The sequence below is a fragment of the Cupressus sempervirens genome, chromosome 1 (genome assembly GCF_028749045.1).
Source record: "Cupressus sempervirens isolate cs-2001-9-10 chromosome 1, ASM2874904v1, whole genome shotgun sequence".
NCBI lineage: Eukaryota > Viridiplantae > Streptophyta > Pinopsida > Cupressales > Cupressaceae > Cupressus > Cupressus sempervirens.
This window is the reverse complement of record NC_143118.1, coordinates 196347588-196491766: the sequence shown is the minus strand read 5'-3', so window position 1 is coordinate 196491766 and position 144179 is coordinate 196347588. Positions and strand designations below refer to the sequence as shown.

General features: G+C 32.0%; 2 protein-coding genes and 1 long non-coding RNA gene across 6 annotated transcripts; 1 reads left to right on the top strand and 2 right to left on the bottom strand.

Annotated features, from left to right (window-relative positions):
- Positions 1 to 49250: 49250 nt before the first annotated feature.
- On the bottom strand, positions 49251 to 51728 carry LOC149576785 (uncharacterized). The gene is made up of 2 exons (XR_016362268.1): positions 50893 to 51728; positions 49251 to 49650 (listed from the first exon to the last, which is right to left on the bottom strand). It is a non-coding gene; the product is annotated as an uncharacterized LOC149576785 (long non-coding RNA).
- On the top strand, positions 49739 to 104851 carry LOC149576783 (uncharacterized). 4 transcript variants are annotated; one of them, XM_089819927.1, is made up of 5 exons: positions 49739 to 50265; positions 50353 to 50414; positions 103224 to 103348; positions 103548 to 103677; positions 103847 to 104851. In XM_089819927.1, the coding sequence occupies exons 3-5, from the start codon at positions 103225 to 103227 to the stop codon at positions 104709 to 104711; spliced, it is 1119 nt and encodes a 372-aa protein (XP_089676053.1). In that variant the 5' UTR covers positions 49739 to 50265; positions 50353 to 50414; position 103224; the 3' UTR covers positions 104712 to 104851. The 4 variants fall into 4 exon arrangements, with proteins under 4 accessions (XP_089676053.1, XP_089676043.1, XP_089676069.1 ...); XM_089819917.1 differs by having other exon boundaries at positions 103181 to 103348; XM_089819943.1 differs by having other exon boundaries at positions 49742 to 50265; positions 103306 to 103348.
- Positions 74014 to 76057, bottom strand: LOC149576784 (uncharacterized). The gene is made up of 3 exons (XM_089819905.1): positions 75563 to 76057; positions 75338 to 75467; positions 74014 to 75204 (listed from the first exon to the last, which is right to left on the bottom strand). Exons 1-3 carry the CDS (start codon positions 75693 to 75695, stop codon positions 74253 to 74255), a joined length of 1215 nt encoding a protein of 404 aa, XP_089676031.1. The 5' UTR covers positions 75696 to 76057; the 3' UTR covers positions 74014 to 74252.
- Positions 104852 to 144179: the final 39328 nt, after the last annotated feature.

Below are 144179 nucleotides of genomic sequence, written 5' to 3'. Positions count from 1 at the left end.
CAACATTTGAAACATCTCAATACTAGTAATAGCTTAGTTACCATACAATCCAAAAGACTTTGTTGCTATTATTTTGATTCTTCTTTTTTGATTATGTCCCTCTAAAATGATAAATCTTCTTTTGTATATTCTCCCTTTGTGACTTTTTTATATCTCTCCCTCTTTGTGTATTCTTTCAAAATCTCCCTTTTCGACATCAATCTGTGTATATTCTTTTTCTTTATTGTATCTATTGTATCTCTCCTACTTTTACAACAATGCCAAAGACACTTAGTTTCAAAACTTCATACATCTAAATTATGTAGATTTTGCATGTCTAGCTGATTTCTATCATATGTCTATGGCTAATATGTTATGTTGTACTTGACTATCTACCTTAGGCATTTCCCAAAGTAAAGTTGTATTGCATCACTTTGTAGGATATTCTGATTAGAACATGTAATCCAATGTACCTTTCCTTCTTAAGTAGCTTTGGTTAGGGAAATCACCCATAATTTACCTCTAATATATTCATGAGCATCTTTATGTAAGGTTTTTGTGATTATGTTAGCAATCTGCTTCTTAGTATTCACATATTCTAGCTTCACATCTTTTTCTTGAATTAATTCCCTCAAGTAGTGATACTTGATAGCAATGTGCTTTGTCTTAGTATTCATCATAGGATTTTTTTGAATGTTAATAGAACTTATGTTATCATAATAGGTAACCACTGGATCTATAATTTCTTCTTTCATACCTTTTAGTAATTCTTTAATCCACATAATTTTTGAATAGTTTACTGCAGCAAACACATACTCAGCTTTAGTTGTTGATTGGGAAATAAAATTCTTTTTTCTTGTCCATGACAGCAATCACTTTCCTAGAAAGAATGCACCTCTACTAGTTCTTTTTCTGTCATTAATATTTCCTACCCAATCTGAGTCAGCAAAAAAAAATTTAGTTCAAATCTATCACTTCTCTTCTAATACAATTCATGGTCTTTTGTACCTTTCAAATATCTCACTATCCTTTTTACTGTCATCATGTGTTTCTGTTTAAGATTTTCTAAAAACCTAGCAACTATCCCAACTGCTAACACAATGTCTGGTCTATCGTGAACAACATATTGCAATTTTTCAATCATAGATTTGTATAAGGTATGGTTCACATCAGCATAATCATCCTTCTTAGATAGATTCTATTTTTTAGACATACATGTACTTACTGGCCTTGAATCTTCCATATCATAATTCTTCAGTATCTCCTTGATGTATTTGGATTGAGTAACAAAAATACCAAACTTCATTTGACATACTTGTAATCCAACAAAGAATTTAAATTCACTAAATATAGACATTTCAAATTCCTTTTTCATTTCATTAGCAAATGATTTGCATAATTCTTATCTTCCTCCAAATATAATATCATCAAAAAATATTTCAGATAACAATACTTCATTATTCTTACCACTCTTAAAGTATAGATTACTATTATCATTTGTCCTTTCAAAACCAATCTTTACCAAATACTTATGTAGTCTCTCATACTAGGCACTTAGAGCTTGTTTCAATCCATAAAGGGCTTTATTTAGTTTACATAGCATGCTCATCTTTTCTATATCTACAAATCCTTCAGGTTTTTTAATGTATACTTCTTCCTCAAGTATACCATTTGAAAATGTACATTTAACATCCATCTGATATACCTTAAAATCGTTGTAGGCTAAATATGCAAGCACAGTTTTGACTCCTTCAAGTCTTGTCATAGGAAAAAAAGTTTCTCCATAATCAACTCCTTCTTCTTGAACATATCCTTTGCATGCCAATCTTTCCTTATTTTTTGTTACTTCTCATTTTTCATTCTGTTTGTTCCTAAAAGTCCAATTTGTCCCAATGACATTTTTGTCTTTAAGTCTTTGCACTGTGTCATCTTAAAATAGAAGCACTTCTATATTAAGAGTGTTTAACCCTCTGAGTAAGGGGTTTGGGGTCAACTCAAGTTCCTTGAATGGGTGTTTGCATGGATCTAGCTATTTTCCAATGTTCTTCTTTTCTCTCTCCATTTCTAGCCTATTTTTGACAACTTTCTCTATGAAACTGGGGACTTTGACTTTATGGGTCAAGGACAACCTCAACCTTGGCCTAGGTCAAGGATGACCTTGACCTTGACCTAGGGAAGGGTTGACATCGTCCCTAACCCAAGGTCCATTTTTTAATTTTTAGGAGTTTTGGGACATCAGGCTTCAAAAATTTTAATTTTCTTATTTCTAGGTCAGCTATTTCAGGTTTCAAAATGGTAGACTCTTAAATTAAATTTAATCTAGGTCCATTTCTAGAGGTTAAGATTAAATAAGATTTCATTCTCTCGTGTTGGCTTTCTCGAGGATTTTGTACCCTAGATCTATATAAGGAAGCCTCCTCCTCTCATTTTTCTCAAAGACATAAGATGCATTGTGATATTGGATGAACTATTAGTTTTCTACATCCATTATTCTATGAAGTGAAGATCTAATAAAAAATTTAAAATGTTCAAGCACTCAAGAATTCAAGTGTTCATGAATCTAATTCATCAAGGAGTTCCATTGTTAGCTATTGAAGGATTCAATCTCTATGGAGCCCTCTTGTTGAAGATTTCTCCATCTACATTCATTCAAGACTTTTTCTATGCAAAGATACATTCAAGATTGGTGTTAAAGATATAATTCCATTGATTTGAGACATCTTACATTCATTTGGAGCATCTGTAATTGTGGATTCAAGGATTCAAATCCTCCACAAGGATTTCAATATAATCAAGGTGAATAGTTCCATTTACTTTGTTTATACATATTGTGATTTCAATTACATTTCAAGGTTGATTCCAAACTGGGGTTTGACCATGAGAAACCCCCAATCCAAAAAAAAAAAAACCATTTTTCTTTCAGATACATGTGCGGAACAATGAATTGAAGAGTGTATTTTGATACCCTTTTCATCAAACTTGTGGGATCCATGAATAAAAAAATTGTCGGAACAATGGTGAAGGTCAACTTTTTGGGGTGCAATTGTGCCCTGGGATAAGATTTTGCCCTGCTATCAAGGTCAAGGTCAACCTCCCTTCAAAAGGACAAAAGTTTTTTGGGTTTTCTTTGTCTGGAAATTTCAAGTTTGGGACAAGTTGTAGAGATCCCCAAAATTGTACACAAACACCAAAAATTAGCATTTTCAAGATTTATCCTACTTCAGGGTTAGTATTTTTCTTTTATCTATTTTAAGATTTAAGCATATAATTCTCAAATAGGAAGACCATAGGACCTCCTTTCTCCTTATTATTCATTACATGATCCATTTGTGCATTAATCACTTTCTTGTGCTTAATCAATTTAGATCATTCCTATTGGAAATTTGGGTTGAGGATAAACCCTATTTTCATCCTATCCAAGCACTAAATTCCAAGTATTGTTCTTCACAATCTAGTCAATTTCCTCATTCATTGCTTGAATCCAATCTTCATTGTCTAAAGAATCTTTCACTGTCTTGGGCTCAAATTCACAAAGTAAGCATGTGTCATCTTTGAGTCTTTTTCTTGTCATAACACTTGATTCAACATCACTAATGATTTGGTCAGGCATGTGATGTCTTCTCACATATTTTGCTAGCACAAGTGGTTTTTTCTTTGTTTTCCTATAGGTTCATCTAGGAAAATAATCATAGGCTCATCTTCTCTTTCTTGTTCAAGTTCAAGTTCATGTTCTGCATGCTCGACATCTGCTATCTGATGGTCGACATCCCCTTTTTGTGACTTGACATCCTCTATCTATTTCTTGACACCCACTCTCTACTACTCAAAAATTTGTTGCACTACATCATTTCCTGTCTGCTGAGCATCTAAGGAAATTTAGTGGATGATGATTGTTAACCGATCTCACTCAGTTAATGAAGAAAATGTTAGATGGAACTAGTGCTACTGAGCTCACTTGGTTACCAAAGGATTTGTGCAAGTATGCAATGTTAACCGAGTTTACTTGGTTAACATAGGAAAATCATTTTTGAGTTAGTGTCCACTGAATAGGGTCAGCTAATGAAGGATTTTCTTGTTTTGACATATTGAGTTCAATTGATTTGATTGTTGGTTCTACCTGACTGAGAAGATGAATATTAGTTATTGCAAGTTGTATTTGAGCCGACTTGACAATATGAAAGATATAAATAAAAGGTCAAGTTGAGGATTAGAAGTAAGATAATGGACATGTGAATGTATTGAAGATTTGATGATGAAAAGAGGAAGAAAATCAGAAGGATAAGAAGAATATCCCTGTGGAGCTAAAAAGATATATTCAATTAGGAAGGATCAAGTATACAAGCCAGAATTGAGATCTGTAATCAGTAAATTCAGTTGCATCCAAATCAGGTCATGTCATTGTTACTCTCTAACCATTGTAGCAGTGATCTAAATCTCTTAACAAAGTTGGCTTAACAACTATTTGTAAATCTTCTAACAAGGTGATAGTTCTATTGAATTATCTAAAGACCTCTAACAAGGCCACTCCTAATTGGGTGATTAAATCCTCTAACAAGGTCACATCTAATAGTGTTTTTTGTAACCTTTAACAGGGTTGGCTCCTAAAAGGGCTCACTTCAGAAGAGTGAAAATAGTAACTCGTTGCAATTGGTGGTTTTCTCCAAGTTAGATTTCCATGTTAAATCTTGGTGTCTAATGTGTTCATGCTATTTATTTTCAATGTTTGAAACTAAGTTAAAGTAATGGTAATCATAGATAACATCTTAAGAATTACATGCTAAGTAATTACTGAGCAATTATAGTTTTTACTGAGTTACAACATTTCTTTATTTACTGAACATTAGCATCTAAGAGATCTAGGATTTATTTTTGTAGTAACTGATTCACCTCTCCCCTCTTAGTTACTCCTCTTATATTCCCAACAAACACATATATTCATAAACTCTCTCTCAGTCTCTTAGTAATCCCTTACACCCACTCTCTCTAACCTATAACCCTCCTTTGTCATAACCCCTAACTCTCTCTCATCAAATCCCTAACCTATCTCTCTCTCCCTCCCTCTCAAACCCCCAATCTACATGTATCTCTTTCTATCTAACTCCTAATGCCACATCTCTAACCCTAAAATTCCTTCTCTTACTAACCCCTAGCCACTCTTTGTCCCCCTTTCAAAACCTTAACCTACTCTTCCTTTCTCTCCCTGCCTTTAAAACCCTCTCTCTCTCTCTCTCTCTCTCTCTCTCTCTCTCTCTCTCTCTCTCTCTCTCTCTCTCTCTCTCTCTCTCTCTCTCTCTCTCTCTCTCTCTCTCTCTCTCTGTATTAGTTATACATAACCTGATTGGGTTTATAAAACCCAGTCATGTTATTAGTCCATATGAATGATTTAGTTAGGACTCAATAACCAAGTTGAAATCAATCAAGTTAATGAATAATGTAAATTTAAAAAAAATGTAAATAGTTATTATAGTATTTTAGTGTGTCCCACGAGATTCTACTGCTGTTTCACATGTATTTATGTACTAGGTATGCAAGTAGTTAGTTGTTTTTTGCTTGGGAATGCTGAATTTGATCTATTTTCTTTTTCCAGCATCTTATTTTATATTAGTATCTTGTGATTGAGCATAAAATAATCATGAAAATTCATTTAATTTTGTATTTGATCATGTAATTTATTTGTGTTCTTTTTCAAAGCATAATTTTCATGAATATGATGAATTTGTTCTATTTTCTTGTGTCCACATGTTAGTTTATGTTTGTATATTGTGATTGAGCATAAAATAATGATGCATATTTGTTTAATTTTGTATTTTATTGTGTATTTTGTTTTTGTTAATGTTTTCAGGGTAATTTTTGTCTACAAGCATGAAAAAGAACAAGATAGGAACAACTAAAAAGTGAGAGGCAACAAAGGCACAAACAAGGGGGCATATGAGGAGATTGTGTGAAGCTTCATCATCAAATTCCTCCAATGTAAGTGATGAAAATTTATGCATTGATATTAATGTCACAATGCACTTAATTTGACAAACGAATATGTTCAACATACCCCAATTGAAATTATTATGATAAATACACTTATATCAGCTAATGCCCCTAATGCGACATCCCAAGTTGAAATGATGAATGCACATAATGTAAGTAATAAAAATATAGAGCACACATGTACATCAATATCTCCTAGAATAATTTGTAAAAAGAAAAATTGTAATTGACATTAGTGAAAATATTTTGAAGCTAATGCATGATAAAATATCGGATAGAAATTGTAGAAGAATTGTTCAAAAGATTTGGAATAAAACTATTTTGATAAATTAAATCAAAGTGAAAGATGCTAAATTGTTTTTGAAATGGTTAAAAATATGAAATTTAGAGAGATGATGAGAATTTTGGGGTTAAGAACATTTGAAAATAGTAGTGAAAGAAGCATTGTTAGAAATATCTTTGATGCATACCAATCTATTGGTTCAAAAGCATGTAGCATAGATTTTATTACAAGTTGACATGTCCTCACATAAACCATAATGGGAAAGGAAATGGAAAAATATTGTATGATAAGAAAAATAAGTAAATCATTAAGGAGAAGATTTAATATAAATTGAGGAATGTAATTTATGTATTTCAGGCCATTATTGTGATGCAATAATATATATTATTGGTGCTCTCATTCGGAGTGTAGTTTTTCTTGCCTAAGTGTGTTATATTTTGTGAATGTATGTTCATGGAGTGTAATGGAGCTAGTAGTTTTATTGTATTACTTTGACTAAGGGATTTTTTAATTCTGGTGTTTCCCATGTGTTTACAAATTCTACTGACATACCAAGTTGGAGGAGAGATCACCTTATTGTTCCCACATAATTTTTTGTCTTAAATGAGTGAACTTTCCATGGCCTTATGATCTAATGAAAAGTAAAACATATTATGGTTACTAAATTCCCATCGATGATTGTATCAGTGGAATTAAGGAAGCACAACTCCTATTTTCATTAGGTATCTACTAATCTTTTCAAAGGCTTAACTTATAGATGCGTTATTTTTGTGGCTTATGTCCATTAGGAATTTACTTTTTAGCTCATTAATTTAAACTTCTTGTTACCCTATCTTTGTTATTTGCTTTTACAAACACTTAGTTAATTTAGGAATTCATATTGTTGCATTGTTAAAATTGCATTCATTATATAACCAAAGAATACAAAAATATATTTTTTTTTAGCTATTCTTTTGAGGTAGCAAGAAGATTGCACATATTATCCAAAATTGATCAGAACTAGAAAAGGCCTCCTCATGAACAATCACATTTATCTTCTACTAAGAAGATTGTAGTAGGTCACAAGATCACTTGAAACCTTGGAGTTGATCCCAGATTAGCTTTTCAAGTGAGGAGTTCGAAATGATTCCTATTGTTAAGCATCATGCAAAATGAAAACTCAACAAAGCCAACCATGTTAAAGGTTACAAAATACACTGTTAGGTGTGATCCTATTAGAAGATTTAATCACCCTATTAGTAGTCTCCTTGTTAGAGGTCTTTAGACACTTCAAATAGAAATGTCACCTTGTTAGAGGATTTATAAATAACTATTAAAACAACTCGGTTAAGATATTTAGATCACTACTACAAGTAACAATGAGATGACTTGATTTCTATTGCAATTGAATTGCTAATTACAGATCTCAATTCTGGCTTGTATACTTGATCCTTCTTGATCAAATGTATCTTTGTAGCTCAACAAGGATATTCTACTCATCCTTCTAATTCACTTCCTCTAAGCATCATCAAATATTCTCTTCCCTCCCACACATTCAATCCTCAACTTGACCTTATAATTATATCTTACACATTGTCAAATCAGCTTGAATACAACTTAGAACACTTAATATTCAACTTCTCAGTCAGCTAGAACCAACAACTAAATCAATTGAACTCAATATGCCAAAACAAGAAAATTCTTCATTAGTCAACCATGCTTGGTACACACTAATTCAAAAATAATTTCCTTATGTTAACCAAGTGAACTCGATTAACACTACATATTCACAAAATTCATTTGGTAACCAAGTGAGCTCGATTAACACTGGTTCCATTGAACATTTTCTTTATTAACCGAGTGAGCTTAGTTAACAGTCAACTTCTAAAAACTTCCCTTTTATAATCGAGTGAACTCAATAGACACTATCTTTTGAACTATGCAAACTTTGGAATGCTTGATAGACATAGAAAACTATTTTCATTACCCGAGTGAGTTCAGCATACACTAATTAGTTATGATATGACATTTTGTGTAACATCAAAGATAATACACAATTAATCAATTATTTTCAACACCTCCCTTATAAAACTGCATTGGTTTTTGATCTGTATATGAGTATTGAGTTAAAGAAACCGTATCTGTATACTTTTAGATTATATTGATGAACTATATAGTTCTAGGTAGAGACAAGATTAAACATACTATTTGGTGTATCACCCCTCTAGATTCGACTAGGTAGTTTGATTTCATGCATTTTCCTCTTGCTTTTCCTTCAAAGAAGTGGTTAGGTGCATCTTTATAGTGAGGAAGCCAGCCTTCTTTGGAGACTCAATCTCACTATTCAAGTTCCACAACTTGGAGATTGTTTCCATGTTTTAGAAGGTTGCCTTTAGGTCAAACTTTAAGCAAGGGTACAAAATTTTGTAACAACAAGTATATTCAATGGGGATTTATTTGCTAGGTGAAAAAGAACAATAGAAATAATTCATGAGAGTTCTGTGAAGAAATAGTTACCATTAATTCGTAATCTCGAAAGTAAATGTAAAGATCAACACAAAGAGACAAGAAATTTTGAAAGGAAAAAAAAAAGAAAAACACCCATGTAAATTTTATGAATGATGAAAATGCCTAGAGAGAGAGAGAGAGAGAGAGAGAGAGAGAGAGAGAGAGAGAGAGAGAGAGAGAGAGAGAGAGAGAGAGCCATAAGCTCATTACAATAATTGCATAGTCTCTTTATGGTGTAGAGAATGAGAGAGGAACATCTCTTGTATATAGATGAGAAGAGGATTTATTTAGTAACTCCAATGTGTATGAATTCCGCACTCATAATTGTGTATGCACCATGTGTCATAATACTCTTAAGGAGGAATAAGCTATTTTCCTTAATAAATGAATTACAAAGATGATTTGTCCTCACACATGGATAAGAGAACAAACAAGTAACATGTCCTTACACTTGGACTAGAGGGAAAAAATTACATAAGGGATACCTTGGTTTATCCCAAGTAAATAAATAAATGCAACCAAGGAAAGATTACTAATTCTAACACCCCTCTTTAATCTTTACTTAGCATGATTACAACAAGGGGCATCAAACCCAATTTACAAAAATCTATAATTGGATCTTTGATATAAGGAAGAAATTGAAATTTCTTTAAGTGTGCATTACGTCTTTTGTCAACATGTGTAAATTTTGTACATACTTCTTCATAGAAACAAGGAAAGTGGATAGGGGCTTTGAATATATAATATCTTCAAGTGAATTTGTGGTGCATTGAATATGTGAAGAAATAATGATGTCTTCTATGTGCCTTGATGGATCGCCTAAAAAATAGAAACAATAAAACTATCCACAAAGAGAATTCCATCTTATATTCAAGTTAGAAAACCTCTTTCAATGTTAATGTTATAAGAAAACTCTCATAGAGTAAATCAATCTAGAAAGACAAAGATAAATGTAACCTATCAGCATAAAGAAATGGATCTAACCTGATATCAAGATAATCATATGCTCAAAATATCACAAAATGTTAGATATGGAAGTATTTATCAATGCTCTCATGAAAGTAATGTGCTAATACACAAATGACCATAGAGAAGGCCAACTAAGGCCACCTACATCAACATTTCACCAATCACAAGGATATAGATAGTCCACTAATGAGTCATCTCATTGCAAGTAGATGAGTGATCAATCCATAAATTGCATGAATCATGATATAAGAAATGAAGTATGTAGAGAATTAATATATTAGTATATATTAAATAAATATGAGAGAGACCAAGATAAATTAGTAAAATATACGACTCAAGCACTAGATCAACTCAAGACCCTAATTTTCTAAACCGGTACTAAAGGGAAGGATTATGAATAGTAATAACATATTTTCTTCAAATAAGAGCATATTACATTCAACATGGGTCAAATAAACTAGAAATGGAGTTAAACTCCATGAATAAAATCCTTTTTATGAGAAATAAAATGGAGGGAAACTACATATAAATATCATCATTTTATGTGGAGCCGAATGGAGGGAAACTCCATATATAAATATTATCCTTGCAAAGTGAAAAAAATAGAACAACATGGAGAGAAATTCCATATAAAGTAAGTGCACACCATGATAGGATGGAAGGATACTCCATGAGCTGGATAAGGTAACTACAAGTTAGTTGTAATTGATGTTTGCTTCATAAAATGAGTCAGGTATAAGTGAGGGGTCCTCTATAGTCAACCTTAAAAAAATGGCTCCCAATTCAACTTACACAAAATTCTACAAACTTCATATAAACCAATGGTATAAAACCATAAAATGACAAAATAGGCATAAAAGATGCTAAAAAATCTTGAAACTATTAGAGTAAATAATTATTTATTTATTAATTATTCTTTTACTTAAGTTTACTTAGGTTAATGCATTTATTTAATATTTTTAGTTGATGAGTTGTTGACAACACGGGAGTTTGTTCCTATCTAGTCATACTTATGCTCTCACCTTGATCAAGGATATTCCACCTTTTGTTCTAGCACTTTTCAACTTTTTCTACAAGCTTCCTTGAGGCCTTTATATCCAGTCTCTTTCATTGTAAATTCATATCATTCACACAACAATTTCATTTTTCTCATTGTTGCAATATAGTTTCTCTTTGTTGCTTCAAGGTCTTGTTCCTTCCTTCTTTGATTTCTCTTCAATAGGTTATTTGCATGTAAGTGATCTTGGCACATTGTGAAGTTGGCTTTCATCAACTTCTACATGGTATCCTCCCTGCTTCTTATTGGTTGAAGGATTTTTGAAGCCGCGATTTGGAGACACAAACCCTAGTTTGTTTGTGATTTTTTCTTCAATTAAGAGGAAGAGCATTTTTTAAGTATTTGGAGAAAAAGGAGAAACAGGGTTTGAGATAATAGATTTGAAATTTTTTTGGCTTTTTTCTTTATCTTTTGGAGGTGTGATGGTGGCAATTCAAAAAAATAACTATAGAGGTGATTTTCGAACAGCGATATCTCCCTCATACGTACTCATTTTTTTGAGCAATTTTGTTTTTGTTTTGGGGTAGAATTTTATGATCTACACATTGGTGCAAGAAGTTTGAAATCTTTGTTCCTGAATGTTTTTTCAACTCAAAAATCCCACTTTTTGCACCTTTAAAGGCTTCATTCGAGCTCATATGGACACATATTTCAATGCAATTTTTTTAAAAAGCACATGATTTATTATCTACTTTCTAGATTTGGAATCAATTTGGAGTGATATTGAGCTCCTATTTTTGGTGTTGAAGTAGAGGCTTTAGTTTCCTCCCTCTCTACATCTAGAATCCAAGTTCTTTTCTCAATTTTTGTGCTTTCTATAGTTGTTTCTTTGGTATTTGAGGGATATCTTTATCAGTTGTCGGGGGGCATTTTTTTTTTTTCTATAATTTACTTCAAAATAGACCCTTCTACTTCTATCTTCTTCTCTCAATTTTGGATCCATATGTGACCCAGCTCACGCCACACAACTATCACACTTGGAAGGCACAAATGATGAGGCTTCTCATGTCAAGAGGCTTATGCTCATGTTTGGATGAGAACCAACCTATTCTAATGCACCCTGTTGAGGTTCTCCAGCACAGGAATAAAATGGATGAGGCCATGAGATTGATTGCACTAAACATTTCAAATAGTCTACTATTTCATTTGGATGGTTTGACTACTTCACGGGCTTATTGGACCAAATTTTAGACTTTATTGGCATACTGAATGAGTTATGGGCACTTCAGCTTAATGCAGAGTTGACTTCATTGTCACCAGACAACTTTACCACCATTGAAGACTTCTTGTTGAAGTTCAAATCTCTGCGTGCAATTTTGTAGGGATGTGGGAAAAAAATAAAAATGATGAGTGTATCTTTTTGATACTCTCAAAGTTGAGGGGATAGTATCAGATCTTCTCTTCCACTTTCTACTCCTTGGGCAACAAACATAGGATGCCTTTGTTTGAGATATTTTGTGATTGATTAACTCGTGAACAATCCAAGATCACTTAGATGGATTCACTTTCAGATTTATAGTCACAGGCCTTACTTTCCAAGGATACACAAGAGTAGAAGCCGAAGTATATATCAAATTCCTCTTCTACTAGTTCATCATCATCTTCTAAGAAGAAGGAGAAAAAGAAGACAGAGACTCCTACCTATTCCTATTGTTGAAAAGGATATCATGATGAGGCACATTATTTTCAAAAGAGATTTGATGGCTATGAGAAACAAATTGCAAAATTGTAAGCTCTTCTTCAAAAGAACATTGTTTCTTCTCCATCCTCTTCTACCTCGCAGGGGTCTATGTTTTAGTTTTCTTCCACTTCTTTGCCATCTACACTAGAGCTTGGAAAGGGACATGCATTATGGGCATCCTTTACATCCCCTTCACAGGTCCCTTGGGTACTGGATTCATGTACTTCTCACCATATGATGTCTTCTCAAGGTATCTTCTCTACTCTTGAGGCTTCCCACATTCCTCATATTCTCATGGGGAATAACAATTCCCTACCAGTTTGTGGGAAAGGTTTAGTCTACATCCATGATGGTATATTGAATTATTATTGTATGTTCCATCTTTTTCTGCCAACCTTCTCTTGATTTCTCAAATTAAATGTAGTAGTTGAGTTCACCATTGGTTCAGTCTTCATTTAGGACCGTGCCATAGGAGACCTTATTGCTATAGGGACAGTTGATTCTTCCACCCATCTCTACACCTTCTCACACTTTTTCCCACCATCTCCATTTTCAAAGCACACTACTCTTTCGCATGAGCATCATGTGGTCCAGTCAGGATACTTGAACCTTTGTATTGTTCTTGAGATCCCTATTTTGACTACCACACCATGTCCAGTTGAGGTCTTTTTTCTTCAATAGGATTCTTCTTCTACTCTGCTCGATCCTCCAACTCCATTCATCGAGCCTCCAGGTGCACCTGTTGTGGATTCTACAGTGGACATTCATGACAGTGTCATCACACCCACCTTGGGGATTCCCTTTTAGGATCCTCATATTTTCTCCTTTGAGCATTAGCTAGGCCTTCCAATTTTCCTCATTCAAGGGTTCCCTTATTTTTTTCCCTTGTTTGCTCCACATTGGAGTTTCATTGGTTTGATTCTTTCTCTAGGGGCTCCATTATTCTAGGGAGCTTTGGTGTCTTTTCTATCTCTCATGGGGGGGCTAGTTGTACTTATGGTTTTGAGAGAATATCTTGAAACATTTCTAGTGGAAGTTTTCCTTGGGGGGTCTTGTTGAGGCCTTCCTTCCTTCCTTCTTTTTTTCAACATGTTTGTACTTACCTCTTTTTGGGTTAGGGTATTTCCCATGAGGTTTTCCCTCTTTCCCTATTTCAGAGGTTGCATTTATTTGCATTGTACATGGGTACCTAACATGGCCTTGTTGCTGAGACCCATTCTGCATTTCATCTTAGTTTTTGTGAGCTTGAGGCATTCCCCTAAGTTGCACTTAAGGGGGGTGTTAGAGTAAATAATTATTTATTCTTTTACTTAAGTTTACTTAGGTTAATGCATTTATTTAATAGTTGTAGTTGATGAGTTGTTGACAACATGGGAATTTGTTCCTATCTAGTCATACTTATCCTCTCACCTTGATCAAGGATATTCCACCTTTTGTGGATGTATGCTTAGTTGTCAACCTTATCTTCTAGTCCTTTCTATCTTGTTCTACAAGATTCCTTCAGGCCTTTATATTTGGTATCTCTCATTGTAAATTCGTATCATTCACACATCAATTTCATTTTTCTCATTGTTGCAATATAATTTCTCTTTGTTGCTCCAAGCTCTTGTTCCTTCCTTCTTCATTTTCTGTTCAATAGGTTATTTGCATGTAGGTGATCTTGGCACACTATGAAGTTGGCTTTCATCAACTTCTACAGAAACTACAACTATGTGTAAATAAATAGAGTATAATAAATTGAAGGCAATTATGTATGATAGCCCATAATCCCAAAGAAGTTGAGGTAAAAGTAGCAATAATTAGAAGAGAAATGAGAAATATAAATGTATGGATATTAGCTAGAAACTCCATTGAAGGTGAATAAAGGTACTCAATTTATTTTATTTGTTTATTTTACCTATACAATTTATTAATCATTATAGTCATAGTAGCTTGTATATTTATTCGAGCACATATGTGTGCACCCATATATACTTGAATAAATATACCTAAAATATTATGGTACAAAACCAAAATAATGCAACTATGCCCATGTGAATAGATGGTGCAAATAAGTGTAAATGAAGTGAAAAAACTCATGAAGGAAACATTGTAAGATGACTCATAATGCCAAAGAAGATCAATATTAAAAATGAGAACATAATGATTTCAACAATAGATCCTCTATGTGTTAAAACATCTAGTTAACATAGAGTTTTTGGAAAACTAAACATTGCTTTTGAAAAGAAGCTTGAATATGAAAGCAAATATAAAAATATAACTAACATGCTAGAAGATCAGTAATATAAGGGTGTAAAAACTTTGAAATATTTTTTTGATGAAATTGAAGGTCTTAAGATGTCACAATAGAATTTAACAAAAATTAAAATTATTTGTTTCTAAAATTGAAATAAATGTTGGTCTATGGAATAATTTTGAAAAAAGAGGTAATATTAAGCACCGATGGAACTTATAAACTTTAAGTATATTTAAGTAAATAATTGTATAGTTAAACTTAAGAAATGAAGATTTATAATTAACAAGTTAACTATAAAACATTTGATTATGTGAAAAAAAGAACCTCTAAGTATTACATTCAACAGTTTGTCATGGATAAAACAAATTAAATGACAAATTAAAACAAAAAAAATCTAAATTATATATTTCTCAAAATATTTTAGAATTTAAAAAAAAAAACTTAAGCATTTCACATGATTTGGGGAAAAAATGATAGTAAAATGTTTCTTAATAAAAAAGTGCTAATTAAAACTAGTATCAAGATAAGAGGCTTTTTTTTTGTAAACATGTATTTATTATTTTATTTTTAAAAAACTTAATCTAAAAAGAACACTAAATAGTTTTCAGAAATTTAAGACTGAATTTTAACAACTTAATCTATGAAAATTATGACACAGTGTTATTAGATTTGTAAGTTAAGAACTAGAAGTTTTAGCAATATAGTTAAAACAATATTGTAGATGCTTTAACATATTAATTTTAACCTTTAAAACTTTAAAATTATTAAACTATTAAATGTAAAAAATATTTGTCAAAGTATTTACACAAGAAACTTTTAAAATTGGATATGAAAAAAAAAGCTTTTGTTTTTTCCTAACAAATGTTGACACAAATTTACTAAATATTATTATTCATATTAGATTTAATTGTAAATAAATTTTTGTAATCTATAATATTATGTTTTGCTTCTGGATTCAGATTGGGTATATCTTTTTTGAGCCAACATTTCAGGTTACACTTTGCGATCCATCATTAGGGAAAGAGAGTAGTAAGGAGATGAAAAATTATATAGGTTGTAGAGAATGAGAAAATTTAAGAAGAAATAGAGGATGATAGAGAGGAGAGAATGGAAAACAAGAAGAAAACAAAATCATTCAATTTGATACATGTCCTCATTTTTTCCCTTGCAACTAACCACCCCTCATCCTATTCCAAACCTTTGTTACAATGAGCTTGTACATGAGCATAATTATCATTAGAAGGCTAGGGTCCTAGAGTGTGAGGTTGTTGTGAAGAAAAAATGCAATTATTTATTTCCCATGTTTTTTTCTTCTACTAATGGACTATTTCAGCTCTTTTTTTATCTCCCACTTATTTTATTCCTTAACAATCCATGTCCTCTATCTCCTTTCGCAATGGTTTGGGAGTGACTACTATCGAGCCTTATAAAATGTGAGTCCATGGTTTCATCCCCCCCTTATAGGAGCCTTCATTGATCACATCCATGTGTGACATCTCATAATTTCCTACACTTGCAAGTATGTTTCACCAACATTCCACACACAAGTTGTGTCTAATATGTTTATGCCTACCTAGTGCATCCTCCAAAGGAGAGCTAGGCATTGACATACTTTATTCCATTTTTTGTAATGTGATGAGAAATGAGACAAAAAAATGTGTGTATAACATCCAAGTTAATAATAATAGGAGATTAGCATTAATAATTAAGGATTTTTTAAGGATTAAAGTTCATTTAGGTCTATTGTTTACATTATAAATATTATTATCATTAATGTAAAATAGGAGAAGTGCTAATCTCTACTATTAGAGCTAGAATTTGTATGCTTAAACATGTAGAGGCTAAAGGTCACACCAAGCCTATTTGAATACTAATATAAATTGGACCATAACCTTAAACATACTCAAACACTATAAAAAATTAAGGCTAAACATCATTAAATTTGTTTTGTTCTTTTAATCCCAAGCTTAACTATGTATATCTATCCATGATACTAAACTAATTTGCAAGAGAGAACTAGAATGAAACACAATGATAAAAATAAAAAGATAAATGAATAAGCATATTCATTGCAAAGAAATGGAAAACGTTAAATTCTTCACTCTATTTCCCATCACTTATTTTATTCATGATATTAATTAATAATATAAAAGGTACTTTTTTTGTATGGGGTAAATCAATAATACAAATTAACTTCCAACTTTAATTAAGGATAATACAACTGTTTAAATAAGACATTCAAGAAAGTGGCTAACTCAAGGAATAATTGGTTTGAAGCTGACTAGTAGCAAGGCTTGGGACTAGTGAGCCCAATAATTGAAATGGTATAGCACTTTTTTTATGATAATGATTTTGATTTTCTCCACTATTGTAAATACATGCTCATAAATATCACCCACAATTGACTTAGTTGTGACACACTGGTTAAGGGGGCAATACATGAGTTCAATGAAATAAATCAAATGGTTTACTTGATCCCAACAATTTCAACTTAGACTAACCCTATTAAATGGCATAGAAAAAGAAAATATTACATATTTATCTTTGTGTGAAGAGAAATATAACACAATGAAATAATAATCTTTGTTTCAAAATGCATTTCTTAGACATGTTCTTATCTAATTATTTGCTACCACTTTATTTGGTAAAAATAGAAGTATCATACAATCTACAAATAATCTAGCATTTAACAAAAATAAAGAATATTAAGATTGATGCTCATTATATTTGACATCTTTTTTAAAGAAAGATAATTAATCTAAAAATTTTATTTAGTGAAAAATAAATAGTTAATACATTCACTAAATATATGGTAGAAGTCACATTGATATAAAGTTTTGAGAAATGCTTAAAATGACTTAAATGGGCATTAAGAAGAAACAAGCAATCTCCTGAACTCCTCTAGTAACACTATTATTACTACTTTCTAGGATCTTGCTTCTAGATGATTGTGGAATGTAGTCAATGTTTATGCCTTGAACGACCAAGGAAAAAGAAAAATTCTATGGAATAACCTTACAAATCTTATCAATACTAGAAACTACAAATGGATGGCAATTGGTGACTTCAATTCGCCTCTTTATCCTTTTTTTAAAAATGGGGGCACTAAGGACTTCTTAGAAAGCATGATAGATTAGGGGAATTTTTCCTAGATTCAAGCTTCAATGATATAGATCTAAGGGGAGATAAGTTTAATTGGACTAATAAAAGACAACGTTCTAGCCTTATCAAAGTTAGAATTGATAGGGAAATTCTCTCTTCAAACTAGACTAACATAAATGATTTTATTTATGGAAGCCAAATCCCATATTGGGTCAGATTATAACACTCTTCTTCTAGAGTGGAAAGTTGGTAAAAAGGTGGTTGGTCACTTCAGATTTGAGAATATGTGGATTTTTAATCACAACCTAAGAAAATTGATTCACTCTTGGTGGGATAAGCCTGCTAAGTCTTCCCCAATGATTAACATTGAGATTAAATTGAGGGAAGTTAGGGATAAAGTTAGAAAGTGGAACAAGATTTCATTTGGAAACATCTTTGATACTAAAAGGACCTTAGAGAGAAAGATGGTGGAGGTTTAGGGGCTTCTAGAAAGAAATTATTCTAATCCTATCCTAAGCATGTAGGAAAGGTCCCTAAGAGACCAATGGATCTCTCTATCCATCCAGGAAGAGACTTTCTAGAAACAATAGTCTCGTATGTAATGGCTAAAATAGGGAGACAAAAACACCAAGTTTTTTCACCAAACTACAATGAAACATAGAAGATGAAATTTTATTAGATACCTTATTTTCTCTGATGGAATTAAGGTCAAAGAAGAGGAAGATATCAAAACCCAAGTTTAAAACTTTTTTACTCATAATAGTCCTAGGAATCAAGGTTTAGATGACCCCAATGACCTCCTTGGGTGTATCCCCTTACCTCTAATAGAGGAAGAGAATGTTATGTTGACTTCAAGGGTGAAAAGAGAAGAAGAAAGAGATGCTTCTTTTCCTTTTCATTCTTTCAAATCTTGAGTCCAGATGGGTTTCCTTTTTCCTTCTTTCAAGAGTATTGGGATGTCATTGGGGAAGATGTTTTCAAGGTTTTTTGCCACTTCAATAGAATAGGTGTTATGGAGGAGTTAACCAACCAAACTTATATTTCCCTCATTCCTATATCAAGAGACCACGACTCCATAAATGACTACATGCCCATAAGCCTATGCAACAATACTTATAAGGCCATTGCTAAAGTATTAGTGAATACAATGAAAACTTTTTTTGGATAAAATGGTCTCTAAAAATAAATAGGATTTGTTGGAGGTAGAAACATAATGGATATTGTTATGACTACTCATGAAATTATGTACACTCAATAAATTCTAACAATAAGGCATTGATGACTCTCAAACTAGACATCTCCAAAGTTTATGACATAGTTAAATGGTCTTTCTTGGATAAAATTCTTACTAGATTCATGTTTATAAGAAAATTTCACAAAATGATCATGAGTAGGGTGATCACCACTAAATATGTTGTCTTTGTTAATGGTATTCTTATTGGGTTCTTTTTTGTGGGAAAAGGGTTGAGAAAATATCGCCCCATTTCTCCTTATCTTTTTATCCTAGTAGATGAAGTTCTACGTAGGAACCAAACTAGACTTTGCTATACTAATACTATATTGGGCGTTAAATTAGCCTCTATACTTCCTCAATCTACCCATCAATAGTTTTTGGATGACATGGTGTTCTTTGGAGAAGCTTTTCTCTCAAAAGCTACTGCTTGGAAAAATATGCTAAATGACTATGATGTTATCTTGGATAGAAAATCAAATTTCATAAAAGTAAACTATTCTTCTTTAACACCAGTAGAGAGGTCCAATTGAGTATTTTGAGACTTTTAGGATGTATTATTTCTACCATGCCTAATACTTATCTTGGTATTCCTCTGTCTTTTGGCTAAATTGTGCTAGTCTTACTACATTGAAAATAATTGTTCAATTGTATATTATCTTTGATATTACAAAAAATGTCAAGTATTTACCAGTTAGTATTTATCAAGCTCACTTAGAAAATGAAGGTAGTTTCTAGTGTCTTCTGAGCATTCTAGAGTAAATCAAGTTCAGAGATAGTATGTACCGATCTTCACTCGGGGCACCAAAGAAAGTTTGTAGGAAGGCAATTTCTACCGAGTTCAATTGGGCACCAAAGAGAAGTTAGCATGGAACTAGTATTAATCAAGCTCACTTAGTTACCAAAGGAATTTAGTTTAGGATGAAGTGTTAACCAAGTTCATGTGGTTAACAAAGGAAGTCTGAAGAAAATCTTTTCTAATTTAGTGTTAATCGAGCTAGGTCAACTAACGAAAGATTTTCTTGAATCAATATATTTAGTTTGATGAATTTATTTGTTAAGTGTAGCTAGCTTAAGTGATGAATATTAAATATTTGTAAGTGTATTTAGGCCAACTTAATAAGGCAAAAGATATAAGTATAAGATCAAGTTGTGGGATTGAATATGAGAAGCATGCAATTTTAAAGATAAACCAAGGAAGTGAAATAAAAGGATAGAAAATTATCCTGAGTTGACTGAGATGCAAAGTTTATTTGATCAAGGAGGATCAAGTATTCATGACAATTTAGAGATCTAAGATCAGCAATAAAATTGCATTAGCAATTAGGTCATATCATTATTACTCTCTAATAATTATAGTAGTCTATCAAATCTCTTAACAAAGTTAGCTTAACAACTATTTTCCAAATCCTCTAACAAGGTGACATTTCTAGATTGAAGTGTCTAAAGACCTCTAGCAAGGCCACTCCTAAAAGGGTGATTAAAACATTTAATAGGGTCACCCCTAACAATGTGTTTTCTAAAGAAGATGGAGAGTAGGAGTAGACAAGGAAGAGGATGGGGAAGTGTGCCTTTTCAAAATTTGAAACATGTCCTAGGCAAGATTCCTCAGGGAGGAGGGAATTGGAAGCCTGGAACATAGTAGGGGTTTGCAGATGTCAGGAGACTATATAAATCAGATATGCAACAAAGAATGAAGATGGGGACTCACATGACAAGAGTAGAGGTTCAGACATGCCTTTTTTGCCACCCACGGTGGATCAGTTTGGGGCACTTTCAACAAAATGGTCATCTCTTTTTGCAATTAAACCTACTAGTAAGTCCTCCTTTCCTCTAGTTAAAATTTGGAAGACTTTGTCAAAGGAGGCAATAAGTCAAACCATAGTGACTCAAATATAGATAATACAGTGGATAAGGTTTTGTCTATATCTAAGTTAAGTGAGGTGGAAAAACTTGCTAAGAATCCTAGATTCCCTGAAATCAATTCTCCGGCTAAGTTGGCTATTTTGGCTTCATCTCAAGAGGAGAGGAAGGAGAATAGGACAAAGAATGATAGTTTGTCGGAGCAAAAGGGGGAGAAAGCATTGAGTGATGAAGGGGTGTTAGAGAGGGAAGATCAAGAGGAAGTCTTGGGAGGTCCTTCTTCTTTTAGGAAGGATCATTTTGTTTCATGTAATCTAGAAGAGAGATTTGAGATGGACAATTCCTTATCTCTAGATAAGATGGAAAGGGTTGATGATTGTTTGAAGGAAAATAAAAGAAATCCTAAAATAAAAATATTTAGGAGCCCTACTTGGTTTCTCCATCATAGACCAGGAGTCATGGAAGAACAAATGTGGGAGAGAGGTCAAGGTTAGTAGGAAGAAGGCTTGTTAGTCAAGTCATACAAGATGAGGTCATAAGGAGTTTGGTGGATGGGAGCCAAATAACTATTTGGAATGTACTTCTAATTTGAAATGAAGATAATTTCTTGGAATATAAGGGGCCTTAATAGGGTCCATAAGTAAGAAATTCTTAGGAATATGATTAGAGATCAGAGACCTAATATTTTGATGATTCAAGAGACAAAAATGAAGAAGGGGATTTTGGATAAGATGTCCTTTAGCAATAATATGGTTGGTGAGGCTGCACACTCTGAAGGTGCATCGAGAGGATTGCTTACTCTTTTTAATAAAAAATAATTTAGATTTACTTTATTGTACAATGATGCTAATTTTCTCTTTTGTAAAGTGTTTCATTTACATTCCAATGATTATTGGTTCCTTTTGAATGTCTATGCCCCTAAATCTAAAAGGGAAAGGAAGAATTATTGGACTAAGATTTGTAATATGGTTCAGACTAGTAATTTGAATAAAGGTATCATAATGGGGGACTTCAATACTCCTCTAATAGATGAGGAGAAATTGGGAAGTTTGGCCCTAGATTGGGAAAGCAAGATGAATCTCTGCAATTTTATTAATAATTTGGCTATGTTGGATGTGGATCTTTCGGGTGGATCTTATACTTGGTCCAATAAAAGAATTGGAAGCGAGTGTTTTTAGGTTTAGTTGGATAGAGCTCTTATTTCTTCAAATTGGCTGAATTATTTCTCTTGCAAGCTATCCCTACTCCCAAGAGTTGGCTCAGATCACTCCCCTATATCACATTTGGTTCTCTCTTGAACCTAGGAGGAATTTCCCTTTTCAGTTTAAAAAGATGTGGACTTCCCATCCTAATTTATTGAATAGGATATGCTATTGGTGGGGTATGGAAGTGGAAGGAACAACTACATTTAGAGTTGCTAAGAAGTTGAGTAATGTGAAATGGATGATTAAAGTCTAGAACAAGACAAATTTTGGCCATATTTTTCAAGACAAAGAGGAGTTGTTTGTCAAGCTCAATTCTATTCAGGACACTATTCAATAGGATGGGTATAATGATTTTAATAGGAATGTTGAGATGGCTATTTTGACTAATTTGCACAATATTATAAGCAAAGAAGAGAGGTTCTGGAAACAAAGATCAAGAATCAATTGGCTTAAAGAGGATGATCAGAACACTAGGTTTTTTCTTATTTCTACTCTTAAGGATAGAGAAAATAACAAAATATCAGGTTTAAAAAAGGGGCGGGATCTTTTGACAAGAGAGAATGATATTTCTACTGAGGCTATTTCTTATTTCTCTTCTCTTCTATCCTAGGATCCCTTGTTATCAAAGGTAGATCAGAATGATATAGTCTCATCTCCCACAAATTAATTAACCCCATCATAACAAAATGTTGAGAGAAATCCCAAAAGTGTAGGAAGTTAAAGAAGCTTCGTTTTCTTTGCCTACTAAAAAATCCCCTGGACTGGATGGTTTCCAACTTTCTTTTTCCAAACTTATTGGGAGGTGGTTATGGAAGATGTGGTGAAGGCTATTCAAGAATTTTTTGGAGCAAGAAGCATTCTAAAGGAGATCAATTCTACTTTCTTGGCCCTCATTCCTAAAGTTCCTAGGGCTGATTCTTTGGATAAATTTAGACCTATTAGTCTTTGTAACTCTTTCTACAAGATTATCTCAAAGGTGTTAACTTCTAGAATTCTTAAAATTCTCCCTTTGATTATATCTTAACAACAAATGGGTTTTGTCCCTGGAAGACAAATATTAGATTCTATCATGATGGTTCATAAAGTGATTCATTCCATGGAAGCAAGAAAAAGAGAAGGTATGCTTCTTAAGCTAGATCTTTCTAAAGCCTATGATCAGGTAGACTGGACTTTCCCTGGTTTGGTGCTTCAGGCTTTTGGCTTTGATTAGAAAGTTTGAAAGCTTATATCTCAGCTTATTTCTACTTCTTCTCTTGTAATTTTGCTAAATGAGGTTCCCTCAGATTTTTTCAAATCTTTGAGAGGGTTAAGATAGGGGGATCCTCTCTCTCCTATTTTGGTCATTATCATGGCTAAATGTATGGGAAGGTTGATTGAGAGGAACAAACAAGTAGAGAGACTTAAAGCGATCAAATCGCCATCAAGGTGTGCTTCTTTTTTTCATCAGCAGTTTGTGGATGATACTATTATGGGAGGGGAGGCATCTATTAAGGAGGAAAAAGTGATTAAGGATATTTTAGATATGGATATCAGAGAATCAGGATAGCTTATTAATTGAGAGAAAAGCTCTATTTTCTTCATTAATACTCCAAACGACAGACAAAGGAAAAATGTGAGGATTCTTGGGTGTGGAGTGCGAAAGCTCCCTTCTACTTATCTTGGTCTCCCTATGGGTACTAAGCCTCTTGATTCTTTCTGGAATGGGATTCTTGATAGGTTCAGCAAGAAGCTGGTGTGGTGGAAAGGGACTTCTCTTAGTCAAGCAGAAAAATTTCTTTTGGTCAAATTCACTCTTTAGAATCTCTTGATGTATGCCCTAAATCTATTTGGGATACTAGTTAAGTTTGCTGAAAAATGGGAAAAGATCTAGAGAGATTTTCTTTGGTCTAGCCTTGAGGGTCGAAAGAGATATCCCCTTGTGGCTTGCGATAATGTTTGTCTTCCTAAGTACTATGGGGGCATAGGAATTATGAAATTAAAGCATCTTAATAAGGCTCTTCTAGCTAAACAGATTTGGCACATCTTTAATAGTATATGGGAATGGAGAGATATTTTTATTAATAAGCATGTTAGAAGACCTACTATTTAGTTCTTTCTCAATAATGAAGACATCCTGAATGGGTCTATCATTTGGAATGGTATCCTTAAGGCAAGGGACCTAGCCAAAGCTAAGATTAAATGGAAAGTTGGTAATGGTGAAGAAATTCTATTCTAGAATGATAATTGGTTGATTCAAGGCCCCCTTATAAATAATCCTATCTTTGAAAATTGGTCAAATATTTGTATTAGACAATTTGGTTTGAAAGTTAGTGATTATAGAATAGACCAAGGTTGGAGAGACCTGTCTTTGATTTCAGATGACCTCAAGCTGGTTATGATAATGCTAAATTCTATTATTCTTAATAACAAGAGGGATGAATTAATATGGGGAGACAACCCTAATGGTTGTTACTTGGTTGCATCAAGATATAACTCTCTTTAGGCTAAAGCTTGGGTACCTGGTCTTTCCCCAAAGATTAATATTTTTTTCTAGTTGGCTTTACAAGATAAAATCCTTACCCAAGATAATTTAATCAAAAGAGGACATTATATGCCTAATAGATGTATACTATGTAAACATCAAATGGAATTGGCTAATCATATGTTCATCCATTCTCTTTATTCAAGGGAGGTTTGGGATAGCTTGACCAAGAACCTTGGGGTAAGTTGATGCAAGCTAGGTAATATACTAGATTTCTATTGTCAATCAAATAGTATGTTTAAAGGCACAGATTTGTAGGATTTAAGTACTTGGTCTTTACCTCATTTTTGTTGGGGATTCTAGAAGGAAAGAAATAATAGAATCTTTAGAGATAGAGAGGAACCTGCTTTTGTTCTTGTTTAAAAAATATATAGAAGCATGAAGGAAAATTACCAAGTTAGAAAGGGGTAAGATATTGAAAATGGCGGTAATAAGAAGGAGAAAGATAAGGACAGGAGGACTAAAAGATAGGAGGTGAAATGGTTGCTCCCTACTGAGGGAGGGCATAAAATAAATTTTGATGGTGTGGGTAAAGGAAACCATGGACCTTTAGGTTGTGGAGGTATCATTAGAAATAGCTATGGTGGAGGGGTGGCAGCTTTTTCCCATCCTTTAGGTTATTAGACAAACCATTATGCATAAGCCAGTGTTGCATGCCACATGATGAAATTAGCTTTGGGCATGGGAGTTAAAAAATTATTGTTGGAGGGGGATTCAAATAACATCATAAGGTGTATTAAAATGGTCACCCAACCATCATGGTCCATAGCTAATATTATTGAAGAGACCCACTCCTTGCTTGGCAATTTCAAAAGTGTCCATGTCACCCATGAATATAGGGAGGCAAATTCTATGGAAGACTAGTTTTCCAACAAAGCAGTTAGGCAAGAAAAGGGGATGATTTGGAATTTGGGCAGAAATATCCTGGAAGAAGCAAAAAGCCTAATTGAGCTGGGCAAAATCTAGGGAGGTACGGTGGATATCTAATTGTTATAATGGTTATTAATGAGATTTGAGGATTGAGTAATTATAATTATGGCATTTATAGAAAACACAATTAGATGAGGTTATTAGTAACAAATCAACATGTTTCTTGGGTCAATTTTTTTCTCTTCCTTTACCATTTTTGGGGAAAAGAAAGACCTTTTAGCAATTATCAGAGAGGTGGCCATCAAGGTTTTTAGAAGTTGTAGAAGGGATATCAAAGGTCAGAGTTTATGAGAATAGTTAGTGTTGAAAATATAGAAATGGTGGGGGAGAGAAGTAGGAAGGAACCTATTGGTGAAGCAGATAAGTGAAAGCAAAGGACTAAAGTCTAGGAAAAGTTAGAGAAGGGTGGTATAGCCAACTATATTACTAAACTTCATGGTTTCAACCTTGTGATTGCTAACAATATGGTTGATTCATGGAAGGAAGGGAGGGTTAAAGTGAATGGGATTTCATTTTAGGTCACTGAGGAAGTCATTGCTCTTGTAACTAAAATTCTAGCAGAGGGGTTGAAGTTTTATAGAGATAAGAAGATGTCAGTGAATGCTATGAAGGATTTTGCAAAGAATACTAAAGAGAGAAATGAACTAGTATAGTGTGAAACTTACTATGAAATGGATTCAATCAAGAAGTTATGGAGGTATGTTTTACGAGCTATTATAGATTATATTTCTTTGGACACTAGATTTGATAGAGTAAGAACAAACCATTTTGTTTTACTCAATCACTTTCGCTATGGTGTCAAGATTTCATTCCCTTTTTATTTATATACTTCAATGTGTAAGGGTATTTTTGAGCCCAAGAAGAAACCCTCTGTGAATTCAGCCTTGCATGAGGGGTTATTACTTCTAATTTATGAGTATTTCAAGGCTCAGACCATAAGAAAAACCCCCTGCATGGCATGGATGTATCTATAGATACGAGAAGCTTTAGCTTCTCACCTAATTTAGAGGATGTGCAAAGTATTAGTTCAGAGGGTGAAGAAAACATTTCACCTAGAAAAAAGGCCAAGGATTTAGAGAAGAAATCACCCTCATCAATTAAAGCCCTGAGTAGGAAGAGCTCTAGAGAACACGGGTTTAAAGATTTAGGCTAGGGAGATGAAGAGTACAATGAGGAAGGGGATGCTATGAAAACTAATGAAGAGGTTGAAGAGGAGGTGGAAAATAAGACAATGGAGTTGGTGGCTAAAAAAAAAAAGAGGTCTAAAGAGAAGGATGCAGAGGGGATTTTGGATTCTAGGTTGGACCTCTCTGCCATTCCTCTTCCCCTTATTCATCCTCAAGAACAAGACAAGAAGAAGAAAGACGGTGAGGGAGGAGTGGTGGTAATTAAGGATAGGTACATGGCTTGGAGAAAATTTAATGTAAAAACTTCCAAAATGGGTATTGTTAGAGAGGCTATGAACCCACAAATTTTAGAAGAAAAATAAGGTCAGCTCTAGTTGGACGATCTCTTTGATCCAACAATTGTGGCCATTATGGATAATGCAAAGGAAACAAGCATGAATTTTCTTGATAATGCTAGAAACAATATGATTGACAATTTTAGGTCAATCAAATGGTTTTACCATGAATTGGAGGAGTTCAGAGAAAAAATAGGATAGTTGGAAAATAAAAGGAAGATGTCAGATTGTGGTAATTTGAATGAACAGGGGGATCAACTCAGTTTGGCTGAGAAGAGAATCCAAAATTTTGAAAACTACAATCATAATTTGGCAAATCAAATGATATCCATTCTAACTTCTATCAATGATAATATCTCGTCCTGTACTAGAATGCTGAAAGCTAGAGGTCTTCTGGATGAAAACAAGGAAAAGGGCAAAGAAAGAGCTAGAATGGAAGAGGATGTGACAACTAACATTAACTTCAGTAGCATGGATCAAGATGGTCAAAAGAAGTAGGAGTAGATGGTTGAGGATATTAATAAAGCCTATGAAGTAGTTGAAACAATGTAGGAGATCGAGAGAAAGACAGAGGAATAACTTTGGTTTTTCTTTTCTTGTCTTTTGGACTATTAGACTACTGTAGGTTTTTTGGTTAGTTGGTTTTTTTTATATCTATTGTATTAGCCCTTTGGTTGGCCTTCAATTTCTGGTTGGGCTTTAATTTCTTATTATTAGCCTTTGGCCTTTTATCTGTCTGTTGTACTGGCCCTTTGGTTGGCTTTCATTTTTCAGCTAGTCTTTAAATGCTTATTATCAGCCTTATGATATGTTTTAACTCTTAGGTTTCATGATCCCTATAAAACCTATTTTTCTTATAAAAAATAACATGTTTTCTAACCTTTAACATGGTTGGCTCCTAATGGGGCTCACTTTAGAAGAGTGAAAAATAGTAACTAGTTCCAATAGGTGGTTTTTCCCAAATTGGGTTTCCATGTTAAATCCTAGTGCCATATGTGTTCAAGTTATTTTCTTTCTATTCTACAACTAAGTTAATCATGTTTAATCACATTAAACATCTAAAGAAGTAATATTTTAGTGCTTACCAAGTTATAGTAATTCTTAGTGTTTTCTGAGTGATTCAGTGCTAACTGAGTTACAAACATATTTTCAATTTCAACATAGTTTGGTTTTGATTTGTATTGACATCTAAGGAATTTGGGATTTATTTTAGTGGTAACTAATTCACCCCTCCCCTCTTAATTACTCCTCTTAAATTTTTGAAAATTGGTATCAGAGCTTTGGTTCTTTTAGAGAAGGTTTCAAGGACCTAAGCTAAAGATCAGTATGTCTTACAAAAGGGAGATCCCTAAGCTAAACAAAGATAACTTCAATGCATGACAAGAACTCATGAGATTGCATTTTGAAACCATTGGAGACTTAGGCCAAAATTACCTAGATGCAAAGTATGTGGCACCTACTAGAACTATGACTATTGAAGAAATTACTAAAAAGAAGAATCATAATATTATGATGATTGATATTGCTTCAACTCTCAACTATGTTGAATTCGATGAAGTCAAAGATTTTGGTACTACTTATGAGATGTGGATTGATCTTAAGCCATCTATGGAGGAGATGATAATGTAAGAAGAAGCAAGGTAGAAAGTCCCAAAGGTTAATTTAATTAAATGAGGATGAGAGAAGATGAGAATATTGCAAAATACAATGAAAGAATAAAAGCCAATGTGTGTGAAATCAAAGCATTAAGAGAAAAGATAGATGATGAAATAGTGGTAAGAAAGGTTCTCAAAACACTTCTTCCTATATATGCAATTAGAGATTTAGAAATTCAAGAAATGAGATGTGATCCTAAGAATAATATATCATTGGATGCACTAGTGGGAAGGTTGACAACATTTGAGTTAGATAACTATGATAACTATGTTCCTAACTCTAACAACCTTGAGTCTGCATTTCAAGCCAAGATATCACTCAAAAAGAAAGCTACAAAATCTAAAAGGTAATCTGATAGTAAGGATGAAGATAGTTCTGATGAAGATCTTGAAGTCATTGAAGCATTACTTGCAAGAAGATTTCCCAAAGGAAAAGGGAAGTAAAAAGGAAAAATTCCTTTGATCTATTTTTCTTGTGAAGAGGTTGGTCACATTACTACAAGGTGTCCAAACAAATAAGGAAAAGAAGAAAGGAAGAATGACAAGTACAAGGGCATGAAGGACATCAAAATCTATAGAGACTATAAGGAAAAAGGTAAGAAATCTTGTTACATTGCTAAAGATTTTGAAAGTAGTGAAGAAGAACATGAAATGGTCTACATTGTTATTAAGGATGAATAAGATGATGAGAATGATAAAATAAAACTTATATCACATATTAGTAAGAATGGTGCATGGATTATTGATAGTGGTTGCTCTCACCATATGACTAGTGACAAATCTAAATTTGAGAACTTAATACACTATGATGGTGGAAGTGTTAGATTTGGCAATGATGAACCATGTTATGTGAAAGGTAAAGATTGTATTTCACTAACAAATGATCTCAAATGTGATAATTCTTATTGGGATGAATGACTAAAGCATGACCTACTTAGTGTGGCTCAATTGAATAACATTGGATTCAAGGTAGAATTCATGAATGGAAAGGCCAATCTACTGGATGAGAAAGGAAATCTAGTTAGGACTGGTAAGAAAATAAAAGGTAGTCTATTCTACCTAGATCTCAATGGAAGTTCATGTTTCATTTCTCAATTAGAAGAAAGATTGTTATGGCACATTATGACATGTGAATTTTGACAACCTCATAAAGAAAGAATAAAAGGGTTAGAGGCATTCCAAGCCTGAAGAAACCTGACATGGGCATGTGCAAGAATTGTCAAATTGGTAAGATGGGAAAGACAAGTTCTAAAAACAAGAACTATCATTTTGAAGAAGTGATAGAGCTGGTCCATACAGACCTTTGTGGACCTATTGGCATAGAAAGCTACACAGGATATAAGTACTTTATTTTATTTGTTGATGATTATTCAAGAATGATGACTATTATGTATTTGAAGGCTAAATCATAAGCTTTTCAAAAGTTTAAATGGTATTTGGCTAGAGTGGAGAAAGAAATAGAAAATAAATTGAATTATTTAAGATCAGATAGAGGAGGAGAATTCATTTCTAATGAATTCCGAAATGAGAGAGGAATCAAAAGACAAGTGACTACACTTGGCACACCTCAAAAGAATGGCATTGCTGAAAGAAGGAATAGATCAATCATGGATTGTGCAAGGACCCTTATGATAGAAAAGAATGTTGCTATCAAATAATTGAAGGAAGCAATCAACACTATAGTTCATGCCTTGAACCAATTTCAGTTGATGAAGGATTCAAATCAAACTCCTTTTGAATTATGCTATGGCTATAAACCTAATGTGTGTTAGTTCAAAGTATTTGGTAGTAAATGTTATATTCTAAAGGAGTCTAGAAAAGGAAAATTTTATGTCAAAAGTGATGAAAGAATATTTTTGGGATATTCCAATAAGAGAAAAGCATATAAATGTCTAAATCTATCTACTCATTAAGTCATATCATGTGAAGATTGATGAGTTAGTAGAAAAGAGTGAAGAACAAAGCAATAAAGAACTTGAAGACCATACAAACTTTGTTTACTATGAGCCTAATACTATTCCTAGTGTTCAAGCAAGTGGAAAATAATAGCCTTCACCACTTGAGTCCTCAATATCTCCAGTTTGACCCACATTGCAGCAAGTACAACCCTAGTCATCAAAAGGACCCAAGTTTTAGCAAGAGGAAACTGAGTCACAGTCTGATGGACTTGAGTCATAGATAATTAGACCTAAGCATGAAATAGAAGATCATGGTGAACCTAGTGATTTTAGAAGGGAGCCTAGACTGGCTGGATATGTCAGAAGGCATCATGCACCTAAGAAAATCATTGAAGATCAAGAAATTGGTACAATGACAAGGAACGAGTTAAAAGGTACATGTTTGCTTACTAAAATTGAACCTAGATCTATAAAAGATGCATTAGAGAATGAAAGTTAGATTGAAGCTATGAATGAAGAAATTGATCAAATTGAAAAGAATTATACTTAGACTCTTGTTCCTAGACCCAAGGATAAGAATGTAATTGGCACAAAATGGGTATTCAGAAATAAGTTGAATGAGAATGGAGAAGTTTCAAGAAACAAGGCAAGACTAGTTTGCAAGAACTATGCTCAAGAGGAAGGTATTGACTATGGAGAAAGTTTTGCTCCTATTGCTAGACTTGAAGGTGTTAGAACACTCCTTGCATATGCAAATCACATAGGATTAAAACTATATCAAATGGATGTGAAATCAAAATTCCTAAATGGAATCTTAGAAGATGAAGTCTACATAGAGAAACTTGAAGGTTTCATTGATCCTAGAAAAAGGGACATGGTTTGCAAACTACACAAAGCTTTTTATGGTCTCAAATAAGCCCCTAGAGATTGGTATGAGAGATTACAAAATTATCTCATAAAGATTGGTTTTCAAAGAACTAATGATAACAATAGCCTATACATCAAAAAAGGACCAGATAAGAAGATTGTGTTGGCAAAATTTTTTGTGGATGATACATTTTTAGTGGAAATGATAATTTGTGTAAATCTTTTGCTGAGGAAATGAACAAAGAATTTGATATGTCAATATTTGGAGAGATCAAATTCTTTGTTGGCCTATAGATTCAATAGAAGAAGGATGGTATATATATTACTCAATCAAAATACATCAAGGAGATACTAAAGAAGTTTGGAATGGAGGATTCTAGACTAGTTCGAACACTTATGTCAACTAGACATAAGCTTTTCAAATATGATGATTCAAAAGAAGTAGATCAGACTACATATAGATCAATGATTAGAAAACTTTAGTATGTGGTGCATACAAGACTTGATATAGAATTAGTAGTTGGAATGATGGCATGATTGTCTGCTAATCCAAAAGAAAAATATATGATAGAAATAAAAAGAATCATGAGGTATCTAAAGGGCACTAAAGATTATAGTTTGTGGTATAAAAAGGAGGCAACTTTGAATTGAAAGCATTCGCTGATGCTGATTAAGAAGGAAGCATTGATGATAGGAAGAGTACTAGCGGTGGAGCATTCTTTTTTGGAAAGATGCTAGTATATTGGACAAGCAAGAAGAAAAACCATATCTCTCAGTCAACAATAGAAGTAGAATATGTTGCTATAGTAGTCAATTATGTAAATATTGTTTGATTCAAAAAATTGTTTGTAGGTATGAACAAAGAGATTAAGAATCAAGTTGTCATTTTATGTGATAACACCAGTGCAATTAACATTTCCAAGAATCCTTTTATGCATACCAAAACCAAGAACATTGCAATTAAGTATCATTTCTTAAGAGAATTGGTATAAGCTAAGGAAGTAAGATTGAAATATGTGAATACAAAAGAATAGATTGGAGACATATTCACCAATAAATTATCTAACGATGCATTTTTGAATCTAAGAGGTAAGCTCAGGGTCATTCCCCTATCTAAAGCTCACTAATAAGATTTTAGTGATACATCAATGAAGCATGTTGAAGACCAATCAAGTTGATGCAGTATTGTAAAAGGAATTGCATATGAATTAGTACATTAGATACATAAAAGTTCACTGAATTCTATCTTTGGAATGAGATGTCAAAGAGGGAGAGTTATGTCATACATTAGATAAATTTTATGTCTGATAAAGGAAGAGTTTTCTATTATATATTAGAGATATTTTTATATAATTCAGAGACATCAAAGAGGGAGGATGAACTTGAATTTGATATTGCAGTCACAATAATTAGAGATTGATATCAGAGGGAGTTCACACTGATAGAGGGAGTTCCCATAGATGAGAATCATAATGAAACTAAGGATATTATCCTTATTTTTATTTTTCTCTAAAATTTCATTGTATTATGACATGTTGTGTTGCCATCAATGCCAAATAGGGAGATTTTTGAAAATAATTATTTAATTGTATATTATCCTTCATGTTACACAAAATTTCAAGTCTTTACCAGTCGGTATTTGTTGATATCACTCAAGTGATGAAGAGAATATCCAGTGTTTATCAAGCATTCTAGAGTAAACCAATTTTAGAGGCAGTATGTGCCAAGCTTCACTCAAGCACCAAAGAAAGTTTGTAGGAAGATAGTTTTTACCGAGTTCACTCAGGCACCAAAGAGAAGTTGGCATGAAACCAATGTTAACCAAGCCCGCTTGATTACCAAAGGAATTAAATTTAGGGTGTAGTATTAAACAAGTTCACATGGTCAAAAAAGGAAGTCTGAAGAAAGTATTTTATGAGTTAATGTTGACTAAGTTGGGTCAACTAACAAAGGATTTTCTTGAATCAACATATTTAGTTTGATGAATTTATTTGTTAATTCTAGCTGACTTAAGGGATGAATATTGAATATTTGTAAGTGTATTCAAGCTGAATTGACAAGGAAAAAGATATAAGGTCAAGTTGTGGGATTGAATATAGGAGAAATGGAAAGGTTGAATGGTTAGACCTAAAAAATCTTTGGCCAAGACAAAGGGAGGCAAGGAGAATTAATTTATTAGAAGAGAGGAAGTGTGTGATCTAAAAGGTTGGCTTCTAGAACCTTCTCTTTTTAACATTATGCATGAGGATGAATGGATTTGGAAACATAACATTAATAGACTCTTCTCAATCAAGTCTTCATATGCCTCATTGGAGCCAATGGTAGAAGATAATCATTTTTGGAAAGAGGTGTAGATCACTAATCTCCTGCCTAAGATCAATTTATTCTAGTGGGCAGTTTCTCATCAGAAAATCTTAACTTTAGATAACCTTAACAAAAGAGGGTTCAATTTCACTAACACATGTGTTTTATTTTAGAAGGATGTTGAAACTTAAACCACTAATTCATTCATTGTTCCTTCACTAGAGAACTTTGGAGCCTTGTTTTGTAGGAGACTGGGATTAATATAGTGATGTTGAGATTGATCAAAATCTCATGCTTCAATGGAGCAAAGCCTCTAGTCTCCACCCTATTTTTAATAACCTTTAACTTCTTTTTACTCCCACTAGAGCTTACTCTATTTGGAAGGAAATAAACAACAAAATATTCAAAGAATAAAAAAAGGAAAATATTCCTATTTTCCATATTACTAAGAGAATTATCTAGGAAAGCATCAATAATGTGAGCTTTTCTGAATGGAAATTCTATTTTGGATTGACGAACCTAAGAACAAACAAAACTAGAATGTCACACAAAGCTTGATAAATTTAAACTAGAATAACATTTGGAAAAGAAAGTAATGTAAATGCAAACCTCTTGAGGAAGATTGGATTAAGTGTAATGTAGATGATTGGTCTAAAGGAAATCTAGGATTAGCTAGGGTAGGTGATTTCATCAGAAATAGCAATAGTCTTCTCACCATAGGATTTTCCAAGAACCTTGGATTCAACTCTAAAAACTATGTTGAGGGAGTTTCTATGTGGTATGGAGTTAAACTCTTATAGGATTATAGAGCTATAAATATAGAAATGGAAGGGGACTAAAAAATCATCATTCATGCCATTCTAAATAAGGCTAGTTTCTATTGGTGCATCTAGAGTCTCACGAGTAATTGTAAAAGACACCTTCAATCTTTTCACAATGCTAAAATCAGACATACCTTAAGAGAAGGAAATAAAGCAACAAACTATATGGCTAATTGGGGTCTTAATTTTTAAAATTGGAAACATACTTTTAATTTTGAATGCCCATAGGAGTTAAAATATATAATATTAAATAATCAAAGGTATTTCTAGGTCCAAAATAAGATATGATGGAAAAAAACATTGTTTTACCATCAACAACATAGTGAAAGGAAATAAAAGATTTATTGTCTTGATTTTGTCAATAAATATCTTGATGATGTGGAAATTCATAAGAAGTCCCAATAAAGTGTTATGACTAACTAGGAAAATATTGTACATACTTCATAAATTCTTTGGGGCTTGGGGTTTAGGCCCAAAAAAAAATTTGGAGCCCTATTTTATCAGGATTTTGGGCTAACATGTAATTATTAATTATAACCCTAAAGTAGTAAGAATACTTGTATAAAAGAGCTTATGGTTAGGAATTATTTCATAGTTGTGATGCAAAAATTGGTTCTTGCAATGGTATTGAGCTATAAGGGATTATGGATTGTAATAAGGTTGTAATTACTGGATCATAATAACATCGAACTTGTTTGGTGGACATAGCACAAGGATTGGGTAACCATGTTAAATCTTGGTGTCTTGTGTTCCTTTCTATGTGATCTATTATTTTTTTAATATTGATTAGATTTGCATGTAATTGTTATTTATGTGTGTGGTTTAATCCTAACAAGTGGTATGAGAGCAAGGTTGTTTTTTTAGTTATCCTCTACAAGAAAGTCTCACAATTTAGTGGGAGTCTCATGGTTGAGTGGGAGCAATGGCAGATGAAGGCAAGCTAAGGGTTGGTAGGTTTAATGGACAAAACTTTCAGTTATGGAAGATGCAAATGGAAGACTATCTTTATCAGAAGGATTTGTGGAAGCCATTAGAAGGCAAAGCCAAGAATCAGGGATATATGTCAATAATGAATGGGATCTATTGGATGGAAAGGTACTTGGAAGCATACAATTGTGCCTGGCACCATTGATGGTATTTAATATTACAAAAGCGAAAACAACAGAAGAATTGATGCAAACCCTAGCGAGACTACATGAAAAGCCCTCCACTTCAAACAAGCTATTTCTCATGAAGAGTTTATTTAATATGAAAATGCCAAAAGGTGGATCTATTGTAGATCATTTAAATTAATTTAATACTATACTACTTAGTTATCTTCTATGGGTATCAATTTTGATGAAAAAAAATAGGGCTCTCTTGATTTTGTGTTCTTTGTCTAAAAGCTAGAATGGCTTGGTAATGGCTGTGAGTAATTCTATTCTTGGATCTAGTACCCTAAATTATGATGATGTGATTGGTGTTATTTTGAGTGAGGAAACTCGTAAGAAAACCTCAAGTGGATCTACATTAGGAAGTGCTTTGAATGCACAAAGTAGGGGTAGAACGACTAAGAGAGGAAGTAATTCTAGAAATTGTGGTAAATCAAGAGGAAAGTCAAAGGGGAGGAGATCTCAATCGAGAGGAGAAAATGACTGTTGGTACTGTGGGAAACGAGGGCACAAAAAGAAAGATGGTTGAAATTGAAAGAAAAATGGAAATAAACTAGATGGAGACAAGGAGGAAAATGTGGTAAGTAACAAATCCAAAGAGGATGCTTTGCTTCTATCTTTAGAGAGTGTTGATGATTCATGAGTTTTAGATTTTGGTGCTTCATTTCATGCTATACCTCATAGAGGTTATTTTATTAATTATGTCCAAGGGGATTTTGGACTTGTTTATTTGGGGGATAATGAACCCTGTCAAATTGTTGAAAAGGGAAAAATTAAGATTAAGTTGCAGAATTGGAATCATTGGCTACTACATAAGGTAAGACATGTTCCAAGGCTGAGTAGGAATTTAATTTCAGCAGGCCAACTTGATGATGACGGTTGTATAGTTACTTTTAATAATAAAAATTGGAATGTTTCAAAAGGTTCCCTTGTAATAGAAAAAGGTGTGAAAGTGGGCACCTTATATCTTTGTGTAGGTCATAGTGTTCCTTCTACTTTAGTTGTTTTAGAGAAAAATGAATCTTCAAGAACAATTGCTACAGTTGGGCAGGGAGAGAAAATAATTGCTATAGATTTTGATATAGTGTTGTGGCACAACATACTTGGGCACATAAGTGAGAAATATATGAAAATACTTCATTCAAAGAAAGTTTTACTAGGTCTAAAATGTGTTAATATGGATTTCTGTGAAAGTTATGTGTATGGAAAATAAAAGAGAGTGAGTTTTGTGAAGACTAAGAAGGAAAATAAAAAGGAGAAATTAGAGCTTGTGCATATCAATGTATGAGGACCGGCTCAAGTATCTTCCCTTGGTGGCTCTCATTATTATGTTACATTTATTGATAATGCAACTAGAAAAGTATGGGTTTATTTCTTTAGACAGAAATATGATGTATTTCAAAATTTTAAGAAATGAAAATACTTGGTTGAAAATGAGACTGGTAAGAAATTAAAATGTCTCAGATCTGATAATGGTGGTGAGTATTGCAGTTATGAATTTGAAGATTATTGCTCCACTAATGGTATTCATAGATAGAAAATTGTTCCAAGGACTCCACAAGAAAATGGAGTGGTTGAATGGATGAACATGACTATAATGAAGCACGTAAGGAGCATGAGGTTACATGTTGGGTTGCCCTTACACATGTGGGTGGAGGCTATCAATACTGCTTTATATTTGATTAATAGAGGTCCCTCTACTCTTTTGGGTTGTGGTATTCCAGAGGAAGCATGGACTGGCAAGAAAGTGAGTTATTCTTTTCTCAAAACCTTTGATTGTGAAGCTTTTTCTCACATAGATTCTAAAAATAGAACCAAGCTTGATACTAAGTCAAAGAAATATGTATTTTTTGGATATGGCATTAATGAATTTTGTTATAGGCTTTGATATTTTGAAAATTATAAAATTGTAAGAAGCAGGGATGTCATATTCAATGAGAAAGTGTTGTACAAAGATCTGTTGCAGCAACATGAGAAGAAAGAAGATGATTATGTAGTGCTAGATGATACTCCAAAAGCTAATATTCCAGCCATTCTTCATGATGTGCAACAACTGCAACAAAAAATACCACACACATCGCTAAATGTTAGACAGTCAACAAGGAAAATTAGACCTCCAAAAAGATTCTCTCCCTCTTTGTATTGAATTTTACTTACCAATGCTAGTTAACCTGAATGTTATGATGAAGCTATATAGGTGGATACTAAAATTCAATGGGAGTCTGCAATGAAAGATGAAATGAACTCTTTGCTAAAGAATAAGACATGGGATTTATGCAAGTTGTCTATAGGTAAAAGAACTTTATAGAATAAGTGGGTTTATAGGTTAAAAGAAGAGGATGGAAGTAAAAAAAAGATTTAAAACCAAGTTAGTTGTGAAAGGATTTGCATAGAAAAAGGGTATTTATTTTAATGAGATATGTTCTCTTGTTGTTAAAATGACTTCTATCTGTACCGTATTAAGTCTTATGGCTACTTTAGATTTTTATTTGGAACAACTTGATGTTAAAACAACCTTCCTTCATCATTATTTGGATGAAGAGATATATGGCTTAGCCATGGTGATTTGAGGTCAAAGGTAAGGAGAACTTAGTGTACAAATTGAAGAAAAATTTATATGGCTTGAAGTAAGCACCTCAGTAATGGTATCTAAAATTTGATAGTTTTATGCATAAGCATGGATACAATAGGTGTCATTTAGATCATTGTGTTTATTTTAAGAGGTTTGATGATGACAGCTACATTATTTTATGTTTATATGGTGATGATATACTTGTAGCTAGGTCTAACATTGATCATATTAAGGGGCTAAAACATCAGTTAGCACATGCATTTTCTATGAAGGATTTGGGGGCAGCAAAAAAAATCCTTGGTATGAAGATTTGCAGAGATAGGAAGAATATAAAATTGATGCTATCTCAAGCTAATTATGTTGAGGTGTTGCAACATTTCTCTATGGATAATGCTAAAGCTGTCAGCACACCTTTACTTGATCATTTGAAGTTGACTAAGGAGATGTGTCCCAAGACACAAGAAGAGGAGGATAAGATGTCTAAGGTACCCTATGCTTTAGCTATAGGAAGCTTGATGTATGTTAAGGTACCCAAGAATTGAGTGTTGGAATGCAGTTAAATAGATTATCAAATATCTGAGAGGAACATCCAATAAGTGTTTACACTTTGGGGGCTCTACTACTGATTTGCAAGGCTATGTTGAATCAGATTTGGTAGGGGATATTGATACCAAGTGGAGTATTACAGGTTGTGTCTTTATTGTTGGTGGGGCAGTTGTGAGCTGGGTTTCTAGGTTACAAAAGGTTAATTATTTATCCACTATAGAGGTAGAGTATGTAGCTGCTACAAAGGCAACCAAGGAGATGATATGGCTATAGTTCTTCTTGGAAGAATTAGGACACCCTTAGAAGAATAATTATTTTTTTACAGATAGTTAAAGTGTCATTCATCTTGCAAAGAATTCAGCTCTACATTCAAAGACCAAATACATATATTTGCGATACCATTTCATTTGGTTAGTTTTGGAGGATGGACAATTAAATATGGACAAGATACATATAGATGACAATCCAACAGTTATGTTGACAAAGGTAGTAACAAGGGAAAAGTTGAACTACTCTTTAGCTTCAGTTGGTCTTCTAGATTGAACATGATTAAAAGAATAGCAAAGTCTAGGGTAATTTGATCCAATGGGAGTCTCATGGAGTAGTGGCATAGCTATAGGATAAGTCTCCAAGTGAGAGATTGTTGTTTAGTGTGGAGTCTAATCAGTCCCCAAGTAGGAGATTGTTAGGTTGTGATGACTGATCAAGAAAGTATTGTACATACTTCATAAATTCTTTGGGGTGAAAAAAATTTGGGGCCCTATTTTATCAAGATTTTGGGCCGACATATAATTATTAATTATAACCCTAAAGTGGTAAAATACTTGTATAAAAGAGCTCAGGGTTAGGGATTATTTCATAGTTGTGATGTGAAAATTGGTTCTTGCAGTAGTATTGAGTTGTAAGGGATTATGAATTGTAATCAAGTTGTAATTATTGGATCGTAATAATATTGGACTTACTATTTGGCGGACATAGCCCAAAGATTGGGTGAACCATGTTAAATCTTGGTGTCTTGTGTTCTTTTCTGTTTGATCTATTATTTTTCTAATATTGGTTATATTTTCATGTAATTCTTATTTTTGTCTATGGTTTAATCCTAACATAAAGTGTCAAGTGGGAAAGTTGGTGAGATTTATTATTTTCTAACTACCAATGTTTATAAAGTCTTCATTACTAGAATTAGAAAATCCACCTTATTCATATTGATCATGAAACTTTTTGGATATAAAGTTATAATGTTGAAGACTATGAGACATTATATTGCAATCATTTCCAAAGCTAAGAATATCTTGGTGAATGTAATGTCTCACTTGGGAACCCAAAAGAAATAAACCTAATATCTTACAAAGTTCATTGAACTATTTTTAAAAAAAATAAATGACACATAACAATGCAAAAGCAATATACACATACACATTAAGTAAACATAAGCAATCACACATACAAATTTCCATTTCTCAAGGGTTCCTTCACGTTGAGTCATCTTTAGAGGTTAAATTAATTAGTTTAAGTCTCAAGTACAATGTTTGATGATCATAAATAAATAATAGATACATCATCTCATAAGAAAATGTGAAAAATAAACTGATACAATGATATGCATCTAATGAATAACATCCACTGTACATGTCATAGGGTATGCGAAAATAGATACAAGTACATTAGAATACACATGTTAACATATATACATCAACTAGATAGAAGTCTCCAATATATGAATACAAATGATAATGGTACATCTGCATTCATGCACACCCAACATTTGTCAAATGGTTATAAAAGAAATCTAAAAAATGTCTCTAGTGCACATCCTAACTTGGCCAACTAAACAACCCACAAAGAAAATCATCATGGAAATAAACATCACAAGACTATAAATAGAATACAAGAAAACACAGAGATTTCAGCCATATGATTTAATTCCATGTTTCCATTGTTTAGTTTGGGTCAGAAGAATGTGTTTAAAAATAAAGTAAGAATATACATGTTAATATAAATTGTTGTGCTAGTATACTTTTTTAAATTAATAAGTATTTAAATGTTGAATCTCTTTGTGCATATAAAATATCATGCAACATTATCATGTTATTAATTTAAATAATCCTAAATCATAAATGATTTAATGAATAACACACACACACACACACACACACACACACACACACACACACACACACACAAAATATTAATATCAATTTCAATTTCTAAAATGTTAATATGACTTCTATTTAAGTCTAATATTAACATTTACTTTTCCTTTAATTCATAATGTAACTAGAGATAAAATATAAATTTAATTGAATTATTTATAATTTCTCTCAAAAAGTCAAATAGTTGTTAACAAGGTGATTACAAAGTGAACCCCACCACAACTTCTCTTAAAGTATAATAAAACTAGTATATATATCTTAAATAAATCTATCTAAAGAAATGTTGATAGATATCCACTACAAAATAATTATAATTTAATTTACTACATCTAAAATTATTTATATTTCCTTTATCTCTATTTATTTAATTTTTTACTAAATTAATTGTTTTATTTTTATTTCATGGATGATTTATATCTCCAAATATTATAATTTAAACAGATATTTTATATCGTATTTATTAAATTGTTTTTTAAAAGTTTATTCCATTTATAATAAGATTTAAACTTTTGACATGTAGATGGTTGTCAAATTTAACCTAGAAGAATAAGATTTACCATAAACATGCTCATACCATCCCACTCCCCCATTCTCGATTGCAGAATGCCTATCAGCATTAATTACAAATTATATTTATTTATTAACTTCTCTCTTGCATCAATAAATATAAAATTATTTATATGCAACTAAGAGTTTAACTAGACTTAAAGAATCACTAATACTAGCATTCATTTTATAACTAAATGAATAATATTTATTTAATTTTCAAAATTAATAAATAATGATAAAAAAAAGTTTTTAAAAAATTAAATAAATCCAAAAATAAATTTATTTTTTTATAAAATAAAAATAAACATGTAATCACTATTTTCGCATTCCTTTGATCTCTCAAACCATGCAACCATAATATACTTAGTTTTCTATTTTTAGTATATTTTTTTTCACATGTATGCCTCCATTTAGCTACAACATGATTTCTTCTTAATTAATCTTTTTCTTTTACCAATAAATTTTGCAATTAAATTATTTTATATGTAAGAATAATATTTATTTTTATTTAGAAAATTCATGATTATCACATGGTTCTAATGGTAACTTTAAAGTTGAAACCTTAACTATTCAATTTGTTGTTTTCTTCCAATTTTCTATAATTGATTTTTTCCTATATTAGGAAGGGTTTTAAAAGAATAGAGCCATAATAATTTTCTATAATTTTTTGCAATCAAGTTTTCTTGATTAATAAGTTTTTCTTTTCAAAATCTACAACATAATTATTTATACAAAAATCAATATTAATATGCATTATTCAAGCACCCTAGAAGACACGAAGTAGATAGATCTTTCAAGAAAATTGTACAATGGATTTTAAAACCCTACCTCAAAACCACAACTAAAATCTAAGACAATATGTGAATGCATGCAAATCCAAACCCTTTGAAACTTTCAACAATTTTTTTGATCCAATTCCAAATTTTGCTTCTCAAAACCCGTGTGTCTCTTTAATGAACTACCAACTTCCTTGTAAAGAACCATAACCCCAAGTAGGGTTTTTGTTCTCCAAAATTTCAAAAGCCACTAACTTTATTAGATTACAATTACATTAATTATTTAACCCTTTCATGCATGCTTAAAGAACCTTTTAATTAAATATTATTTTATTTTTGTTTCCTCCACTTTATTAATTAGTGCAAGCACTATTTAAAGTGTAGTTTATTATTTAAATTAATAATAACAATTAGAGCTCAATATTTAAATGTAACTCTAATTTAATTATTATTAATTAAATAATATTAAATCTTTAATATTTTAATTTTCTAATTCTTTTTACCCAACTTCTTAAATTAGAATTTTAAATTAAATCTTTTAAACTAAAGCATACATTTAATTAATTTCTAATTAATTAAATATCATCATATTTTAATTTTTCTTTAACTAATTTTCCAAATTAGACTTTTAAATTAAGTCTTTTAAATTAAAGCACATATTTAATTATTTTTAATTAATGAAATATTCTCATTTTAAAATATTTTTTTTTTAATCAAATAACATTTAATAATTTTCAATATTATATGATTAACCCAAATATAATAATTAAATCATTTACTAAATAAATCAAACAACCAAATCACATAAAAGCAACATTACCAAAATTGACCAAAACTCAAAATTAAACAACACAAGGAAAGATAAAATCATAGGTTTAAAAAGGGTGGAAAGTGATATACATGTCCTCCTTCTCAGGACAAGTAATTAGGCTATGGATGAGATTGAACCTAAATATTATCTCCCCATTCTTACTGTTGAGTTATTACGATAAGGCACACTCGTCTTGGCAATTCAGGGAAGTTGATGCCTAGTACATGCAAATCTATATAAAAGATGAGCATGCACATGTGCATATATATCTAAGCTAAACAAGCAATGGTGAGGAGTGGTACATCATGTAGATCTTGACTAGCAGGTGACTACGACTCCTTCCTCAACTATATCAGGCACATCAAACATAAATATAAAACATACACACACACACACACACACCATACACATACAAGTATGGGGTAAGTATAATAGTAAATCCTAAATATAAATAACATCATATTCTAACATGAATATATCATCATCATGTTGACATAATAAACATCATTCTAAGACAAATCATATGGCATCATCATAAAAGTAATTTCATTAACTAACTGAGAGCAGTTAAAGAATCATTATTGCAAGTAGGAAATTGTTACAATCTGACATAATCGATTACCCAACATATCAAATTATTGCATTTTAAATATTAAATAAAATCTACCACATCCATAGAAGATTCATATAGAATTTTAACAACTAAGTCTACAATGGTGGCAAATGAGAGGTATTACAATGAATCATCAAAAGTAAATTCCTTATTTATGGAAGGGGGAATGTGGTATAATGTATTATAATGACCCTTGTAATTTGAAGGACCTGAAAGTTATTAGTTTTAAAGTCAAGGCTCTCTCAATAATTGTAGGAGCTTGTGTTGCAAGTACAATCTCTTTTAGAAGCTATTGGAAAGATAATCTTTACTACACTTCTCGGCTATTATAAACTCTTACTGTCTGGTTTGCTTAGGTGGTTTGAGGAGGGAAGTTATAATGCATACATACATTGTGAGTTAGGGAACTATTAGTTTTAACATTTCCCTTTTGGTTGAAGTCCAAGCTTTTGAAAAGGATTATATTATGGGGGTCCTCAAAGCTATAAATATTTTTTGCATAATGAGCAAATATGAAACTACTTTGTGAGGGCAGGGATGAGTAGTTATATTATGACAATGAAAGAACATAATTCCATGTGTTTTGCTAAGTTTTCCAACTCTTGGTATAGAGGTAAGGTCACCATTGGTAGTGTTAAGTTTTTTGTGACTCCCTAGTTGATTGGTTAGGTGACAAACATAAAATGCAAAGGGGAGAAGGTTGAGATGTAGGGGACAAGAAATTGTAGTAAATTTAAGAACAAGTTTTTCTAAGGTACAGAACAATTGGTCAGGATTAAGTCTGGAAGTGGGTATGATTGTACTTCCCTCCCTTTCCCCTTTTCCATTATTTTCCTTTGGGTTATGTGTCAATTTACCTTAGGGAGGTTTACTACTTTCTACTTCTTAATATGTTAAGACATGGTGAAAATATTGACATTCCTTCTTTTTTTGTACTCTTCCTTGGTCAATAGTATTAAAAATGGGGACAACTTGCCCATACACTAGGGTTTTATTTTTTTCTCTACCACCATGTGCTTTCCCATCACCCAGGTTTTGGTAGGTATCTTAGTAGTAAAGAGAACACTCCTAAACTCCTTAGAAACATAGTTTTCATTGAATGAATTAATACATAATATGACTTGGAAGCCCCTCCTATTGAGCTTGGAGATTCTAGCAATCCCAATAAACAACCCAAAAACCCTAAGAGAAAAATCAAATCCATAGAAGAGTGCTTACTATTGGAAACCCCCACTAAATATAAAAATTATTCCACCAAAACTAGCCTAGCTAGAACCCCTAAGAAGAGAAAAATCCAAAAGGAAATTATTGAGGTGGATAAGTAGGACTTGCAAGAGTCTAACAGGGATGAAGGAGATGAGAAATTGAAGGCTCGCGGTTATTTTATTTAGTCTAGCTATGGAGAAAGGAGATCAAAAATATTGAGGGTTAAAAAATTTAAGAACTACAAGGAAGAAAGTAGAGAGGAAACCAAGGACAAAATGAGAAGGATACCTATGATACTGAGCTCGCAGAAACTCTAGAGAAAGTTGAGAATAGTGCCACTAAGGAGAAATTTGAAGCCGATGCAGATGGTGAAGAGTTAGAGGATGTTGAGTAGGAGTCCCAAGAAGCCTGTATTGAGGTTGTTATAGGGCCTAATGTTGAGGTCCCAAATATCGATAACCTTGTTGGGTAACAAATCAAAGCCCCAAATAATAAGGTTACTAATGAGGAAAATAAGGTTGAAAAGATAAAAAAGGACTTGGAAGATCAAATCAAGGTCCTCAATGAAAATGTGTTATCTCTGAACAACAAGTTTGACAATTCCATTATTAGTATTGAGTTGGGTGTGACCATCTCAACTATATGAAGGGTCTAGAAAGAGATGATGAGGAAGGCCATCTTTGGAACACTCATGTGTCATAGAAAACTCAAGAAACAAGGCAATGTAGAACAACAACATTCATGTGGAAATGAAGAGCACAAAGGATGTTCACAACCGAATTGAGGATCCTAGGTGCCTCTAGGCCTTCGCTTTCCTTTTTGTTTGTTTTAATGATCAATAAATTTACTATAGTACTTTTATGGGTTACTATGCTCTTTTTTGTACTTTTAGGACATAGTTTAAATACTATTATGTTTATACTAGTTTATGTTAATCCCTAGTAATCTAAGACTCAGTTATCTTTTGTGATTATTATCAAGGTTTTGAATAATAAGTTAGACAATACTATTAGTAGTACTGACTCTAGTTTTTTATTAAGTTTTGGTCTATGGAGGTTCTCTAATAGTTTGTGCTAGTGATGGTTTTTTCTGCTACTTTGTTGTAATGGCCTAGAGTAGAAAAGTTCTTTGATCTTGTTGTTCCACAAGTTTAGGACCCTTTTCTTGCCTCCTTTAATAAAAAAGAAGAAGAAACAAGCATAAATTATCCTTGCTATTATTTTCTTTTTATATTTTCCCTTCATAATTTCTTACCCACCAATCTTAAAAGGCAATATTAGCAAATATTATCGATCATAATTAAATTAAAATTATTTAAATTTTCATAATATATAAAATGACAAAATTCAATCATGTTAGTTAATAGATATAAAAATTTATAGATTGAACTTTCTAGAATCTTGTGCAATTCCTCTTTAGAAAGGTTGTGTCAAAACAAACATTTTCTTTGGAAGGGAAGAAATGGAAAACTCCAACTTAATTGTACCAAAAATAAAACATGGTTAAGAAGTTTGCAACTTAATTTCTTAGGCTTGACATGTTTTCCATTCAAAACAATCATAGCCTTACTCATTCATGGTGTTTAAGATAGACACAAAAACATTTTGAGTATTTCAAACTAAACTGTCAAAGACTTATGGAATTAGACACACATGCAATCCACCTAACTTTGTATATGCATACATGATACATGCATATTTTCATTCTTTATGTGTGTATATATTAAATAAACATGTGTGTATGCATAGAGGTGACATAGGTTTAATCTAGAAGAGGTTAGGTTACATATACATTTTTGGACATATAAGGTGTGTCATTCACCAATTTTTTTTTCTTGCTTCGTACTAACATAAATAGTCCCTTTACCTTGGAATCATCAAATTAAGCATTATCTCTATTTTTTCTTTCTATAAATATTTGTGTTCCTTTGTATCGTCACTTGTGAGATTGTGTAGCAACCATGGACTACCAAACTCATTTTCATACATCACAAGAAATTGTATTCAATAATTTATCTTGTGTGATACAACTTTAATCTAGGAACCATTTTTTTTTGGCTTTGGACATGTTTTAAAGTCTTTTAAGGGTACTTTTGTCTAAATAATTTTTTGATCCATGAAACAACAACACATGGTTTAGTATTGTTGGTGCTAATAGATAAGAAAAATATAAACAAATTTTATGCCATCACCTTTTGTTTTGAAATTATTTGCCATGGCCAAAGCAGTGAAATAGGACCAATGAACAAAAAATATTTTGCACAAAGCTTGGAGGAAGATTCTTTCATTTCATATGATAGAAAAATGCAAAGACCAAAATGATGTCAATCATCTTGTAGGGTTTGAGAATGAATGTAGGTCACTTTTTCAAGTTTTTTTCTTGACAATGATCAAAAATTATAGAGAAAAATAATCATAATCAAAGAAAAAAATTAGAAAATAGTGATAACCAAAGAAAAATGATGAATTGATGACATCTATTCAATGGTTGTCCATTGATATGGATATTAGACATTCAAAGACATCTTCTAAAAGAGATCATATAGAACAAGAGTATTGGATTCACCGTAGAACTATATGTATATGTATATGTATATGTATATGTATATGTATATGTATATGTATATGTATATGCATGTATATGTATGTATGTATGTATGTACTCACATATAGTACTTCAAACTAATATGTTAGATATATATAAAAATATAAGGTACCTATATACAATATACACATAATATTTTAAGGTATTTCAATTAATATATTGTTAGATATTAGTTTTAAAGTAAAAAATATATCTATTTAATGTATACACTAAGGTGTATGGATACATATGACATGTAGTATGTGTAAGTACATATTCTAAATAAACATATATCTGATACTTTCTAATAGATATATAACTTAGTATTAGCATATGTAAGACTATACTAAATAAAGTATTATTAGTTAATATATTATTAGTTTAGTATTAATAATTATTTATTTAGGATATATGTACCCATTGCAAACCAAACGTATATACAAGAATATTAGTGCATATATTATTAACTAATATTAATTTAGGTATTGTTAGGGTATATATATTTTAAGTCTAATTCACTTATATATAATTGTATAATCTTAAAAAAATTAAATAAAAAATATATTTTAAGTTTTCTTTTCTTTATATAAACCATTTCAAAGTCACTATCTCTTTCTCTTTTTTATTTTAATATATTAATCTCTATCATATTATATGAGAAATTTCTTAATGCTCGATCCTGGTAAAGAAGAGCTTAACTTAACATTATTTATGTGCCTACAACATGACTTAACAACTAAACAAGATGCTTATTCACACAATTTATAATCATTTATATCTTTAATATATAAACATCATGTATACATTCTTCATTCAAGATGAAAGATGTTTAAAATAATACACATATTTAATTGGACATAAAAAAAATATTGTTTTATTTACAAAGTTAATTTTGAAGTAACTTATCTTTGAAAAATTGCCAAGCATATTTTTGATTAAGGGTTAAAATAAGTTTTTTTTACAGGGGATCTAAAACTGAAACTACAACAATCAATACAAAATATTTTAAAAGTATCAATTTAAACAATATTGGAAAAGAAAACTAGCACCCCTAGACAACTAGCACCCACCAATGACTAGCAGTAAATAGAAACAATGACCAAGACAACAACCAAACGACATAACTAAGCTAAAAACACAAAAAGGCAAAAAACACAAGACTAAAGAATCAACCCAATAATAAGATGGCTTAAGAGCCAACTCCTCCTTTATTTCCTTAATCTTTTCCAAGGCTGCTTTGACATCCTCTTTCATATGTTCTTCTTTCTTGGCATTCATCTTCCTCATTCTATTTCTTTGGTAGTTGGTGCAATTTAGTATGTTGCCATCCTCTCATTGTTGGGGATAAATTTCTAGCCTATAAATCTACCTATCATTGATTTTGATCCCCTTTTTTTATCATAAATGATTTAATTCTACTTGATTGTTTATTTTATTTTTAAAATTTATGAACAATTGTGATTTGCAAGATCTCTTCGATGTATCCATTGCATACCAAGAAGTGATTGCTAGACCCGAAATGGAATACAAGGACTAGAAATCTAAAAAAGAACCATAGCCATAACCAAAATAATAATAATTTCACAATATATTTTAAAATAACTAAATATCTAATTACAAATCAATATAAAATTAAAAATATAATATCTACAAAATAATTCTATATGACAATCTCATATTTATTTAAAATAAAATTGTCTTGGCATTTAAAAATTTAATGATTATCAATAACGACCACTCTTTTTAAGTTAATTAAATGACCCAAATGATTATAAAAATAATCATTCATTTATATTCAATGACTCCCACCATTAAAGTCATTTGTCCTACACGAAAGAGTTGGCAAACCATCAATTACATTGAAGGGAAGGTCATTGACCAGGAAAATTAACATACCACTTCTCCTATGACTAGACATTCAAGAGAATTACAAAATTAAATTAAAAATAGATTAAAAATGCATACCAAGAAAGTTAGCCACGCTTTAAAAAAAGATGAAAAAAGAAAACGTAGCTTGTAGGGAACAGGGTTTCCCCACAAAAAGCTCCGTTGTTCATTCCATTTTGCTGAAGAAGTAGCCGAAGAGGTTAAGTTTCTTATCAATTTTTATGTACAGAAGAGTCTACGTGGGCTCCAAGTTATCTTCCTTGAATCTTCCTGCAATGAAAAAAGTGTTATTGGTTAAAGTAATGATAAAATCTTATAGTTTATCATGGTTGACATATGGAGCTGCCAGTCAACTGGGGAAGAAAAATGTTGTTCAATGCGTGGTGGTTGCACTAAAAGTGTGGCTACCATTCAAATCCAGAGTAGAAGCGCACACACGCATTCAAAGCCTTGCTCCGCCATCTCAGCCTGCCTACCATTCCATTGTTTCTCTCACTGGCTCTCAAGAAATCCGTTAGTTGCCGTCTAACAGTCAAATCTTCAAAACATAATGGAACTAATTCTAGAATCCATGTACTTCCATGAATTCATTAGTTGTTGGTATTCCTCTAATCTGCAACAAAGTTACTTGCGATATATATCATGGTTTATTTTCGTCCTTAAAAACATATGATTTTCTCACTATGATGTGGAAGGGGCAATTTGTAATGATTTGGATTACATGTGGTAGGCTTAACCAATGGATTGTGTATCACATTTGTCCACCAAGGAGGAGAAAGTATTTGATTGTCAATATACATATATCATGAGCAGCTGTCTTCTTTGTGTCATTTGAGAACGAGTCTATTATGTCACGGGTTTACAATTTACAAGGCTTGGGAAGAGGTGGGTATTCAGATTTGTTCTTGCATTATCTTTTTGAAATTGCAAAATTGCTTTGATTGACATTATTAATTTTTTGGCTGTGTACAGAAAAAGTTATGCAATCATACGTTGAAGATATATACGGGAGTTTGGATTGTTCATGTTGAGAAGTAAGCCACATTCAATTTTATCCTATTTTTGCAGTATTTTATCTGAAGCTTGTGTGTTATCTGGTATGATATTATTGTCATGGAGATAAACTGATAAGAAATATAATGGGTGTTCTTGTTTTTTTTTAACACCATGATCAACATCATGACAAACATTTCTATATTCTAATTTTAAATAAGTTTGTCAGCTATAAGAACCTAGATGTCCAACTAGCTGAACTTAAACATATAACAAATTTTCAGGCCAATGATCAGAACTATTTTTAGAATCAATTGAGTAAATTGTATAGCTCGTTGGGGCTGATTTTAAGGGGCAGACATATAATTTCCACAATCTATAAACTCGCATGAATTGTTTCTGAATTAATCAACTCTACCTTTTGTTTAAGACAATCCATGAGAATTTTAACTGATGCATTAAGGGTGAACTTTGTGATTCGAAGGATTCTTTTTGAAATTTAAAAAAAATTGTACGTACACATAGGAGAACGTCGTCGTGGATATGCCATGTATTGTGAAGAAGACCTATCCAATCTGTATCCGAATCAGCACAGACTTATGGTTTTTTATGTGAAATTCATCCGTTTTTTGGCATATTCAGGTTACAGCAAATTAGAAAATTAAACCACACATAAATGGGCCGTGTTTAAGCGTCTATATTTTGGACTTTTTCTTACCTTACTGCGTATCTTCAAACCTAACAGTCTATATTTGAACTAACATTTAAATCTTCCAGCCAATTAGATTCGCCTAGTTTTATTTTTAAACTTTCGCTTAAACTATTTTAGTGAAAATTTAAGGTCAAAGATGTTGTAACAAACGTTCTTGGTTTCCATTGGTAGCTGATTCTGAGATTTTGTTTGAGCAACTTTACTGGGCTCCACAAATAATTGATTCTCAAATTTAGAATACCTCCGTACTGTATTCTTTAGAGTTAGTCCTTGATGTATCCCAAATTGCATTAACACAATTAACACAACTAAATTGGGCCTCCACCATTCTTTTTGCCTGTCACAGAATGGAATAGAGAGGTCAGCGAAAAGATCCTTCATATAGGCAATAATAATTTCTATTATATTTATATGCTCCTATTTTGTATCATTATTGTCACTACATTTCTTATGACATTATATAAAAGAAGGGGTCTTATGATCTAAACTACTTTTATTATTGTCACAAACAACTGATTGTAGTTCATATGTTTTTGTCTGGAAGAAATTGTAATTGTTTTTGTCTGGAAGAAATTGTAATTGCATGTGTAATACTAGTGATTCCATTTATTTATAATTGTGATGAAAGTACAAAGTACAAGAATAGAACTTTTGTATCAATCATATCTAAACAAGTAAAATTGTCGAAATTTACCACATGCTAACTAAAATTTATATATCAGTCTAAATTGAAATGAATGTTATTTTTCATAGAAATATAAGAAACAACAAAATTATTACCAAATAAATAGCACATATAATAAATTAGAATATTTTATAAAATATATTTAAATTTTTCTTATAAACTACAGATATATGTAGTTAATGTTTTCATTATTTTTAAAAAAAGGTACACTGAACTACAACTGTGAGTAATTTAAACCCATTCCATATTTTGGAAAAGCTATATCATGACTGGATTGTTAACATGCAAGTAGAGCCAAAGTGAAAACATTAGGCATGATGTTCAAGAATTGTATTGTAGATGTGATAAGCTAATCGCGCACAGAGTGAGTTCAATTCAATAAGCGAACCAATCAACTAAAAGGATTATGTGAGATGCAAACTAGGAAGGTAGAAAAGTTCCCAAGACCGATGGGAAACAAAGGTCAATTAATAACAATATGAAACAAATAGTGTATAAGTATCGAGCAATGACAGATCACCAAACATATGCACTCCCATATTTTTTCTTCCTCATGAAGAAAGGAACCCTTAAAAATGGTCATTGAGATCCATATTCATCGTCAAAGAGGGAACAAAAAAGACAAGCAGGATACTGAAATTGTTTCCTCTTCAGGAGTACTAGGCGTGCAGCTTGAAGAGTGCACAAAGATGAAGGAACATCATGCAACGAAATGAACGAATGAATGTTTGGGAGTGAAACAAGATAGCATTCCAATGGTTGGTGAACAGAATCAAGTAAATGATTTAATTAGTTGCAGCATTTGCTTAATCGAAAATAGAACAATGTTAAAGAAAGAAAATGAAAAAAGGCGTTTCAATGGAGAAATGTGTAAATATATGTATTTGTTGTGGCAAAAGAGCAATTAGTACTAGCCTCCAAAGTGCAATTGTTGTTTGGTATAACCTCCAACCTCCTACAGTAGCTGATACTCTCGGCAATGAAGGGCCTGTGAGTAGTTTTGATTTCTTTCCTGTTAATCATTCGACTGGTGGGCCATTGATTCTATTTACCTTATTGTAGATGACTTCCAATGGTAGAATAGGAATTATGTTTTGTCATTTATTTCATTTGAGTAGGAATTGGAATTCAAAATTTTCAAAAATTCTCAGGGTTCATTTGGCTAGGGGAATAGGAATAGCTATTGTGGAATAGAAAATGGGGCTACTTATTCCCATTCTCTATTTGGTTCAGCCAATATTTGATGGGGAATTTGCAGACCCCAAAATTTATGTTTTCTAAAATAAATAAAAGTGGAATAGGAATACGTATTCCAATAATACCTATTTGGGTGGAATTGCAAAACCCCATCTTTGGGCCAAAATTGAAATATGTATTCCTATTTTACTTTGTATTCTAATTCCGATTTGGTGCATCCAAACGAAGAATTCAAATTTTTAAGAATTTACATATGCCTATTCCGCTTGTATTCCCGTTGCCAAATAGTCCCTTAATGCATTGTTTAAGTCTATATAATGAGAATTGGAATTTAGGGAAATGTGGATTTGGTATCTCCATTTTACCTATAAAACAAGAATTCCATCTCCCCTCAAAATACTTGTTAGTTGGAATTCTTATTTTAAAATTCCGTTTTTTGAAAATGAGGATTCCAATTAAAGTGAAATTTAATTAGGTTTGACATCTGGATGCCCATTTGGGCAACTATTTTTGCTCATATTTTTAAAATTTAATTAATTGTAACCCAGAGAGTGGAGCTTTTTAAGAAATGACACCATTTGCATCTACTTTGGTACCCTTTGAACACCATTTTATAAAAATTAGCAGATGCACCTTGAAGAAATTAGAAAGATTACCGTAGAAATTTTTATGAATACAATTTTCTATTGTTGCAATTTTTCATATGTTTGGATTAAATAAAATAATAGTAACACACATATCTAATTTCTTTCATCTTCCTTTTAACTTTTTCCTGAATTTTTATTTTGCAATGAACGTTGACATTTTTGGCATTTGTGGAGTTGGAAGCACCATGAATATGTCGTTGAACAAATTGGACAATACGAATCACCTTTCTCAATGTAACTTTGATATTCATATTTTGAACCACATATTCATATTTTGAACCAAACAAGCTTGTGATAACAAATTTCAAATATCTAATATTTTTAGGTTTGAACCAATAGTCCCAAAATAAATTCCAAAAAATGTAATCTAAATTTCAAGTTCTAGAATCTCAAATCAAGGATTCTAAATTCTAATTCCTAAATCATATTTCGGCAACCAAATGGGCCCTAAAAGTATATTGAAGTGAGTTTTTTTTATGACATTTTGGTAGTCCCAAGTGTTCTACCATTGGACACATCTTCACCCTAGATTGTTGATCACATTTTTTAGTGATCTTTACGTTTGTTTAATTTTTATTTTCAATCATATATCTACACACACACACACACACACACACACACACACACACACATACATATATCTATATACACACATATACGTATACATATATCTATATATATGTATATATGTATGCATAAGTATATGTATATATATACATATAGTTATGTATACACACACACACACACACACACACACACATATGGATTTAGGTTTCATATTAGCAATCATCCATTTTGTATTGGACAACCCATTTGTAGAAGAAATTCTTTAAATTTCAGATGATTTTGTCCAATTGAGTAAAAGATGTGAAAAGATTGAATTAATGTCGAAAGGAATTTTTTTGTAATGGTAGATTGCAAAGAGATCATAATATAGGATTCGTTGTTAAAACTGGATAAGAAATATAGGCAATAAAAGAGTAAAAATAATGATTTCTTTAAAGAAAGTTTAAAGATCTATGTGATTAAAGTATCTCACATGTAGAAAAATAATACTAAATGAATTATACTGAATTATTCTTTACGATTAATTTTCTAGTAGGGCTTTCTTTTTCTCATTTCGAATGTGTTCCTAACCATTATGAGATAAGAACTTTCTTTTCTAACTTAATAGAAAAAAAGTAAAAGAACCTCCCAATGAAATCTAAACTAAAATCCATTGTTTGTTTTACTAATTTACTAGAAGATGGGAAACTACACCACTCATATCTAATATCAATTAAAACAAAAAAAGGCATCACCATAAATAAGAAACTTTAAAAGGTTTGAGTTCCCATGTTTATATTTAACTATAGGAACAAAGGAGGGTTTCATTTTTCATTTTTTAAAAATAATAAATGAAGTGAATTATATTTATTTTCATAACTTTATGTATTACTCTTTCTATAATTTAGTTGAGTATTTTTACTAGTCTCATTAATAGATTCTTGATCTTTGAATAAAATTGAATGACTCTAAACGAGCCTATGAATAAAATTATTGATAAGTACAAGACTCAATCATATAAGTTAGGCATCAATTTTTTATTTTGACTCCATTGTATAAAGTTCTTCATTTCTCTCTCTCCTTTAAAATAAGACCATATGCAACCCTTACTATCATTTCTAATACACCATTCTTAGAAATTATGACTAAAATATGAACCTACTAAAATACGAGAATCATGCTTTCAATTCTTGTTGATAGATGTAATGATGTTCACTTGAAAAAAGTTGTATTACTTTCTTCTGTCTTAGCTTCATGGTTGGGCTCTTCAACTAAAATTTTGAAAAGTAGTCAATTAGTTGATGTGGAGATGCATCCTTTCCTTAGACATAATGTCTTAAAGAATTTTTGAACTTTTATATGCTTCTATCATATGATTAAACTATAAATATTCTTAAAATGTTTTCTTTCTTATAAGAAAAATACATCTAATAAAATCATGGTTGCTTCAAATTAGAAAAAGTTGTAAACTTACCTAAATAATCACCAACATTTTTCAAACTAATGGATTCCTATATTGAGTAGAAAGATCATTCATTGTTACCTAAATTATGAAGACCTTTATTTTTCCCAAAATAGATTAAATCTTACAAACTAAATTTTAGACACAAAGGTTATATATTAGGATGAAATAAATTGTCTTCAAGATTATTTCTCTCATTAATTGAATCATATAATATCACAATTTTTTTGTTCATTATAATAAATTATATATTTTAGTAAAAAATTACATCTATAAAACCTATTCATTTAGTCTAAACTAAAAATAGTAAATTCTCCATAAACTCTATCACTTTAGTACATTAAATCTCCTCATCCCTCTTATTTGACTAGAAGATAAATATAAAATCTTACATCACTTGAAACTAGTCTAGTCTTACCAACTACATCCATGTGATACATGTAGTTGTGCCCACCTTTCAATGTAGTATTACTTAATTTCCCTCATATACCCCATCTAATTAGAGGACTGTTTCTATTACAACTTTATGTTCTACAAAACATCCTTTGTCACCTACTTTATTTGACTTTGAGTCCCTACTACATATCACCCCTCCATATTTTCCACACCTACTTTCTACTATCACCATCTAAATAGGTTTTGATATCTTTTTTCAAGCCAATTCATTAACTTAATATAATAAAATTCTGTATAAATTCATTCCTTCTCATTTATTTTGGTAGATGTTTCAATGATTATAAATTTAATAATAATTATCATAAAATAAAGTATTTGAAATATGAAAAACAATCAAAGTAAAAAATATAAGAGGTTAAAATTTTAAAAATAATTTAGATTAAAAAATTATATGAAAGAAAGATTTATCCATGTAATACTAAATGAAATATTATTGAAGTACAAAATTAGAAAGTAAAGTAACATTTTTATTGAAGCATTTAACAAATTAGAAGCTATACACAATTATAGTTCCATGAATTTTCATTTTCATAAGACTAGTATTTAAATTGTATTAAAGAAGCTTCTAGAAATATTAAATAAATATTTACTTTATGGAAGATTAAGGATGATAGTAATAAAATTATATGTAGCTATTTTTTTAGTTTTGATAGAGAATGTAATTCTTTCAAAAAAACAAGAGACCACATATGAGATAGTGTGAATAATAATTTTAAAGTGAATTATGTATGTGTGTGTGTGCTTTGCAAATAAATTAGTTTTTAAGTATTAAAAAAAGACGTATTCTTAAAATGCTAAATGAAATAGTGTTGAATTGTGAAAAATGAATATACACAATTAAATGATAGGTTGGGTTTTTTAATTCATCAAATATTTTACTATTGATTAGAAGGACTCAACAAATTGGGATCAATTTTAATAGAAAATATAGTTATATGCTAAAAAGAACATATGATTTATTTTTTTTTATTAAATAAAATAGTTTTACATTAATAAAAAAATCAATATTAAAAATTTAAAATATTTTTCTTTGAAGAAGGGTGAACCTAGAAAAGAGGGTACCTCATCCTATTTGAATCTTGATTGTGAGAACAACAAAAATAGCGACTTATTGACAAATACCTTATAGAAATCTTAAATTTATTTATATATGTTGCTTTATATTACTTTGATTTAATTTAAGTTTTTAAAATATTGTTTGACTTATTTTAGTTTAGTTTAGATATTTCTAGTTTGGACTTATTTTCTTTGATTACATTAAAAAAACATACTTTACTCTTAGATGTAAGTTTTAATCATTCTTTAGAAACTAACATTCTTTTTTCTAATTATTTAATATATTTTATATTTTATGAGTATAATTTTAGTTATTGTGTTTAGAAACTATGTAATTTTGGTCATTGTGGCGTGTGTAGTGAAAAACAATTTATTAATATGTGTCAAAATAAAATATATAGGAAAAAATAGTTTTCATTGTTGTCTTTATAAAATTTATTGAAAGATATTAAATATTCATAAATTGGATAGTATAAACTTGACATTCTAATATCTTTTGTATTGAAAAATTTATATTATAATTAGTCATTGAAGTGTGTTTTGATTAAAGATGAAACAAATTTTGAAGGAAGCAACAGCTTATTTAAAAAAAGTTGTTATTCAAGAAAAAAGTATCTAAACCTAGAGCACAAAGCAAGAACTAGTTTAGTATTTTTAGAGCTAAACTCTAAGTTGAGTGATGTTCATAGAGAAATTTGTATTGTCCTTTAGAACATGGTTTGAATATTGAGATCTTATTTTAAGGTGATCCTGTGTATAATAATTTTTACCCTTATTTGAAACCTCTAAATCTGCAAATTGGATCTTGGCTTTGTGCATTTTTTTTGAATTTCTAGGTTAGTACATTCAAATTATCATCACAACTCTTGAAAAATTAATTTAAAAAGTCAGCCAATATAATGATATTATCATTTATCATGTTTTAATTAGTATTTGATCCCACAATTATGCCCACATAATACTCTTTCATATAGTTAACATAATTGACACTCTTTTGAAAGGAGGAAAGTATATTTTTGCTTGATCTTCAATCGAAAAATTACCTTGAGGCTTTTTTTTTAAATTACTTTTACAAGACCAATTTTAATATTGTATCTTGAATATATCTAGTGTTATTTTTCTAGACAATCCTAAGAGATCATTAGGGATTGTTTTATCATCATTTAGGAGTGATGAACACTTTTTTATATCTCTAAAGAAGGGAGATCTTCCTTTCTAATAGTCACTTGAGGGGATTCTTCAAATATCTCTTCAAGTATGATAGACATATAAGGTTATTTTTATATAGCTTTAATCAAATTAAGAATTTCGTTATAACTAGAGTCATGTAAGGGTACAAGCACAAACCTGTGTCACCCTTTTATAAAGGAAAAGGATAAGAAAAGTATAATTATTCAACTTCAATGACATAAAAGTGGTATTGCTATTTAGAATTTGAAAATGAAGTAAAATAATGAAATGTGAAGAAAAGAATGAAGTTTAAAATTATTATTTTTAGTGATTATTCAAGGAATAAGAATTGATACATTTTTCTAATTTTTAAGGATATTTGTTTGGTCATTGAAAAATGCTAAAAATTAGGGGTCTAGTTCGCACCACAAAACTATATGAAAATAAAACCTTTTCCCATTGATCTTAGATTATGTTATAGATGACATATATAGATATATAAATAAAAAATAAAAAATAGTTTTTGACCTATATATTCTCTTTTATAGAAAATCAATAGTTTTCATCTCCCAGGATATTTTTCAAAACAAATTTATTTTAACCGAAAGAAAAATTATACATTTTGGAAGAGGGCTCTCTCCTCTAGAACATCATATGCTTTTAAAAAAAATTGATATGATTTACTATTTTTTTCTTTATCAAAATCAACATCTTCATGAGTGGTTAAATGCACACTAGTAGAGGCAAGAGCCTACAATGCATTAGTAAATTGTGAACCTCTCATTGGGGAGGTCTTGGGTTCGAATCTACTCGAGATTAACCCATCATAATAATAATAAATTTAAATAATAATAATAAATAATCTAGGATTTGGTCGATTACCTATAAAACAAGAAAAATGCATACTTGTAGTATTTGTTAATTACAATATATCATATCTAATTAAAACACAATAAACTATATATGAAAATAATATTGGCTTTAAGCTCTAAAAAATGGTGTCTGCGTGTTATTTTAAAAATAAGATTAAAAAGAGTAAGAATTATTGAAATGCCAATTTTTTGAAATAATTTTATTTCTTTAGTAACTAGACACAAGTTAGTATAAAACATGTATTTAATCAAAAACTTCAATTAAAAAAGAGTGAGAACTTATATAACTTAGCTATAATGGATTTATCTAGATCATATGTTTGGACAAAGTTTATTTTTATATAGAAATACTCAAATTTAGTCATTTTGATAAGTCAACCAAAAAGGTGACATAACTTTTTACTTTCATCCATATTATATAGTTTATATATGACTATTAATTCAATTTAAACAATAAAACAAGAGGAAAGATGCAATACACAAATAAAATATCATAAGAAAATAACAATAACATATTCAATGGAGATGTGATTTTTGAGAAGGAATTAGAGTAGTGGAGGCAATTCAAAGTGTGCAATTGTAGATGATAGTGAACCTGACAATGAAAATGGTGTTGAGTCAATCTTTGGTCCTTCTATTTTGTCTACATTATCTCCCTAGAGTATCTAGGCTTTTGTTTTCTACATACACTGGTATTTAGATGTGTTGATTCCATTAGAGTGATTGTGCTTCTTGTGGCTTTTCACTGCTCCTTTTTATTATCAATTGTGGAGTTTATAATGATATCGTTAAGGATGGGGTCATTCCCTTTCTTACCTATTGTCTTCTATAGTATGAAGAACTCTATTTTATGGATTCAAACCTTCAAACAACTCTCTTGTGTTGGATTTTAAAATGGTGGGGGATTTCATGGAGGTTGCTTTCCTTTGTGTATCATGTTTTGTTGATTTGAGATTTGATGAGATTTAATTTGGCCTGGTTTGGATTTTCTTATTTTTTTTAGTGCTTATCTCTGGTATTTTTATCTTCTTTAGTGTTGTCATGGTTGTCCCTTTTTAGTGTAATGGATTTCTTTATGTTCTATTTAGATAATTTTCTCTTTTCTAGTTTGGAAGAAGAGACATTTTTATGAGGCTAATGTTTTAGTTTGTTGGTCTCCTCTAGACTCCTTTAGAGTATTTTTGGTTAAAACTATACATATGAAGGAGTTTTAGTGTAGTAACTAGTCTTGATCCTTACAATGCTTGGATCTCTCAAGTAAGAAATTTTGATGGACCTCTCATTGTTGGGAGAGTTATTTTGAGTGTGATGTTCTTCTTTTTCTTTTGTTTCTTTTCTTTAAAGTTGTTGGAGGTTGGGGTTGTATTTCTTCAAAGTGTATTTTTTTGTTCCTAAACCTTTCACCTCCCTCTCTCTCTTGGGTGTTTCTCATGCCTTTAAGATTATCTGGTTTTATTTTTGTTTTCCCCTAGTGTGTGGGAGGTTTTTCTTCAAGGGAGAATGTTATTTTTTATAGAGTGGGGATAATTTTTTATAGAGTGGGGATATTTGCTAGTGTGAAGTTTTTACAGGGAGGGTAATTTGATGATGTTGGGTCTCATATCTTCCTCTTATTTAGGCCTACTTTTCCTTTGAATATGTTTTCTCTTTGTTGTGGTATTTGTTCTCTGAGAGGCATCTATTTGTGTGAACATGAGATATTGGTTATGGAAATTGGCAAGTTTGCTGGTATTAATTTTCTCAAAGGAGGCATTCTTGATTAACTCAAACCTTCAAATTTCCTTCTCCTCTCAAGGTTCCTCTTCCATTTTAGGTGTCTTCTCTTGTTGCTAATGTTTTGTTTATCTATTTTGGTGAATCTTCTTTGTGGGATTATAGGTTCTTGTTAGTTGAGATGGGAAAGTCAGCCAATTCTCATTTTTTAAGGATAGAGTATACCCTAGATCTAAAACCTATTCATTTTCTCTACCACCTTTTTGTTCCTTTCATGTTGACAATAATTTACACTGTTGATGTAGGAGCATCTTGCATGGGAAAATTATTGAAAAAAAAAAATTGAAAAAAAAATTGTGGAGGAGAAAGTGACGAAAATTAGAGGAGAAATAATAAAAAATAAAATAAATGGAAAAAAGAAGAAAAGGAGAAATTTCTATTTTCAAGGTGCATAGGTGGCATAATAGAAAAAATAAAAAAATAAATGGTTTTCATTCCATCGAGGTGTGTGGGTAAAATTTTAGAAAGTTATGAATATTGTAGAAAGCTGTGGATATTGTAGAAGGTTATGGAAGTTGTAGAAGGTTGTGGAGGAATTCTAGAAGGTTGTGGATAAGTCATGCATGGGGTGGTAAGTGCCTATTTAAGCAAGGCATATGAGCATTTCTAATCAAGCTTGAGAAGTGGAAGCTTGAGGAGTAGAAGCTGGAGAAGTGAAAGCTTGAGAAGGAGAAGCTCGAGAAGGAGAAGCTTGAGAAGTAGAAGTTGTGGAAGGTAAAGCTTAGAAGGCTTCAAGGTGTGAAAGAGAAAGAGGAAGTGAAGAGTGAGTTTTCTTCAGTCTGTGGACAGAGCACCAAATGTGAGGCAATTTACAGCAGGATTGTGATGGAGTTGTGAGTGTAGACAGAGCGCCGAATGTGAGGCAATTTACAGCAGGATTGTGATGGAGTTGTGAGTGTAGACAGAGCGTCGAATGTGAGGCAGTTTACACTTGGATCTTGGATAAGGTTGGAGAAGAGCTAGTGACTGTGGTTTAGAAATAAGGAGGTTGCTTGGTGGCTTGTGAGCACAAGTTGAGATCTCGAAGGTTTCTACCAGAGTGTGGATCTGGACTAGCTTGGGTTTGGATTGGATCTTGAGAGATCTTGTAGAATTGTTATTGTAATTGCTATTGGATTTTTAAGTTTAATAAAATTTGTTGGGAAGCATTTTTTCTCTCTTTTTCTCATATTGTTGTATTTTTGGTTATGAGTTGGTAAGGGTGGTGTGGCCCTTCGTCAGTGGTATCAGAGCATACCTTCATCAGTGGTATCAGAGCATACCTACATCAACTGTAGATAGTGTGTAGTTTTTAAGTTTTTTCTCCTTGTGGAGAGAAATTTTTTATGATTTCTCCTTGTGGAAGTTGGGTTTCCTAGTTTTTGAGGTTGGGAAGTTGGCCTGTGTTGATTTTATTGAGAGAGAAAGGTTTTTTTTTTATCTCAAAACTTTTGACTTTCTCCTTGGCTTCATTGTTCCTTCTCTATTAGGAGTGTTTTCTCTTTCTGTTGTTGTTAGTTTGGTAGTTTGGTGGATCTTATTTAAGAGGTCTTTGTTTCCTATTATATAATTTGGGGAAGTTGATTTGTTCCAAATTTTTAAGAAATGGTACCTTGATATAAAAGGTGAATCTTGTTATTGTTAGAGTTTGGTTTAGGGATGAATTCTCTTCATGGATAGATGGTATCCTATTAGTTAAGTGGGTGAATGTGTTGATAAAAAAATTATTAAGGAAGTGTGCTTTGACAATTTTAGGACTTTAGTTTCTCTCCTTATCTTTAGGGTTCCTTTTACTTTTGAGGTGGAGTTTATTGGTGCATATGTTTGGAAATTTTTGGCTTTTTTAAAGTTTATGGTAAAATGTTGTAGTAGGTTTAAAAGAATAAATAGTATTCTGCATACACCCTCCTTCCCTTTCTTCTAGTTCTTAATGTCTTCCATTAGATGGAGTTATGTTGGTGCATGGATTAGTGAGATTTTGGTTATTAGATTCTTGGATATTATTCCTACTGAGGTGGATGGAACTCCCATGGAAGCCTTAGCTAATTAGAAGGAAAAAAGAAAATTTATCAAGACTAAAAGAACCAGTGGAGATTATGACAAAGGATGGGTAGCTATACAAGAGAAAGGAAGGAAAATAGGTGAGGGTATTGTACTACTCATGAAAAGAGAACCTAGAGGTAAGAAATATTTTTCTTGTTGGATGTGTAAAGAATTGAATCATTTTTCATATCAATGTCCTAGGAGAGAAAAGTAGCTAAAACCTAGGAAGCCTTATAAGTCAAATGCTACACGAGATTGCTTCTTTGTTTACAAATATCTGATGGAATTTATTTCAAAGAGATAAAATTCCTAGAAAGTGATGATGAAGATGATGAAATTGGATTTGTTTCTACTAAAGAAGAAAGTCCTACAAAAGAATTAAAAACATTAGTATTACATACATGAAGAAAAAGTTACATAGGATCATAGATAGTGGATGTTCACATTATATGATTCTAGTGATAGAATAAATATTTTGTTGAGTTTAATAATTATGATGGTGGAGTAGTAAATTTTGGTAATAATGCATCATGTCCTATTAAGAAAAAATATATTTATTACACTTGATGGAAAAACTAACACTGAAGATGTCTATTTTATTGATGGATTGGAAGTTCACTTCTTGAGTGTTGGTCAACTTGTTGATAAGGGATATCCCTTAAAATTCATTGAGAAGACATGAATAATCAAAGAAAAAGATGGTAAACTAATTGGAATAAGTAGAAGAACAAAAGGTAATGTTTTTCAATTGATTTCTACTAAGATGAGTTGTTTGGTTGCTAAAGTAGATAATAGTTGGTTGTACCATAAAGATTGTATCCTATAAACTTTGATAATATTGTGAAAATTGATACTAAAAATGTCGTGAGAGATCTATATTATATCGTGAAACTTCATAAAATAGTTTTCAAGGAATATATTTTGACAAGAAATTTTGCTAAGAGATGAAATTTGGTTTATATCATAGTTTGAACCTAAAAATAAAGATGAAGCATGCAAATATGAATAATGGATAAAATCTATGTGAGAAGAACTTGGTCAAATAGAGAAGAACAAAATGTGGGAACTAATCCCTTAACCTAAAGACAAAAAATTTATTGATACAAAATGGTTATTTAGAAATAAGACAAATCAAGAAGGAGAAGTGGTATGAAACAAGTAAAGATTACTATTTAAAGGATAATTGCAACCAAAAGGAATTGACTTTGAGGAAACTTTTTCCCCTGTTGCAATAGTAAGAATTCTTTTGGCATATGCATCTAACAATAATTTTAAGGTCTATTAGATGGATGTCAAGTTGACATTTTTGAATGGAGAACTTAAGGAAGAGATTTATATTGAACAACCTAATGGCTTTCAACTATCTAAAGACAAAGATATGATTTGCATACTAAGAAAGGCTTTCTATGGATTAAAGCAAGCACCTAGAGCTTAGTATGAAAGGTTGGACAAGCACTTGATAAGTGTGGGATTTTTTTTCTATTAGATATAAGAGATTCAAAAAATATAAAAAAACCAAAGTACCACCACGAAAATCAACAAGGAGGCCAAGCCTCACTAAGGAAGAATAGTATTAGTTGTACAACATAACAAAAAGAGGAGCAAAAGGACTATCTAACTAAGAACATCATAGTAATTGACCACCCAAGAAATCCAACCTAAGGGACCCTCCATCCAAATGACGCTTTTACATTTTTTAATATAACCAAAATATATATTGTAAAACTAAAGATATATTGTAAACTATGTCTTTAAAACCATTGTGAAGATGTATCTACTTAAAACCAAAATATATATTGTAAACTATGTCAAAACCAACAATAGCCAATTATACATTCTTATCTAAAAGTGTGTAAACAACCTAAAAATTGGGGAATGACTTTCTTAAACATTTGTATAATAGTCCATGAAATATGCTTCTCTAGGTCCATAGACATACTTCAATACATTCATTAATTTTTTGACTCATCTCGCCAAACTATTTTTTTTATAGTTAAGATTAATTAGAATGTGCACAATGAATATCAATTTATAATTCTACCTAACTTCTTTTATTTAGTTAATTTTGATTAGAAGTAAAGTTGGATTTTTTAAAGTGTGAAAAACCTTTCAAAAAAAAAGCTACAAAATTGGCTCTACAAAAACTAGAAATGAGAAAGGAATATAAGCCTAGTGGGCTCAATTCAAAATAATGGAAGTGTGGAAATCCTTGTTCAAGTAAAGGGATGATGACATTGATAGATAAAATTGAGGTCAATAAGAGAATGCATAGATGAAAATAAAGAAAACATTATATGATATGAAAAACAAAAGAGAATTGGAATAAAATAATGGTATTCCACTACTATCAGCTTTTAAAGTATAGTGGGGTGTCTTATTTTATACTGCAAACACATATAACAATAGCCAACTTGAATAGAAACTACTCACTAGAATGAGACATAGAACTTAGGCAGATTACTGTAACAAGGAGTGGTTGAAGAATGTTTCCTAGGAAAGCTCAATGTAGAAGAAGAATATACATCCCGAATTATCCATGATGTAATTAATATGCATGAGAAGGTTATAGACAAAAATAGAGGTTTATAGTATTTTGAAATAACTTTAGTAGTCGTGTGTGTTTCTGAGCTTTCTTTTTTTATTCACTTAATTTTTGGTTGTTAGTATATTGTTGAGTTTTGTATGTTTATCATTTTATGATTGTAGTTTTGTAATGTAAAGGGTTTTGGAATCCTTTCAAAATCAATGTTTCCATAATAAAAACTTATTTCAAATAAAGATCTAGATAGCTACACACACTTAAACTCAAGTGTGTAGTTGAGAGAAGAAACAAGAAAACACTTTGTTTTGCATGTTTTTAGAAAAATTCATGAAAATAGCTCTCTAGGTCTCGAAACTAAGGATTAGGAGGGGAAAACAACTTTATTTTTTTCCAAATATTTTTTTTATTAATAAATCTAATATAAATAATAAAAATGAATTTAAAAATTATTAGGAAACTTAGAAGTTAGAAGATAAAATAGTGGATTCACTAGAACAAGAGCTTGGGAAATATCAACAAGATCCGTGGGGTTTGTATGAGTCACACTAGACATAGTAATCACACCTATGGGGGTTTTAGGTAGAGAATTAGGACCAAAATGATTAAAATTATCTATGATATATTAGAGCCTATAGGATATATAGTAAGGTGGTACAATAGGTGGGGATGGGGGTGGTGTGGGGGTTCTACCATTGGAATTAGAAGAATCTAGATGGTAAATAACATGCAAAAAACTACTTAAAAGATAATCTATGTGGAAATGTGTTTGATTGCTCAATATCCACAGACAATTGAGAAAGTTAAGTGTATAAGTAGAGTAGAGTAGCTATGTTGATCTTAAAGAATACTCAATACGTTATCAATGGTATCATCTTATTCTTTTAAGGATTATTAATAATAAAAATTGAAAACAAGCTTGGTTAGATGGGTGGGCATAGTCTCATTAGAAATAGATGTAGAAAAATAATTCTTTCCTATTCAGTGAAATTGGTTGTTCAAATTGGCCATATGCATGAGGTGATGGTGTTTACTTTTTTGTCAATCAAGGGTTTAAAAAGGTAATCATTAAGGCTAATGTGATTAATGTGAATGATTCTTACAAGAGCTTATAACTTAGGGTGGGAAACCAATGATCTAATCATGATATGTATTAGCCTTATGGCCAAATTAGATGATGTCAAATGATAACACACCTTTCTTGAAGGCAATGGTGTGATATATAGATTGACTTTAGTGCACACATTTACAAACACACTTTGACTTTGATTTTAATTTCAAGATGTATCCTAGAAAGGTTGTCTAATAAGTAAGCAAGATATTTCCACATCTAAAAATGGAGGTTCCTTTCCAATACACATTAATTATGAGAAAATACCATTGTTTTATGTGGGGTTTGAGATTTTTCAAGATTATTTCCTATTGTTCCTCTTTTCTGTGATTAATAGTTTGTATTCCTCTATAGTTTTCTATGTAAATTATCTTTGCAATAAAATAATGTGAGGTAATCTCAACTAGATGCTTGTGATTTCTATACAAATACCAACACTCTTTGGTCAATCCTACAAGGAGTGCATGTTTACAATTACATTGAAGGCATGGAAGGGCTTAACCCTAAGAACCTTGGGATAAGGGAAGATTAAAATTGGTAATCTTTCCTTTGAGATCTTAGCGGAGATGATATTAGTTGTTACTAGTTTTTTCATGCAATGAAATGAAATACCTTTAAATTCAAATGGGTACTAGAAGTAGGATCTCAAGTATTTTATTGGCCCTAGTGATGATGTTGTGAGGCTTCAAAGTGGTTTGAAAAGGGAAGTACCATAAAGGGAAAGGGAAACCATGTATCATTATTTCTAATCAAATTCATCACATTAGAATGAATGTTTAAATGCTTTCATTCCTACTAATTTCCTATGTTAAGTCATTTTCATATTAATTCTAAACTCAATTTTCCTTTATAATTATTATCATACCTATCATAGTCAATTCGTAAGACCAAATAGAAGGAGCCCCTCCACTAAACTTTAATTATCCACCTTTATAATTTCTATATGGTCAGGCCACTAGAGATTGGACCTAATAACTCTAATCCCTACTTTATTATGAATCTCCACAAATTGCAAAATACTTGAAAACAACCCAACCTCCCCTGGTTTCCCCCCAATTATACTAGGGTTAACTATCTATGAAAATAAAGTTGAAATATCTTGAAATTAATATTAGTATTGTGTATTAGGAATTCACATATTTTTGGTCAATAAATTGGATTGAACCCCTAAATTACCCTCCCAACACCATTGATAAACACATGCAAATATCCTTCCCCTATTCCCAATCCTTAAAAGTACCTAGATAAACATGAATCTCCCCTAAATGTTAGCCCACTCTATTCAAGGAAACCCACTTCTACTCATTATCTATAGTTAGATTATTCCCTTATCATGAGCAAGGTTGATAAACTTTGTGTTCTATAAAATCATCAAAATATTGTTATCAAGTGGTTAATATCCCAACATGACATGGCATGAAAGAAAATCAATAGACTCAAAGTTGTTATTGAGGTTGAAGCTAAAGTTGGATATTGGTCTACCACTGATATTGGATAGTAGCTTGTGGAAGGTGGCTAAGGAGTTGGCTCAAAGATTAGAAAATTGGGGCATTGTGGAGGAAACATTTTAAGATTTAAAAGTCCGCATTCCCTATGATGAGGAAATCAAGGAAATGAAAAGAGCCTTGGGTAATGTTAAAGTGACCCAAAGCTACATAAACAAGAAATTTCATGAGGTTGTCAAGTTCAAAAAGAACATAATGGAAAAATGACCTCCTCTTTTAATACCCTACATGAAGAGATGGAGTCAGGAGGATTAAAAAGAGTAAATGTGAGGAGCATTAGTTGATTGTTCCTAAGAAAACAAAAGAGGGACCTATTATGAAGAGAGAGGGACATGGTCTAGATGTTAATGTGCATAGTCCTAGAAAGACTTCTTTTTAGATCCTCTAAAAGAACTCAATGTGGATTTGAAGGGATACCCTCTTTCTTTAATTTAGTTTTATGTTCATTGTCTCTAGACTCTAGACATTTTAGTTTTATGTCTTATAGCTAGTTTATTCTTGTCAGTTGAATTCAATATTCATGAATTCCTTTTGAATTGTTGTATGGATTGATGTTATTTTGTGGGTTTAGGCCCTTTCCCAATTGAACTTAATTAAAACAAAATAAAAATAATTTAAAGAAAAAATAAAATTGCAAAATAAAATTTAAAATTTAAAATTCAAAATTAAATAAAGTTGAAGGAAAAAGGAATTTTAAAGTGGAGTAAAATGAAAGAGAAATAAAATAGATTTAAAAAAGTCTATATGAAATATATAAATAAAAGATAACTAAATAGTTATTTTTCGTAATATAACTAAATTTATTAATTAAAAGATAGAATACAAAGCTCACTATAAATTAATGATCTTTTAACAATATTTAGAATCTAATATAGATGCCATATCATAATTTCAAATTTTATGAATTTTATTTCATTCCAATACCTTTTGAAATCAAATATCAAATGTCTTCTTGTAATTTTTAATCTTTGGTTATTTGATCTTGCCATAAAACTTTGACATACAGGATATAAAACATGTAATCCAATAGAAATATAAATATAAGATTTCATTTTTATTTTTATTTCAAAATATTAAAATATTAAAAAAATTATTATTATTTTGATTAGACAAATTGGGATAGGTCCTAAATCCATACAATGATGAAAAACAACAAGATCAAAGTAACGTCAAGTTGAAATGACAATGGAAAGGAGTTCAAAAGGATTTTGAAAGGAGCCACAACCAAAGGGACTGACAAGATCAAATTTTTAAAACATAGGGGTTTAGGTGGGAACTCGGAACCAAAAACTAGTGAATACTTTTTTCTCTGAAGAAAGGAGAGACAAGGAACATGAAAATAGTAAGAAAATAGCAGGAAAATCTAAAACTCTAGCAACCCTAAAAGGAAATAGCAATTCTCCAAAAGTAAATAGAGACCAATAAGAAGGAGAATTATTAAAACTAGCAATAGAAAAGAGGGTAATAAAGGAGAGAGAAACTCTCCACACCACTTCAAGGAGAAAAATAATGCCTCATGATAGAAACTAGCTGAGACTAATACAATGGATAACTAGCTAGAACAAAAGGTTTTAGGAGAACCCCTAAACCAACCAAAAAAGAGAAGCATATGTCTCCAAAGAAGAGGAAACCAAGATTTCATCAAATAACCCTTTCACCTCAATAGAAAGGGGTCTCTCCCAAAAATGGGGCAAGGAAGAGGAGAAATTTGACAAGGCATATCTCTTGCAGAATAGAGAAGCCATCCAAAAAGAAAAAAGAAAAAAGAAAGTAATTTGCAAGCCATAAAATACACCCTTAGAGAAAAACATCACTGCCATAAATGACAACTCCGCATCAATAAGAACATAGTGTAAAGGACACATCAATAAAGCACCTCCCTTAGAACTAAAAATCCCCAAGAGGGACCTCAAAACACATAGGAGGAACTTCAACTCAATAGAAATCTCCCCCATCTAGATCTTAAGAGAAAGCTAGTAGAAGGAAGAAAGGGCACTGCCATGACAAAGAGCTAGGGTTTACACGGCCATCATAGAAACCATAGAAAAAATCCCAACCTAGCTACACCTGGCCATCAAAAAACATAGCACCCCTCCAAGCCTTGAGACCACTGAAGGGAAAGAAAAATCCATCTATAGGGGAGAAATAAACCCGCCAAGTCAAACTTGGGAAGAAATAACTATTGGAAGACATCCAGATTTGCCCACCAAAATAGGGAGAGAACTCCCACAAAACAATGTTGAAGTGAAAGGACTCCTAAAGTCAAAGCCCTCCATCTACCAAGGGATACAAGAGTACTGAAGAAAGAAAAGCTAGTGTTGTCAACAAAGAGACTCGAGAGCTAGAAAGCCCAAGTGCAAGCATGAAAATGGCCTCCCCACTAAACAACATTATCATTGTTGTCTAGGTTTCCCTCTACATGACCAAATTCTTTAGAAACCCTACAATAATTGTCCCTCCTAGTCCCACTCTGCTCCATTAGAAAATAATGATACAACTTATTGTTTTGAATTGTCGAGATAGAGTATTTAAGGTATATATTATAAAAATGAAGACTATAGTTCAAATAGATTTGGTATTTTCAATAGAGTTAATTGGGAAATCTCTAATGGCATGTCTCTTATTTGTTTGAGTTCTGGGATCACTTGGGATACTCCCCTTCTAAAGCCTATTTTATTCAAGTTGCTTGGGCTCTTGGTCCATCCTTTATTATTTGGCATGTTTGGTGAGAAAGGAATAAGAGAAATTTTAAGGATATTAAGAAACTTGTGGTAGAAAATAATTTACTCTTTTTGTGAGATAATTTTGGTTAAGTGTAAGTTTAATGTAGGTATGGATCCTAGCGACATTATTTGTAATCACCTCAATTTTCTTCTTCAAGGAGGGGTTTGAGTGTTTATTGGTAAGTTGTATAGTAGTAAGATCAAATTTTTTTTATGGTGGGTCAATCATGAGTGGCATTGGCTTCCTCATCTACCTAGAGATTTAAAAGTTAATACTGATGGATATTCCTAGGGGAATTTGGTTGCATTGGAATAACTGGGTAAATTAGTTCTAGTAAAGTTCTTTATTTACTTTGTCTATAAGGGCTTTTATACTAACAAGTTCATGGAGACTCTTTCCATCTTTTTTTTAATGTAATAAAGTTGTGTGTGTGGTTGGTGTAGAATTATTTGTGGGACTGATTCTTAGGTGGTTGTGAATTATCGTAAGCAAAAGCCATGTTCTAATAAACTAGAGGGGGAAGAGCCTGAACCTATTACATCAAAATAACATCAGATCCCTACGTAAAAATAAACAAGGTCATAAGAAGTGACACCTACTAGACAAAAACTGAACTAGAAAAATAAGCTACAACTACGCTAAAAACTAAAACTTAAAACAAACTAACCAGGCTTGGACAAAAGAAAAAAATAATCACTAACCAAATAGGCACAACAAATGGACCAAGCTGCTACCAGCAAAAACCCAATAAACAAAAAATAGCATCCACCTATTGCACTGTGCACAACAACTTAAACAACCACACCGCATCGAACCAACAACCAACACCATCATAAACCAACACACAACACAGACCTAACACACACCACCTTGAGGTAATAGACCACAACCTAGTCTATCACCTTTGTAGCTCCTTGAGCTGATCCAATAAGGAGAACTTAAGGGGATGGAAAGGCCTAGTCTCACTCAACCCTTGGAGGCCTCTGGAATGTCTTCCTCCTTTTTTAGAGTCTCCTCCTTGCACTTCTTCTTTGTGAATTTTTCCTGTAGCTGGACTTCTAACTATCAATGTCCTTCTCCAATTTGATCTGAACCAAATTGTTAATTGACACTTGGATTTGCTTATTAATTAGATTCTCCTATTAAGTGAATCTCATTCTATTGTTTTTACACACATCCGTCAAGAGTGGAATGGTGTTACTAAGAGTTTGGCTAAATGAGCTTCATGTAGGATCAAAGTATGGTTGATAAGGGGCAATTGCCTCCTGATTTATTATATATTTTTCATCCATTTGTTGGTCTTGATAGAGCTCTCTACTAAACTCTCAGTTATTTTATATATCTTCGTAGTTTAATAAAAAAATTCTCTTCTAATTGTAGTCAATTTTTTAATTTTGTTTTCATATATAAATTTCCTCTCCTTTTAAAATATTACACTCCGATTAGTCTGACAATATAACAGGATATAAATATATGTAAGATGGAATTGTAAAATAAGATATGCTATTATAAAAATAATAAGTGCATAGTAAACGTTTCAGAAATAAGGTAGAATTCAGAGAATAGGGTTATACGTTTGGAAATGATAAAAGTTAAAACAAAACAAGCGTTTAGGAAATATTTGGAAAAGCATAAATCCAGACATCCAATAAATATCTAACTTGACATATCAGATAGAATTCTCTCGAGGAAAAGGAACTTGGAAGGGACACTCGAGACAAATATATTCTTACTAGAAAACAAACGTCGTACTACTAAAGGGAGCAACCCTACGCAAATTTTCGTCACTCTAGACACCAATCTGTTTTATTCCTCAATTATTTTTTCAGCTAGTTGATTTCATGTAAAATCTGAATATTTTTTGATTTTTTCTTCCAGATTTAAAGAGCTATTGAGGTTAATTCATCTGCATGAAACTAAATTTGAGATTCCTTGCTACATCAGGGAGAAATCACTGTATTATGTTCGTATAATTATTGAGCATTCATCGTATTGCCAATATTTTACCACGGGCTCTAGATTCAGAAAATAATGAACTGAAGGATAGTTGACCGATAATAAGTATAGAACTGCAGACTTCTTTGTACAGACAAATTTTTGGCACCAGTTTATGTTTCTCACCTTTCATCTAACCATACTATGTTTTTCTCTTCCTACTTTTCTATGTCCACTGATATTTTAGTTCTTACGATATGTATTAGATATATACTTCTCTCGAAACTGAAGCAAGATTCAAGGCTCTGAATGGATGAAATATAATTCAAGGCTCTGAATAGATGAAACTTATTCAGAATAGATGGATAAATGGCTTGACTGTTGAATCAATCAAATAATAGGCCGACAATTACAATTGCAAATATACACAACACCAATAATCTTTTTCCTTCTGATTCCACGGCATCTGTAAGGTCCTCATATCATTGATATGTATCGGTAAATAAATTAGCTAGTATTAATAGGTGTACAAACTCCTATGATAGCTTAACACAATTTATTCAATTGCAGTACTTTGCAAATGGTGGAAACCAAATTTGACATACTTGAATCCATTGTGTTGGATGAAAAATCTAGACCACATGTAGAATAACAAAATAGATTAGTCACAAAAGCTAGGAAATTCATTAAGAGCTTGACCTTTCTCGGTTCCCCTTCTGAAGTAAGTGATATTGATCTTTTCAATTCTTCCATCTCAAGAAAATGTTTTACCAATTTCAGAATTTCATAAAAAGTATAAGATATAATGCTTGAAAAACACTTTTCTAGCTATTTTAGAATATACCACGGCCAAGAACAGGTTGAGTATTTTCTATAGTGAAATGCTCAGAAAGAACAAGAAGCAAATTTAAGGAATATAGTGGGCTTGATCTGTTTGTTTTCTTCAATTTATTACAGCCTAGAAAAAATAAACTTAAATCTAAATTTAATGGCATTGTAATTTTAATATTGATTTATCTACAGAGAAACTCCAAGCAAGAAACCTTCGTAAAGAATCCATGAATGTTTTCAGCTTTTCTCATGCTTTCACGAAATTTTATTGAAGCTTTTATTTCACCTATTTTGACAGATATTCGACTCAGAAGTATCATAAACAAAGTTGACATGTCTAGGTGAATAGGAAGTGAATATATTCAAAGACTACTTCAGAAAATGAACTCCAAGCATATAAATTTAATAAAAATATAGAACTATATATATTAATGAAATTCACTAGTATACAGCAGTATTTATTTCTTTACAATCATACAATACAATACAATACACTTTCTTGCATGTTCACAATCAGTATTGTGTCTTATAAATAGCTTTGTCCAAACCAAACATACCGGTGACAAATAATAAGCAGACATAAACATGGGCAAACAATATTACATAATAATAATAATAAATAGACTCACCGTGATCCTATTTGTTGCATTCTTTCAGGAAACTCGACGGATATTGTGATGGTGGGTGCATCGAAGGCCACATGTCATACCCATGGTGGTTTGGAGTTTCATTGCTTGAGAATTGCTGCCTGTTTTCTGAGAGCGAAGATGCAACATGCTTATTCATTTCATCATGTAATTGGCCTTCCTCAGTGAAGGATTCCAGAAAATAAGAGAATATATCTGAATTGCAATCTTCTGCAATGGCACTTGGAGTTATGGAATTGATGTCCATCTGAATTTCTTGAGGAATATGGCGTTGTTGTTGCATCTCAGATTGCTCAAAGCTCACAGGGAAACCTTCGAATGAGGAATTCCCATTGACAGTGCCTGAAAAGCTTGGAATGCTTTGAAGGACTGCAGAATCTGCCATTGAGGGTGCAACAAAATAGTTATTTGTTATTGAGTTTCTTCTCATACATAGAGAAGCTGAATCATGGTCTTCCGTACCCACTTCTAAAACACCATGTGAAAAGGGATTCAAGGTGGGATTCATGGGAACAGCATTAGTAGAGTATTGGCTGTCCTGAAATACAGGTGATGGTGATCTTTTTAAACCACTTTTGCAGACATCATTGAGACCCTGATTAAGACCACCTGGTAATTGAGTATCAGAAACCTCACTATTGAGCTGTGGGGAATGGTGGTATTCACCAAGTTGAGAAGTAGAACCGCCATGAATATTGTCAGCCACAATAGTACCAGTTTGTGCATGTTTATCTTGAGATTGATCAGAAACATCTGAGCTGAGCTTGTTTTCAGAATCTACACCTACACTATCATGGTTTTGGTTTTCTGATTCAGAAAGGGGTTTGTGGGTTCGAGGATCAATTCCCTGACTCACAAGTTTTCTGCTAAGGTGGGTATTCCAAAAGTTCTTAATCTCATTATCAGTCCGGCCAGGAATACGACCCGCTATAAGTGACCACCTGAAAAGTGAAAACCCATGATATATACCGATTCATATTTAGATTTTGGACGATTTAAACAATTCCTACACTTAATATTTTATTTTTTCTTTCGACATAGATTTGAGCTATGGTGTGGCTTGATTAGACATACCTGTTACCCAGAAGCCGGTGCAATCTCAGAATGATGTCTTCTTCATCGGGCAGAATTTGGCCTCTTTTAACATCGGGTCGCAGGTAATTCATCCATCGCAGTCTGCAGCTCTTACCGCATCGAAGCAAACCTTGGAAAACAATACCACAAGAGCTAAATAATTAATCTACTTCACCCATAAATCAAATGATAAAGAAAGAAAGAAAACCCTAAAAACACACAAACCTGCTTTCTTAGGGAGTGTCCTCCATCCTCCTTCCCCGTGTTTTTGCAGGTATTTTGAAAGAAGATCGTCTTCCTCGGGCGTCCATGGCCCTCTATTCAGACCCACTTTCGTACAGCAAGGAGTTCGGCCCATTTCAAAACCCTAATTAGTAATTATAGGCTTCACAACGCTTTTCTTCTTACAAAATCTACTAAGGATTTGGTCAAGAAATTATGATATCTTGTATGTAATTGAATTTGCTCACGGACTGGGACCAGTAGAATTATCTGAATCATTAACCAGTGTCCTATCTTCTCTAGTGTTTGAAAATCGCGGGATTCACTTGAAAGACTGCGTTTACGTTGTTGCATAGAATAATTTATCTGTGAACGTTTGAGGAAGAGGATATCTTCGGTGCTCCTGAATTATTTTATTATTTATGCGGAGGCTACATGGCACGGTCATATTGGGTGCTTAAAATTTTTTAACTAAAGGGTGGAGCAGAGTTTGTGGGATTAATTTGGATCCTTTCCTTCGGGTAGAAGCGACGTTGGCCCTCAATCAAATTGTCTATCCATTACCATGATTTTCGGTTGGTATTCTTGATGGGACGGATTTGTAATTTAGGTTTGATGGTAGTACTGTAATAAACGGTAGATTGGTCTACTTTATAGGTTTGGTTCATGGTGTACTTATCCAGTTTTATTTCACTTTTTATACTAATCACTATTTATTTATTATTTATTCATTTTTATTTTGTCATTGCTCAGTAGTGATATTAATTTTCATATAATAGAAGATTACAGTTCGTAGTCAATTTAAGACCATTATTATAGAGACCATCTGCATGTTTGTTAATATTGTCTTTAGTGTTAGGATTAACCTCAGATAGAAATAACATTTATATGCAAATATAACCAATACTAGAAAATAGTAGATTGCATAAAAGAGAACACAAGACATCAAGATTTAACGTGGTTCACCCAATCCCTAGGCAACGTCCACCAACAAGAAGTCCAATATTATTATTATCTAGTGATTATAATCTAATTACATTCCATAATCCCTTATAGCTCAATATCACTGCAAGAAGCTACAATATCACTATTCATCATGAAATCACTAACCCTAAGTCTTTTATACAAGCTTTTTCCACTTACAAAATTAGGGCTAGAATAACAGAAAAATAGTAGTCAACACCTTTTACAATATAAGGGCATTTTTGGCTTCGAACCCCTACGGGAGTTTTGCCCCTCAACCCCACCTTGTATTGCAACAGGGAGTGCACTTGGGACACTTCCCATTGACCCCATCTTGGGGGTGCTAGCCCTAAACCCTCGTAGAAGTAATCTGGAGGGAAATCATGTCGAATAAACCTCTAAGTTTGATTAGGTTCCACATCACAACATTTAGTCTGTTACTCTTATTTTGGTCTATTAAGAACTTCTATTAGTAGTCTCCTCAATGATGTCTTTATGGACCACCTTGATAGATCTCAGTATCTTCAAGAGACTAAAACAATAAATTTCCTTAGTGTTCAATTGATTTATCAATCATTAATTTGAAAGCTAAATAGAACTATCCCCCTATTTAATTTTGGAAATTATTTCAGTTCTTATATCTATCCAGTTGGTTTCTGATATTAGAAATAAGTAAAATGTGACTAGTCCAGAAACAAACCAATGATAATGGCAGTGTCACTTTTAGCTAATCAACAACCCAAGGACCAACACCTACTTCTCCTCCCTAGCAATTGGTTGATAACTAATTGATTATATTTTAATCATTAGACTAGATAATTATGGAAGAAGTTATTTTCTTACATAAAATCTTAGAATAATTCATAAATTCTCATTGGAAAATTGATCTAGACCTTTAATAATAATAAAATTTGATCGAAGCTAAGATTCATTATGATTATGTGATGTGATTTATTAAGCTTGTGTAGAGTTATGATTATGTGATGTGATTAATTATTATTATTTATTAAGCTTGTGTAGAGTTGAACCCAAGACCTCTCAGATAAGAGGCTCACAATTTACCATTGTGTTGTAGGCTCTTGCCCTATCTAGCCCTTTAATAATTGAAATATATTTTATATTTTAATAAAAAATTACTTTAAAAGATAATACTAAAAAAAGAGAGAAGATGAAGCCTTTAGGAAAGTGGCATTCACCTTTGTGTGTATCCCATCTTCGTATAATTAAATGCATGCAATATAAATTTAAATTAAATAATAATAACTAAAATCGATATTAATTCTTTAGAAATATATTTTATACTTTAAAAAATAATACTAAAAAAAGAGAAAAGATGAAGCCTTTAGGAAAGTGGCATTCACCTTTGTGTGTATCCCATCTTCGTATAATTAAATGCATGCAATATAAATTTAAATAAAATAATAATAACTAAAATTGATATTAATTCTTTAGAAATATAGATGGTACAAACTATACATAGATTCCAAGAAAAAACTATTAAAATAAATAAAAGATTCATAAATCAATTTTTATTTTAAATACATATTTAGTTCAAAAAATATTAAGAAAATATATAAATCTATACATTGAATCAAAATCACAATAGTTGAAATCAAAGTCATAGAGTTTGATACCAATCTACATCACTTTTTACAATACTTCAATTTCTATTGTATTTGAAAAATCTAAAATAATTAATTTCTTGATTTAATGTTAAATTAATTTATCTATCATCAATTTGAAATCTAAGTAGAACTATCTTCTTATTTAATTTTGATAATTAATCTAGTTCTTACATCTATACCAATTATGATGACTAAGTTGATTGATTACATTTTTATTATTAGACTAGATAAAGAAAATAATTATTTTTCTTATCTAGAATCTTGCTATACTTGATAAATTCTCATTCAAAACATAATCTCCTTTTATATTTGAGAGGGATAGATCTCTTTTATAATTGGAATATTTTTATATTTTAATGAATATTTTACTTTAAAATGAATGAACTAAAAGGAGAAATAAGAGGAAACTATGTATGTATGTATGTATGTGTGTGTGTGTACAAGTAAATAGTTTTATTATTAATAATATATCTATATATAAACCTATGGCCTTTCTTTTAACAAAAATATTTAATAAAAAATAAAAATTTTAAGTGATAATTATTACAAATAGTAAATTAATACTTTAGAAACATAGTCGATACAAAGTTCATATGAATTTTTAAAATAGGTATTAATAAAAAAAAATTATGTGAATTTATTTATATTTTAAATATGTCTTTAACTCATACATAATTTAACATCAAAAAATGATTAAATTTTATTGCAATCTTTTTCAAAAATATCTTGAAAATAAAAATATCTCTAAAATATCTTGAAAATAAAAATATCTCTTTGTAAAATTACCCTTTGCAAAATAATTATACAAATATTTGTAAGTTGTACTTCATTTAATACTTGTAAATCCTACTTCAATTAATTTATATTTTATATTATTATCATGGTTTCAAAATTATTCACACAAATATGTGTAGCTCTTACTTAATTCAAATTCTTTTTTATATTATTTAATTTTTTTCAAATAATATACCAATATCTCTACCATGAGGATAATGAATCCTTTGAGACAACCATAATGCTTTTGTCTAACTTCTCAATATTAAGGGCCTTATACTTGGATTTTCTAAGTGGGTTAGCCTAGTTGACAGTAGAGATAAGATAATTTTAAAAGACAAATAGGCAAGACTATTCTTGGGGTTTGTAATGTCCCCATTTTAGCAGTTGACCAAGTGTGTGTGCGTTAGCCTTGTTCTACATGGTCCTGAGGGCTAATGAAGGGTTTAATGGGATCTTGGAGTGTTTTCGCCTAGTCATTTCCAGTTTGGGCCAAAACGAAGTTGATCTACTCAGTTTTAGGCATACTTACTATTTTTAGTAAGTCGGCAGGACACAGTGCAGGTCAATTTTGGTGATTGGATTCGATACTCCTCGGTGAGAGCTTTCCGATGAGCTATCACTCGCATTATTCAGAGTCCGATTGCTAATACATTTTAATGCCTGAAGTTTTATTAAAGTAACGTCTAATTTAATTGTAAAATATTAAAGTGTTACTTTAATATTTATTTTATGGTGATGTGTACCCAAGGGAGACATAAGGGGTATTTTAATATATGTTTTATATTACACATCTTTTATCCCACATTGCCCATATGAGTTGAGCGGACCCGTGGGAATAGAATAAAAGGAAGCATCTGTGGCTTCATTAGACAGGTTGAATATGAGAAGAAATTGGTGTGTGAGTTGCAACTTTGTTCTTGGCATTTGAGGACGTCTATCCTCTCTTGTAACATTCTAGACGTCATTCCCTTGGGGTTTGGCCTTTGGAATTCTTTCTTATTGGCTTCATTATCAGGCAGTTTAGTTGCATTTCCGGCTATAGGCAGATTTGATATTTTGCTCATATCTTCTTCACTACTTGTCCGACACTTATGCCGCTTGGAGGGAATGGTATTATGAAGGTAGTGGACTGATTGGAGGATAAAGTATTGTAGCAGCAAGTTCGTAAGCATGGGCTGGAGTATTATGACAATATTGCTGAAGTAATTAGTGAGTTGATAAATCTGCCATGTATTTGGTTATATGAATTCTGAAAATAACATTTTATTAGCAGCAGTTCATTTCCACTATGCATATTATTGTAGTTTCTTTCTTGTTTATGTTGTATGATACCAATTCCATGCATGAAACACAACAAACAAATAAACGTTTGATTTTCGGAGTTATAAGGGGTTTTAAGAAGTTGAATGCAAACTGTTTGAAATAATTCCTTTCAGCAATTTGGTTTAGTTTTTTGGGACATCCAAGGGTGTCCATTACAGTGGTATCAGAGCTATAAGTCCTGCCATCCTGTGGAGGTCTTATAGGGAATTTGGAACAGCCGGATAGAGGGAAAAAGTAAGTAAAAAACACAGGCTAAGCATTTATGTTTGAGCATGCGACAGGGGTCTTATAATTTCCGCGATACCAGAGCAAAACAAAATAGGATTTCAGACTTGCAAAGCAAACAGTCTAGTACATCCGTGCAAGGGGGCATTGAATCCAACCATACAAACACAGAGGAGATATTTTGTGATCAGGACAATAATATGGGTGATTGAGATGACAGGAATACAGGATTAGGCGGAGGCAGAAATGCTAGTCCAGATCAAGGGGAGGTACTGTTCTGACAGTTACTGGATACATTAGAGCAGGGGTAGCGTATGCAGCAGGAGCAAAATAGGTGAATGGACATGATGTTGCAGCTCATGGCTAGACAGATGGGTGTCAATATTAATCCAGGTGATGCCAACAACAGAAACAATAACAACGAGGGAAACAATAACAACGGGGGAAACAATAACCATGAAGGCCAAGGCAACAACAATGGTCCTGAGAATAACATTAATGGTAATAATGGACACGGCAACAATGGGAATGAGGGTGATAACTTTAGACACGTTGCATGCCCAGCATGGACTGCGAGCTCGAGACCTCTTCTACCCACTTTCCCACCCAGAGATCCGGTTCAACCAGTAAATGAACCACAGATTATCGAGTTACAGGATCAGTTCAGGAGGGACTGGGAGGCTAGTGGACCAGAGTTTCAGGAAGATATTTCTCTTAGAGATTATATGGACTTGAGGATGAGACACATGCCTAAAGCAGGAGGGAGGAATCAAAACTTTGAGCTGAGGAAGAAAGTTGGAAAACTTTCTTTACCTTATTATGATGCTTCAAGGAAGATGACTGCACGAGCTTGGATGCAAAAGGTAGATACATACTTGCACCTAAATCCTATGCTTGAGGAGGAGGCTATCAAGTATGCAGCTATGCACTTGGATGGCATTGCACATGAATGGTGGCATCATGGCATGGTGACTTTAGGGCATAATCAGATTACATCCTATGAGTAATTTACCGAAACATTGATTGAGAGATTTGACACTAAGGATCCCGAGTTACATTTCAAGGAGCTAGCACAATTAAAATAGTCAAGTTCTGTGGATGCTTACATTGCCGAGTTTCAGCGCTTGTCTGTACTTGTTACTGATATCTCTCCTAGGAGATTGGTGGTGTTATTTTGTGATGGTCTTGCTGATCCATTACGAGGTTGGGTGAAGGGACATGATCCACTCACGTTAGCTGAAGCAACTAAAAAGGCACGAGATTTAGCCCCTTTGGTATACAAAGAAAAAAACCATTCAACAGATTCTTCCTACTGCAAGGACAAAGACAAAAAATCGTTTCAGAAAGAGTATAGCAAACCCAAAGAAGGATCAAAAGGACTAGACAATGAAACCTTGAATGAACTTCGAAAGAAGAAGTTCTGCTTCCATTGTAGAGAGCCTTGGGACTTATCTCATAAATTTTCTCTCAAGGCTAAGGCAAATCAAATGGAGTATTTTTCAGCAGAAGAGTTAGAGTCAGAAGGGGAGGATCAGCACTCCGATTCAGATAAGGGTAACACTATAGAGGAGAGCAACATTTCTAAGGATGATAGATCGTTGGCACGCTTGACAGGGGCCCAAAAGGCAATCACATTTAAGGTCAGGGGTACTATCCAGGGGCAAAAAGTGATATCTCTTATTGACACTAGGTCTACACATAACTTCATAGATGCACAGTTGGTAGCCAGGAGAGGGTTACAAACAGAGGAGCATGATGGGTTTAGAGTCATGGTGGCTAACGGTGATAAGTTATTATGCACTCGAAAGATATCTAATCTTCGCATCAGGTTTGGAGATGGCTACGAGTTGGAGGATGAGTTCTATGTTGTGGACATGGGAGATTATGATGTCATCCTCGGCATGACATGGATGGCTTCACTAGTTGAGTTCACACTCAATCTAGCAAAATTGGAGATGAGATTCCAGCATGAGGGTAGAACTGTGGTACTTAGAGGGCTTTCAGATGGAGGTTGCAGAGTAGTGTCCTTGAGGAGAATGCAGAGAATTTTTCGTCATGATGACATAGAGTGGGCGGTAGAGTGCCACATTATGCCAACTTCACCAGAGCCACAAGAAAAGAGTCATCCACTAGATGTCCAGAAGATACTCGATAGACACGCTAAAGTATTTAGCGATATTCCTCATGGGGTTCCTCCTGACAGAGCGATGGAACATGTTATTGAGCTCGAGGAGGGAGCCAAACCAGTTATGATTACTCCCTATCGTCATCCTAAGAAACACAAGGATGAGATAGAGAAGGCGATTAAGGATTTGTTGGAGATGAGGCATATCAGGCCCAGTAAGAGCCCCTTTGCTTCAGCAGTAGTATTAGTAAAGAAGAAGGATGGGATGATGCGCATGTGCATCGATTACAGGGCACTGAATAAGAAAACAATTAAAAATAGGTATCCCATTCCTAGGATTGATGAGCTGATTGATGAGTTGCATGGGGCATGCTTCTTCACCAAAATTGATTTGCGATCCGGATACCATCAGATCAGGATGAGAGAAAAGGACATTGAAAAAACAGCCTTCCGATGTCACTATGGCCACTTTGAGTTCATGGTTATGCCATTTGGTCTAACCAATGCACCTGCTACATTTCAAAGTTGTATGAACCAGGTATTCAGGAAGCAGCTGAGGAGATTTGTCTTGATCTTCTTTGATGACATCTTGGTCTTCAGTAAGACCTGGGAGGAGCACTTACATCATCTAGAGGAGGTGTTATCTATTCTGGAGAGAGAGTCATTGTATGCCAAGGAATCTAAATGTGAGTTTGGCAGGACTAAGCTCCTTTACCTGGGGCATATCATTAGTGTAGATGGCGTTCGGGTTGATCCCGAAAAGATTAGAGCTATTGTAGAGTGGCCTACTCCCACAAACCTTACACAACTTAAGGGATTCTTTAGTTTATGTGGTTTTTATAGGAGTTTTGTTAAGGGATTCTCACAGATTGCTACACCCTTGATAGATCTTACCAGGAAAGGAGCCTTCGTGTGGATAGGGGCAGCACAGAGGTGTTTTGAGCATTTCAAGCAGGTAATGTCTTCATTTCCAGTTCTAGCTGTACCGGATTTCACGAAGCCTTTTGAGCTTCATTTTCATGCATTAGGTGATGGGATTGGAGCAATATTGATGCAGGAGAAGCATCCCATTGCATTCGAGAGTAGGAAGCTCCGAGGAGTTGAGAAAAGTTATTTTGTCTATGACTGGGAGATGTTGGCCATAATGCATGCATTGGCCAAATTTTGATCATATTTGGTAGGTGGACGTTTTGTGATCAAGACTGATCACAATAGTATTAAATACTTCATGAGCCAACGTGATCTTAATGACCGGCAACAAAAATGGGTGACTAAATTGCAAGCTTATGACTTTGACATAGAGTTTGTCAAAGGTAAGAAAAATGTGGTGGCTGATGCCTTATCTCGGAGACCTCACTTATGTGCTCTGGCAGAGATTTCAGGAGATTGGAGAAATCGGATTATAGCAGAGTATGTCAGAGATGCTTGGGCTTCTGGATTGATTTCAGGTACCATACAGGATGATCGCTATGAGGTGATAGATGGATTGATCAGAGTTCAGGACAGGGTTTATTTGATTCCATCATCACATTTGAGAGAGGCGATACTGAAGGCATTTCATGATGCACCCACAGCTGGACATCTGGGGGTCTTCAAGACCTACAGGCAGATCCGAGAGCGGTTTTCATGGAAAGGGCTCAAGGATGATGTTCAGAGGCATGTCAGGGAGTGTGTGGTTTGTCAACAGAATAAGGGAGAGCACACATTCCCTGTAGGTTTATTACAGCCCTTGCCCATTCCTGATAGGAAATGGGAAAGTATTTCGATGGACTTCATCACTGGTTTACCACGAGTGCAGGGAAGGGATTGCATCTATGTGGTGGTGGACCGCTTGACGAAGTTTGCTCACTTCTTTACTATTCCGTCCACTTACACAGCAGCACAGGTGGCAGATCTTTTCTTTAAAGAGATATTCAGGTTACATGGACTGTCCAGATTCATTGTCAGTGACCGGGATAGTAAGTTTATGAGTGTTTTTTGGCAAGAGTTGTTTAGGTTGTGTGGTACAGATCTTACACCTAGCACTAGTTATCATCCGCAAACAGATGGGAAAACAGAAATTGTGAATAAATGGGCGGAAGGATATTTGAAGAACTATGTAACTACACAACAAAAGGCTTGGATCAGATGGTTGCATATGGGAGAGTATTTTTATAACACCACTTATCATATGTCCATCAAGATGACTCCTTTCATGGCACTCTATGGTTATGAAGCACCTAGCTTCATGGATTTAGTTTTGGGGGACGGTAGAGTGCCCAAAGCCAAAAACTTATTGCAGGATAGTCAGGACATCCTAAAAGTGCTCAAAGAGAATATACAACAGGCCCAGAATCAACAGAAATTGTATGCTGATCAGCACCGAATAGAGCGCAGCTTCGAGGTAGGGGATATGGTTTACTTGAGGCTACAACCATATAGAAAGTCATCGCTCAAGAAGAGGGGAGCTGAAAAGTTGAAACCTAGATTTTATGGTCCATACAGGGTGATTCGCAAAGTGGGCAAAGTCGCCTATGAGCTTGAGCTTCCAAAGGGCAATCGAGTGCACAATGTGTTTCATGTGTCTAGGCTTAAGAAAGCCATTGGTCAGAGTGTAGTGCCTTCTGAAGATTTACCCCGTTTGGATGAGGAGGGGAAGCTTGTGTTAGTACCTGAGGCTATTCTGGATACCAGAGAGAGGAAGCTTAGAAACAGGATAGTGAAGGAGTATTTGGTTAGATGGAAAGACCTGCCGGAGGAAGATTCTACATGGGAGAGTGAGCAGGTTATTCAGCAGGCTGGACTGAGATTGCTTGAAGACAAGCAATTTCAAGGGGGGCGGACTGTAATGTCCCCATTTTAGTAGTTGACCAAGTGTGTGTATGTTAGCCTTGTTCTACATGGTCCCGAGGGCTAACGAAGGGTTTAATGGGATCTTGGAGTGTTTTTGCCTAGTCATTTCCAGTTTGGGCCAAAACGAAGTTGATCTACTCAGTTTCAAGCATACTTACTATTTTTAGTAAGTCGGTAGGACACAGTGCAGGTCAATTTTGGTGATTGGATTCGATACTCCTCGGTGAGAGCTTTTCGATGAGCTATCACTCGCATTATTCGGAGTCCGATTGCTAATACATTTTAATGCCTGAAGTTTTATTAAAGTAACATCTAATTTAATTGTAAAATATTAAAGTGTTACTTTAATATTTATTTTATGGTGATGTGTACCCAAGGGAGACATAAGGGGTATTTTAATATATGTTTTATATTACACATCTTTTATCCCACATTGCCCATATGAGTTGAGCGCACCCGTGGGAATAGAATAAAAGGAAGCATCTATGGCTTCATTAGACAGGTTGAATATGAGAAGAAATTGGTGTGTGAGTTGCAGCTTTGTTCTTGGCATTTGAGGACGTCTATCCTCTCTTGTAACATTCTAGACATCATTCCCTTGGGGTTTGGCCTTTGGAATTCTTTCTTATTGGCTTCATTATCAAGCAGTTTAGTTTCATTTTCGGCTACAGGCAGATTTGATATTTTGCTCATATCTTCTTCACTACTTGTCCAACGCTTATGCCGCTTGGAGGGAATGGTATTATGAAGGTAGTGGACTAATTGGAGGACAAAGTATTGTAGCAGCAAGTTCGTAAGCATGGGCTGGAGTATTATGACAATATTGCTGAAGTAATTAGTGAGTTGATAAATCTTCCATGTATTTGGTTTTATGAATTCTGAAAATAACATTTTATTAGCAACAGTTCATTTCCACTTTGCATATTATTGTAGTTTCTTTCTTGTTTATGTTGTATGATACCAATTCCATGCATGAAACACAACAAACAAATAAATGTTTGATTTTCGGAGTTATAAGGGGTTTTAAGAAGTTGAATGCAAACTGTTTGACATAATTCCTTTCAGCAATTTGGTTTAGTTTTTTGGGACATCCAAGGGTGTCCATTACAAGGTTATTAGGTTCAATCATTAGACAAGGTTTAGAGAAAGCCTAAGAGGTCATAGCCAAATGAAAATTGCAAAGGAAAAGAATAAGACTATGATGCAAGAGAGAGCTCCCACCAATTTTGGGTTTAGATATGATGATTAAAAAAAAAATTAAACTTAATGCCATGACAAAAATGATTGAGCATAGGGAAAATGTGACAACGGAACCTCTTGATCTAGCCCTTTAGGGTGATGAACTTTATGAGCACCATCACAATATCCTCCCATTCCTATGGAACCTCCTCTCTATTAATACCTATTCTTTCCCTAGATGCTATGTACCTCTTAATATTTGGGTTGTAGTAGGCATTATAATATTTTTTCATGGATTTACCTTCTAGAAAAAAATTATTAGATATTTCTAAAGACTCCTTAGGAACCATGAACACCCTCTCTAATGACCACCTTTTTAGTGTCTCAAGACTATAAAAATTTCATTGACAATTATGTCTTACAACCTTTGATGCCCTCAACATACTAGTTGACAAGCCCCACCTAATTAATAGGCCAAAGGATGCAATTTATTTTAAATTCCTCATAGTTGTCTAATTTGAATTGATGAGATCACCTTCCATTTTGGTTCTACAAAAATAATGAAGGATAATAGTAGGGAAGGAAGAAGTGAAAATTAAAGAGGAAGAATAAAATAGAAATTAAGATGCTAGGAGAGAGAAATATAAAAACCATCAGGGTTGACCTTGGTAAGCACAACCCAAAACACAAAAAGTTCCTTAACTCTAGAGACAATACAAGACCAAGGAAGACCCTTAAAAAGTATTAAAAACCTCTTGACCATAGTAGAAAATAGGGTCACCGCTATGCATGGATACTAACCCAAGTATGAAAACAAAGGGGAAAAAAACATTTCAAACCCTAAGTGAAATGGAAAAAGAGAGAGACCTCTAACACCACTTTTCTCACAATAGCCATACAATTAATCAAGCCCATTAAAGTTGTTTACCCTCAATAAAATCTATATTAGGAAAGATTTATCAATTAGCTATACAAGAAATAACAACAAAAATGGCAAGGGCATAGAAGCAGAAATCATATCAGATCCCTAATTTTATCCAATGGGATGGAGGCCGAGGGAGAGGAAGATATCAACTCTAAGGTTCTTAACTTCATTTAGAATGGACCAAATGATCACAGATTTGAAGACCCTAATAATATTCTACAGTGTATCCCCCTATCTTTGTCAAATGAAGCTAATGTAATGCTAGTTTCTTAGGTTAAAAGAGAAGAAGTTAGAGATGATGCTTTCTCTTTCCATGCTTTCAACTCCCTAAGACTTGATGGGTTTCCACCTACCTTTTTTAAAGAGTACTAGGATAGCATCAAGGAAGATACTTTTTTAAGGTAGTTTTTCACTTCTTCATAACGTGTGTTATGGTAGAATTAACCAAGAAAACTTATATTTCCCTTGTTTTCCTAAAACAAGAGACCCCTCCTTGATGAATAACTATTGGCCTATAAGCCTCTGCAACACAACTTACTAGATTATTGCTACAGTCTTGGTGAACAGAATGAAACCAATTTTTAAGAAATTAGTCTCTAAAATCCAAAAAGGATTTGTGGGAGATATAGACATTATGGATATTGTTATTACTACACATTAACTTAATAATTCTATGAATGCTAACAATAAGGGTGTGATGGCTCTCAAATTGGACATCTCCAAAACTTATGATAGAGTTAAGTGGTCCTTCTTAGAAAAGGTCTTAAGTAAATTTGGGTTTAAAGGAAAATTTCATAAAATAATCATGAGTTGTATAACCTCTACTAAATATGTTATCTTGGTTAATGGTAAACCCAATGGGTTTTTTTCTATAGGGAAGGGGTTAAGGCAAGGTGACCCCCTTTCACCTTATCTTTTTATCCTGGTCATAGAAGTTCTTGGTAGCAACCTTACTAATTTTTCTATGCTAAGGATATCTCAGGTGTCAGAGCCACCTCTAGGCTTCCTCAATCTACTCATTAAATGTTTTTTGATGATACAATGCTATTTGGAAAAGCTTTAATCTTGAAAGCTATTGTTTGGAAAACCTTTCTCAATGACTACACTGTTATTTCGGGACAATACATAAATTTTCATAAAAGTAAATTCTTATTCTTTAACAATGATAGAGAGGTCCAAAAAAGTATATCAAGATTTTTGGGATGTAGTACAATTATCATTATTCATACTTATCTTGGTCTCCCTTTATCGCTAGTTAAACCTAGCCAACCCTACTAGAATAACATCATTGAAAAGTTCTGAAGAAAATTAGCTTGTTGAAAGGGTAAAAATATAAGCCTAGGAGGGAAACTTTTTTTTCTTAAAGGTTTTCTTCATAGTATTCCAACTTACTTTATAACCTTATCCCTTATGCCTACTAAGGTGGCTAACACTCTCAAAAGGATCCAAAAAATATTCCTTTGGTCAAGAGTGGAAGATAAAAGAAAAATGTCCCTAGTCAGTTGTAATCGAGTTTATAAATCTAAGAAGGAAGGGGGTCTTGGGGTTAGAAATTTCAAACAAATTAATACAACCTTAATTTCTAAGTTGGTTTGATATTTTGGGGGGCTCAAAATATTGGACGAAGATCATCAAAGCTAAAAGTCTAGCCAATGGTCCCTCTTGCCTCCTCCTTACAACTAAGTCTATTAATGGAATGTCTTCTATGTGGAAGAATTTAATGAAATCAAAAGGGATTTTCAAGAGAGGGAGCAAGAAAAATATTGATAATGGGAGAAATACTCTTTTCTAGTCTCACTCATGGGAAACTGAAAGCCCCCTTCAAGAACTGAGTATTAACTAAGACATAAAGAAATGGCTCATGACTTCTATTGATATCAAAGTGGAAAACTACATTGTTTGGAGAAATGGTAAGGAATAATGGCTAGACCTTGAAAGTCTATGGCTAAGACAAAGGGAGGCAAGGAGAATAGCTAGTAGAAGAGGAGAGGAGGTGAGCACTTTAAAAGGTAGGCTCCCAAACCCTTCTCTATTTAATGTTATAGGAGGACAAATGAATTTGGAAACATAACATCAATGGTCTCTTCTCATTCATGTCTTATTATGCCATGCTTGATTCAGTGGAAGAGGATACTCATTTCTGAAAGAGGTCTAGATTCCTAACCTCCCCCCTATGATTAATTTCTTCTGGTGGGTAGTTGCTCATGAGAATATCTTGACTTTAGATAACCTCAACAAAAGAGAGTACAATTTTGCTAATAGTTGTTTTTATGTGAGAAGGATGCAAAAACTATTAACCACTTATTCCTCAATTACTCCTTCACTAGATAACTCTATAGCCTTGTTTTGCAAGAGACCAGGTTTAACATAGTGATACCGATCTTGATCAAACATCTCATTCCTTAATGGAGATTCTTATTCTTCCCACTATAGCTTGGGTTATTTGGAAGGAAAGAAATAATAGAATATTCAAAGAAGAAAAAAGGAAATTCTTCCTATCTTCTACATAACTAAGAGAATTATCAAGGAAAGCATCAATAATACGCACTTCCCAAAAGGGATTTACTTACCTGGATTAATGGACCTAAGAATTAAAAAAATTGGAATGCCATAGAAATATTGATAAACTTGAATTGGAATAGCATATGAAAAATAAAAAATTGTAATTGGAAACCTCCAGAGGATGATTAGATTAAGTGTAGTGTGGATGGCTTCTCTAAAGGTAACCCAGGATGAGCAAGGGCATGTGGTATCATAAGAAACAACAATGCTCTCCTTATCATGGGTTTTTATAAGAACCTTGGAATTAACTCTAATAACTATGTTGAGGTAGTTTCTATGTGGTATGGAGTAAAATTATTATAGGACTATGAAGATGTTAACATAGAAATGGAAGGGGACTCTAAACTCATCACTGGTATTCTTCTAAACAAGGCTAGCTACCCTTGTCACATTCAAGGTCTCATGAGTGATTGTAAAAGACATCTCTTATCCTTTAGATATATACCTTAAGAGAAGGAAATAAGGTTGGAGACTATATGGCTAATTGGGGTCTAAATTTTCAAAATTGGAGACATGTTTCTAAGGTTGTATGCCTAGAGGAGTTAAAAACAATAGTCTTAAATGATCAAATAAATACTTAATATTGAGAAGAGAAATGATGGGAAAGAGTACTCTTTTACCATCAATAACATAGTTAAAAGGAACAATAGCTCTATTGTCTTGATTTGGTTATTACTCATTGTTTGGATGGGGACTCTCATGAGAAATCCTAATAAAGTGTTGAGTAGGAAAGTTAGTGAGAAAGATTATTTTCTATATATCGATTGCTATAAAGTTTTTCATGCTAAATTTATTAAAGAAACCTTTTACATATTAATCATCAAATTTTTTTGATATAATTATTTAATGTTTAACACTATAACACATTATATTATAATCTTTTCCAAACCCAAGAATATCTCGATGAATCATCAAAAGTGCATCCCCTATTCATGGAATGGGGATTGTGGCTAAATGAATAATAATGATTATGGTCATGTCAAGGTCTTGAAAGTTGCTAGTTTTAAAGTCAAGGGTTTCTCAAAAATTGTGGAAGTTTATATAATAAATAATATATTTATTATAAGAGATTAGAAAGAAAATCATTGTACAACACATCTCAAATAGATCATTGGCTCTATGTTATCTTATACTCTAATTTTCTAGTTTTCTTTGATGGATTCAAAAGGGAATATATAATGTAGAAAGACATTTTTAGCTAGGGAATAGTGAAGTTTAATATTGCTCTTCTTTAAGAAGACTAGGATTTTGATAAGGCTTATACTATGGGGAGTCCTCTGAAGTAGGTTAAGCCAAGAAGCTATAGAAAACTACTACAAAATGGGGAAGTATGAAACTACTTTATGAGGATGGGGAATGAGAAATTATATAAAGGCAATGAAATTCCATAATTCGTTTCTCTTTGCTTATTTTTCCAACTTTTGGTATAGAGGCAAGGTCACCATTGGCAACATTAAGTTTTATGTGACACCACAATTAATTGGCGAGGTGACAGGCTTGAATTGCGAAGGAGAGAAGGTTTAGAGGAAGGGGACAGTTGACTAAAAAATATTCAAGCATAATTTTTTGGAAGGCATGGAGCAGTCGATGATGATTAAGTCTAGTAACGAGTATGATTATTTATCCCTCCCTAGCCCCTTTGCCATTGTTTGCCTTTGGGTTATGCGTTACTTTGCTTTGGAAGGGTAGTTTACCACTTACCATGGTTACCACTTCCCTCTACTTAATATGTTAAGACACGGAAAAAAAATATTTACATTCCTTTAGTTACGTATTCATCCCTAGTCATATTATTAAAAATGGGGAAAATTTGCCAATACAACAGGACTTAATTTTTGTCTTCTACCACCATGTGATTTACCACCATCCAGGTCTTGGTAGGTATCTGACTTGTAAATAGAGTCCTAAGGAGTCCACTAGGAACTTAGTTGTAATTGAAGAATTTGAGCTGGAAAATGACCTAGTTCTCCTTACTGTGAAAGCTGGGGATACATGGAATCCCAAGAAAAAGCTCAAAAAACCTAAGGGAAAAACTAAAACACTCGAAGAGTCCTTTTTATTTCAAACCCTAGCTAAATGCAAAAATGTGTCTGCCAAAATGAGCCCAAAAAGAACCCCTAAGAAAAGAAAAACCTATAAGGAGATTATTGAAGTGGATAAACGAGACTTAGAAGAGTCTTATGGGGAGGAAGGAGACAAGAAAGAGAGGGCTCAAAGATATCATTTTTAGTCTAGCTCTAGGGAAAAAAGATTATAAATCTTGAGGGTTAAAAATGACAAGAATTACAAGTAAGTTAGTAGAGATGATACCCATGATAGAAATGATGAGGATAACTATGAAATTGAGGTTGAAGAAAAACCAAAAAAAGAAGAGAATATTGCCACCAAGGGGGAATTTGAAGCTATGGGAAATGGTCAAGAGTCAAAGGAGGTTGAGAAAGAAAACTAGGAAGCCCATATTGAGGTTTTGATTGGGCCTAATGTTGATGCCCCCAATGCCGAAAACCCTATTTTAAAGCCCCGACCACATATTTACTACTGAGGAAATTGAGGTTAAAAAGATTGAAAAGGATCTCAAAGATTAGATCAAGGTCCTTAATGAAAAAGTGTTATCTCTGAACAAAAAATTTGACAATAACATTTCTAGTATTGATCTTGGTGTGGCCATCTCAACTATGTGTAGATTCCACACAAAAATGATGAGGAAGGCTATCTTTGGAACCATCACGAGCTATAGCAAACTCAAAAAATATGGCATGAAAAAGGACAAAATTTGTGTGGAGATGAAGAGCATGTAGGATGTTCACAATTGGACTAAGGATCTCAAGTACCTAGTTGAGGATTGAGAGAACATCAAACATGCCTAGATTCTCTAGGCCTTGGCTTTCCTTTTTTGTTTGTTTTAATTATCAATAATTTTATTTGTTTTCTTTTATGGGTAATTGTGCTCCTGCTTATAATTTTAGGACACATCTAAAAAACTAGTATGCTAAATATGATTTATGTTAATCACCAATACTCTAAAAATTTGTTATCATTTTTTATTACTAGCATTGTTTTGAGTGATAAGTTAGACTCTCATAATAGTAGTCTTGATTTTTTATTAAGTTTTGTATTGTGGAGGTTCTCTAATGGTTTATCTTAAAAATGGTCTTTTTTGCTGCTTCAGTTTAATGGACTAGAGAAGAAAAGTTTGGATAATTTATTGTTGTTTCTTGGGTTCAAGGCCCTTTTCTTACCTCCTTTAATGAAAAGCAAAAATGACAAGGGCCCTAGATAAATAAACCATCATCAATAAAGACTCATTTATAATAATAAAATTAGAGAAGCATCTACATCAAGTTATAAAAACTATAAAAAAAATCCCTCCCTCCATAAAAAATCCAAAAATAGAAGCATTTGAAGAGACTCTCCAAAGTGACAACAGATTTACCTACACATAAAAATCCTAGGAAGAAGTAAAAATTGTAGAAAATAATGCAAGACTAGTATCAAATAAATGCAATGACCTACTACAAGGTAGCCTATAAGTTTCTTCACCATCTACATCAACCCCAAAAGCATTAGATATCCTAAAATTCTATTGCCACCCTCTCCAAAAATGTAGCTAAAAAATGAATGAAGCTCATTATTTAAAAAAATAGTTACTTAAATAACCCTTCAACAAAAAATACCCATTTGAGATGAAAGGACTCTTTCCATTCATGGAGGACAATGGAAATAATATAGAACACTTAAATGGGACAAGATAAGTCACATATAGACATTCAAAAAAACCTGCATTTACTAGTCTTCCAAATACTAACACATTTATCCATAGTTTGGGAAAGGAAAAATAGGACAAAAGGGTCCTCATCTCCATCATCATTTTCATTATCATCTTTATTTTAATGTATAAAAATATACCTCCAGTCCTTCATCTCATATGTCTTTATTTTTTATTTACAAATATTTTTAATCAAGTTAGCAGCGAGAGGACCATGATCCCATAGTATGATCAAATAGAAAAAATCCATCAATTAGAAAAAGAACCCAAATTTTAGATCATTATAGTCAAAAGAACCCATAACTCTAAACTATCAAAAATAAATCAATAAATAGTATTGACAAGCTTGCATCACTACTACTAATAGAATATGCATTATGGCCTTTCATCAAAACCATAATAAAGTATATATGATAGGAATTGTTTATAAAAATATATAATTACACCCAACTGGGTTGCGGCCCTTAAGATTAACATAAGTCATAAAACCCAACTAAGAAAAATAATAACTATATTGAAAATTATAACAATGTTCAACATCAATTCAAAATAAAAAAATAAATAGCATTAAGGATTTGTTGAAATCATTAAGCTTGGTGATCATCTCCTAACTGTTTGAGAGACTCTTCAACTCCCACATCCTTTCTTTAATGTCCTTGTCCCTTGTCTCCTTGGTATTTTTATCCTTAGTCTTCTTTCTCTCTATAATTCTCCTCAACCTACTTTGACATATTATCACATTGAAGACCTATTTCTTCATAAAATCATCCATAACCCTACAAAATAAGAGATGCCACTAATCAAAAAAATTATAAAAGAAGAAATAGTAGTGTCCTCAAAGGTAACCACTCAAGTGTAGTGATCCAAAATATTTGAAAGGAAATCTAATTCAGTACCCAAACAAGAAAAGGGGGGTATTTTCCATATAATCTTCTCAAGATAGAACATGGGAATTACATTTTTTATTCATCAAATCATCAAACTCATTCAAATAAACTATTATATCCACAAATTTACCTTTTCCATCTTTCCTTAACCCATTTTCTCAACCTTCATAGTCATTGTCCTCATAATTCACAATGGAAACTCCAAAATGGGTTCATATTCAAATTCAATTTTAGGGAACACCTCCTCCTTAATTTTGTTACCATTAAATACTTTATTTAACAATAAATTTGATCTTCTTTCCTTATAACTAATGACCTATGTCATATCCTCTTTTTTTCACATTTCCTTTGTATCATTCTCACCATTTTCAATATCAACCCAAGGACTTATTTTTATAGCCCCGTTACCATTTTTCCACACTTTCACATAACTGCATTTACATGAAATGATTTTTTTTTAATGAGAGTAATTTTAGGCAAAGATGATTCTAGAATATTTTTGGGACTATCATATTTGGATTTTTTTTTTTGTTTTTCCTTTCCTCCTAGGTTATAAACACTATTGTATATGTTGTTTCCAAGGATTAAAAATAGTAGAAAAAAATATTGATGTTATGGTCATTGCTAATTTAGTTAAGAAGAGGGAAGTTATAACCATGGAACACTATAAAACAACTCTCAAATGTAAAGTATTCTATGACATACAAGAAAACTAAAGAATAAGAGGGAAATATTAAATCTATCATAGTCATTCTTTTAGAAGATACAACCATATTTTATCCTTTCTTAAAGAACATTTTTATGTAGATGTTATATTATTACATTTCTAAACTTGTTCACCAAACACATTAGACCTATAGCCTCTTGTATAATAATTCATGGAGTAACAAAAAATAAGTATTGTGGAATATGACATAAGTGTACTATTGCATCCACACTTAGACTCAAAGTAAGGAATAAACTCCATAGTGGTGAAAACTCCCCACTATTCATTATTTTGGATGAAATATTTATAGTTCTTGGGCTTGAAATATTTATAGTTCTTGGGCTTGGATATTTTAAGAGACCAACCCTTCACTTTCAACTTTTCAAGATTTAGCTAAATATTGCAAGTGGTCATTTTCAAAGGCCCATAATTACTAATATCATTATAGAACAAAAAATCCTTTTTGTTTCACTTTCCTAGTCAGTGTGGTTGGTAGTAAATCCCGTACAATTGTCAACAAATATTGTGTGGTGTCCACACATAAATCAATTTCTTAGTATCACCATTTAGTGTGAATTGGTATGTTCTCCTTGTGGATGGACAAGGGTATGTTATCTATAGTGAAAATTTGTGTGTGTATTTCCCTAGGATGGAAATATTACTAATACCCATTAGGAAGTGACATGTAAACAAAACGTAGGATATAAATTTGTTTCTCTAGAATGGAAAAGTGTCACTAATACCCATTCGGGAGAGGCATGTAAAAAATAAAAATAAAAGTGGATTAAAAGTAAACTATATTACAATGAGGGAGTATGCATGACCTTCTTTTTATGATGACTATGGAATAAAAGACATCATAAGAAAGAGAATAAATGATGCTTACTTATACCAATAAGGAGATACAATTTAATAGTAATGTGTGTCATAAACTTAGTAAAGAGAATTGACTCTTGTAAGCTAAAAAAGTAGATAATTATGAAAGGATATGTCGATTATGATAACAAACCCTTGAAAGGAAGAGATATTGTTAATAAGAAATCTACCCTCGAGAGGAGTATCATAAAAAAGATATCAACTTTAAGACAAGAGAAGTGAAGAAGAACAAGAGTGCACCTATTCAACCCCTTGTATATAGATGGCATAGGGATCCTTGGATGTAGGATGAAAATTTTTGAACCACAAAGTAAGGGAAAACATTTATAATCAACATAGTTTTGCAAATAAAGAAGAGGTGATGGTCAAAGACATAGAACTCTTGTGTATAAGAGAGATTCATGATCAAGACACAATTACTTATAGGAATATATAATTTCACATGAAAAATAAGTTCCAATTTACTAAGCAAAGTATATCCTTAGAAAAGGAGAGATAGATAATGTACAAACAAAATTGCCCCCCAAGGGTGAGGCATGAAAGAGAACTCTATGGAATCTTACAAAATGAAATCTTGTAAGATATAAAGATGATTTATAAGAAGCAACCATAATCTAGTCATGCACAAAACAAAACACCCTATATAAAATACTAAGGAAGATAATGAAACACCATAATGAAAAAGATGACAAGAAACATCATAGGATATGAAATTTTAAACCAAATATATGATAGAAAAGAAATAAAATATGAAGTAAACTATAGATAATTATTAAATTACAACCATTAAATATAAGGCATAAAAGGGAATTTTTAAGAGAAAGGAAATTGTAGATTGCATGTAACAAAGAACTACATATCCATAGATGATAATGACCATAAAATAATGTAAAGCTATAGAGAAATGAGAGAATAAGATGAAAGGATAGAATGCTATACCAACTTAGTTATCACAAAAGGAATAAATAAGAGATAACAAAACCTGGAGAGAACAGATAAAGAAAATAAATGACAAATTCTTTGAAAATAAAGATGCACCTACAAGCATAAAATTTCACTCATGTTGCTATTCCCAATGTAGCACAATAAATGCATGATAATTCATAAAGGATATTGGATGCATTGAACAAGGAAAGAAGGAAAAATTGTGTCTTCCTAAGTGGTTTTAATTTATCTATAAATGTCATTTCAAGAAAATATAAGATTTCACTTGAGGTGTTTAGTCCATAAGTAACACTATAAATGAATGTAATAAAAGACAACATCATGTAAAAGAAAAAAATTTTTAAAATGGAGAAAATGGATCCTATGATATAGAGAGGAAAATGAAATAAAACCCTTTCTCCCTAAGAGGCAAGACAAGGGAAATGGCTATTATGTTACTCACAAAGTAAGTCAATAATCCTCCTAAGGATAGGATAACAATGTCACAAAGATAGGAGCAACATAATAGGGATGTAGATGTGTCAAGTAGAATAATCATGAAAAAGATACCATGAAATCATCACAACTCATTGAAATCATACCATAGGCAATGAATTCCTTATATTAAAAATAAGCATAAAGCATAGAAAAATAAGACCTTTTCAATGTAATTGGATTGACATTTAAAGAGAAACATTCAATATGCATACATTCATCAAATAGAGGTTTGTGATTTCCAAAAGTCAAGAATCTCTACATTTTGTGATAGAATGCTAAGGAGGAAATAGAAGAAATAAATTTGATGATGTTAATATAATAAGATGATTTCATTAAATATCCACTTCACCATTAAGTCATTCAATAAAAGAGAAAGAGGGGATTCCAAACATAACCTCAATACAATCCAAGTTAGATTAGTGAAACCTAAGGAGATAAAGGGATGCTAATGCTAAACCCAAATCATATAAAGGATGTACACAAGAAAGTCCTCTTTCATGTAATGTAAATTTGATTAAAGATGTGTAAATGTAAGAGTGAAATTGGTTTAATTGATTAAAAATGAGAAGTGTAAGATAGGTTTAGGTGCTAAATGTAAGCAATCATCCATTGAATTAATATATAAAAATATGTCTAGACCAAAAGATGAAATTAATGATTAAGTACTCACCTTGGAATATGTAGAGGAATGTTATTTTTCACTTCAAAAACTATGGATCTAAAATAGTGAGGAAATTATCATATGCAAATTCAAGATCACATCCAAAAATCTATAAAATGTTGTTTTTTTACATGTATCTAGGAATAGGTCAAAAATGTCACTGTAGACCTAGAGTGCTATAAAAAATTTGATCCAAATTCTTTAGAAATATCTTGATGAATGTCTTCTAGATCTCTAATTGAAATTCCACTAACCTATTCCCACACACAATAAATTTTAGTTTTTGTTTTTGTTTTTAATGATGGCTTGCCTTGGTCAAGCCCTAGATTGAGGAATTAACCTTAAAATTGAGATGTAAATATAATGATAAAGGGAATGATAACATGTAGTAGGATTGAATATAATAAATGAAATATACAATTACCTTCATATATGTAATTGAATTTGATATGTGATCAAGTATCTACATATAATAGCCTTGATTCAAAGAAACCATAAGGAAATGAAAGAAGCAAAAACCTCATGAATAGGAATGTATGTGATATTTCATGATGAATAATGGAAGAAATTGAATGATATGGAATGATGGATATCCCCCATAGAAGATAAACTACTCTAGCACCTTGAAGATTAAATCAACTTGATGCAAGAAGGAAATACTTGAACTTGAATGCTTGAAGATGCTTCAAGAATGCCTTATGAGCACATGTATGTTTTCTCTTGGTTGCATGATTTCTTATGGCTATGATATATGAACATGAAGAGCCTAAGTATTCTTATATAGTAATTTTTATGATAAAAAAATAAAGCAGGCCAACTTAGGAAGGAGAGCTAAATAATTGGGATAGTTGAGGCACCTCGGGCCTTGCAATCCAAGCTACTTGAGGAAGAGGAACATGTCAACTTTTGATATTAAATTATTCTAGAATAGGTCAAAAAATTCAACCTACTCCCAAGGGGGTCCCAAAAAGAGGTCATGGAGGCCTCAGAGAATGTTAGAAAGAATCAAGAAAAATGAAGGCTCCCAAAAGATATGGCCAAAAAGGTGATAAAATAACACCTAAATGACCAAGTCAGAAGATGAGAGCTAATGTATAAATGTGAGAAGGATTGGGAATAAGAGAGAGAGAATGACCAAAACCATGATAAGGATGGTTGAAAGGTCTTAAAATGAAGTGTGTCAATTTTAAGATGACACCGGAGGCTTAGGCCTTCTTTAAACCTAGAAGAAAGACTTGTGTACAAAATGCATATCAAAGCCATATCTACAAATGATTCTTGGAAAAATCCTTTTAGGTATTGTATTTCATCTGGGTATCCTATTAACAAATGCCCTTAGAAGGATATTTAAACCCTTATTTTTGTAAGAGAAGTAATCTAGGTTAAATTTACTTTTCTTGCTAAAAGAATCTATCCTACATGGGAGGCTTTCAAACCTTGGATTTTTGTGGGATGAAACCGATTTTCATGACAACCTCTCATTCAACCAACAAAATATCTAGTTTTCTGTACTTATTTTTTCATAGAGAATTTTGTTGGCTAAAATTTGAGGGATTTGTGATACGTTTTTTCTTAAATGTGGCATTCACACTCTAAGATATCATTTTTCTCATGTTGTCAGTAATCTTGATTCCCAGGAGGACTTACAAGCCTAGTTTCATCTTTCTTGACTAGATTGACAATGTTTTGACCTAGTATCTCTATACTACCTCTAAATATGTTACACAAGATTGGCATATAATTTATCAAGCCATGGTGGAAAGACTAGAGGAAGTTTCCACTTGCTTAATTATGTAAGTACAATCCTAATATTGGTTATTTCTAGTTGGATCCCCACCTAAATTTTATATGCACCTTGAACCAATAATGACATTTGCAATGTTCTCAAAAAATATGGTGACTCATGTTTCTTGTGGTTTGTTTTATCATTGTGGAGCTCAAGGTGGATCACTTTATCTGATGTATTCTTTTCCAAGGCTTTCCCTATGATTCTAAGCTTCAACATCTAGGTGTTATGGATCCTTGGTACCCTTTTTATGGGAACCTAAAACTTTCATTTGCATATTTTGGTAATCCAAAAGATCCCAACAATATTGGACTTGTATTCATGAATTTGTTTATCCATTTTTTCTTAAATCCTTCTCTTGACATATGATCTTGCTAGAATATTTTCTACACTTGACTTTAAGTTTCTAAAAAGATGGAATTATTTAAGGATGACAATCTTTGCTTTATGGAATGATATAAATATTGTTCTATTTACTCACATCTTTATTGATATACAAATATTTTTATGTACCTGTAATTATTTTGTGTTGTAAATATAGGTGCAAGCTAATTAAGTGAACCACTTGTAGGAGGTACTTCAGCATTGGGGGAGTACCCCTTATACAATTGTGAGAGCTTTGCTTTATATTTCTTCTTTTGGTGATAAATCTCTTTCCTATAGGCACCACCATGGTTGCAATTCCTTTATATCTCAATGTTAGACACTACATTCCCAAGCCCTTTGTCATCCCTATGGTGAGGGAAGATATTTTTGGAGGCATTTATCAACCTCTTCACCCCATGGTGGTTCAACACTAACTTGACCTACTCACGACATTGATCTTGCCATTCTAAGTATTTCTAGCTAGTTGGATGCTAGTGGTAATTCTAGTTAGGCCACTTCTTTCAAGTGGCCCCATACCTAGTTCTAACCATTTCTTTGACCAAGAAAGATGCAAAGGAAAAAGAAATTTTGAAAGATGGTCAATTTGTCTTGGACCTTTATCTAGACCATGCTAGTGTATGGGGTAAATAGAATGACCCTTATCCTCCCCCCTTAGCTTCCACTTCTCTCGATACATAATGAAAATTTAGTTTCTAAGATTTGTCCTTATTGTCATATTTTTATGTTGTTTCTGGGATCTATTTGACTCATGACATAATTTCATATCCCACAACTTTTTTTTTATAAATAGTGTATTTTTATTATAAACTTTAATGAAAATTCTCATTAATAAAAAATATTTTTTTAATAATTAGAAAGAAAAATATTCTTTCAAAGAGTTGAAAATAATAATAATAATAAAATGATTTGTTATTATTAAACAATATGATAAAATAAATGTTGAAAAAAAATCTAGTAAAATTTTAAAATTTATTATACCTTCCAGTTTTGAAAAGATCTTAGAACATTATATATGTATGTATGTATGTATGTATGTATGTATGGATGTATGTATAAATGTATACATACATACATATATATATATATATATGTATACATATATATATATATATATACATATATACATATATATACATATATATATATGTATACATATATATATATATATATATATATATGTATACATATATATATGTATACATATATATATGTATACATATATATATGTATACATATATATATGTATACATATATATATATATGTATACATATATATATATGTATATATATATATATATGTATATATATATATGTATATATGTATACATATATATATGTATACATATATATATGTATATATATATATGTATATATGTATACATATATATATGTATACATATATATATATATATGTATACATATATATATATATATATGTATACATATATATAGATATATACATATATATGTATGTATGTATGTATGTATATGTATGTATATATGTGTATACATAGATATATATATATATATGTATAGACATATCTATACATATGCATGTGTGTACATATATATGCGTACATATATATGTGTATATATATATATATATATATATATATATATATATATATATATATGTATCTACACACACATGCACACACACACATATATGTATACATATATATATATATGTATAAATATATATATGTGTATACATATATATGTGTGTGTACATACATACATGTGTGTGTGTGTGTGTGTGTGTTTGTATATATATATATATTTCTTTAAAATGATTAATAGATTTATTAAAAATATTAATGAAAACTTGATATATACTTAAATAAAGAAAAAATTTATTAATATTAGCAAATATAAACATTTGTATGAAATTATCACTCTCTCAACCATCTAAATTATCAATCTGAGTTTTCATATGCTCCACACTAGTACATAGAAGTTATCTTGAGAAGTCATAAACATTACTCAATATACTCAAGTTACATACCCCACCTAGGATGAGTTTGATTTCAAGACGAAAGCTGAGTTTGCTTGGACTGAGAAGAAAGATCTACGATAAAGTAAAATAGACATCTCAAAGCGTGGTCCACCATCAAATACTTTACTTGAAATAAATAAATAAAGCTTGATAAAATACAAGCCTAAATACTTAAATACTAGAAGTGCAAGATATTCGTAGTGAGTAACCAACCGTCAAAAACTAACATCATTATTCCCGGGCTGATGTGATATTGCTTGCAAGCATATCCTCCACTGGAAAGAGTTTTATTCCGGAACCTTGATTTGACTTGAGAAGATATATGGACAAAAATACACATGCACTCAGTTCTTAATAACTATTAAACAAAGATACTTGGGAGAAATAAAACAAACAAAAAGTACAACCTATAGGATTACAAATGTATTTCATACTCCAAGTTGTTACAAAGATAAACAAGAAAATAAAACAAAGAAAAGGTCCAACGTATAGGAGTACAAATTCATTTCATACTCCAAGAGCTGTAATGGTTGTGGATGATTGCCTGTGAATCAAGTTAATAATTTACTTTTTTCTGAATCCATCTGATTTCTATCAGAGTAAAACAGTCTCTGAATCAATCTGTTTCCATATTTATTGAGAATGAGGCACTGCTCAAAAATGGGCCTCAATAGAGGTCCCTGGACTCCACAGGAAGATGATCTTCTCTTGAAATATATACAGAAGAAAGGAGAAGGCAGCTGGAGAACTCTTCCGATGAAAGCAGGTTTAATACTCACATTCAATTTCTTCCCGTATTTTCTTTTTATATCCATGAATTTATCAATATTTTAGTGAAAGATCATACAAAATAATCTGTAACGTTGATATAAAAAGATGCCCACAATTGAAAAGAATCCAATACTAATTAACAATTAACATGATATACTGAAGAACCCTGATGTCCTCTAATATTGTTTTGAAAGGTTTGATGAGGTGTGGAAAGAGCTGCAGATTGCGATGGATGAATTATCTACGACCCGATGTGAAGAGAGGCAAAATCTCTCCTGATGAAGAAGACCTAATTCTCAGAATGCACCGTCTTCTGGGTAACAGGTATGCCTCATGAAGATCAAATTTTAGGTTATTGTGAAAAGTGTAACCTAATATGTAAAATTACGGCTAGTACTTTGTGATTTCAAGGAATTCAAATATGGGTGTATAAAGAATAGATATAAAATGTGAAATGCAATGGTTGAGTAAGTGTTATATCATGGGTTTTCAGGTGGTCTTTGATAGCTGGACGTATACCTGGCCGGACTGATAATGAGATTAAGAACTTTTGGAATACCCACCTTAGCAAAAAGCTTATAAGCCAGGGCGTTGATCCTCGTACCCACAAACCCCTTTCTGAATCAGAGATTGTTAATGATAATGAAGATAATAATCTCAGCCAAGGAGCCTCCTATGAAAATACATACCCACAAACTGCAAATGTCCTTGCTGACAAAAATGAAGTTGCTGAGAATAACAACTCCCCAGGGCATCTAAATGCTACTGAACTTCCAGAAATACTAGGGATTCCTAATCATGCTTTCAACGATGCCCCAATCTCTTCGTTTCAAGATAGTGCAACTTGTGAACAAAACTCTTCTAATGATAATATTGTCGCCATGAATCAAACCTTCATCCCCCATCCAAATACTACCCTTGAGTATGAGCAAGATGTTTTAACAAGAAATACAGTTCACAATAGTTATTTTCTGCCACCGGCCTTGCCAGATCTAATCTGTCAAGAAAATATCCCCCATCAAAATCAGTCGAACAGATTTTGTAGTTCAATCAAAGAGACTAACCCACACAAAGGATTTCCGTTGGGTTTTGAACAGAGTGAGATTCAACAACATCAAATATTGCCTCATGCAACTACAGAAGATCAGTACATGCACAATTCAGATATATTATCTTACTTTCTTGAAGCATCCATGAATGACCCTCAGTTTAATATTGGTGGAACCAACAAGCATGCTGCTGCTTTTCTCTCGGAGAACAGGCAGCGCTTCTCCGAAACTGAATTAATGAACCGCATTGAATACAACTTGTGGTCTATAATTTTCCCACCATCACAATATCCCTTTTCATTTTCCTGAAAGACAAATTCTTATGATAATGATCTGCTTAATGAAGTTATCAATGTTTTGAGCATAATTTTGCCAATTTCAGTCATTGTATTAATTTCTTCTAGACAATGTACTTTTGTATATTTTATTGCAAGACCACTTATCAACTCTCCAGGACTCCAGCGAACTTCACCAGTTTTAAGTATTATTGCTTTAGTTTAAAAATTTTGAGTATATTATCACTTGATTAGTTTGGAAGGAAACGTGTAAACTAAACATTTAATAATAATGTATTTCAAACAAGTAATGTTATAATGCGTGGCTTTTTAAGAAAAACTCTGAATCTTGAATAATGTTTGCTACCCTCTAATTTTTTTTCAGCTGGAGCATATGCTTAATTTAATATCCCTAACACAAATCGAGTAGCAACTCATTATGATTATAATTATAATAATGAATAATACTTTACTTAGGTATTTCTTATTAGCTACATAAATCAAGCAGCATCTCATTCGTTTTGCTGACATTCAAAAAAAAAAAAACTAAGGGTCCGTTTGGCGAGCGGAATAGGCATATGTAAATTCTAAAAATTTTGAATTTCTCATTTGGATGCACCAAAACAGAATTGGAATAGGAAGTAAAATAGGAATATGTATTCCAATTCCACTTTTTTTAATTTTAGAAAACACAAATTTTGGGTTCCGAATTCCCATAAAATATTGTTTGAACCAAACAAAGAACAGGAATACATAGCCCCATTTTCTATTCTAGAATACGTATTCCTATTGCACTTGCCAAATGGACCCTAAAAGATTGATTCTTCTTTATACAGATGGTCTATTGTAAGCATGATGCCTTGAATAGCTGCAATGTTAAGATTTCATTTAATCCGTTAAAACTCATTAAAAATATTTAGAATTCTATATGTTTCTAAAATCCTTGTATCATTGTGTATTTCTTAGTAAGGTCTTAAAGGTATTTGATGTATTCTGGCAATATTGATTAATTTAATATTTGAATTGATTAATTTAGTATTCGGCAATATATTAAGTTTGTAGTATAATTAGTTAAGGTAATTATGTAAGGTTTGTTAATGTAATTCTAATTTTTCAAAAACGATAGTAAAATTATATATGTTTTTATAGAAGAGATATAGTTGAAAAGTATCAAATATTTTATTATAAATTCATTTAGAAGTCTGTAGTAACTGATTTTATGTGAACTTTGGTGGTATGTTGATACACTTGGTGTGAGGCCTCACCTCCTAAGGTATCTTTGTATTGTGTATTTCTCTTTTTTTTATTTCTCTATTATTAATATAAAAAATACATAAGTACAAGTAATTTAAATTAAACAAAAATATTGATAAATGAACTAGAGTTACATGGATTGTTGATACAAATATTTTTTATTTTAAAAAAAAGAAATATAAGTGGTAAATTAAGTTATGATGATGCTTTGAATTTTATTATATTGTGAACAAGAAACATCTTTAAGAAACATATACAAGAATTAGAATGAAAATATTATTCTCTACTTGTTCTACTCTAACTCAAGTTCATTAGTGTGGATCAAATCTATTGTTAAGAACTCAATCTATATCTATGGACTTGGCCTCTAATAATCTTTAAATTCTACATTTTATAAAATATTAAAAGTAGACTATGTGATATATCATAATAAAAGGAGGTTATTAGATTTGTTAGTTTGAACTTTTAAGAGAACACCATCTTTTAACATATAGAACTATGTACGAATGTCAAATCAACAACTTTGACTAAATAATTGACAAAAATAGACAAAACCATATAGAACATATTCTATTTTTATTTTAAACATCAAATACAATTATTTTAATGATTATTTTCTCTTCTAATGATCTTAGAATGAATGAAAGATCTATTAATTCTATAATTCTAAAATGAAAGTATACAAACTTTATTTTATTTTATACAAGTACATGTAAATTGAACATATAAAGTACATAGTAGACTCCATGTGGACAAGACAATGTCTATGCTTGATTAAATCGTCAAGAGACAAAAAAAAAAAAAAATGATTAGTCTATAATAGATATATGAATAGATGTAAAAGAATGTGTTTATGGTGCATGGAATAAAGATATGACAATAAATATAAGCTTATCATTGTGTGATTGCATGGTCAAATAAAATATAGATAAATGGGCATTAATTCACATAAGATTATGTTTTTTTAATTTTAAGTTAGCTTAAAATAAATGCATTTCTCAAAATTAAAATGTTTTCACAATTTGATTTGCATATTAGTTCTAAATGAATCGTGCATATATAATTTTTTCTCATTTATTGTATTTTCTTCTAATGTATATATGAGAGATTTTTAATTTTAGAACCTTGAGGTCTTATAGGCAGATTTCCAGGAAGCATACCCATATTATGAGGCGATATTTTGGTAAGAATATATTAAAATATGAAATGCATCAAACATATTTTAATACATTTTCAAAATATTAATACTTTAAATGGTAACAATTGAATAAATAACATCTCAAATATTATGAAAATATTAGAATTATAATTAAACTATATTATACATTATCATTATCAATCAATAATTATAATTATTAGGTTTAATGTACTACTCTATCTAATTAATTTATTATCTAATTAAACTATTATAACTTGACGGTAAATACAAGCCACTATGTGACTTTTTAATATGCATGAATGTAGCAAAGTAGATATTCAAACCCTCAAAGGATATTCCTATCAAGGTCAATATAAAGTACTGGATCTACTGCGGTATGTTCATATGGATATAAGTCTTGCATATTTTTTTCTTATCATTAACCCCTATAGACTAGAGGAGAATATGATTACAATGGATTCCAAACTAAAAACTAGATTTATTAAATAAAATGGTAACAAATTGAAAACTAGATTATTAAATAAAATGGTAATAACAGTAACAACTCACGTTCACTTTCAATTATTTGCATTTGAGTATGATTATGATAAAGAAAAAAAAACTTATAAGAAAATTACATGAAATTTATAGAATATAGAAGAGATAATAATATAGAATGATATAAATTTAGAAAACAAGTGTCATATAATGACTTAGTATTTGTCTTTAGTTCTAATATAAGTTTAGTTTTAATTTAATAAATTTATTATAATATAGAAATATATTTTAAATGATAAAAATGTAATATAGTTATAAATATTAATTTAAATTTAAATTTTATTTTTTAAATATAATAAATCATGAATATTATATTTTATCATAAATAAATCATAATATGAAAATAATAATATTTTTAAAACGATAATATAATATAAATAATATCATTTTTAAATATTTTTAATTGAAGGACAAAAATTATATAAAATTAACATATAAAAATCTAAACTAAACATCTGAAGAAAAAATAGATATAACTCGTAATCTATAATTTTCCCACCGTCATTGGATACAACTTGTGGTCTATAATTTTCCCACCATCACAATATCCCTTTTCATTTTCCTGAAAGACAAACTCGTATAATAATGATCTGCTTAATGAAGTTATCAATGTTTTGAGCAAACTTTGATAATTTCAGTCATTGTATTGATTTCTTCTAGACAATGTAATTTGTATATTTTATTACAAGACCACTTATAAACTCTTCAGGACTCCAGCGAACTTCACCAGTTTTAAGTTTATTATTGCTTTAGTTTGAAAATTTTGAGTATATTATCACTTGATTAGTTTGGAAGGAAACGTGTAAACTAAACATTTAATAATAATTTATTTCAAACAAGTAATGTTATAATGCGTGGCTTTCTAGGAAAAATTCTGAAACTTAAATATTATTTGCTACCCTCTAATTTTTTTTCTTCTGGAGCATATGCTTAATTTAATATCCCTAACATAAATCGAGTAGCAATTCATTAGAACAGTGTGACGTAGTTGCATGTACTTGTCTAATAGTTATTAGACTAATTAGAAATTAGGATTTTTTTTTTTTAAGTTATTATACAAAAGTTAGAAAATAGAATTAGTATGGAGTGGCATGTACTTTTTGTTATAATTTTTGTACTAGTTAAAAATTATAATTTAAATAATAAATTTAACACTTTTACTAAAAATTTAAAAAAATTCTAAATTTGCATTACATTTAAGAAGGGTATACAAAAATTCTAATATTGGTTAAAATAAAGACAAGAATTTACTAATTTTAACTTCAACTAAAATAAATTCTAATTAGTTACAAAATAATTTATATTTTTTATTAGAATATATATAATTATACAAATATACATTTAAAATAGTTTACTAAATTATTTAATTTTAATTTTTTTAAATGAAGTTAGTGAAGAAGGTTCTAACCAATCCTTCTCTAGATTTAAAATTGTATAATTGATAGATTATTGCATATCAAAATGTTATTAGAATCACCTAGCTTAGGATTAACTTAATAAACTCTTTTTGTTGAATTATTAATTTTTAAAATAATATAATTATTTTTTATTCAATTTACAAATTGTGATATTGAAATCTATGTAAAAGAAAATTTACAAATTGTGATATTGAAATCTATGTAAGAGAAAATTTATGTCAAAAAGTATGTGAGAATCTAGCCGAAAATAAATGAACATGGAGGTAGCCTCCAAGAAAAGGGGTCTTATAACACCAAATAAAAAGAACCAATTATCATTCAGATAAATAGTATAGATAATATATGAGAATAATTTATATAAAAACTTTAGAAATATTTGATGAAAAGAAAAATAGTTCATTTTCATTGGTTGGTTGATTCTAAGCTAATTCACTTATTGTGCAAACTGAATGCAATAGTACTAGCCTACCTGCAAGTACAATAATGAATAATACTTTACTTTGGTATTTCTTATTAGCTAGATAAATCATCCCATTCGCTTTACTATCATTTTGAAAAAAAAATCTCTGTGTTTGATTCTTCTTTCTTTTTATAAAACTGATTCTTCTTTATATAGATGGCCTATTGTAAGCATGATGTCTTGAATAGCTGCAATGTTAAGATTTCATTTAATCTGTTAAAACTCATTAAAAATATTTAGAATTCTATATATTTCTAAAATCCTTGTATCGTCGTGTATTTCTTAGTAAGATCTTAAAGGTATTTGAATTATTATGGCAATATTGATTAATTTATTATTTGAATTGATTAATTTAGTATTTGGCAATATACTTAGTTAAAGTAATTATGTAAGGTTAATTAATGTAATTTTAATTTTTTTTAAATGATAGTAAAATTATATATGTTTATAGAAGAGATATAGTTGAAAAGTGTCAAACATTTTATTATAAATTCATTTAAGCTAAGTCAAATACATAAGTATAAATAATCTAAATTAAACAAAAATATCGGTAAATGAACTAGAGTTACATAGATTGATGCAAATATTTTTAATTTTAAAAGAGGAAATAAGAGTGGTAAATTAAGTTATGATGATGTTTTGAATTTCATTATATCATGAACAAGAAACATCTTTAACAAACATATACAAGAATTAGAATGAAAATATTATTCTCTACTTGTTCTACTCTAACTCAAGTTCATTAGTGTGGATCAAATCTATTGTCAAGAACTCAATCTATATCTATGAGCTTGGCCTATAATAATCTTTAAATTTTACATTTTATAAAATATTAAAAATAGACCATGTGATATCTCATAATAAAAGGAGGTTATTAGATTTGTTAGTTTGAACTTTTACGAGAACACCATTTTTTAACATATTCAACTATGTAAGAAAGTCAAATCAACAACTTTGACTAAATAATTGGCAAAAATAGACAAAACCATATAAAAAAATATTCTATGTTTGTTTTAAACACCAAATACAATTTTTTTAATGATTATTTTCCCTTTTAATGATCTTAGAACAAATGAAAGATCTATTAATTCTATAATTCGAAAATAAAAGTATACAACTGTAATTTTACACAAGTGCATGTAAGTTGAACATATAAAATACATAGTAAACTCCATGTGGACAAGACAATATCTATGCTTGATTAAATTCTCAAGAATTTTTTTTTTTATGATTAGTGTAAATATCACCTTTATAATAGATATATGACTAGATGTAAAAGAATCACACATTTATGGTGCATGAAATTAAGATATGACAATAATTATAAGGTTATCATTGTGTGATTGCATGGAGATAATGGTCAAATAAAATATAGGTAAATGGGTATAAATTTCCATAAGATTATATTGTTTTAATTAAAATATCAATTAGGTTAGCTTAAATTAAGCGCATTTCTCAAAATTAAAATATTTTCACTTTTGATTTGCGTATTAGTTGTAAATAAATTATATATATGTGTGTTTTTTTTTCCTCATTTATTAATATGCATGAATGTAGCAAAGTAGATATTCAAACCCTCAAAGGATATGCATAACAAGGTCAATTTAAAGTAATGGATCTACCATGGTATGTTCATATGGATATAAGTCTCTTGCATATTTTTTATCATTAACTCCTACAGAGCAGGGGAGAATATAATTACATCGATGGATTCCAAATTAAAATATATTAAAAACTAGATTTATTAAATGACTTGGTAATAGCAGTGACAACGCACGTCCACTTTCAATTATTTGTATCTGAGTATATGCTAATAGATATCTATTATAAACATGATTAAAATTTAATTTACTACATCTAAAATTATTTTTATTTCTTTCTCTTTTGCACTTAGGTTTTTTTTTTTTAAATGATTATTTATCAAGTTTATAATTTTAACAAATATTTTATGTAATATTTATTAAGTTTTTTTAAAAATATATACTATATTTATAATAAATAATAAGATTTTGACATGTGGATGGTTGTCAAATTTAACCTTGAAATTAAATGTTAACATTAATACACTCACACCCTCCAACTCCACCCATTCTACCATTGTAGAATGCCTATCGGCATTAATTAATTTTTTTAAAATACTATAAAAATCTTTTAAGAACAAAAATTAGAATATAGAATAGATAATAATATAATCATATGTAATAAAGAATGATAGAAATTTAGAAAAATTAAATAGAAACTCTATGAATGTATCATGATATTCATCAAGAGGCTAGAGATAACAATAGAAAACAATAATTTTACTACGAATATGATAAATAAGATGATGATATATAAGTAATAGATAAAATATGTACAAAATAGTTAGATAAGTATCCAAGGACCAATAATAGTATTAAGTGGCATGAATTCTAAAAGGATCCATATATTTAAATATTATGACATGAAAATGAATTTCTAATGGAGCAAGAGGTACGTATTTTTCCCTAATTTAGAATTAATATAATATAAGAATAGAATAATATTAATACGATGTCAAAATATGAGTAGCATATCAATATAGGCTCAATATAAGATAATATCAAGATCTATATAATATAGTGATATAATCTATGTAAAAGTTAAGATCATATGTAAAGTGTAGATATGATGTTATAATTCAATATATCTTAAATATGACAATAACTACATATCATTGGTGGCATAAGTATAGATCATATAAAATGAATATCAATATAGCTTGATATGATAATAACATATCATAAACTAGAATTCTTAATATAATACAATCAATTGATATAGGAACAAAAGTTAATACTTTAACACAATATGTTAATTGATTCAAGAAAAGTAATCATTGTCTTGAGAAGATGAACAATCAGTTTAGGAAAATAAGATAAGTCTTTAATGACACTCATTTTGACATGATATATATATATATATATATATATATATATATATATATATATATATATATATATATATATATATATATATATATATATAGTGTTAAGAAGTTAGATCAAACAGTTTAGGCAAACAATATTAGGTCCTTAATGACACCTATTTTGACATGTCCAAAATATAGATACTTCCATTTCCCCAACCATTAATAAGTATTAATACAATAAAGCAACAACTGGAATATATTCTTAAAATAGTAAATTTCTCCAATTATTAGTCTATTTTAGGATATTTCTCAAATTTAGGCATCAAATGTTTGAAGTGTGTTAATCCTAACACTCCATTTCATACTATTTCAATCTCATGTAACTTTTAATTCATGTCCATGCACTATGTTCAAGTCCGCACCACTACAAATTGTTAGAAAGTAAAGATCACTAATATAATAGAGTGGGGGGTTGAATCAGTTATATGCTTTAAACAACTTTCTACCCAACTATGGATATCATTCAAAAATCTTAAATTTGCATATAATAGTAAAATATAAAATAAAACCATGCACAACATAAAGAAATTCATAGCACCATGTTTTTTTAACTAGGGAAACCCTAGCCAAGGGAAAACCCCAATGCGGATGGTACCCACAAAATGATCCACTAATCAAAAGTATCTTGTGAAAGACTTTGACCTTGTTAGGATTCTATTATATTCGTATAGAGTCTATTTCCTTGTTAAAATCCTCGTCCATGTTAGGAGACTTTATTACAATAAAAAAATACAAGATGATCCCACTGCCCAAATTGACGCAGTGCAAGGTAGGAGTATCCCCAAAGGAGATGTCCTAGCCCCTAGAAAACAACCACACAATGGAAACGCAACACAATATACATAATTTGATACCAATTGCAACTCTTTCTTAACAAAAATAATTGTTTACATGCAATGTGTTAGGCTATAAGGCCTTTCTAGTCATGGTCAAGTACAATAGAAATTACAATAAAAGTTCTACAAGATCCCTCAAGATCCAACCCAAACACTAGCTAGTCCATAATCACACTCTATTAGAAACTTTCAAGGAAGATCTCAACTTGTGCTCGCAAGCCCACCAAGCAATCTCTTTGTTTCCCAAGCCTCAGCTACTAGTCCTTCTTAACATTTACTCCTTTACTCCATCCTCTTCTCCAAGATGGAATGAATAATGACCAAAGACTCCACAAGAACCCCTACTTACACCCATCTAAGCCACAAGTCATCCTAGTAAGCCACAAATTAAATAAACCCTTACATTAAATACATGTCGAACCACAAGTCAACCTCTAACATATATTAAATACCAAATGCCTTAAAAGGCTTACAAAACTTATTAAATACATCAAGAACAATTAACCAAGACTAAAATAGATCCACACAAGCTCCAATGATTGATCCACATCACAATCCCAATCCTCATGCAATAAATGTACAAATCATCCAAACAAATCCATGAGATCTCAATCTTGCAAGCCACATTGCTGAGCATCAGTAAAACCACAAGCATTTCCAAGCTACAATAAGAATTTCCAAGAAACATGGCCTATACCAAGAAATAGTATATGTTGAGCACCTTTAGTGATCGAGCCCCTTCAATGACTAAGCACCTTGGTGAACACTACACCCAATAACAACTGAGCACCACTCCTTTGGTGACTGACTCCACAACTCCAAGCCAAAAACTCCCTCCAACATGCAAGATTGTCAACTACCCTAGGATGCTCCTACATCAGACACCCTAAGTGTGCAAAGATGTTCTCAGTATCTAGAAGAACATCTTATAGAATTTAACACATAAATCTAAAATTGGTTCTTCACATACATGTCCTCCAAGTCCTCAACTCTCACACTCTTTCCCTTTTTCCACTTCTACTTCTTCACATCCATCATTTGTGTGCTACAAGTATGCTTTGCATGTTGATCTCTAACCCTCTCAGAATCCTTCAACTCAACTTGGCTTCTAATACTTATTTTCCTCCTACCAAGTTCTTTATTCTACAAAGGAATTAGGGAATGCTTCTGGCCATCTTTCATAATTGTAATCACATTCTTAACACAAACATGCACAACCCTGCAATCATACTACCAAGGTCTACCAAGCAATATGTGACAACTACTCATGTCCACAATATCACACAACACTTGATCCTTATATTGCCCAATCTAAAAATTAATAAGACACTGCTCCCTCTCCTCAAAAGCATGTTCATCTTATAACTAGCCAATCCTATAAGGACAAGGATGTCTCATTCTCCTCAAACCAAGTTTTTGAACCATCTCCTTAGCAACAAGGTTTTCAATACTATCACTATCCACAATCACATTGCAGACTTTACTACCAGACTTAGAACAAGTCCTAAGAAAATTACTCTTATGAAAAGATTCAAGTGTCCTCTGACTGACTAGTACTCATTGAGCTAGTAAATTCTCTCCTTTCTTAGGTTCACTGATATGATCTTCAACCTCATTCACAATGGCATATCTTCTATCACCAACCTTCTACGAACACTCATAAGCTCTATGCCTTCTTCATGACATCTGAAACAAGTACCCTTAAACTCACCTCTACCTATCCTTCTCTTTTGGTGAACAAGTTTTGGTTCATCTTCTACACTCAGTTTAGCCTTTGTCAAGTAGTCTTTCTTCTCCTTCCCTCGAGAACTACCTTGATTTTTCCTCTTCAACTTTTCTTTTGCTCTCAAAGAATATTGATAAGCATCCTCAACCAAAGAAATATTCAACATACCAACCTCATCCTGAATATTTAATCTCAAACCATTAATATATCTATCCACCTTCTCCTTAGACAATTCTCTATGTCCAGACCAAATAGTCAACTTGTAGAACGCCTCTATATAACCTTTCATAGACATATCCTTCTATTTCAGATTCTACAATCTCTTAAACAACTAAATTTATAATTAAAAATAATAAACTTAACCTTCAATTTAGTCACCATCAATCTCCAACGAGTGATCTTCATTTCACCTTCCTCTTCTCTATCTCTTTGCAATTCCTTCCACCAAAGAGCAACATGTCCCTTCATCTTAGTTTGTGCTAACCTCACTCTAAGAGGATCATAAATATCCTCTAATTCAAAGAAGTCTTCGAATTCACCAATCAAATCAATCATTTATTTAGGATCCAAAATACCTAAGAATTTAGAAACCTTCATCTTATGCATTATCTTTAACTAAGATCCAGGACTAGCAATCAGTTATGCCCTCACCACTCAATCCAACAACCTCAAAGTCTTCACAACTTCCTCATAGCCATATTTAGAACTTTCATGTTGAGTTACACCACCTATAGCACTTATGATCTCAGTGATCATATCACTCTTCATCAACACCATCTCCAAACTGAACTCCTTTAATTTTCTTTGGGATCATTTCTTACACGACTTCACTGAGATCTTCAATCGCCCTAGGATCCAATTGTCTTGGAGGCATCTTCCAATATTTTCACAAATCCTCCACAAAAATTCAACTAGATCCAAACCTTGATCAGGTAATCCTCACCCTAGGTCCTAGTGCAAACTACCTCAGCTTCAACAATCTATCTACATGCTTAGGAAAAACTTTGCTCTAGTACCATTTGACATAGTGTAAGGCATAAGTATTCCCAAAGGAGATGTCCTATCCCCCATCAAACAATCACATAGTGGAAACACAACACACGATACACATTATGATACTAGTTGTAACTCTTTATTCATAAAAATAACTATTTACATGCAATGTGTTGAGTTGTAAGGCCTTTCTAGTTACAACCAAATATAGTAGTAATTACAATAATAGTTCTACAAGATCCCTCAAGATCTAGCCCAAACACTAGCTATTCCAGAATCACACTTTGGTAGAAACCTCCAAGGAAGATCTCAACTTGTGCTCACAAGCCCACCAAGCAATTTCATTGTTTCCCAAGCCTCAACTACTAGACCTTCTCAAAGTTCACTCTGCTTCATCCTCTTTTCCAAGATGGAATAAATAATGATTGACGATTCCATAAGACCCCCTACTTATACCCAACTAAGATACAAATTAAATAAACCCTTACATTAAATACATGTTGAGCCACAAGTCGGCCTCCAACATATATTAAATTCCAAATGCCTTAAAAGTCTTACAACACTTATTAAAAAAAATCAAGAACAATTAACCAAGACCAAAATAGATCCACACAAACTACAATGATCAATCCACATAATGATCCCAATTCTCATGCAATAAATGCACCAAATCATTTGAAAAAATCCATGAGAACTCCATCCTACGAGCCACATCATCGAGTGTCAGCAAAACCACAAGCATCACCAAGCTCCCACAAGCATTTCTGAGCAACATGTTCTATGTTGAGAAATAGTATATGTTGAGCACCTTCACTAACCAAGCACCTCAGGCAACACTACACCCAATAATGACTAAGAACCACTCCTTTGGTGACCGATTCCACAATTCCAAACCAAAAAATCCCTCCAACATGCAGGATTTTCAACTACCCTAGGATGCTCCTACATCACAAACATGTATACATAAATTTACAAGTTATATGAATAGAAACAAAACCTTGACAATGCTAATATCTTCAATATTTAATTTGTCCTTGTAGTTCCACTTCACAAGATATTCATACAGCTTAAATTTTCTATATCGATATCATCAATTTTACATCTATACAATACATACAAAGTGCACATATAGAAATCATATCATTGCAATGCAATTCCTAACATCACTAAACAAAAGAATAGCCTTTATACCAAAAACTTTGGTTTGTCATCCTTGTGCTACCTTGCATGTTACCCAATATTCAAATTAACTTTTTCCATGTGAGAGTTAACATTTAGGATGTCATCGCTACCTTGTTAAGTAATTATTTGTCAAGCCAAAATAATTCCTTAACCAAATACTCTGTCAGTTGCCTTGTTCTATGTTTTTATGTTTATCTCTGAAAATCCTTTTAGAAGTTGTGTAAATATAAATATAATATGTAGAGGCCTTGCATGCATATTCTATAATTTTAATGCTATATACCTTTAAGCATGCATAACCTAATATGCTCCCTATAAAGCTCACCAAACAAAAGTATGTAACTATTCCATGTAAAAATGTATTATACTTAGACAATTTTCTATGTATACTTATTCCAAACATCATTTTGACTGTTTCTATTGTAAACTTAGTAATATGTTTCCATACATAACAACCAGGTAACAATTACCTTTAGCTAAATTACCAATAATATTCTCCTTGTGTGTTGATGGAAATATATGGAAAATTTGGCTAAGTATGACAAAATTTACAAAATTGTGGCCTTGTAAAAATTTACAAAACTATGGATCATCTTGTATTCATTCTATAATAAATATATATTGTGCTCCCTATTTGATTATACTCCAATATCTACCTCTCTACTAAACTATCCCATACAATATGCATAACAAATTGTACATAATACTTAAAATATTTATCTTTCTCTCCCCCTTTGACATCAATGATAAAGGTGAGTCAAAACTTATTTAAATGTCAAAATTTGGTGTCTCCTTTTGCTTCCTTAGGCTAAATCATTGGTCAAAAGTGGTATACAGTCAGAAAAATTTATCTTCAAATGAAAAAATTCTTCATCCCATGAAGTCTTGATTGGATCTACTATGTTGATAACTCTGGACAATTCATAAGATACTAATTCTCTTAGAAATGTTTATAGTAATTGAGAGGGGAGGATGTGAATTAGTTACTCAAATTCCTTAAGTACCACTAGAAAAATTAAACACTCTCTTTCTATTTATCATGTTGTTGCTCAGTCTCTATTGTAACATGTTGTCTTAAACATAACATGCTTTACTTAATGAAAACATCATCAAATGTAAAACATATAAAGCATTCAACACAGATTTGACACTGGGATTTTATGTGGAAACCCAATTAGGATAAAACCACCAGCAACATGTCACCATTTTTTACTCTTTTGAAGTGAGCTCTATTAGGATCCAACCCTGTTAAAGGTTTACAAAATACACTATTAAATATGAATTGGTTAAAGGATTTAATCACCCTATTAAGAGTGGCCTTTTCAGAGGACTTTGATCATTCCATTTAGAATGTCACCTTGCTAAAGGATTTATACTAACTATTAGGTCTTCCAAATGACTATTAGGTCAACCTCTTTTAAAAGAATTTCAATACAAACTATTTACAATGATTAGAAAGAAAACAAGAGGTTTTGGTATTTATGATTACAACTCACTTTTGTAGGTTCAAATCTCTACTCAATTTATTTATTGACTTGTTGATAAGGTTCCCATTGTCATCTCTAATGTTTATTCACTCATAAACCCTTCAAGAAATCAACCTTCTCTCTTCACCAATGTTTAAGCCATCTACTTAGATTCACTTATGAATATCAGCAACATCTATGCAATCTATCTCCTTGAGCTTTGCATTCACTAACACACTCTTTTATTCACCCTTGTGCATCTCTGATCCACCTCTATATGTATGTATTTCTCATAAACACCACACTCTGCATTTTGTTTGGCTCTATACCTCTTTAAATAGGAAATTATCTCTTTACCATTTTCCACAATCATTGTAGATCTTAGGGTTTATGATTACGTTCAACATGATTCATTGTATATGTCCATCTTCTTGATCATCCTCTAGAAACTTCTATAGAATCTATCTTTTAGATCTTTACCTAATCCTCACCTTGAATTTAATAATCCAAATCGTCAATCTTATATTCAACACAGTTTACATCTTGCAAGAAATCAACTGAGTCAGTTGGGAATCACAATTTTCTCAAATTCATTCTCAATACTATTACTCAACAATCTCTAAATTGTGACACTCTATCATTACTAAATTACTCAATCATTGTAAAACTTCAAACTTGACATCAACAAACTTGCTCGGTCAATACTAATGCTTGATCAACACTAGACTTGCTTGGCACTAATTGTAGCTCAGTTGACACTACCATCACTCAACATTCCTTAGCCATTTATTCTATCGCTTGGCTTAGCTTAACTTTCTTGACATAAAAAATCACTTTGCTTTATCAAAGTATAACTAATCAAATGTCCATTGTAACTTCCTTTTCATAAGTCAACCTTTCCTCTAGGTGTTATTGTTATGAGCAACTTCTCAAATAATCTTCATCAATAAAATAGATGATATTTAGATTAGATCTAGTAATAATTCTTATTACTATATTTGACATCAATGACAAAACAAAAATTGTTCCAATTCTAATTTCCAACAATCTACCTCTTTGGAATTGATGGAAACATCTTAATACTAGTAATATCTTAGTTACCATATAATCCAAAAGATTTTGTTTTTAATATTCTAATTCTTCTTTTCTGATTATCTCCCTCTAAAATGATAAATCTTCTTTTTTAGATTCTCCCTCTGTGACTTTTGTATATCTCTCCTTTTTTGTATATTCTTTTAGTATCTCCCTATTTGACAACAATCTTTGTATATTCTCTTTCTTTATTGTATCTATTGTATCTCTCTCTCTTTGAAAAAATACCAAAGACACTTAGTTTCAAAACTTTATACATTTGAATTATGTAGCTTTTGCATGTCTGGCTAATTTCTATCATCTGTCTATGACTGATCCATTATGTTGTACTTGACTATCTACCTTAGGTATTTCCCAAAGTAAAGTTGTATTGCATCACTACGTAAGATATTCTAATTAGAACATGTGATGCGATGCACCTTTCCTTCTTAAGTAGATTTAGTTAGGGGAATCACCCCTAATTTAACTATAATATATTCATGAGCATATTTAGCTAAAGGTTTTTTTATTATGTCAGCAATCTATTCCTCAGTATACACATATTCTAGCTTCACTTATTTGTCTTGAATTAGTTCCCTCAAGTACTAATACTTGATAGCAATGTGCTTTGTCTTAGTGTACATCACAGGATTCTTTGAAATGTTAATAGCACTTGTGTTATCACAATAGATAACCACTAGATCTATAATTTCTTCTTTCATACCTTCGAGTAATTTTTTAATCCCCATAATTTTTGAATAGTTCACTGTAGCTAACACATACTCGACTTATGTTGTTGATTGCGAATACAATTCTTTTTTTTTCTTGTCCATGAAACCAATCTCTTTCCTAGAATGAATGCACGTCCACTAGTGCTTTTTCTATCGTCAATATTTCTTGCCCAATCTAAGTCAGTGAAAAAATTTAGTTCAAATCTATCACTTCTCTTATAATACAATCCATAGTCTTTTTTACCTTTTAGATATCGCATTATCCTTTTTACTGTCATTATGTGTTTCTCTTTAGGATTTGCTGAAAATCTAGCAACTATCCCAAGTGCTAACACAATATTGGGTCTACTATGAACAATATATTGCAATTTTCCAATCATAGATCTATATAAGGTCTGGTTCACATCAACAAAATCATCCTTCATAGATAGATTCTATTTTGTAGACATAGGTGTGCTCACCAACCTTGAATCTTCCATACCAAAATTCTTTAGTATCCCCTTGATGTACTTGGATTGAGTAATAAAAATACCAAACTTCATTTCACATACTTGTAATCCAACAAAGAATTTAATTTCACCAAACATAGACATTTCAAATTCCATTTTCATTTCATCAAAAAATGATTTGCATAATGCTTATCTTCTTCCAAATATAATATATCAACAAATATTTCAAATAACAATACTTCATTTTTCTTACCATTCTTCAAATATAAATTGCTATTATCATTTTTCCTTTCAAAACCAATCTTTACCAAATAGTTATGTAGTCTCTCATACTAGGCTCTTGGAGCTTGTTTCAATCCATAAAGGACTTTTTTCAGTATGGGTAAAAGTACAAAGTTGTGTCACCTTTTAGGCTAACTTATCAAAATGACTGAATTTGAGTATTTATATCTAAAACTCAATTTCGTTCAAACATATGATCTTTATAAATTTATTCTAGCTAAGTTATATATGGTCTCACACTTTTCCAATTGGAAATGTCTATTAAATGCATGTTTTATACTAGTTAGTATCCAATTACTAAAAAAATACAATTATTTCAGAAAACTAACGTTTCAATAACTCTTACTATTTTTTATGATATTTTTTTAATAACATATAAATACCATTTTGTAGAGCTGAAAGTCAAGAATATTTGCATATAGAGTTCATAGTGTTTTAATTAGATATAGTATTTTGTAATTAAAAAAATCTACAAGACACTCGGGAAGATGTCGATTTGGAGAAAGAAAAAAATATTAAATCAAATCAGTAAAATTTTAAAATTATATGACGTTCTAGAGGAGAGAGTCCTCTTTCAGAATCTATAAGTTTTCTTTTGGTTGGAGTAAAATTATTTTGAAAAATGTGGTGCGAGATGAAAACTATTGATTTGAATAAGTTGAAGTTTGAATCATTATAAAAGAGAAAATATAGATCTAAAGCCAATTTTTATTTTTGATTGTTCTAGCTACATATGTTATCTATAACATAATATGAGATCAAAGGGAAATAATTTTATTTCCATGTAGTTTTATGATGGGAACTAGACCCTTGATTTCCAACATTTTTCAGCAACTAAAAAGTTATCATTAAAAAATAAGAGAATATATCATTTCTTATTCCAAATAATTATTAAAAATTATAATCCTAAACTTCATCGATTTCTACACATTTCATTAGTTTACTTCATTTTCAAATACTAAATAATCATACCACTTTTATGTCATTGAAGGTGAACAATTATACGTTTGTTAGTCTTTTCCTTTGTAAAAGGTTGACACAGGTTTGTGCTTTTACCCTTATACATACCATGCTCATCTTGTCTAGATTAAAAAATCCTTCAGGTTGTTCAATGTATACTTCTTCCTCAAGTATACCATTTAAAAATGTAGATTTGACATCCATCTAATATACCTTGAAATTGTTGTAGGCTAACTATGCAAGCAGAGTTCTAACTCCTTCAAGTCTTGCCATAGGTGCAAAAGTTTCTCCATCATATACTCCTTCTTCTTGAGCATATGCTTTGCATGCCAGTCTTTCCTTATTTCTTGTTACTTCACCTTTTTCATTGTGTTTGTTCCTAAAAACCCACTTTCTCACAATGACATTTTTGTCTTTAAGTCTTGGCATTGTATTGTCTTAAAATGGAAGCACTTCCATGTTAAGAGTGTTTAGCCCTCTAAGTAAGTGGTTTGGGGTCATGTCAAGTGCCTTGAATGGGTCTTTGCATGGATCTAGCTATTTTCCCCTATTCTACTTTTCTCTCTCCATTTCCAACCTATTTCTAATAACTTTCTTTGTGAAATTGAGGACTTTAACTTTCTAGGTCAAGGATGGCCATTTAGGTCAAGGTCAACCTCGACCCTGACCTAGGTCAAGGATGACCTTGACCCTAACCTAGGGTAGGGTTGACCTCATCCCTAACCCCAGATCCATTTTTTAATTTTTGGGAGTTTCAAGACATTGGGCTTCATAAAGTTTCATTTTCTCGCTTCTAGGTTGGCTATTTTGGGTTTCAAAATGGTAGACTCTTAAATTACATTTATTCTAGGTAAATTTCTAGAGGTTAAGGTTAAATGGGATATAATTCTCCCATGTCAACCTTCTCTAAGAGTTTGTGCCCTAGATCTATATATAAGGAAGACTCCTCCTCTCATTTTTCTTGAAGGCATAAGATGTATTGTGACATTGGACAAACTATTAACTTTCTACATTCATTATTCTATGAAGTGAAGATCTACTAAGCATTCAAATGTTCAAGCATTCAAGCATTCAAGTGTTTAAGCATCTAATTCATCAAGGAGGTCCATTGTTAGCTATTAAAGGATTCAATCTCTATGGAGCCCTCTTGTTGAAGATTTCTCCATCAACATTCATTCAGGAATTTTTCTATGTAAAGGTACATTCAAGATTTGTGTTGAAGATCTAAGCCATTGATTTGAACTCTATATGCAATATAAGCAAGGTGAATAGTTCCATTTACTTTTTTTATACATATTGCAATGTTAATTTCATTTCCAGGTTGATTCCAAACTAGGGTTTGACCAAGTCAAACCCACCATCCAAACAAAAAAACCATTTTTCTTGCAGATATAGATGTGGAACAACGAATTGAAAAGAATATTTAGATACCCTTTCTATCAAACTTCTGGGATCCTCAAACAAAAATTTTGTCAAAGCAATGTAGGTGAAGGTCAACTTTTTAGGGTTCAATTGTGCCCTTCGGTAAGATTGTGCCACACTATTAGGGTCAAGGTTGACCTCCCTTCAAAAGGACAATTTTTTTTTGCGTTTTATCCATCTTAACATTTCCAGTTCAGAATAGATTGCAAAGATCCCCTAAACTATATACAAACACTAGAAATCAACATTTTCTAGATTTATCCTACTTCAAGGTTAGTATTTTTCTTTTATCTATTTCAAGATTTAAGCATATACTTCTAAAATAAGAAGACATTGGACCTCCTTTCTCCTTATTCTCCATTATGTGATCCATTTGTGCATTGATCACTTTCTTGTGCTTAATCAATTTGGATCATTCCTATTATAAATTCGGGTTGAGAATAAACCCTATTTTCATCCTATTCATTTTGGTGAACCCGACATGCTTAACCTCTTTTATTTTATGGAATTAGACGTCGTCTTGTGTTTTTTGGTGTTATATTTTATTTCATATTTGTTAGATCTTTTCATGCATTAAGATTAGATTTTTTTTATGCTCTTGCATTTTAATTCAAAAAAAATTTAAAATTACAAAATTTCTTTCAAAATACAAAAATATTTAAGCTTTATGTTTTCTTAGTTTAGTTCATTTACATTGCATTGGTTGATGAGCTTTATTACTTCTATTCCTACTTCTCATCTTAGGGTTAGATGAATTCATAGACTTATGGGTACCTTTGAGCATGAGTTTTCTTCTCCTTTCCTTAGGATTCTGAATGAGACTTTGATTCTTCTTGATTCTAATCCTCTTATGGAGCAAAAATTTTCTCACTCATCTCATGATGAGGATGATGCTTTAAGAGTTCCTCCTGAACAAGTCCAAAAACTTTCAAATGAACTTGATAAAATGGGTAATTGGCTTCTTCAAGAAAAAAATAATCAAGATTATATTCAAGCTATATTGAGGCTCTTAAGAAAGTTCTTCATGATAGTGACCAAGGTGTTAATCTCTTGCATGGTATTACTCACCTTGTGCATTCCAATGTTAAACCCTCCAAAAGCTTAATATTTAGCATTGGTTCCTCTTGTCACTATTGTAGAACCTTCTTTTGTTCCTCTTCTTAGTGTTCCTATTTATACTCCTTCTTTGGTGACTACGATGGTTCCCTCTATCCCTATGAGTGTTCCTCCTATGTCCCTTTATATCTCACAACCTTCTTATCATAATGTTCCTTTTACTTATTATAATCCTATGCTAGTTGTAGTTCCTAGCGTTCCTTCAGTTCTATCTTCTATTCTTGTAGCTTCATATACTTTACCTAGTGTTTCTAATGTTTCTAGTTCTACTATTTCTTCTCATGATTATACAATTATCAGTTTGGCTCAAACTATGTCATCTTTACAACAATAACTTGCATCCTTGACTCAAAACAAGTTTAGTATTCCTACATGTGACATGGGAATTCCTTTGTCCTAGGATATTATTCGTATTCTCATTCCTCAACAAGTCGATATGCCTCGTCTTGAGAATTATAATGGTAAGGGAGATCTTGTTCATCATGTTAAAACATTTCAAATCCTTTGTAGTGATTATGCTCATGATCATAGGATTTTAGCTAAATTGTTTTCTCAAACTTTATGTGACAAGGCATTACAATGGTTGTGTTCCTTGACTCCTTAAATTCTATTACTTCATTTCCACAACTTGCTAATGCTTTTATTCAACAATTTCAAAACAACATTCGTTCACAAGAGTCTTTTACCAATTTGATGCATTGTAAAAAAAATTCTAAAGAAAAATTAAATGAATTTATTGGTAGATTTAAGCATTTCCATGCTCATATTTACTATCATGTTCTTGATATCAATATTCATAGTATGTTTATTTCAAATTTTTGAAAGGATATTAGAGATAAGATTATTTTTACTGAATTTACTTATTTTCAAAAACTGTGTGTAATGCTTCATCATTATCAATTACAAGTGAGTCAATTAGAGAGAGCACCACTCCAATAGCTCATGTTCCTATTGATGAAAGTTGTTTGAATTACATTAGGAAAGGTAAACTCTGGGGGGGTGGTTATGAATCAGTGCTTCATAATTGTACTCATAAAAACATTCACCATACATCCATCCCACAATTTAACAAGTAAATTGAAATACCATATAAAGCATATACGTCTAAATTATGTAAACAAGTAAGCATTCACACATGTATGACATAAGATATGATTACCCAGAAACCCTCCAATGAGAAGGTAAAACTGGGGTGGGGATGACACCCAGAAATCTTCACTATTGTAGTAATAAAGTGTATCCAATGAAGTTTACAATGCTTGATCATAAAACGTGATCTACCCTATGAAAGATTTGCTATTTGAAAAGCTTACAAATACTATTGGGTCTTACCCTATTAAAGGATTTCAACACCTTGTTAGAAGTGTGCCTGATTAAAGGACTTCAACTCATAATTAAGTAAGCACCTTGTTTGAGGATTTCAATATAGCCTGTTAGGACTACTCTGTTAAGAGATTTAACTCATCCACCTATTAGAATGTCTCATCAATGATCTTGCAATTAGCACTTTTTTGCTTGACATTAGATCACCTCTATACTAATGTATACTTAATCCTCTCTAATTAGATATCTCTCTACTATCCATTGTTTCCCTACTCTATTATCCTTTAATTGAATTTGTAATGTAACTCAAATCATAATACCTTGGTTACCATGAGTGTCCTATTTGTGCATGTGAATTCTCCATCAATTTTCCTTAATCATTCATAAAAAATTTAGGGTTTTTCCTCCTTAAGAAGACCTAGGTTGACTTAGGGTTAGGTATGAATCAACAGCTATGATTCACCCATATTTCTACTTAAACCTTTCCTTTTTCTGATTGGATCCATGTAATAATAGAAATTTAATATTAATCCTTATCAACAAAGATCATAAATCAATCCTTAAGTCAGCTCAAAAATGATTTACATAGTAGTTTGTGCCAATACAAACAACTATGTCAAAACTGTGTTAGTCAGCATCTGAAGTCCTTGGTGCTCGGCACTAACTATTGCTTTAATGTTGTCACTTGGCATCTAAATTACTCAGCATGTACTACTTTCTTAGTAACTAAATCACTCAATACATACTATCTACTTAGCACTCACTATTTACTCAGCATGCTCTAACTTACATGTTGTACTTGGTTTATGTTACTTGTCCGACATGAACTAAGTAAATGACTTAAGTGTATAGACACTCACTTGTCAAAACCAATCTGAGATTAAAAAAAGTGATGTTGCTCCTAATCCAAATAAAGTTCAAAAATTCAACAACTATGTCAAGATAAATAAGCAAGTTAATACAGTTGCTAATCAAGTTGTTGTTGTTGTATCTCATAATGACACTTCTGCATCTACTGCTTTTTGATTGAATCATAAATTTACTCCTCTTTCTAAATCTTTACATTCTACTATGAATAAGTTGTTAATTTCTAATATGATTACTTTACCTCCTATTAAAACTCTTTTTACCTTCTACAATGGCATCTAAATCTTTTGATCTGAAAGCTTTTTGTCAATATCATTGTCAGAATGGTCACGATGTTGAGAAATGTTATTCTTTAAAACATAAGGTCTGAGACTTAATTTATTCTAATGCTTTATTTGTTGATAATTTTGATGGTAGTGGGAATAAATTTGTTTCTCCTCCTAATCAAAATCTTCAAATCTATATGAATCCTTTACCTATGCATGATACTAATACTATTGCTCAGACATCTTTTATGGATATTATGTATGATTCAAAGATGGATGATCTTAATCATGTTGTTAATCAAGTGGTTCAATCTATATCTCCACCTCAGTCTCAACCTTTGCTTCAATCTAAAGTTTTAGCTTTACCTCAACCAAAACCTAAGCCTAAATTGAAGCCTAAACCTAAGTTTTGACAACAACCTAAGAAAAAATGACCTCGAGAACTTTTGATTACCTTTGATGATTCTGAGACTATCAAAGCTCCTAATGGTCCCCTTTATATTTATTCTAAGATTTCTAAGATACCCACTCATGATTCTCTTGTTGACTCTACCTCCTTTGTTAATGTGATTACAAAGAAAATAGTTTTATGAAAGGATTGCAATGTGATTTTTATGCTACATTGGAAGTGTAGATTCAAACTTGTAATGGTTTTTTTTATCCATGATTTGGTGCTATTGATTTACTGATTGAACTTTGTGGAAAAATTGTTAGCACTGCCTTTATTATTGTTCCTACTTCTGATCAGTTTCAAGTTAAGCTTAGTTTCCCATGGTTAAATGTCATGCATGTTGTTGCTTCACCTATTCATAAATGTCTTAAGTTTTTTTATGATGACGAAGTGAAAGTAGTTAATCATAGTTTATATCATACTTCTAGCCCCAAGGATTCTACTACCATTGACTTTTTTTGGCCTTCATTACCTAATTCATGTCCCTTTTGACCTGATCATCTTTTCTTCTCATATCAAGCCTATAAGCATCATAAGCTTCTTGAGTTAAGTTTAGCTCCTATGGATCTTAATCATTGTCTTTTGCCTACACCTTCCATACCTCCTTTATCTATGGTTTTCTATGTTGGAGTTGAGAAAAGCCAACTCCGAAGACGCCCAAGATCACCTGCATGTGAGAACCTGTCAAAGAGAAGCCAAGAAGGGGAAGAGCATGGAGCAAGGGCAAAACCCTAAACAGACATGAGAGACAATTATGCAAACACAATGAAAAATGTATTTACAATATGCACAATGTGATATCTTATGTTATGAAAATACAATGAGAGAGAGCCCGAATATAAAGAGCTCATGGAAGCTTGTAGAACAAGCTGGAAGGTGGTAGAAGATAAGTGTGACAACTCAGCACATATCCACAAAAAGGTGGAACATGCTAGAAGGGAACAAACTCTCGTTTTGTCAACAACTAACCACTACATGCATTAAATATAAAATATTAAATAAATGCATGACCTAAGTAAGCTTAAGTAAATAGAATAAATAATTAATAATTAATTATTTACTCTAACATTCTACATCTGTTAATCAAGTTCCTCCTATTGCTTGTCAGTCTCCTGATAATCCTATTAATCCTCCTATATTAGAACCTATGAAGGATCTCATAGTTGTTCCTCCTAGTTCTTAACACATTTCAAGTAAGAAAAATGTAATCAATCTTCTAATGAACACCATAAAAAGTGGCATGCTAAGTCTAAAGATTGTAATTTTATTCTTCAAAAATATTTACCTTATTTAGATACAACTATGCATTATGTGTTAGAAGAAGTTGTTGCTAATAATTATGTTAAGCTATATGATTTTGATGATTCTATTTGTACCTTAGATCCTATTTTGATTAATCTAGCTGAAGAAGATATTCTTAATGATATTGATGATGTTAATGATGAATATGAAACTATTGACATTGACATTGACTTGCCTAATATGCTTTCCTCACAATTAACAATTACACCTATTATCAAACATTGTCATTCTCAAGAGGGTCCTTGTTTGGAACTAGCTATCATTCCTACTATGTTGGATATAGTCCCTCTTGCAAGTTACCCACCTTCCCTAAATGATATACAACAAGATAGGGAGAGTATGTGGCATGCTTGGTTGGCTAGTCTTTCATGGTAGCCTTTGTTGTGTGTTTGACTGCTACATTGTGTTTCTCTCATGATGTGTTTTCTAAATGTTGTTAGATTTTTTTATATGATCTTTGTTTCTCTATTAGTAAGGTGATAATAAAAGAATAAAACCTGTTGTATTATTCCTCTATATGTATTTCTATTCTTCCATAGGTTTGTATTATTCCTCTATATGTATTTCTATTTTTCCATATGTTGTTTCATGTTATGTTGTACCTGTGTTATAGTTAGTACATGTTTCCTTGTATTTTCTACTTGGATTTGTGACTTGGTAGCACTGATTCTTTTTAGTCTCCAGGTCATGGTTCAAAAAGATTCTTCTTCATATCTCTTATGTGATCTTTCCTCCTTTATGATTGTATTTCTACTTTCTTTGGGGAATTATGTCAATTCATTTACAATAATATCATGTGTGTGTGTGTGTGTGTGTGTGTGTGTGTGTGTGTGTGTGTGTGTGTGTGTGTGTGTGTGTGTGTGTGTGTGTGTGTGTGTAGAAAATCTTATGATCATACTGACCCCATGGAAGCTAGATCCCTTCTCTGATCTCTATATGTTTTTGTGGTATTTCTCTTGATTTTTCTTTGTTTGGGGGCATCTCGTAGTAGAAACATAATCAGTAGGGTTGTTTATGTTTTTGTCAAAGCCATTGCTCCTATTAAAGTGTTAGCAATGACTTTCATGTGGGGCATACACTCTGCTTACTTATTACACACACACACTTTTTAAAACATATATATTATTTTTCAAGATACTTTTTCTCCTTTTTTGGATTAGTGACTAATCCTTAAAGCATGGATTTATATTTTACGATCTCTTGATCCCTCTAGTTTTAGTATATTTTGATCCCTTAAGGTCGAAGGTGTCCCTAAGATTGGATATCTTTTTGCTTTTTGGTTTTACTCTTATAGAATAGAATATACTTGAGGGTAAATCCTTGATGGGTTGACTAGTGAGTAGCCACATTCATTAGGTGGTTCAATTCTATCTTTTCCAATTGCACAATTTCCTTGTGTGGTTCACAATGAGACATAAGTTCTCATTGGACGAGATAATCACACTCTTTTTCTTTTCTCTTTTTCCTAGAGATGTCTCTCTTGTTGTGATCTTAGAATTGATGAAGACTTGAGTCTTTGGGGCCTTGAGGATCTCTTTGTCCCTCTAATTTTAATAAGATTACCTTTTCATTGTGATCTACTTTATGAAGAGTTTGTATCGAGTCCATACTCTTGCTAAAGTGGGGGCTAAATGTATCATCTTAAAATGGAAGCACTTCCATGTTAAGAGTGTTTAGCCCTTTGAGTAAGTGGTGTGGGGTCATGTCAAGTTCCTTGAATGGGTGTTTGCATGGATCTAGCTATTTTCTCCATGTTTTGTTTCTCTCTCTCTCCATTTCAAGCCTATTTTTAACAACTTTCTCTGTGAAACTAAGGACTTTGACTTTCTAGGTCAAGGATGACCTTTTAGGTCAATGTTGACCTTGACCCTAACCTAGGTCAAGGATGACCTCAACCTTGACCTAGGGTAAGGTCAACCTCATCCCTGAACCTAGGTCCTTTTTTTATTTTTGGAAGTTTCGAGACATTAGGCTTCGAAAAGTTTCATTTTCTCGCTTTTGGGTTGGCTTTTTTGGGTTTCAAAATGGTAGACTCTTAAATTACATTTAATATAGGTTCATTTCTAGGGCTTAAGGTTAAATGGGTCCCATGTCAACCTTCTCTAGGAGTTTGTGCCCTAGATCTCTATATAAGGACACCTCCTCCTTTCATTTTTCTCAAAGGCATAAGATTCATTGTGACATTGGATGAACTATTACCTTTCTACATCCATTATTCTATGAAATGAATATCTACTAAGCATTCAAATGTTCATCCATTCAAGAATTCAAGTGTTCAAGCATCCAATTCATCAAGGAGATCCATTGTTAGCTATTGAAGGATTCAATCTCTATGGAGCCCTCTTATTGAATATTTCTCCATTCACATTCAGATACATTCAAGATTGGTGTTGAATATATAATGTCATTGATTTGAGACATCCTACATACATTCGAAGCATCTATAATTCTGAATTCAAGGATATGAATCCTCCACAAGGATTTCAATATAAGAAAGGTGAATAGTTCCATTTACTTTGTTTATACATATCACAATTTCAATTACATTTCAAGGTTGACTACAAACTGGGGTTTGACCAAGGAAAATCCCCCATCCAAACAAACAAACCATTTTTCTTGCAGATACAGGTGTGGAACAACAAATTGAAGAGTATATTTGAATACCCTTTTCGTTGAACTTGTGGGATCCATGAATAGAAATTTTTTCGGAGTAGTGCAGGTCAAGGTCAACTTTTTGGGGTACAACTGTGCCCTAGGGTAAGATTTTGTCCCACTATTAAGGTCAAGGTCGACCTCCCTTCAAAAGGACAAAAGTTTTTTGGGGTTTTCTTTGTCTCGACATTTCCAGTCTGGGAAAAGTTGTAGAGATCCCTATAACTATACATAGACACCAAAATTTAGCATTTTCTAGATTTATCCTACTTCAAGGTTAGTATTTTTCTTTTCTCTATTTCAAGATCTAAGTGTATACTTCTCAAATAGGAAGACCATAGGACCTCCTTTCTCATTATTCTCCATTACATGATCCATTTATGCATTGATCACTTTCTTGTGCTTAATCAATTTGGATCATTCCTATTGGAAATTTGGGTTGAGGATAAACCCTATTTTCATCCTATTTAGGCACTAAATTCTAAGTATTATTCTTCTTAGTCTAGTCAATTTCCTCGTTCATTGCTTGAATCTAATCTTCATTGTCTAAAGAATCTTTCACTATCTTGGGGCTTAAATTCAAAAAGTAAGCATGTGTCATCTTTAAGTCTTTTTCTTGTCATAACACTTGATTCAACATTACTAATGATTTGGCCAAGCTTGTGATGTCTTTTCACATATTTTTCTATCACAGGTGGTCTCTTTCTTTATTCTTCTATAGGTTCATTTGGAAAAATAATTTCAGGCTCATTTTCTCTTTCTTGTTTAGGTTCTAGTTCATTTTGTGCAGGCTCAACATCTACTATCTAATGGTCAGCATCCCCTATTTGTAACTCAGCATCTTCAATCTATTTCTTGGCACCCACTCCCTACTACTCAGAAATTTGTTGCACTAGATCATTTCCTATTTTCTAGGAAATTGTAGCTTGATTTGTTTGTTCATTTTGAGTGTTGGGAGCATCATCATCCACATAGATGAATACATTGTAATCTTCAGGTTCTTCATTACATGAAATGTTACTTCTTTCTACAAACTCATCAACTTTCACATTTGCACTTCCCACAGCTTTGTTACTATTAGAGTTTAAACACTTATAAGGTTTACTTTTGGTAGAGTATACTAGGAATATACCGTCCTCACTTTTTTCATCAATTTTTCCATTCCTATTATCTTTAAGTATATAGCATCTACTTCCGAATATTTTTAAATATTTTGCATTAGGAGCATATCCATACCATAGTTTAAAAGGTGTAGCATTTGTACCTTTCTTGACTTGTGCTCTATTCAAGGTATAGATAGTAGTACTAATATCTTCTCTCCAATACTTCTTTGATATGCCCCTCTCCATCATTAATGTTCTAGCACAATCCATTATTGATTTGTTTATCCTTTCACCTATTCCATTCTAAGGAGGGGTTCTTGGTGCTAAGATTCATCTTTTACTTCCTCTGTCATTGTAGAATGTATTAAATGCATTTTAAATGAATTCACCACCTCTGTCAAATATCGAGCACTTCATACTCTTCCTTATTTCTTTTTCAACTCTAGCTAAATACCACTTGAATAACTAAAAAGAATCAAATTTTTCTTTAAGAAACATCATAGTCATCATCCTAGAGTAGTCATCAACAAATAGAATGAAATACTTATCTCCACATTAGCTTTTAACATCAATGGGTTCATATAGGTCAGAATGAACCAATTCCAAAATATCATTAGCAATGTATGTTTTTCTCTTAAAACTAGACTTGGTCATTTTTCCCAATTGACATTGTTTACACATGGCATTGCCAGGCTTCTTTAGTTTAGGAAATCTTCTTACTTTCTCATTTTAGTGATATTCACCAAATTATCAAAGTTCACATGACTTAATCTCTTGTGTCATAACCAAACATCTTCTTGTTATGCAAACAAACATGTCTTATTTGATAAATCTAGATAGAACAAGTTACCTCTTTTTTTATCATCGGGACCAATTAACTTACCATTAGCATCATGTATCTTGGCCTTCCTATTGTGAAATTCAACTCTATAACCTAATTTTTTCAGCTGTGAAACATTCAACAAATTATAGTTAAGTCCTTCAACCCAGTAAACATTATCACATTTTATCTTGTCATTCAGTTGAATAATACCTTTACCTTTTACAACAGATGGTATATCATTACCAAATTTAACACATCCACCTATGTATGGATCAATACCCTCAAATTTATCTTTATCACCAGTCATATGATTGGAGCATCCACTATCAATTATGCATCTGTCACTTGTGTTTACATATGGAATCAATGTCATTTCTCATCTTCATCAGAATCTTCTTTTATAGCAACATAGACAACATCATTATCATTAGTTGCAGATTCATTATCAATTTCTTCTTCAGCAATATAACAAGATTTCTTACTTTTTCATCATTTTTTCTCTTGTAGTCTTTGTCATCTCTTCTTCCTTTGTACTTACTTTCCTTCCTTTCATCCTTATCCTCTTTGTCAGTACACCTAGCAACAATATGACCAACCTTGTTAAAAATAGGTAGTTTGTGTCAATATTTTCTTTTTCCTCTTCTGAATATTTTTGCAATGAGGGCTTCAAGTTCATCAATTTCACCATTAGAATTGTCACTGTCACTCTTCACATGTTTGCCTTTTCTTTTGCTAAGAATTACTTGTGGCTTGAATGCAAATTCAATAGTAGTAGGTGTGTAGTTATCAAAGTTAGATATCTTAAAACAAGTAAGTCTACCAATTACACCATCTAAGATCAAAGTGTTACCTAGTAAGCATCTTAGTTCTTGGATTGCAAAAACTATAATGGCATAAATAGGAAGTAGATTTCTCAATACCTTTCTTATTACTATTTCATCTTCGATTTCTTCATTTGCACGACAAATAGCATTCACAACCTCTTTTACTCTTGTGTAGTATTGTACTATGATCTCACTTTCCATCATTCTCATGCCATCAATTTACCTCTTAGGCTCTTTGATTTGGCTCTCAAGACATTGTCATCAACTCCATATATGGTATTCAATTTGTTCCATATCTTCTTTGTACTATCATACTCCTTTAAGTCATCAAATTCAACATAACTTACAGCTAAGGCAATCTCCAACATTGTTTGATTGTGTTCTTGCTTTTGCTTTAGTTATTCAGTTGTTAGAGGAGTAGTTGTCACTTTTACATATTCATTGTCCACAAAGTTGATAGCATCATCATTGATACAAGATATGTGCAACCTCATCAAGGTTTTCCATGTAGGAGAATTCTCCTTGTTAAGCTTTGATACATCTCTCTAATGAGTCATGATCTTTGGCTTTAAGTACCTTTAAAAAAAATCTAGAAGCATTGATCTCTAATACAATTTATTAGAAATGTCTAGAATAACCAAGAGGAGGGTGGGTTGAATCAATTACTCAAGGTCCTTAAGTACCACTTGAAAAATTAAACATAAATACTCTACGTTTTGTTTATCTTGTTGTTACTCAATCTCTATTGTAAAATACTATCTTAAACATAACATTCTCTTCTTAATAAAAATATCATCAAATGTAAAACATATAAAGAATTCAATGCAAATTTAACACTAAGATTTTATGTAGAAACTAAATTTGGGAAAAAACACCAGCAACATGTCACCATTTTTCACTCTTTCAAAGTGAGCTCTGTTAGCAGCCAACCCTATTAAAGGTTTTAAAATACACTATTAAATGTGACCTGGTTAAAGGATTTTATCACCCTGTTAGGAGTGATCTTGTCAAAGGACTTTGATCATTCCATTTAGAATGTCACCTTGCTAAAGGATTTATATAGATTGTTAAGTCTTCCAAATGACTATCAGGTCAACCTCTATTAAAAGGATTTAATTAAAAACTTTTTACAATTATTAGAAAGAAGGTAGTAGGTTTTGATCTCTATGATTACAACTCACTTTTACAGGTTGAAATCTTTGTTAAGTTCATGTGATGACTTACTGATAAGCTTCTCATTGTCATCTATGATCTTGATTCACTCAAAAACCCTTCAATAAATCAACCTTCTCACTTTACCAATGCTTAAGCCATCTTCTTAGATTCACTTAACAATATTAGCAACATCTATGTAAGCTATCTCCTTGAGCTTTGCATTCACTAACACACTCTTGTGTTCACCCTTGTACATCTTTGATCCACCTCTATTTGTATGTCTTTCTCATATGCACAAAACTCTACATTTTGGTTGACTCTATGCCTCTTTAAATAGGAAATTATCACTTTACCATTTTCCATGATCACCATAGATCTTAGGGTTTATGATCAAGTTCAACACAATTCATTGTATATGTCCATCTTCTTGATCATCCTCTAGAATCTGTCTGTTAGGCCTTTATCTAATCCTTGCCTTGAATTTAATGATCCAACTCATCAATCTTATCTTCAACATAGTTTACATCTCCTAAGAAATCAACTAAGTTGATAAGGAATCATGATTTCCTCAAATTCATTCTCAACACTGTTACTGGGTAATCTCTAAATTATGACATTCAGTCATTACTAAATTACTCGAACACTATAAACTTTAGTTTTGACATCAAAAAAATTTCTCGATTGATACTAACACTTGATCAACACTAGACTTTCTCAACACTAACTATGGCTTGGTTGACACTAGCATCACTCTACATTCCTTAGCTTAACATTCTTGACATAAACAATCACTTTTCTTTATCAAAGTCTAACTAATCAAATTTCAATTATAACTTCCTTTTTCATAACTCAACCTTTTCTCTAGGTGTTATTGTTATGAGAAACTTCTCAAATCCTCTCCATCAATCAAATAGATATGACATTGAGATTAGAAAGCAATATGTCTTATCAAGTTAGATTTGACATCAATGACAAAATAATAATTGTTCCAATTGTAAGTTTCCAACAAATTTAGTTGCATTAAGGTCAATATAAGAAAATTTCTCATATGGTGACATAGCCTCCAAGAGCATATCAAATTGCATTTGTAACAAATCTTGCTTTGGTGTCAAATGGTATCTAGAAAAATTGAATCTCTTCAATATTCTTTCCTTTTCATATGAGGTTCCAACAAATTCTTAACTCATTATTTGGTTTTCCTATTATCTAACCTATCTCAATAATTTTCATATCATTTCTTTTCATTTATTCAATAATTTTTTCAATCTCATCTTCTTTATCTTTAATAGCTTTAGTGGTGAGAAAGGTGTGCTTGTGTGCCTTAACACATTCAACATACAATTTCTTACCCTCATAGATACATCTTCTCTCATCTCTTTGATGTAAATGTCAAGTAAAGCTAATTTACTTTTGATATTATCACATATTGTATTGAAAATTTTGGCATCATGTTCAATTTGAGTTTTGATTGTGGCTACCTCTTGAAGAGTTGAAAAGTAATTTTCAAATCCTTCTATAACTTTTTTTTTCCTTCTTCTCCATATTCTACTTAGTAAATTTTACTAGAAATAGAAATGTTCTCTATATCTTCTCAACAATCAACTCTAACATCTTTTGAATATTCTTACTCAATTTTGTTAATTCTTTACTATTTTGTTGATTGAGAAAGTTGATAACTAAATATACTTTTGAATATCCATATCTTCTGTTAGAGTAATAAGATATTGCTTTATTAATTAAATCATTTTGATTTAATTATTAAGTCATTTATTATCTCTAATTTACTTAAGCTAAACTTTAGGTATATAATAATTAATTATTTTGTTGCTTATTATCATGCAACTTAAGTTTTACCTATTAAGGTTTTGATCTCCTTTATAAGGATGATCTCTCTTTGTAATTTAATCATTTACTTTTGATAATAGAAATTTCTCCTTTTACTCATCAAGAATGTCTCATTTATGGACATGGTAATTCCAACCTTCATAGCTTTTTGCTTCTCTCTTGATTTGTGATAGGTGTTTGCATGCAGGTAATTCTTGGGAGCTATGGGGTTGATCTTTAATCAACTTCAAAATGGTATCATAGCTCCAGATCTTCATGCCCCTATTCTATTTATGAGAATTTTGGCTTTGCTTTCAGATCTTATGCTTTTTTGTTTAGATGGTTTCATTTTTCAAATTTATTTTTTGTATTCAATCTCAGGGGTCACAATTTTTGGGTGCACGTTGAGCCCAAATAGACCTCACCGTTGAGCTCAAAGTACCCAAAAACCCCTATTTTCATATAAAATTTGTCAAATTTGGACATAGCTAGAATTTGCGACAAAATAATATTGCTTCTAGATTGGGAAAAATTTTGAGGCAATGATTTTTTGATTTTTTTGGCACACAAATTGAGATTTTTGGCACATTTCTTAAGGGATTAATTTTTAGAATTTTGGTACACAAATTGAGATTTTTCAAAAATTAAAAATTTTGCACATTTCCTAAGGTGACGATTTTGTGATTGTTGGCATGAAAATTGAGATTTTTTGGCATGCAAATTGAGATTTTTGGTCATGCAAATCAATATTTTTTGGGCACGAAAATCATGACATCTTTGGTATGAAACTAACACACTTCCGAAGGAAAATTATATCAATAGTGGGCATGATTTTCAAGGCATTTTGCATGGATCCTAATGTGGTAAAAAATTTCCCTTCTTGCATTTTGATTACCTATGTGTAGTTTTTTTTTTCATAACTTGCTCATTCGGTCTTCATTTTCTACAAACGAGATATCGTCAGAAAGCTAGTTCTAAGCTCATTCCAGTGGTGTAGGTTATTTTCATTATTGGCTCTCTTTTGATGCATTTTTTTCAATTCAAAGAGAAGATTTCTATTTTTCATTCTGGGAAATATATTTTGAGACATTCTACTTTACAATTTCTACTCCAGGCACATCCCATTTAGTTTTTTACTTTTATTCATTCTAGTGGATATCTTGGTTGATTCAGGTCTGAAAATTTAATTTTTTTGCTTTAGACGATTTTTCTATTAGTCCTTAGATAGTTTTGACATTTGAGTGTCAACACATTTAATCTCTTTTTATATTGAAGCCGAGTACACTATGTGTGCCGAGCCATAATGTGTGCCAAGTTAGTATTTCAACACGTGCCAAGTGACTTCAAGTGTCGAGAAGTATATAAGTGATGAGTGACATATAGGTTTTGAGTCATAGTTGATTTCAAGAAAGTCAGAATGTAGTATATGTTGAGTGAGCCAGAATCATATATGTGTCGAGCAAGACAGAGTGTAATTGGTGCCGAGCAATCTAGGATAGTATGTGTCAAGCACCAGTGGTCTAGTATGTGTCAAGTAACACAGAATCAACATATGAATTTGTGCCCTCACAAACTCAAATGTAAACCATTTTTGGAGCTGACATAGTGATATTTTGAAAAGGAAAAAGGACAAGGATGAATCATTTACATTCCCTATGCAATCTGCATGTAGACAATTAGAAAAATGGAGGAGGCATGCAACCAATGAGAAAAATGCAAGGTATGAGTGGAAATTTGAGATTCAATATGGATCATAGATCCATACCTAACCCTAAGTCTTAACAATCTTTAAAAGGAGGTCAAATACTCAATTAGGTATGTGGATGAGAACAATGTATGGGGAGATTATAGAAAAATTTCAGTGTGAAGAAGGTAAGACTTAGAGGAATGGAATAGCAATTTCATATCTAGTTGATTAGAACATCACAAGGGACAAGAAGCATGATCAAATATTAGATCTCAAAGGATCAAGGTTAGAAGGAGAAAAAAAAGTGCCTGAAATTAGCAATTGAGGATTGTATACAATCAGGTCAAAGATTCCTAATACTTTCTTGTCATTGTATTAGATGCTGAAATCCTATATTGATAGGTTAGCTTAACAGCTAGGTAGGAGAACCTTTTGGAGAAGATAATTGAAAATCCTATGTATTAGGTGGTTTTAATAGCCTATTTTAAATCCTTTAATAGGGTAACACTTCTTGTAAAGTGTTTGTAAATACTCTAACCAGGTCACTATTGACATAGTGTAAAGCCTTTAACAGGGTAGGCCTCTCACAGGGCAGACCATCAGAAGTGGTTGAACATTTATTGTTGCAGTAATTTTGTGGCTATCATCCCCACCCCAATTTTACCTTCTTATTCCTAGAGGGTTTCTGGGTCACCAATTCTCTTGTGTCATGTGTCGATGCATGCTTTCATTTCATGTTTTCTTATATGTTTACATGCATGTACTTTACTTTTAGTTATATGTTAATGAGGGTTTAAGAGGATAAAAACTAGTTACTTTTGATTCACCCCCCATCTCAAAAGTACTCTTCCCATTTTGAACATTCCAACAATTGGAATTAGAGCTAGGTTCTCACAAGGAATAGCCTAATAGCTTAGAGAAAAGGTCTGAGGATGGAAGTCTTCAAACTTGGGAAGATCATAGACAATCAAGTGATTGATGTGCATCTAGCTCTACACAAAGTGGAAGAAGCCAGAGAAGAGTTGATAAAATCCTTAAAAAGAAAGAAGGAGATAGCCATAGCTAAAAATGACATACACTATGGAGATTGATACAACACAAGTGTTTTCAAATGGAGATTCCAAGGAATTTGATGCAGCAATAGTAGAACTAATGGAGAAAAATAGAGCACAAGCTGGAGAAATCAAATTGCTCAAGCTTGAACAATAATCACAAGCCATAATGCTTTGTGAAGTGACTAAACAAAAGAAGAGAGCCATTAAAGATAAGGCCAAGATAGAAGATGACAAAATAAATCTCACCAATAGACTGAAGGAGAAGACAATTGAGTTTGAAAAGATTTCAAACATGTAGCTAGAGACTTTAAGTCAAATGATGAATTCTCATCATGAGCTAAACATGAAGGACATTGAGATCTTCACCTTGAAGATGCAAAATGAACAATTATAGAATGAATTAAAGAGAGAAAAGGAGATAGCAAAAAGCTATGAAAAACCTAATGAGGCTATCAAGTACTTTGAACAATTATTGAAATCACCAAGGGCTAGTAATGACACTTCAGGACTTGGCTACACCAGCACTGAACAAGGAGAATCATCCAAGACTGTAGAAGTAAGGAGCAACAAAGGTAAGAATACTAAACCTACTTGTCATTTCTATGGTAAAAAGGGGCATACCTCTAATGTGTGCAGGAGCAAGAATAGTCATCATCATAATAAACCCACTAATGCAAGTTTTTGTCATAAGTGCAAAAAGCAGGGACATTAAGCATATGAATGCAGAAAAAAGATTATGAGGACACCAAGATTTGAAGGTCACTACTACAACTGCCAAAAGTATGGACATAAAGCTTTTGAGTGTAGATCAAAGCCTATGTGGACACCTAATCAACCTACAAGGAGAAACAACTATGCACACCACTAAAACTGGGATTACAACACCAAGTATAGCTATCATTATCGTCAAGAGTATGGACACATCCCTAAGAATTGCATAAGAACACATTTTAAAGGAAACTACAATAGATGGTTAAGCTAAACCACATGTTTCAGTTGCTTGAAGACTGGTCATATCAGCAGGAATTGCCCAACAAAGTCAAGAGCACCCAAGATAGAAGTCAACAAAGGAAAAGAGAAGGTTGATGTTTAACAAATAAGAGGACAAATGAACAAGACTTGGAAGAAGAAAGGTGAGTGTAGCACATCAAATGGAGAGATCACTTCACCTAAGAGTTCAAGTGAACACACTTCATCCAACTAAGCAAAAAAATAGATGCATGGGACTGATATACAAAGTTGAAACATACACCAGTTCCAAAGAACAAAGGAGTACTACAAGGAAGAAATTAGCATAAGAAAAGATGCCAAGAAAATTTTTGAAGAAGCTATCGAATTACCCTTAGATTTTGAGTTTCCAATATCTATCGAGCTTATAGTTGAAGCTAAGTGAAGTAGAAGTCTAGTGGAAGTTGACTAAATGAACTACAATGGAAGCCAAGTCATACTGAATCCTTCAAGTGCCGAGTTTTACAACTATAAGTGCAAAGCATTTAATGCTAGGTCTTTGACAGGTATAAGGTCAAATTCTATTCATTTTCATGTCATTTAAATGCAAAGCAAAGATGAGAAGAGAAAAGAGGCGATCAAGTAGCTACCTTACACTCATTTGCATTGATTTTAATAGAGATTCAGCATGAACTCATCGATTCAAAGGTATTTATCAAGTGTCGAGCTATGCAAAGTTATAGTTTTTAATACATTTTAAAGCCCTAGTTCAATAAAATGGCCTCTAGCTCTAGAAACCCTAAGGCTAAGGAAGATCATGAGATTTGACTACTTAACAATGAAGTCAAACAGCTCAAATTTAGGCCAATCCTTGAAGTTTCCTATAAAAATGACTTGGCTGGCATGTTATCTGTCATTCCACCTAAGGTTGTCATGGTCCAAGATGTAAGAAAGTGCTACAATTGCAAAATTGGTGCCATAGGTGATTTAGAAATCTTCAATGCCTATGATAAGCTGTGTGACAATGGAATATTAAAGGATGAGTTTCAAATTGTTGAGAAGAAGGGTTTGACCAAAACCTTAGTTTTTCCTATAGTGTTCAAAATAGAATGGATTCACATTGTTCTAAGCCAAATTCATGATGGATATCTTTGGCTAGAGATAGGACCTATCAAGATTACAAAGAGGATTGTGCATAGGGTTACTAGTCTCCCAACCCTAGATTGGCCAAAGACTATGAGAAGTGACAAAAAGGAGGTAATTGAGAAGAACACAGGTGCAAAATTGAATAATAGGGGAATGACTATTGGCACTGCGACTGAACCACTAATTGAGTTTTCTATGAGGATAATTTCACATAAATTCTATCAATCCAATAGACTGAATAGTGTACCTTGCATAGTTGTTGATGTGGCATATAAGTTGGTGAAGAAATATCACACCTATGATCTAGCAAAACTCATGTTGCAGCAAATCAATGAGAACATAGAAGCTATAAGGAGATCAAAAGGTGCTCAATGTAAATTTGGCTCAGTTCTTATGTGCATATTCTTTTATGTAATGGAAGAATTCCCTTCAATTGGGAAGGTGAACTAGAACTCTAACAAATCTGCAATCACCCAAATCAATGAGTTCATTGATCAGATGGGAGACAATTTTGAAACCTAGATGACTAGCTATTTTGAAGACTTTAAGAAGTGTATGAAGCAAAGAATGAGAATACCAGTCTCATTAGTTGAGAAACATGTCAATGATATATGTTTCTTGGTTGATATTGATTTCACCTACATTCAAGCAGTAATAATGAGGGTAATATGGCTAAGGCCATTAGGATATGAACTGGATGTTGATGAAGCCTCAATAGCAATCACAACATTGCTAGCAAAAGAAATTGATAAGAAGGCTCCTCACTTTGGGACATATGACATTGTCAAGTCAAAAGTTGAGACTGAGTTGAAAACTGCTTCAGTCATCAAGAAGAAAGATAAAATGGTAAGGAAAATAAAGAAGAAATTTGGAGCAAACATTGAAGGAGAAGTAGGAGAAGAAGAAGTAGAAGAAGTAGAAGGAGATAATGAAGAAGAAGAAGAGCAAGGGCAAGGTCCAGTTGAGCTAACACAAGGCCAAGAAGAAGACAAAGAGGAAGGTGCCAAGGGAAAAGAAGCTGAGGAAGCACCTAAACCTGCCAAGCAGAAGAAGAGAAAGGCAAAAACACAGCCTCCAACTCAACCTAAGCCTAAGAAGGTCACCAAACAAGCTTAAACCAAACTAGCTCCAGCTAAGCTAGTAGCAACAAGGGCCACTACAAGGGAATCTACCCAAAAGGCTAAAGAGGAATCAAAGGAAAAGAAGAAAGCCACTGCCTAGCCTATTGAAGAGCCTATTGAAGAGCCTAACAATAGAAGAAGATATGTGGCTCAACTAGACACAGATGATGAAGAGAGAGCAGAGTCAAAGGACATAAGCCAATTTAAAGTGGTAAGCCATCCTCATAAATCTACAATTGACAAACTTTGTAATAAGATTAAAAATGTAGATTTAAATGATTAAAAGCCTCTCAATTTTAATAAGCTTAGTAGGGAAGAGCAAAATAAAATAGAGGAATCTATGTATGCCATGATGGTAGAATTTAAAAACACACCTCTAAAGCTTGACAACACTATGCCAAAGGAACTATAAGAGATAGTTGAGAATAAATGGCATTATTTTTTGAAGATGGAAAGGGAGATTAGAGAATCTACCCTAGCACAAGTGAAGCCTAATATAACAAAGGCTCAAATGACCAAGGCAAACAAGAAACATAGTGGGAAAGTTGCACCCAAATATAGAGCCTTTTGCATTCTTCAAAACAAAGTTGAAGATATTGTAAATAAATCTGCACAAATATGGAAAACAATATACAAGATAACTAATGATAAGGTGGAAGAAAAAAATAAGGCAGAATCCAGTACCAATGAAAAGATGGAAGAAAAGAAAGCAAAAGAACAAAAAGGAGAGGAGAAAGCAAAGGAAGAAGAAAAGAAAGATGAGGAAGATAAAGGAGAAGAGGAGAATAAGGAGAAAGAAGATGAGGAATCAGCAAAGGGAGAAGAAACTATGGCAATAGCTGACCAGTAGCAAGAATATTAATAGAGTCTACAAGACACACAATTAACTCCTCCTAGTCCAACTCATGTAACCACTACACTTGTAGATATAGTAATTATAAAG

Excerpts from the sequence above, each read along its gene's own strand:
- LOC149576783 (XM_089819927.1), top strand. The coding sequence starts at position 103,225 with ATGAGGCACTGCTCAAAAATGGGCCTCAATAGAGGTCCCTGGACTCCA. Across the intron at positions 103,349-103,547 it reads AACTCTTCCGATGAAAGCAG|GTTTGATGAGGTGTGGAAAG; the intron begins GTTTAATACTCA and ends TTGTTTTGAAAG. Across the intron at positions 103,678-103,846 it reads CACCGTCTTCTGGGTAACAG|GTGGTCTTTGATAGCTGGAC; the intron begins GTATGCCTCATG and ends ATGGGTTTTCAG.
- LOC149576784 (XM_089819905.1), bottom strand. The coding sequence starts at position 75,695 with ATGGGCCGAACTCCTTGCTGTACGAAAGTGGGTCTGAATAGAGGGCCA. Across the intron at positions 75,468-75,562 it reads GACACTCCCTAAGAAAGCAG|GTTTGCTTCGATGCGGTAAG; the intron begins GTTTGTGTGTTT and ends TTGTTTTCCAAG. Across the intron at positions 75,205-75,337 it reads CACCGGCTTCTGGGTAACAG|GTGGTCACTTATAGCGGGTC; the intron begins GTATGTCTAATC and ends TTCACTTTTCAG.